Source organism: Chrysemys picta, chromosome 1 (assembly GCF_011386835.1).
Source record: "Chrysemys picta bellii isolate R12L10 chromosome 1, ASM1138683v2, whole genome shotgun sequence".
NCBI lineage: Eukaryota > Metazoa > Chordata > Testudines > Emydidae > Chrysemys > Chrysemys picta.
Window position 1 is genome coordinate 128,611,711 of NC_088791.1, and position 104,601 is coordinate 128,716,311.

Below are 104,601 nucleotides of genomic sequence, written 5' to 3' on the forward strand. Positions count from 1 at the left end.
TTTGTCCGTTTTCAGTTGAGCCTACGGTTTTGATCAGAGCTGACATCAGCATCACAGAGGGAACTTAGAATCATAGAATATCAGGGTTGGAAGGGACCTCAGGAGGTCATCTAGTCCAACCCCCTGCTCAAAGCAGGACCAATCCCCAACTAAATCATCCCAGCCAGGGCTTTGTCAAGCCTGACCTTAAAAACCTCTAAGGAAGGAGATTCCACCACCTCCCTAGGTAACCCATTCCAGTGCTTCAGCACCCTCCTAGTGAAAAAGTTTTTCCTAATAGCCAACCTAAACCTCCCCCACTGCAACTTGAGACCATTACTCCTTGTTCTGTCATCTGATACCACCGGGAACAGTCGAGCTCCATCCTCTTTGGAACCCCCTTTCAGGTAGTTGAAAGCAGCTATCAAATCCCCCCTCATTCTTCTCTTCTGCAGACTAAACAATCTCAGTTCCCTAAGCCTCTCCTCACAAGTCATGTGCTCCAGCCCCCTAATCATTTTTGTTGCCCTCTGCTGAACTCTTTCCAATTTTTCCACATTCTTCTTGTAGTGTAGGGCCCAAAACTGGACACAGTACTCCAGATGAGACCTCACCAATGTCAAATAGAGGGGAACGATCACGTCCCTCGATCTGCTGGCAATGCCCCTACTTATACAGCCCAAAATGCCGTTAGCCTTCTTGGCAACAAGGGCATACTGTTGACTCATATCCAGCTTCTCGTCCACTGTAACCCCTAGGTCCTTTTCTGCAGAACTGCTGCCTAGCCATTCGGTCCCTAGTCTGTAGCAGTGCATGGGATTCTTCCATCCTAAGTGCAGGACTCTGCACTTGTCCTTGTTGAACCTCATCAGATTTCTTTTGGCCCAATCCTCTAATTTGTCTACCTCTGTATCCTATCCCTACCCTCCAGCGTATCTACCACTCCTCCCAGTTTAGTGTCATCAGCAAACTTGGATGGTTGTCAGTCACTGGGTCCTAGGCTTGCGCCTGTCCAAGGACATAGGGCCAAACTCTACCCCCTTTTATAAAAAGTGTCAACTCTAATATCTGTGCAACGCAGACAGTGATGTGATCATTTTCTGACTGTTACCAAGGTTACATACATAGAGCAAACTGCATGGTACTACCTTTATCTGTCACAGAAGAATACAGAATTAAGGACTAGATGCACAAGGGAGATTTAGATGTTGCAACACTTAGGTGCTGCTGTCCAAATGAATTCACAGCTCCAAGTTAGTTCCCCATCCAGGGTGCCTCAAAAGAGGGATTCACAGAAACTAGCATGCTGAGCAGCATGGACTAAACCCTGCCCCACAAAAGGGATTAGTCTCAGTCAGAGGGAGGCAGCTTGCTCAGCTTGGTATTCACAGCTGTGAACCCCTTCCTGGCAGTAGGCACCTAAGCCAGGTCAGTCCTTCTTGCAAAATAAATAAATAACCAACAAAGAGGAGGGGGCAGTTCCCTTGAGCATTTGTACAGGCCATGGGAGACCCACGTTCTAATCCCCATTCTGCCTGATTTAGAGCAGGGACTTGAACCCAGGATTCCCAGCTTTGTGGAAAAGGCCTTAAGTGTTGGGTTACTGGATATTCTATTTAAAGTGTGTCTCAGTTGCTCCTTCTCAATCTGTGTGTATCTGGTTTCTGCCTCAATCAGTGGTTTGGATGGATATGCCACTGGTTGCCAACAATCCTCATGCTTCTGTAAAATCACTGCATCTAATCCAGACTGAAGTATCTGCTGAAATTTTAATAGGCCTTCCTGGTGCATAGAACTTCAACACTGGCTCTTGTATCAGTTGTTTTAAATTTTCCCATGATTCCTCCTGTTCGGCACCCCAATACCATTCATTTTTATTCTCTAGGAGTTTTCTCAAAGCTGCTGCTCTGGTTGCATCCAGGACTTCCTAAATCTACAATCATGCTCCTCTTTTGTTGAGCCACAGATGATGATGCCATCCATTGAAGTGTCAACACCATTAATATGGTGCTGAAGCTATGCTGAAGGGTAAGCATAAAAATCAGTATCTTCCAAATGGGTATTAAATTTGCATAGTTTGAGCTGTCTTCAGTTAATTTTAGTGGCCAAAACCCTGACGATGCATCAAATTTACAGAAATATTGAACATTTGCGAATTGAGCCATAATCTCTTGTCTGCTTGGTAGTTTAAAATGTTCTCTTTTTATAGCCTTGTTGAGATCTCTGGGATCTAAGCATATCTGTAGCTGGCCATTACTTTTCTTCATGATGATTAGGGAGCTCACTCATTCTGTTGGCCCCTCAATTTTTTGTATTACTTGCAGTGCCTCCATCCTTGCAAGCTCAGCCTTGAATTTATCATGGTGCAAATGGCACGTTTTTACATGGATGGATAACTGGAAAGACCTGCTTGTTTAGCTGGATTGTATGTTCACCCTGCAAGCAACCCAACCCTTGAAACCAGTCTTTTGATATTCCCAAAAGAGTGCCTCCTAGCCAGGTTCAATATGATCTTCTTGTGAGAGCACCCATGTTACCAGACTAAATTTTTCACACAAAGCCAGGCCTAAATTGGTGTCACCTCCTTTGACCCTACAATGAAAGGAAGCCTGCAAATGGTATTTTTCTGGTTGATGCTAGCAGTGCATCTCCCTTTCATTGGTATATTTATCCCACAATAACCAGTTACTTTTTTGTTTTTGTTGTTGGTCCCAGTGTTGGTCTTATTTTCAGTGTCTTATAATCTTGTTCTGACGGAATATTAACCTGAGCTTCTGTGTCCAGTTTCAGTAGAAGAATTGTTCCATTCAATGTCATAGGCAGTATCCAGTCCCTCTCATCAGGCTTGGTGGATCCCAGTACACTATGAAAAACTCCTCAAGCAGATTGTCTTTAACTGAATGTACTTGACTTTTCTACATTTGGGATCTGCAGCATTTTGAAAAATGATTATTTCCCCCACATTTATGACAGAGTTTCCCATAGGCAACACAGTTCAGGGCGATGTTGTGATCCACACCTTCCACATGGCCATCTGTACCCAGTCTTCCCCTTAGCAGTGGTTTTCATAGAGAGTGGTTCAATTCTTTGATTTGACCTATTCTGCTATATTCTTTTGTACTTAATACATGGATAACCCCTTCTAGTGAATTCAGCTCTTTGGCTTGTGCTTTCACAGTTTCTTCTGCCCTGCATATTTGGAGAGCTTTTTCTAAAGTTAAGTATCCTTCATGGAGCAGTCTGTCTCTTAACACATTTAATGCCACAAATGATTCTATCTCTGACCAGAGACTCTGTCAGCTCACCAAAATCACAGATTTTACTGAGTTTTCTTAATTCTGTGATTAATTATTGCTCTATGGTGTTTTCAGTTTTTTGCATGCATGTAAAAAAATTCTCTCTCTCAAAGGTTTCATTCCTTTTTCAGCATGCAATGTCCCTCAAATTTAGTCAGTATTTTACTTCATGCTTTCACCTTCAAACTTAAAAATTGTTATAAATATCCAATGCTTCCTCCCTAACAACATGCAAAAAGATTGATTTTACTATATCATTTTTCTTCTCTGCCCCTATGGCTACTAAATACAATTAAAATCTCTGAATTTTTTCCAGTTCTCTGCAACATTGCCTGACAATTGCAGACTGGATGGAGGTTGCAACCAGTGTTCCCTCTATTTTTTTACATCCATGTGAGGAATGAATTTTGTTATGTACACCAATATGGAGGTGATGTGTGGTGGGGGTGGGGCCAAGGAGTTCGGAGTGTGGGGGGGGGCTCAGGGCTGGGGCAGAGGATTGAGGTGCAGGGGGGTGCGGACCCTGGGATGAGGCGTTTGGGGTGCAGGCTGCCCTGGGGCTGCAAAGGGGAGAGAGGACTCCCCCCAGCCCTCTCTCACTGGAGCTCAGGGCCAGGTGAAAGGCACCTCACCGAAGCTGTGGCAGCTCCGGCATGGCTGGGGGAGAGGCACCTCTCCTGGGCCGCGGCATTTCCGGCAGGGCTGGGCTGGTGGAGGGGCTCCTCTCCCTGCCTGCGCAGCCCTTGATAGCCTGCTGTGCGGCCGCACAGCTTACAGGGAACTTACGTTGCAACATATCCATTTTTGGCTTTTTTCCCCTCTTAAATTAGTCAAGTTACTATTGTGCCTACCACATATATGCAAAAGCCTCTGTGCCTGATAGTCCATGTGTTTCTCTGGTGCCTCGCTTTGTCTTTGCTTTCAGTTGCAAACACAGGAGTTAACTTCAAAATGACTGCTGTTTCCTTCTCATTCAGCACTTCTAACACCATGTAACGATCTTGAAGTTCATTAAATAACAAACCAGTAAATGAGAAAGGAATAAAACTTTAATAAAACAAACTGAGGAGCGTCTCTGGTGAAATGCTGCACACAGCCATGTGGTGTTCCCAGCTCCTGCCTCCAAATTCTCATACTCACAACACAGTCCACGAGGAAGCGTCTCCAAATTACAATCTTTCATAAACATATCTCTACATGAGGGCTGCCTCTGAGCATGCCTACAGAAAGCAGAGAATGGGAGGAAGTGGGAATGAAGGTATGTGCAGAGCCACTGGCATGTGGGGACTGAGGTGTGGCAGGAGAGAGGCAGGGCCAGCTCCAGGCACCAGCCAACCAAGCACGTGCTTGGGGCGGCACCTGGTAAGGGGCGGCCAATCTTGGGGTTGCGGGGGGCAGCGCGGCGCAGCACTCGGCGGGGGGTATTCGGCGGCGCAGCGCTCCGTGGGGAAGGGTTCAGCAGCGCGGCGCTCGGCGGGGGGTGTTCGGCAGGGGTTTCGGCAGCGCGGCGCTCCGTAGGGGGTGGAAAGGTTCGGCAGTGCGGCGCTCCGCGGGGGTTTCGACAGCGCTTCGTGCGGGGGCAGGGGGGCTTCAGCAGTGCGGCGCTCCATGGGGGGCGGGGATGTTCGGCAGCGCTGCGGGGGGCGGGAGTGTTCGGCGGCGCAGAGCTTGGCGGGGGGTGTTCGGCAGTGCTCCGCGCAGGGGGGTTCGGCAGCTCGGTGGGGGGTGTTTGGCAGCGTGGCGCTCGGTGGGGGGGTTCAGCGGTGCGGCGCTCGGTGGGGGGGTGTTTCGGCAGGGTGGGGCGGCGCTGGGTGGGGGGAGTGTTACGGCGGGGCAGCGCTTTTTTTTGCTGCTTGGGGTGGCAAAAAAGTTAGAGCCGGCCCTGGAAAGAGGGGGGGACTTGGGTTGGAGGGAGTTGCAAAGAGCTCCTCAAATAGAGGGTAATGGGAGGGGGCACTCGGGGAGCTGCTGTGAAGAGAAGTCGGCATACAGGGGCCTCCTAATTTGTGGCATAAAGTCAGTTTGCAGAAGCTACAAAATGTTCGAGTCCCCCTCCCCCGCCCAGTAGCAATTCAAATTGCAGCCACCCTGTACTCCAATAGCCAGCATAAAACTCCTGTCCTTGGTGCACTTGAGCCACTGGTTCCAGCAAACGCAGGCCATTAAGGTGGTCGTCTACTCTGAGCTGGCCCTGCGCTGTTGCGTGCAAAGTTACATGGGAAAATATCCCCAAAGGAATAACAAGATGTGAGCACAGCTTGTCAAAGTACACTGCAGCAGTGGCTGCCAGCGTCGAGATCCCTGACCCAGACACAGCTGGGGCCTCCCAATTACTACAGCCAAGGAGTCCGGAAACACCCCGCCTCCCCCCACTGCAGGCCCCGGGGCAGCCCCAGCCAGCACCTGCAGCCCCCTGCGTGCATTTTACGTGGCGCCCAAATTCCTCCCTTCCCTGATCTGGGGCTAAAGGCCGGGGCCGGGCCGCCTGGTTGCTGACAGGGTCTCGTCTTGGCCCGGCTGGCGGGGCTCATCCCATCGGGCTCCCCGCAGGCGCTGTCCGGGCAGCAGGGGCAGGCGCAGGGATCGTTGCTAGGCCAGACCCCCGAGTGGGGTGCGGGGAACCCGGGGGCAGCCCCCAACCCCGCCCGGGCTCTCCCACAGCCGGCTGGGGGCGCGGCGCGGCGCTCTGACCCCCGGCGTCCCCAGGGCCGCTGCCCGCTCAGCGGAGCCGCCCGTGCCCGGCCCGGCCCCGCCCGGGGAGGCGTCTCCCTGCTGGGGGCGAGGAGACTGGCCCGACCCCGCAGCCCGAGGGGCAGAGAAAGGGCCGGGAACATGCTGCCGCTGAGAGACTGCAAGGTGAGGCGGAAGCGGTGCGATGGGCTGAGGGCTCTGCAGGGTGCGGCTATGTGGTTGTGGTTGTGGTTGTGGGTGGGGGGGGCGCTCTTTCTTCCAGTTGGCGAAGCATCGCTCAGCCCGGCTCCCTGCAGAGCTTCGCCCTCCCCAGCCCCCGTTAGAAGCCCTCCCGTGCTGGTGTGACAGCCCCCCCGCCCAGTACACACAGACTGTCACCACTGCCCCGCGCCCATGTTTGCCTGGTGCAAACCGGGGGTGGTGGTGACTCGGGGCTAAGGGTCAGGACTCCTGAGTCCCTTCCCCAGCTCTGTGTCATGCAAGCGCTTCCATGTGCTTCAAGCTCCCCGTCTGAAAGTGAGATCTGTCTCGCAGGGAGAGTGTAATTCTGACTTGTGTGTGTGAATGAAATGTTTTGAGATCTTGGGTGGGAAATGTGTGGAGCTGAACTTGTGGGGGAGAAATGTTGGTCATCGGGCACAACCTCGGGGGTTGGAGAGGAGAGTTCAACATGCAGCATACAGTGCAAAACTATTACTCTGATGTGATCTCAGAAAACATTATTGGCTGAAACTGCACTGCTCAGGGTTAACAAAGGAGTCCCTTGGTGCTGTTAGGCAAAGTGAACATGTCAGGGCACTCTTCTACATAAAGGAACAGAAACTCCCCATATTTCTCTCCTATGTTTCTATAAACACTTAATTGCACATGTCACATTCCTTCAGTACTAATCAGTCTCTGTTTCTTAAAAGCCAGTGGACATTTATTTCATTTTTAACCAGCTCTGATTCTGAAGGTTCAAAGGGCTAGGTGCAAATGCTAATTACCAATAGTGTTCACATTTTTGTTTATTTTGCTATTCTTTCATTGCATGTCTCAGATTTCACATTATTCTTCCAAATGCAAGTTTCACAAAGTTGTAGTTTGTTCAAGCAAGTATTTAACATTTATGAAAAGTATCCAGTTGTTCCATTAGAATCTGAGAGTCTGGCCTCTAGATAAAGCTGCCGCTTGTGTAATTCAAAGTAAACAGTAATCCTATAATCAGTTACGATAGGACAAATTAAACCTTTTTTGAAGCTTGAAAAAAATTCTGTTAGGGAGACCCCTTTCAGGAAATACAAAGGGGATCAGAAGCCTCCAGCATGATTTCCGCTGTCTCCACTACAGGCACAGCCTCATCAAGTTTTTCTCTATTATATTTGCTACCCTTGAATCGGGGCCTTGCTGAGTTTCTTTCGCATGCTTTGTCCCTCCAAATTCGTTACTTTCTGAGATGCTTGATTGTGGTGTAGGTCCCAATATCTTTATGCTGCTTTTAGGGCCCTGCAACTTTTATGCTGACTGAAAGAACAGGAGTACTTGTGGCACCTTAGAGACTAACAAATTTATTAGAGCATAAGCTTTCGTGGACTACAGCCCACTTCTTCGGATGCATATATGCGGATACAGACTAACACGGCTGCTACTCTGACACCTGTCTTTATGCTGACTCTGGCTTAAAGTATTGCTATATCCTCAGTCATGGCTTTGTTTAAAAAAAGTGAGCTTCAGAGTCAGTTATAGCCCCAAGTGGGCCAATATAAAGGGGAAGGGAAGAAAAAGGTGTCATGCTGCTGCTGTCATGTATTAATGAACCCTGGGAACCCTGGAGGCAGGGGCTTCTCTGTCATTTTGGAGGCCTTTTGAAGCACATAGGAAAGGGAGAGAAAGCAGAGGATTCATTTGCCCAGATCCTGCCTGCATTCCCCTCTCCCCCCCTTTCACTCCAGCTCCCAACAAAGTTTGTGGCTAGCAACACTTGGTACCCGGCTTCTCCCCATAGGTTCTGTCTAAACTAGCCTGCTCCCTGGAAAGTTTCCTGTCATTGCTAACACTGATGCAGGTCTCCCAGTGTTAGCAATGTTGGGAACACTAGGGCAGACACTATGTAACACTCAGTGGTTATAATGCTGGCTGCTGGGGGCACCTTTTCTAAACTAGCGTTCTCATGCTTGCTACCGCTAATGGAGGTGTATTAGCATTAGCAACAGTGGAATATTTTTCTGAAATGAAGCTAGTGCAGGGAAAGCCTAAGGGCTTGTCTATGTGAACCTTGATTTTTGTGACACGCTGAGGTGTCAATCTACCCTACCTGTTGTGTACTATGTCTGTCACTGCCGCGCAATACCATTTCCTTGGTGTGCTTTGATCTGCTCCCTTTTCAAAGTTGGGTTAGTGTCTGTATACTGTAATATACAGCCTAATTGCTTTCCTGCTCCTTTTTGCCATAGACATAATACAAACACTAAACTAAAAGATATACATTTACATTCCAATATAGCTTTTTTAGACTTGTAGTTTGAACACTCAAGTACTTAAGTACTTGCATGTGATCCTTTAATCCAGTCATGATGAGGAAATCCTGAGAATGCTAATAAAAATAGATGTTACTGCTACTTTGCTTCAGATTTTCACCCTTGAGTTTCACAGCTGAAATCAGAAAATAGTTTAAGCTGTAAAATGAAACTAGACAAACAATTGCAAAATATGGTTCATTCATAGAAAAATGGATTAAATGGCTCCAGGTCTTTCCATCTGTATTTTTTGTAAATTCTATGTCATGGAAGAAAAATTGGTTTTGACTCCTGTTATTTGTATAGCTCTTTAAGTTTGCCTAGCATTATACAGTGGATAAAATGTGTAAGACATGAATCTTTGCCCTGAGGAGCTTACAGTTTTAAAGGCATTAGTGAGATCATTCTAGAAACGGAGAGTGGGAAGTGGTCAGTGTATATAGATTACATACAAAAAACTAAGTTAGATGTTTAGGTTGCAAAATCAATCATTTGGCATATTTAAGGTTTCCTATGCAACCTTAATTCTACTCCCTTGCGCATGCATCCTGTGGAAAAGAAATAGTATGTGATGAAAGTATGCATATGAACAAGGAAGCAGAATTAAGGTTGCGCAGGTAGTCTGATGGCAGATGAGGGATTTTTGGAATGATCATTGGATTTTTCATCTGATTATTGGGATTCTTTTAGGAATATTCTTAAGGACAGTCAGGAAGCAGTTTGCACAGCCAAACACACCATTGTGTAAAGCATACATCACCTCATCCAGACAATAAGAGATGTTCTTTCAGTCTTCCTAGTAATAAATTGCCATGGTGGATCTAAAACTTCAGTTATCACAATGAGATGTTTACCATGCAGTTTATATAATGAGGCTGTTATATAATCTGTTTGCAAAACTGTGCACGGCCTAATTCTTTCTTCGTTTGTGTGTGGTATTTTAGCCTTATCAAATGTCCCTACTAGCTCTTATAAATTAATCCTTAGGTCAAATTCTCTGCTGGTGTAACTCAGTTGATATCAGTGGACTTAAACTAGCAAATAATTTGGCCCCAGATGTCATTGCGGTTGTTGATTTTGACAAGTAGCAAAGCAAGAATTTTGTTTTACCACATATCCGTTTTGAAAGGGGTATATCTGAAGTGATGGGACTAGCATACTACTGCGGTTTATAGAGAGAATGGTACTAAAATTAAAAGAACTATAGCATATCTGGGTCCTTGGCAAATACACAGTATTGTGCAATTTCCTTTGTCTTTTTTCCACCACTACCATTCCAGCCTCTCTATCCCCATTAAGAGGATTCCTCAAACATAATTTTAGTGGAGTAAAAGATTTACATGCGTCTCAAAATTTCCTGTAAATTTTTTAGGTAGATGAAACACTTGCCAGAAATCTACTGTTCTGGTTCTTAGAGCTCAGCTAACATGACAGCTGGAAAATCAGTGTATTTATAAACAATCTCACTTTTTGTTTTTTATGTAGGCCTGGCAGGATGCTGGACTTGCCCTATCCACCACTAGTAATGAGGCCTGCAAAATGTTTGACGCCACACTGACTCAGGTAGGGGCTGATTTTTTCTGGGGGCCCCCAGTTGGCCAGGGCCCTTGGACATGGGCCCCGTCGGCCCAGTGGCTAATCCGCCACTGGGTATGGCCGGGTTTTAACAAAATGTGATTTGAAGGGATTGTCAAGTATAAAAATAGTGTTTATTGCAGCTAATTTTTAATTTGCTTATCCTCTTTATGAATCAAAAGGAGAGTCTGGTTAAAAAAAAAATCCTATTTTAAAGAAACAGATTCTCTTATGTATTACTGATGACATCTTAGGCCCTGTCTACCCTACAAACTTGGTCGATGCAAGTTACGTTTCCAGAAAGCCACCATAGTTAGCATATTGCTCATGTGCATGCATATTTGGCTACTTGCGTTGGTACTGCGCATACTCACCTTGTATCGATGCACAGTGTGGTATGGTATCCCAATGTGCAACCAGCTACTGTCCAGCGCAGTGTCTTTTGGGAAATTTTCGCAATGCATGGTGGGGTAGAAACAAGTCATGCAGGGGTGACTGGGAACAAGGGGTCAAGTTCCCATCATGCAAATTTCTCCATCCCATAATGTTATCCATAGCCTATCATTTTCACACCATTTTTAAAATCTCAGAAACCCATGTGGCACTTTTTGGTATCTGCTGTCTCCGACAGAAGCATGGAGACCCCCAGAGCTCTGCACTATTGTTATGAACACTGCAGCCACAGGACAAACAATCCTCCAGTAATTGCAGAGCTGCAGGAAGAACCGTAACAGGAAGGGGTATGACAGTTTCTTTGAGGACAGACTGCTGAGATATATAGTGAAAAACAATTCAAGGTTGTTGGTGGCATTCATGGAGCATCTGCCTATTTTGGCACCAACCCACCTTGCCACAGACTACATCAATAGAAAGGGCTACTTTTCTATGGTTGTGCAATTGGTGGATCACTGGGGATGCTTTGCTGAGATCAATGTGGGCTGGTTCGGGAAGGTATGTGATGCTGGTATCTTTAAGAACATAGGACTGTTTAGAAAGGTGCAAGAAGGGACTTTCTTTCCCGATCAGCGGATTACGGTTGGCGATGTTGAAATCCCAGTAGTGATCTTGAGGGACCCAGCCCTAATCTTTGCTCCCCTGGCTCATGAAGCCACTCTCTCAACACCTTGATAGCACCAAGGAAAGATTCAGCTACCAGTTCAGCAAGTTCAGAATGACAGTTGAAGATGCTTCAGGTAGATATAAGGGACAATGGTGGGGTTATTCAGAAGATTAGATTTCAGTGAGAAAAATATCCCAAAGATTATAGCTGCCTATTGTGGCTACATAATATGTGCAAGGCAAAGGGGGAAATGTTGCAGCCAGGATGGAGGTGTAGTGGCTGTCTGCTCGTGTGAACAGCCAGAAACAAGGGCCATTAGAACAGCTCAGTTCAGAGCTATGCAGCTGAGGAAGGCCTTGAAAGAGCTCTTTAATGGTCAACCACAGTAATATGGTGTGGTGGACCGTGCTTTACCTGGCGTCTGACGAAGTGGGTATTCACCCACGAAAGCTTATGCTCCGATACTTCTGTCAGTCTATAAGGTGCCACAGGACTCTTTGTTGCGCTTGACTATGGTGGAGTCTCAAAAAGATCCTAGGTCATGGCATAATTGGACCCCCTTCTCCTCCTCCCCCTCCTTGCTGTTCATGGCAGGGGTCTGTGTCTCAGGGTTCTCAGAAGTATCCACAGTGGTCTACTGGGTGCTGGTAGGGTGGCCACCAAGTATGGCATGCAGCTTATTGAAAAAGTGCCAGGTCTGCGGCTCAGCACCAGATAGAATGTTGGCCTCCTGGGTCTTGTCAGACACCTGCCACAGTTCCTTCACTTTCACACAGCAGTGCTGCTGATCCTTGTCATACCTCTTCACTTTCCTCCCCTGTGCAATCTCTTCATAGATGTCCATGTTTCTACGATAGGTCCATAGTTGTGCCCGCACAGCCTGCTCTTCCCTCAGGCCCAAGAGATCCATGCATGCAACAAGGGAGATATGCTAGATGTACTCACCAGCTGGGCAATCAGGAAAAGGCATTTCAAGAATACATGGAGGTTTTAAAGGGGAAGTGGGTGGCTTCCAGTCTCTGTGACTCCTGATCAGTGGTGTTCACCATTGTGACCAGAGCTGTCATTGTCGGACATTATGGGACAGCTGCTGAGGATTGTTAAGGTTGATGTAAGTCACACAGTGTCCACATTTGCACTGCATCAGCCTCAGTAGGTTGATCATGGCACAATACTGTTCAGGAGGTGGTGTCACTGGGCCGCTGTAACAGGGATAAGCACCCTGCTTATGTTGGCTGGAGACAAATTTGAGTATAGACACATGCACAAATAGGTCAACACAAGATAGCTTACAACCTAACTTTGTAGTTTAGACCAGGCCAGAGATGATTACTTCTGAAAAAAATTAAAGTCTCACTTTTTACCATTGATCTTGTTTACTTTTGAATTTCACTCAGCTGGGACCATGGGGGGTGGGAGGGAAATTTCATTTGGTTGCAAGTCAGTTTCACACTCTATTTTACAGTATGCTACATGGACCAATGATAAGAGTCTAGGGGGCATTGAAGGATCTCTCTCCAAGTTACATGCAGCAGATCCAACTTTTAGTAAGTATAACTTTTTAATTGCTGGATATGCAGTACAGTAGTTGTATATGGTTAACTTATTTCATACACACAACTGAAGGACTGGGTTAATGAAAGGAAAATTAATGCCAGGGGAAAAGCATATGGAGAGGAAAGTGGTGAATCTCAGATTGAAGGCACTGATGAAGGGATATCTTCTGGTGCTCACTATCTTCTGATGCTGAAGATGAGGGTTGAGACTTGCAGGCATTCATTTTATTTTAGCTAATTAAACAGAATACATTCAGTATTACAGCACACTTCATTTAAAGCTATCATTGTTTATTTTACACCTTCCTGCACTGTATCGAGATTTTTTTGACATCTTTGTACATATACAAAACAAATATGGCTTCACTGTTGGGCAGTGTGTGTGAACATTACATCTGCGCAGAAATAACAAGGCAGGGAATGTACTAGAGGTAGAGTGCCTGCCAGTAGCAAAATAGCAACTTTAATTCTGCAGGTGTTTGCCTTTGCCAAATTTTAAAGACTTGTCCCCAGAAAGGAATGCTGAGGGGGAAAATTCCTGTATCGAGACAGCCCTACTCTGTGGAGAGATAGTTGGGCCTATGCAGCCCCAAAGGAATGTGCTTCTCTGTGGGCATGTGTATGCTGCAGTGGGGAGTATGCTTCCCAGTTTGAGTGGAGAGGCATGTACTACTAGCTCTGCTCAACTTACCATGCTAAAAATAGCAGTGTAGCTGGGTGTAGCACGAGTGGCGGCTCAGGCTAGCTGCCCAGGTATGTACCCACAGATAGGTTTGTATTCAGATGGCTAGCCCGAGCCACTGCCTGTGCTACCCCCAGCTACACTGCTATTTTTAGGGCACTAGCTCACACAGAACTAGTGTGTGTCTATCTACCTGAGCTGGGAAGCACTATTCCAGCTGTAATGTAAAGGCACCATGTGTGTTATACATCACAGCCAATGAAAGTAGCTTTATGGTCCACAAGTCCTGAGCCACCTTTTGCCCATCTTCTTACTCCACCTCTCTTAATCCTTTTGCACATCTGCTTTTCCTCTTTTCATTGTAAAGTAACTCTTAGAAGTGCCTTGCACTTAGGTAGGGTGTACTCCACCCCTGCTATTCTGGTGTTGGGCAGACTGTTAATTCTCCTCTGTTGTTGCCTCTGGCCTGTCCTAAAATAGTTTCTGTGATCTTTATTCCATCCTGTTGTACACGGGTCATTATAGAGTACAGTGAGAAATTAGGATCACAAGCTCTGCTTAAGGAGGGGACAGAGGCAGCATTGGTTAACTGCTCCTAATAACAAGGTGATTGTTTGTGGGGGGGTTAGGGGTGTTAAAGAAGAATTTGAAAGTAAAAGATTTGCTTAAAAGGAAAATTCTAGATTCCTGCTAGTAACTTAGACCTGGTCTGTGCTAGAAAATTAGATCAGTATAACTACATCACCCAGGGTTGTGAAAAATCCACACTGCCAGCAAACACAGTTAAATCTACCTAATCCTCGGTGTAGACGACTCTAGGTTGACGGGAGAATTCTCCCACCAACCTCGCTACCGCCTCTTGTGGAGGTGGATTACCAAAGCTGATGGGAAAACCCCTCCCATCGGCATAGGTAACGTCTTCATTGAAGTGCTACAAGCCCTTAATGTATGATTGTTCCTTAGCTGCCTGGGCCTTCTGTGGGATCCTAACCAGTCTCTAGCACTACTGCCATCTACTACCTGTGGCTCTCATTTAAACTTATCTCAATAGTTTAGCCTAGAGCTTCTGCACCTGCTAAATTACCTATAGTGTCTAAGTTTTTCCATGCTGCTTTCTTCAGCAATGGGACACGTGATTGCCAATGGCTTGGTTCTGATTGGCACTGGGAGTTCAGTGAGGTTAGACAAAGAGCTGGACGGTGCGATGAAAAAGATGATGGCACTCTCAGAATCGCAACCACTGACTGAGAGGGAGAAGCTACATGTGTCTGCACTAGACATGTTTGCCAGTGGGTAAGTGGATGGTTTTTAGGGGAGGGCTGGAGAGGGCTTGGTTTTATCATTCAGACGATGTACAGCATGGTTGCATGTTGCCCTTTCTGTTCACAGTTTTACTGTTATGTTGGCATCTTTCATTCCACTTAAATGATTGATTAAATGCTTAATCTAGAATAGAAAGCAGTGCCACTCAGTAGTACAGCTGGCAAGAGATATTGCCTCCCTTTATCTTGGAGATTCACCACAGGTTACTGTCACAGTGACACATAGAAACTGGTTCCTAAGTTTAGCTCTCCCAAACTATCTGCATCTAATTAGCCAACAATACCACAATGAAAAATATTTCTATCATGCCAGTATATTACATGTAATTAGTTTAAAGTCTTCTGTATTTTAAAACCTACCAATAATTCGACTATTGGAATAATGACTTAAAACTAAAACCACTCAAGAGGCTAAATCTTTGGCCATTCTAAACGTTGAGCCTAACTTTCCATAGACTTGGACTATAGAAGCAAAAATTCAACAGTCTTGTCTTATTATTCTATTTATAGACTCTGTTTCCTCTAAAAAGGTGAGACGACATACAAGGTGTTGGAAGCCCTCCACAAAAGTGAGGACTTTGGGGAATTGAATGTTTACAGGAATATATTGAGCTTGTGTATTCTCTAGACAATATCAAACACTATTAACTTTTGTTATTTGTTTATTATCCACATGGGAGATATTAGCAGTAAAAATATTTGATAACAAAGGTAAGAAATGAGATCATTAAAGTTCTGACTCATGGTGTTTGGTTTGCATGGCTGGACCCCAATACCTGTGTGGAGCCACATTGACTTTAGTGAGGCTCTCTGCAGAGGTAATGGTCTTTCCACATGGATCAACATGCAGGATCAGGGCCTAAAAGGAACTCCCTCCCCTCCCCCTGTTGCAGTGCATTACTAGTAACAAACAAAGAATACCATATACAGGTTGTCTAGAAAGTGTTCAACTGTCTTCATGGTGCAATCATGTATACTAAGAATTCAGAAGTATTCTTGCAAGCTAGGGAATTGTCAGTAGATTTCCCACTTGCCACAGTAGTATAAATTTAGAAATAATATTAGATTCAGGCAGTTTGGTCATGCTGGCCTTGTCAATGATTAATATGTGTTTTTCTCTCTAGCCGTCTTCCTAAAGCTTGTGACATATGGGATAAGATTCTGCTGGACCATCCAACTGACATGCTAGCTCTAAAATTTGCCCATGACACTTATTTTTATCTGGGATATCAAACACAGATGCGAGACTCTGTTGCCCGTGTATATCCCCACTGGACACCTAATATTCCACTTAGTAGGTATGCAAGAGTTGATCTTTGGATGATGTCTGTGGATCTCTACTTCTGGTGTGCATGTGCTTTGTATGCATAAATTCAGATGTCTCTGGCCAGCAGTGTCTGTAGGGGCAGCACACAAACCCTGATTGTTCCTGTAATCTCTTATCTGAGGACAGATAAGGGAGTTGTAAATAACCAACCTGGCTTTAAAAATATGCACATAAGAATTAACATCTCTTCTTGCTTTCCTACTGACCTACTGTTCAATTGTTTTTAACTGAGCTGTTTCTTTGAATGTCCTCAATGTTTTTCCACTCATGGAATGTGCCAGCGGTACAGCCTAGATGGTGAAACTTCTCATAGCATTTCCAGATAGAACCACTCATGTGCCCTTCCTCTCCTTCCCCTCAGTGTTCCAGAACATTCTGAGGGGGAGGATATAAAAAGATGCATGGTGCTTTGTGCTGCCTCAGTTCCTTCCAACCGTAGCAACAGAAGGACATGAACCTCTTCAGATTCCTTGTATCCACAGCTCGCTAACTAGTTTCCTAGCTTAATTTAGTTACTGTTTTTTAGGGAGTTAGTCTTAAATTAGGTTAGTTAGAGTAAATTTATACGTTTTCTGTAAATTGTTAGTATAATCCTAGATATGTCTTTGGTGCCATCTACTAGTTCTGTAGCAGGTCAGAAGCTAAAGAGGCTTCCATTGACTTCACTGGGGTCAGGTAAATTGCAGGACTTCAGAAGAGAGAAGCAGAGCTGAGAGGGAAATGCAGTCCTGGGATACAGTTGTAATTGTTATCCAATAGAAAATCAATAGTACTCTATATCTTACAAAGGTCTGTGATTTTATAGTTGGCACAACACATGAATACGTGTCTTCTCAGTGTTTGCTGGGAAAGAGAAAGTTGGTCATTTCCTGCATATGCTAATTTTTGTAGGAGAAAACAATTAGATTCTGCGCTCTTTTTCCTTCTTCCACTATTTGGTATTACACTGTTAGTAGTAAGTGTTATTTTGTATTAAATTATTTTAATGTGTTTTGCAATATTAGCTTCATCTGCTTACTGCTAAATGGGTTTTTCTTGTTGTTTAGCTATGTGAAAGGCATTTTCTCTTTTGGACTGATGGAAACTAACCTTTTTGATCATGCTGAAAAGCTAGCCAGTGAGGTAAGCTGGACATCATTGGTACTAAAAGGTTTTAAATTATTATTCTTATTTAGTATGCAAATGTTTGTTTGCGAGAGATGGTTTCTGACCATTTAAAATTAACTAAACAAAAGTAAGCAACTGTACTGAAATTCATAACTATTCTTGTGCTACATCTTCATAATAATGACTTTGCTATTATAGGTGTTAGCTTTTAAAAACTCAGAAAAGGAGATTTCTCCTTTTTCTTCAGTTTTTGCTGGCTTTTTTAATTCAAGATTGGTGGGGGAGAGGAAGAATGAGAGTGGAGATCAGAAAGAATCTTGCTGCGCAAGCTGGAGAGACTAAAATGGAAACTTGTCATTGAGAAATACAGCATATATGAGACCTGTGTCCACTTGCCATCAAATCTTGGTGAAGGTCACAGAATATCAGCAGTACAGTAGGTTAACCTGATGAGCAACTTGTATAATGCCTTGGTAAATTGGATATATCTCATTCACGCTTTATAAAGATGATCTCATTATTTGCAGTGGGACTGAAAAGCTGGCAACATATCCATATGACAAAGGGTCCCTGTAATTTGAGAAACCTATGTAAAGTATAGCACAAATAGACTCAGTTGACACCTTGGTGTATTTTCAAAGGTTCATTTTTTGCAAAACTGCTTTTACATGTCAGATTGCTGAAAGTAATAAAAAAAATTAAATCTTTTATTTTATATTAAATTGTCAATAATTGAAATTGGGGAAAATTTTTACAGATGAGTGGGAATTGTTGGAATGGTAAAGATACATGTATCTGATATTCAGAAGCTAGCGGAGCCTTTGTTCTTGTTATAGGAAAAGTGGTTAACTGCAAGGAATTGTATTATTATTTTCTTTTAAAGCAAGTGATCAGCTCATATGCTCCCCATATGGATGGCGTGGGGATGGCTTTGTGCTGGCCACGTGACTCTTCTGAGGCTGAAGTGTAAGGAGAGTTTGTAGGATGAAGTGTAATTTGGTGGTCTTGATTAAGGCCTTCATTCTCTAAAACTACTGTGTAATTCTTAATCATTGTTAAGCAGATGCCAACAAGTGAACTCCAGTAAACATTTTTCCCGTTTCTGCTGAAACCAGTCTCCCAGGATATGATTGAAGTTATAAGCAGAGATATACTTAATACCCATCATGTATGAGAAACATTCTTCAGTTTCTATACTCGCAATAGTATGTACAGTTATTTGTAATCTACCCAGTATGCATCATGCTATTTTCTCTTTTCCCACTACCAGGCCTTAGCTATAAACCAGTCAGATGCATGGTCTGTCCATACCATAGCACACATAAATGAAATGAAAGCAGACCTGAAGAATGGGTTGACATTTATGCAGCAAACTGAAAACAACTGGAAGGTAAATTTCCTTAACAGTTCCTCTGATGTGGCTGATTGTGGGTTTTTTCCTCCTTCCACTAAATACTAGTGATTCCTCTTTATGTGCTTTTCATCAGATCTAGTACAAAATGCACAGGAATACTTTCACAAAGAAGAGGAAGCTGCTGCTTCAGTGTGGAACATTTTTTCGTGGCACTTGGGAAACAGGCAGAAAATACAACCACAGTTCCATGTTTCAGAAATTCACTCTTGGTATTAATCATGAAAAAATTAGCCTCAGTACTTATGGCTGAGATTGGTAATGCACAATTAAAAAAAAATTAGCTACCCCTCCTCCCTCGATATTTCTATTTTCTTGGCCCGGATAAAGACACTTAAAGGAAATAGATGAATTCCTGGCCTCATTGAAGTCAATACAAGTTTTGCCATTGACATCTATGGAAGTCAAGATTTCCAGCACGCCTAAGAGAATGGAAAATTATTTACCTGTAATTCTACTTCCCTGAAGGCACCATTCACAAAGGATTCTCACTTCTGATTTAGCCCTAACAGAAAACCAGGAGTAAGAATCCTGTGTAAGATGTTGCCAGAAAACAAAAACTGAGAACTGCTTTTTCATTATAAAGACTTGATGTAGAATTCTAAGATTTCTAATTCAGCCATTCAGAATTTGTCCTGAGATGAAACATTGCAGACAAGGGGACAAATTCTCATCTTTCACACCAATGTAAATCTGAGAGTTTGTCTGCATGGAGATCTCAGAAAAATTAATCTGCATTAACTAAAGGTGTGAATTTAAAATGGATTAGTTAAACTGCATTAAATGCCTGTATGGACACTCTCAAAGTGGTCTTAATTTGGTTCAGTTTAATTTACTTTTGAAGAGAATTAAAATAAACTGAATTTCTTTTGCCATTGACTTCAGTGGGTTCAGCATTTCTATCCTCTCCTCAATTCATCTTATTTTACCTAGAAATATTGTGGTAAATCCTGGTCTTCAACCAGTGTCTGATCTTACATATAAAATGTTTTACAATTCATAAGCACAAGAAGATTAGACATTTTAAGTCTTAAAGAGACATGGCCAATGTTGGTAGGTCAAACATTTTACATCCCACTTGTGATTTGGATCTTGAGCAACGACCGCCCTGCAGCTTTAAGCAGGGGGATGTTTGGCTGGCAGGCCGAGTGAGAGTGAAGGGAATAGTGCTTTATGACTGGGGGTGGGGGAGGGGATAGATGAAAACTGCTGCAAAAGGGGCAGAGTGGTCACTGACCCATCCCCTGGGAATGCAGGGTTTGAAAAGGGGCAGCACGGTGCCGCGAGCCTTTTACACAGACCAAGGCTGAAGCAGGACCCACCCTCCCTCCCTTTTAGGTGAAAAATACCAGGTTTGGTCAGTGCCTGCTGTGGGCATTACGCTAACTGCCCCATTTTTAGAGGGGCTGAGAAGGAATTTTTCCCTTACCACCATATTGGCTTGGGTGCAGTTGGGGTTTTTTTTTGCCTTCCCCGCAGTGGGTTCAGGAAGGGCTCTGTTCATGCATGACATGACAGGCGGTAGGCCATATGTCGCAACTCATTATTTAAATGTAGGGCAGATGTCCAGTGCAGGTACTCCGTAGGGAAGGTATACACTGACCAGATAAATGGCTTGGAAAAGGACTTAAAAAGAGGTGTTCAGTAAAGAAATGAACAGGGGGCGGTTGGGGACTCCTACGATTGGCATGGCAGGGCCTTGTACCTTTTACTGTTATTTGATTCTTATACAGTATTCATCTGGCACAGGTCTAGTCCAGTGCGCCTTTTGGACACTCAACAGATTGCTGTGGGAGAGGTCCAGACATTGAATTCCCCCTCTTTGTTTAGCTTCCCTTGGTCTCAATAGGCTGCAGCAGTGTTTCCCCTCTTTGGACACATTTCCTGAGCACCAACTCTCAGTTCGTTACCTCTTTGTGGAAACGAAGCCCCAGAGGCCACTTGACTTATGCCCCCAAGACCACCACTGACCTCCAGGTATCCCCCTAGCTTAAGCACACCCTTTCCCAGAACTCCTTCCGAAAGTGGGAACCTTCAGGCCCCTCTTCAAGGGGCTATGTGGTAGGTGTAATCGCTTAACACACAAACAGGCAGACACTTTGCATACTGTCCCTCCAAGCACTAGAGAGTTCCACTATACACAAGGAGCAGAATTGTACAAAAACGGTCTAAAATGTTTTTGGGTTGTTTTTTGAAGTTAGAAATATTAGGAATATCACGATTGGAACTATAAACAGAAATCTTTCTGAGTGCTCATTCAAAGTTCAGGGATGTCATTTTAGAAAGAGCTTTTTAAATTCCCCCTTGCAGAACGACTTTAACAGAACAACAACAAAAAACCCCAAACAAACAAGAACACCCTAAAAATGTAACAATAGACAATTTGAGGAACATTTTCAGAAGCACCTAAGTGACTTAGGGGCCTAAGTGCTAGTTCACTTTTGGAAATAGGACTTAGGTGCCTACATCACTTAGGTGCTTTTGAAAATTTACCTTCTATCCTCCCCAGAAAGAGAGGTGTAGATTTTGCATGGACTTTCTTGCTGGTTAGTTTTATTTTGACCAATACATTCAGGAGCTGCGTGGCTCTGTATTTTATTGTTTTATTCTCTTCACCCAAACTGATCCACTAATGAAATAAAGCAGTTTGCCCTTTTTTTCCTTCCTCTGAATTAGAGCAGCCCACAGGACTGCACTGCCTTGGGCAATTACAGTTTAATTGTGTATGACACTCATAATTGGCAGCACTAAGCAGCTATGTTTTATTCATGGAGGGGGACCCAATAATCTTACCTGCATGACATTTGAGACAGATTATTGTATAGGCCGAATTTAGTAATGTCATTTTTATGTCAGACGCTTAACCACCTGACTCAGTAGTCCTTTTGCAGCTTAATATTAAACAAAAAGAACAGGAGTACTTGTGGCACCTTAGAGACTAACAAATTTATTAGAGCATAAGCTTTCGTGGACTACAGCCCAAATTTATTAGAGCCCACTTGGGCTGTAGTCCACGAAAGCTTATGCTCTAATAAATTTGTTAGTCTCTAAGGTGCCACAAGTACTCCTGTTCTTTTTGCGGATACAGACTAACACGGCTGCTACTCTGAAACCTAATATTAAACAAGTGATGATAAACTACTGGCTTATGTAAATATCATAAAATGCTGACATCCTGAGAACATGGGTGCTTCTCAGAGGTTTATATTGCAGTGGTCACCTCTTAAATGAGCACATTGTCCTCCTTGTGATAAGATGAATTTTAACCACCCTGCTGTGCAGGAATAGGGGGGTTTAGAGTCTTTGTGATTTTTGTGCTTATTTGAGTTGTCATAGATGTATTGTTGACGCAGATTCTTGGCTGTTACACTGGTGGAAGCCTGCTGTTTCCAATGGGTTTGTGCCAGTGTGATGGAGAGGATTATTTGACCTTATGCTGTCAGCTTGTGGCTGGACAGAAAGGTGTGAAATTAGTCCTGTCAGTTTGGAGGTTTTCCAATAAAGATGTTGCAGAATGAGGTAGAGTCTGAGTCAAAATGTAGTTCTGCTCTGAAAAATGGCTCTGTAGAACTTGTATTGTGAGATTCCATATTTGTGTGTCTCTACCCACAAGGAGCAAGTGTATTGAATAAGAGGGTTCCATAGTTAGTTTTCAGAATGGAACAATCGTGTATGCTCCTTGGTTCCAATATCCACTGATCTATTATGCCCTCTGATTTATTGCAGGAGAAGAGTGCCATATAAATCAGTTGGAATATGAGTTTATATTGGAAGTAAAATATTTTCTCTCTTTTCTCAGGACTGTGACATGCTTGCTTGCCATAATTACTGGCACTGGGCTTTGTATTTCATTGAAAAGGTAGGAGCACACTTCGACATCTATATGCTGTATGCTCCAGGTGGATGAATAGTCTCATATTAGCAGGCAGTCCTGAGCAAAAGGGTATGGACTGCTTTATTCCCTTCTTAATATTTGGATGTATTTATGAATATACTGCAGTATAATTTGTGGTGTTTGGTGCTTTACTAAAGTGTTTTCAAAAGTGATATTTTAGAAGGAAAAAATCTAAAATAATCTGTACGGGAAATGTAGAGAAATTACTGAGCTGAGACAATTAAATATTACATTAAAAGCAAATTCAGTAATTTTGTGATAGAAAGATGAACCCAGTTCTGTAGTCTTTGCATATGCAAAATTCCCATTGAATTCAATACAAAGTTTGCCAGCAAAAGGAACGTAAGGGGCTGGAGTTTGCAAAAATTACCTGAGACTGACCAATAGGGCCATTATGTTAAAGAATCAGAGATTTTATGTTGTTAAATTCTCCCTATTAAAAGTATTTCAGATGTATTGAAACCCTTTACAAATATATTTCTATCGAGCGTATTGGATTGCAATACGTACTATGTTTTTATGCAGGATGATTTCGGGAGCTCTTTTTTCAGATACTGAGATTAGATATTGGGAAGAAGAAGAAATAAGCCAGTCACTTATGGACACTGTATCCTAAAGGTCACCACACAATCCTCCTTTGCTTTTACAGGGTGATTATGAAGCGGCTTTGACAATTTATGACAATCATGTGAGTATAAATCAATTTTGTTTTAATGAAAAGACGTTCCAATGAGAGAGGGTGCACCTGCCTCATTCTTCATATGACACAAAATATATAAAAGTGTGATACCATTTTCTGGTTTTATTTTTAAGTGTTTAATTGGCATTTTAGAGAAATTATTCAACTCAACTGGGAAAATTACATACGAGTTATACAGGTCATCCTAAACCAGTGCTAAAAAAACCCTTTATATCACACCATCATATTTTTATTTTGTTCAGACCACATTTTAGAAGCTACTAATTTTTTTAGTGTTTTCCAATTATTTTTATTGGTACCACTTTCATACCCTGTTATCTTTAATCATGTTGTCTTAGTTGCTATGAAGAGGCCTTAAGGGCACCAGAAGAAAATATAGATAATTTTTTAAAGTTTAACACTTTGTAAAATAGTTTTTGTATAGGTCTAAAGTATCATGACTAAGACTGGATCTCACAGATTAACTACCAAGCCAGTTACTAGTTTGGCTCCAACTTCCTTTGTCAGGTCTTTTCCTTTTTGGGTGACTTGTTAAAGTTCTCTCCTGCTTGAACTTTAGAGGAATTTCTCTAAAATAATTCACAGTAAATTAACTAGGAGTCAGCATAACAAGTCTGTTTTGGTGTTAAACTTTACAAAAATATCTTGTCCTACCTAGTAACTGTTGCAAAGTATAGTAGAACTTATGGCTCCATTTTGGGAAAGCAGAGCTCATAGGAAAAAGCAGTTTTCACACTCACTGTATTTTATTTTATAAATGGGAAAACAACAGAGAGAAAATAATATGAATATTATGTGTGGATTGTTATATTTCTGAAAGATGTGATTAGGTTTGTTACAGAATAGCTCTATCTGGAAGAGTAAAGAGACAGAATTAATTTTGAACTGTCATAGTAAGTTTGACTCTCAAATTAACTTCCCACCTAAATATATGTAATGCAGTTTAAGAATGCTTTTTGATTGTAGATTGCTCCCAGATGCATGTCCAGTGGAAGTATGCTAGATGTAGTAGATAACTGCTCCATGCTGTACCGGCTTCAGTTGGAAGGTAAAGAACTGTTAGTTTTTACTTCAGTTGTACTTGTGCTTCTTAAAATAGTAAGATAAAACTCCTCCTTGTGCTCCAACATGCAGAAGAAGATTTACAAAAATATATAGAGCAACTCTGAGCAGTGGGTTATTTTAGAGAATAAATACTTGAAAGAGCTGCTGTTCTTGGGAGCTGAGTTTTAAGTTTCTATTAACATGCATTACCATTATTTCTCCCTAGAGTTTATTACTTTCCTGTGAGTACAGAGTTCCATTCAACTAAGTTAACATAGATCACGTTTTTCTTTTTTGGCAAATTTCACTTTCTCTGTCCCCAGAGATCTGTTTTTCAGCCTCAGTTTAAAAGGTCATACATATAAACTGTTAAACGGCTATTGGCTGCTCTTATAGTCAATATCAAGCCAACACTAATATTTAGTTCTTAATTTTGATATTTGAAATAAGTAGTCCACTGTAGGTATTGCATTATTCGAACAGTTCCATGAGACTAAATATACAGCCAGCAGAGTTTTTACTTTCTAAAGTGAAGATGAAGTTAGAGTTCCAGAAAAAAATACTAGTTCCTAAATTGTAAATAATAATTTTCACAGAATTCTGCTACAGCCAGTCATGCTGCACATATTTATATATGCAGTCCAGTATTAGTAATCAAATGGCACAGACAGATCCAGAATGACAACTGTGGGCATTATCCTCCTTCATCTGTGTTCGGGGGAAGTCATCTATCCCATGAACCTTATCTAAAGGGGTCCAGGACATCAGTGACCGAAGGTGGTTTTGGAGATAAGCAATAAAGTACTTGCTCAAAAGTGGGAGATACGACACTGAGTGCTAGTTATAAAGTCTGCTGCGTTGAGAGGTGCTTTTTAAAGCTTACAAGGCTGAATGAAACTGGAAATATATGCTAAAGAAATTGCTTTGCAGTGGAGTCTTATTTTAAATCATGTATTTTACTCCTAGGTGTAAAGGTAGGAGACAGGTGGAATGAAGTTATCCAACTCACAAAGAAACACTCCAAAGATCATGTTCTGTTTTTCAATGATGTCCACATTCTCATGTCTTCGCTAGGAGCCAAAGACCACAAAACCACCAATGAGCTCTTAACAACTCTTCAGGAACTTGCCAAGTAAGCAAGTGAATTAAAATGTTGTTCTGAATAAATATTTTCCCATTACAAGGTTTATTAGTATTAGAATTAATTGCTTCCAGTTTGCTAGGTACCATAATATTTTTTTTTGGTTTAGGCTGTTATAACTTGAACTCTGGTTTCAGCAGGGTGTTGTCTCTGAAGTTATACAATAAGGATTTCCTAATGGTTACTTTTTACTGTGAGTGTGTGTAATTGTCTAGAGTGTGTATTTAATCTTGTCAGAGAACAGCATCCTCATCCCAGCACTGTAGGTTTTTTGCTTTGAGTGGTTGTGGCATCTTAACCTGTAAACAGGGTTGTTTTCCTTACAATGGTATATACTAAGGATGTAAGTGTTCATTGCTGAACACAGGCATTTCTCTTGTAAAGTAGTGAACAAACTTTACAAAATAAGCCAACTACCTATAAGGGCCCTTTTTGCTCTGCTGCATCAATTTAAAACATTGTTCTGTATTCATTACCAGATATCTATAAAGTGTCCATATTGATAATCCTATATTTGCTATAGGTATATAACAAAGTATCATTTTTACATGAAATGGAGTTTAAACTGCTGCCAAAATAATTTTGCTAAGATTTGGCAGTTTGATTCTTCAATACTAATTTTAATATTTTTGTATTTCATCAAAATAGAAAAATATTTATCACGTCCTTGTTTATGTATGGAAAAAAAAATATTTCTTGCTCTTATTTTGCTATTGATCACCATCACAGGCAGTATGAGAATGACAATCCACTCTTACATTTTTCCCGATTTTGTTTTATGTACACAAATTTTCGATGGGTGAAACTGATTTCCCTTCATTCTTCAGTGTACAATCTGAGCCAATTGGTGCTTTTTACTTCTTACCTTTTGGGGCCAGATGCAAGACATTTGTGACATAAAGGTACCTCAGAACACTTTGAAATGGACAGGGCTAGCAAATAGGTAGCCACCTACAATGGCAGCTGTTTTCACTTACAAAAAAAAGGGAGAGCATGTGATTTGTCTTTCAGTTTGCAGAAGAGTAGAGTATTCTGGAGGGAGAAAAACAACAACCCTCCCCCACCCTACACACAGCTTACTAAAAATAGAGATGGTTTATACATAGCATTAGAAAAATGATAGGGCCTTTATATTATGGTTCCATTTATAAATGGTCTATAAAAGGTTACTATGTGATTAAATGATGTTAAAAGCATGTTAGAGTTGTGTTAAAGATGATTATAAGCATAGTAGAAAGTGTTTTAGATAAGTCATGGTTATAAGCAACTTATTGAACTCTTGAAATCACTAACAATCTTCCAAAAAAAGAGTAATGCCTGCTACCCTTTTTAGAACTGGAACCTTAATATCAAGTGTGACGGATTTTTGTTTTGGACATAAAGTTGCAGAACAACTCTGATTCACATTCTGTGAATATGATCCACTGAGACTTTAAGAGATCAAGAAGAAAATGTGAAAAATGTAGAGTTGAAAAACCGTGTAATCTGGTTTGCCTACTACTAGCAGATCATGATGGACTTTTTTTTCTTTTCTATAGCTACTGTCTGAGCTGTAGAACTTAAACTTTAGTGGATGGCTATTTTGTAGAACATTTAATGAGTTTACACTTAGTACTGCTAACCCTTCACCCAGTGCTACAGTACTTTGCTCTGCTTGTCTGCCTCTCTTTACATCTTTTATTATAACATTGTCATTGTTGTAATTGCTGTGCATTGCAATAGTTTGAACCATTATAAAACTTATTTTTACTTTATTTACATTATAAAGCATATCTTGATATGAATAGGCATATTTGAAAAACTAAATATCCAGTTAAACTTGATGTTTACTAAGCCAAGATGTATTAAACTGGACTAGTTACTCATGTCAAGAATATAAGTTACATTACCTATTTTAGAAACTATTTGTATTTGTTTATTTTATCTAAACATAAAATTCTAAGCAACCAACAGCCTGCTCTATATTTTCAAGACTTTCTATTATAGACATGGGATGAATTTGAAGATTTTAAAGATATATTTGTATATTCTCTTTGCTTGCAGCTGTACATTGCATATACATTTTTACCTTGTGAGTTTTCATAAACTTAGTGTGCCTCTTTATCATTATTCATTTGTATTATAGTGCCTAGAATCCCTAGTCATGAAACAGGACCCTGCTGTACAAAAACAAAACAAAAAGATAGTCCTGGGCCAACTAGCTGACATTCCAAGTAGTTTAGGAGTACTGTCTCTCAGCTATTTGTGGTTAGCTCCTTCATCAAATTCAGTAGCATAAATTTAGCACTCCATTTCCACAGGGTTAAGCTGTTTTATGTTGTTATAAAGATTTCTAATGGTCATATACTAACAAATCTATGGCTAAGAAAATGCTTCAACTGACAACAGATAACTATACAAATTACATTTTAAACAGAAACCTATATTCCATAAGACAGACAGGCACAGCTTAATTTCGTTTCCCTTTGTTTTATACTGGGAATTGGTAATAAACTGGATTAATGAATAATCTGTTCTACTGGGTCATTAACCTGTTGACTCTTTCCCCTCTCTTGGGTGGATCAGTGTGCAAACAAAATTCTCCATTGTGTTGTGCTGGGGTGGAGTGAAATCTGTTGAAGTTGCTGGGTGTAAAACCTGCCTTTTATTTAGGATAATGTAAGAATCAGTTAGGCTCCTTTTGGAATAAGATAACTGAAACAAGAGGAGCTATTGCCCAAATCACAGGCCATAAGCAAAGCTGGTCAGAAACTGAGCTTTGTGGATGCAAAGGTTTGCTGGATATTGGTGGGTGGGTGGGTGTGAGTGGCACTCTGACAGAGAAGGCAATCAAAAAGCCAAGGACATCCAGAAAAGCACTTGTAGCATGACTCTGAGAAAAATCTGAGAGCGCTTTCTGGGTAGAGTGCTGGGTTGGCTGGAAAAAGAGGTTGGGAATATGGAGCAAAAAAACTGGCTTCTGTTGTATGTTCGTTTCCTATTGTGTTGAGGGAAACAGGACTCTGTGTACGTTCTTGTTAATAAACAGGTTTGCATCAGGAAATATCTGACTTTATCATTAAGTCTGCAAGTCTGTCCTGCAGGTCACGGAAGTCACAGATTCCGTGACTTTCCAGGATCTCCATGACTTCTGCAGCTGCAGTGGCCAGCGTGGTTGACCCCTGCAGGGGTGGCCCCGGGCCCAGCTGCTGAGGCACCCCCTGGGGCCAGCAACACTGGCTGCTGCTCAGGCGGTCCCGGGCAGCTGACTCCGGAGCAGGAGCGGTCCCTGGAGGCAGTGAGCCACCGTAGCAGGGGCCAGCCACCGGCCCCCCTGGAGCCACAGAGCAGCAGTGCCTGGGGGCCCCAGAGCAGCTAAGATTCAGTCAGGGGTATTTATAGTAAAAGTCAGGGACAGGTAACGGGCCATGCTTTTTGTTTATTGCCTGTGCCCTGTCCATGACTTTTACTAAAAATACCCCTGACTAAATCTTAGACTTATTTATCATCAATATCTCCTCTGAGTGGAAACAACCTGCAAGGCCCCTGATGATTGGCTAACTACTCAGGTCAAAAGAGGTTATAGAAAGGATGTTTTCACTTGTCCAATTAAAATACTTAAGATTTCAGAATTTTTAAAGTTACAGCGAATAAGGTTCTTCTTTGAGTATATGTCCCCATGGATTTTCAGTAAAGGATATGTGCGCTCCCCGGCACTCTTGATCAGAGACTGCAAAGTAGCGTCTATGGGCCAGTGCGTGCACAGTGCAACGTCTTGTGCTTTGAATGAGGGCAAATAAGGAGAGGTGAGGCCACTGCCACTTAGTTCCTTCTCAACCACCTGCAGCTCAAGATGGAGCATTCTGCTGTCCGCAGCATTCAGCTTCCTGCCTTTCACCTTGGGAATCCTTAATTTCTTATTTACTTCATTATTTTATAGTTTCTCTATTTAGTTTCATTTGGTTACTCTTTATTTTATTTAGCACTATTGTGCTTGCAGAGGCAAGGAGGGCTTCCTGACTTCTCCTCTCTTCATGGACCTTTCTTTTGTGCCAGAGCACAACTTGTTACGCCCAAACCCCCAGGTTTTAAGCCCTGTCAGACTGCCATCAGTCCTTTCCCCATAGTGACAGACACTCAAGTTGCCTGTGGTGTTTGGGGGACTCCCAGGATCCTTCTAAATGAAAGGTTTGTCTGGGTTTAAAGGGTAGAGTAAAAAAAGACAGGGAAATTAGATGTAAGCTCCTGTTAATAGAACATGATCTAACTCTGGAGAGGTCTGCTCCCCCCCACTCGTGCATTGATCTCTGTCACAGGTCGCCTTGGTCTCCATTGTAGTCTTGGTTATGGCCCCAGAGAATAAAACTCGAAAGAAGAAACATACTCCTTTTCCCTGCCTGGAGAGGTATAAACCATTAAACCCGCTCTCGGGAGACCTCTTGTCTCTGTAAGGGTACAGTAGAGGCACCGACTGAGTCCGGAACGGAGGGATTGGTACTGTGGAAGAAGCCCCACTTGGACAACATATCTACCACCAGAGTAACCACCACGGTTGCACCACTGACAGCCCTGTGTGTATAGCAGCACTGCAAGGGATCATCTATGCCCCAGCACCGGCAGCTCAGTGTACATCTGAGGTGGGAGATGATTGTACAACCACCTCCGTACTGCAACAGCCTCCGTCTCACCAGTCAGCATTTCCACTTCCAGTACCGACACACACTTTGTCTGAAGGCTATCAGAGACCTCCATCTCCTTCCAGGTTCCTTTCTTCAGAGGATTTCATAATCTCTGATGAGCCTGAGTCTCCAATACTGAGTTGATTTATTAGAGCCACCTCTCCAGTACCACCCTGACAGCTGCAAGTTGAGACTTGCTTAAGTCGCCAGCCTGGTTAGGACAATAGAGAGCCATCCCCCCTTTAGCTCAGAGGAAGATTCGTGGGACTCTGAGATCTCAGTTCAGGATGTTATCCTGGTACCGTACTATCCTACTCACGTGAGTCCCTTTCATGAAGAGGATTCTAGGGTACTACCAAATACCATAGGCTCAGTGACTATGGTTTTCATTGGAGTCCCTTCCCTTATCCCCCTCCCCAGTGGGGTTGCTGTGACTCAGGGGATCCCTACAGTGACCAGGACTATTGGATACCTGAGAAAAAGTCATTGGTATTGTATCTGCAGACTGTCCTCTGGTACTGTACATCACGGTACTGCGCACTTCTCAGGTACCAGATGATATACAGGAAGAGAAGAGTTTCAGGTCAAGTACATCTCACCTCCCTCTGTAAGGTCATCTCTGGATGAGGCAATAATGCCATCACTGCAGTCCTACACTGGTGATTTCAAAGCCTTTCAGGACTTCATGAAGAGGCTAGTGGATTCTCTTCAAATCCCATTTGAGGAAATCCAGGAGTTGAAACGTTCCTTGGTGGACATCCTGAATATTAACCCATCAATGAGGCATTGTTATCGCCCGCATACGCTCTATGGCAAACACCTGCCATAATGCTATTAACGTGTAAGTGGGCAGATAAGAAATGTTATTAAAGCTAATGCTAAAATTATATAATACATAGGTTAAGAAAAGAGTGTCTGTACAGCTGGGTATAGTGCTTAAATTATCCAAAAGTACAAAGGTTGGTTTAAAAGTAATACTATACATATAGTACATAATCAGCAATAACCCAAATAAGATTAATAAATTTAATGATACAATTTAGATATTAGCATCCAAATATTCGGGCACATCACTCATAAAAAGTTATACAGAGAGTTGGTTGTGGAAAGCAAATATAGCAATAAGTGACGATTATCCCTCAATAATTGAGAATTTAGGATAGGTTGTCCGTTAGAAGATGCAATCCATCAGGGAAATATTTCAGTTACTTTCCCGACTGCGCTTCTCATCGGCACTCCAGCTCATCTCTCCTGGTATTGCCGATGTCCAGTGATGTGTTCTAGATAGATGTCCCTTGACCATCTGATAGCATCCGACACCATGAGTTGCCACATCAGCTGAGCGTAGCGTTGACCGATTCCGTATTCTCTGAACACTCGCGAGTTGCTGGGGTCCCTTGCGCGCAGGACTCTGACAATCAGCGCGTGAGTTTGAACCTTGTAGCCCCTAGCTCTCAAGGCACATCACCTCAAACTACATCCCACCGAAAGGAATGGAGTACTACTCCCACCCCAGCCCCAATTCTCTTGTAGTCAGCACAGCCAACGAGAGAAGCAGTCAATCTTTCTCTAGGCCTTTTCCATATAACAAGAAATCCAAGCGGCTGGATTTGCTGGGAGGAAAGAGCTACTCAGCAGCTGCTCTCCAATTTTGTATTGCCAACTACCAAGCCTGAATGGCAAAACACAACTTTAACACATACTCCAAGTTTACACACTTTGTTGAGCACTTGTGACAAGACCAGAAAGATTCAGTTTATCCCCTGGTTGCAAAAGACTTCCTGCCAGCTGGTCTTCTGCGGCTGAGACAGCCTCCAGGGCTATGGTGGTGATCATAAGAAGAGCATCCTGTCTCCAGTCCTTGGGTCTTCCGAGAGAAGTACAGAATAACATGGAAGACCTGTTGTTTAAAGGGCCTAAGTGCTTCAGTGAACACACAGACTCCTCCCTCCATACACACACAGATTCCAGAGCAATGTTGCGGTCACTAGGGATTTATGTGCCTGTGATTAAAAGGCACTTTAGTAGATCCCAAACTGCTCAAAGATCAAGATCATTCCAGTACCATCAGCACACTTTCCCTAAGTTTCAGGAGCGCTTCTGGAGACTGCTGAAACCACAAAAACGGGGGCCACTCAACCAGACGCTCCCTATAAAAGGCATTTTTGACACCTCAGTTGAAGGCATCAAGCAGTCCACTCCATCGGATCAATTCTTGTATGACTACCCTGCCTTTTGGAGACCGACTTTCCCACTACTTACCAGCCTGGGAATCGCTCACCTCAGACAAGTGAATATTGGAGGTTGTCAAAGTGGGTTACTCTATTCACTTCCATTCCACTCCTCCCTCCCCATCCCCTTTAGGGATGCTTCTCATGAGGAAGTCCTAAGATAAGAGGTTCATTCTCTTCTCCTCCTGGGAGCATTAGATCCAGGTTCACTAGAGTTCATTGGAAGAAGGTTCTATTCCTGTTACTTCCTTGTTCCCAAGAAAGATGTAGTGTGGAGACCAATTCTTGACCTCAGGACCTTGAATAACTGTGTCCTAGCACAACACTTCAGAACGGTGATACTAGTTACCATAATCCCATCCTTAGATCCAGGAGACTGGTTCATTGCCCTCAACCTACCAGACACCTATTTTCATGTAGCCACCCACCCCTCACACAAGCACTTTCTGTGTTTTGTAATAGGGGCAGATCACTGTCAATATTGAGTTCTCTCTTTTGGACTGTCCACAGCCCTGAGGGCGTTCACAAGGATTCTTTCAGTGGCAGCCACTTGCCTCTGCCACTGGGGACTATGGGTATTCCCATACTTGGACAACTGGCTTCTCAGAGGCCGGTTGCCCAAGAGGTCCACTTGGCAATGTCCAGGGCATTAACACTATTCTGATCTCTGCGCCTTGTATAACTCTGTCCTTATAAAAGGTGGTGTATGGTAGGTCAGCCATCTGCGCTCTCAGCTCTCCCATTCATCTTGCTGAGGTGATGGCAATTAGGAATGAAGTTTTGAGGGAGAGGTGGGGAAGGGAGCAGACAGCCGTTGGTTCAAAGAGAGCTCTACTTAGGGCATTTAGAACCAGGCTGAGGTTCCACTGTAGAACTGGGTGTCAAATCGAAGCAAACATGTTGTGTAGACCCTTCAGGAATCTGGCTGCGATAGGGTGGGCAAAGACTGAGACGCCCTGGATGGATGTGGGCCAGATGTACCCTGACAGAGGCTCATACGATGCCCCCCCTTACTTTCTCCCAAGGGTGTCCTTTGAATATAATGTTAACCAGGAGCTTCCCCTGTCAGTGTTCTGCCCAAAACCGTATGCCTCCATTCCTTGGACATCAAAAGAGCCCTTGCCTTATATCTAGACAGGACTAAAACCTTTGGGCCTCTCCAGGGTTATTTGTGTCATTCATAGAAATGAAGAAAGGTCAAACCAATTTCCACCTGAAAGCTGTCTAAGTGGGTTTTCAGTTGCATCTTGACCTGCTGGTGTGCAGCCTCCTTCCTGAGTAACAGCGCATTCCACTGGCACTCAGTCCACTTCTGGAGCTCTACTGAAGGATGTTCCCATAGCAGAAATCTGCAGGACTGCTATTTGGTCTTCTGTCCATACTTTTGCCAAGCATTATGCCATCTTACCTCTGCCAAAGATGACACCTCCTTTGGTGATGCAGTCCTACAAACTGTACTGGACTTCAGTCACTGGTTGGGAGTTTTCAACCATGGAGCACCCACAGAGACATGTACTCGAAGAAGGAGCGGTTACTTACCTTACAGTAACTTGAGTTCTTAGAGAGGTTTTGTCCTGATGAGTGCTCCACCCTCCTTCCACGCTGCTGTGGATCTTCTGGCTTCATGGTCAAGAAGGAACTGAGTGGCAGCCGGCTTGCACCTCCTTATATACCCTCATTCAAAACACAAGGCACTGCTCTGTGCAGGCCTGCAAACTACTTTGCAGTCTCTGATTGAGCGTGCACAAGCGCATGTACATCCTGCAGAACAGCATCCTTAGGGATAAAACATCTCTAAGAACACAGTTACTGTAATGTAAGTAACCTCCACATTTATTTAGCAAAATGTACAGAGTGTGTGTTTGATTTGGTTCTGTGTAGCACTGTTCCTTAAACTCAGTGAAACTAACTTGCACCACAGTATCATGCTGCAGGAGATGACAGAGCAGCACTAAAGAATACAAGTGCTGCAGTCTGACCTTCTGCTTAGTTGGCAGTTAACTCCTTTCCTGTTCTGCAGAGCACCTGGTGAAGACCATGAGCTGGATCTGGCTCTGAAGTTGGGGTTGCCACTTTGCCAGGCTTTGGTAGAGTTTGACAATGGAAATTATGACAAGACAGTAGAATTACTTTATCCAATTCGCTACCAGCTCTTACAGATCGGAGGCAGCAATGCTCAGGTAAAGGGGTTGAAGGGTTTTTTTAATTGCATTTGGGTAAGGCTTGTTTGTCTTTCAATAGCATGTGTTACACTTCCCTTTTAGTTTTCCTTTTCTACATCTGTGATAATTGAGACAAATTTACAAATAATAAATACTGTGTCTCAGCTGCTTAATGTTGTTGGGAGAAGTAGATCCCTCCTGGATGGGTTTACCCAGCCCCTAGAAACCAAGCAATTGTTACTTGCAGCATTTATTACTAAATATTAACTTATGTTCATTTTTGTGACTTCTCTTGTCAGAGGGATGTTTTCAACCAGCTATTGATCCATGCTGCTTTAAATTGCAAATCAAAAGCCCATCAGAACCTGGCCAGGTGAGTACCACTTGCTAAAATACGGACTCCTGGACTCCATGATATATATCAATAGAAATAGTATTTATGAAAGCAGAAATTGTCAATATTTTTAAACATTGTAAATTGTAAGTAAAATTATATGCTAGCAAAACTAAAGCTATATAGTATTACATTTAATCTTTTAGGGCACAATCTGCAGCAATTGTCAAATATTAACTTTGTTCAGCTGCTACAAACTGGGCTGGTCAATGTTGTCAGTTCATTGGCAGTCGATAGTTCAGCTACAAGAGACTGTGGTGAAGGCTGGGATCCTGGCAGGCCACAGTAGAGACCCCCAGCTCAGGCTGCGAGGAGGAGGATGCATCCCCGGCCACGGAGGAGGCTGCTCTGCTGCTGAATGGCTCCTACCTGGATATGGAGCTATTCAGCAACAGGGTGGTCTCCTCCTCCTCAGAGTGCTGACTGGAGGGTCTCTGCTCCACTAGGCCAGGACAGCAGCCTTTCCCGCACTTTGTGCCTGTGGGGATCAGGTGTCACTGCCCCATTCACACACCAGTCAGGAGTCTGGGAGCTGTCCCTGGGCAGGAGCTGCTCAGCAGTGGGGTAACCTCCCCTCCCACTGGGCCAACACGACCACAGCCTCCCCACCACCTTCTGTCTGTGGAGATTAGACTGAGTGTGTCACTGGCCCCACATAAATGCAGGGAGCCTTCTGCTACTCCACTCTCACAGCCCCACTCTCTCATACCCGTGACAGTGGAGCTGCAGAGGGCTACCTGCATGGCCACAGGACCAGTGACACCTGATCCCTGCCGGCTCAAGGTGTGGGCAAGGCTGCTGTCCTGGTAGGGCAGAGCGGACGTGACAGTGGGGCCGCAAAAGACTTCCTGCATTTTAGCAGGAGCTATTCAGCTGTGGAGTGGCCTCCCCCATGGCCAGGGGCTCCTAGTCCTCCTCCTCGCAGTCCTGGCTGGGGGTCTCTGTTGGCCCCGCCAGGATAGCTGCCTCCCTCCACACTTTGTGCCTGCAGGGATTGGGTTTCACTGGCCCTGAGGCAGCCCTATACAGCCGCGCTGTTCTGGACCTGCTCCCTCACTCCCATGACAGCAGAGCTACAGAGGCCTCCCTGCGTTGCCACTGGGCCAGTGGCACCCGATCCCTGCAGGCACCGACTGATACCAATTGATTCTTCCTCCCCCACGGCCCCGATTTCAGTGTGTCAGCTGAAATCGATGTTTGCCAACAGTTATCAGTTAAAGTGGGATGCTGCCAAGCCTAGTTATTGTCGAGCCATATTTCAGCTCTCCGTTGTGCAGTCTGACACAAATCACAAGAGCTGCTCACGTGAGCAGAGTAGCAGATGCGTTTCCCCATATTGAGGCCTATTGAAGGAGGCTACCTGTGCTGACCAGCAGAAAGAATTGCAGCCTTAAGACCAGATTCTCTTACTCTAGTCTGACACCAGAGTAGCTCCACTGACTTCACTGGAGTTAGTCCTGATTAACACAAGTGTAAATGAGTGGAGAATCAGACTCCTAGCTTCTAAGTAATGAAAATCATTCCAGCCTCCCAGATATGACGAGATCCTTGCTCATTTTATTCTTCTATCTCCCTGTCAGAAAGCCCTTATGATCAAAACTAGACAACATGCAGACATTAGTTGGGGATGGACCATTAAAAATACAGTAACTCCTCACTTAACGTTGTAGTTATGTTCCTGAAAAATGCAACTTTAAGTGAAACGATGCTAAACGAATCCAATTTTCCCATAAGTTTTAATGTAAATGTGGGGGGTTAGGTTCCAAGGAAATTTTTTTGGGGTAGACAAAAGGCATTATATTCTGTACAGTACTGTACTGTGGTGGGGAGGTGCCCCTGGCTTACCCCTGGGGCTCAAGGCTGGGGGTGCAGGGTCCGGGAGGGAGTTAGGGTGCGGGAGGGCACTCAGGGGTGGGGCAGGCAGGAGATGCAGAGCACTTACCTGGGGCAGCTCCTGTTTGGTGCAGGGGGTGTGCAGGTGGTGCTGTGCCGCACCGCCCCCATGGCCATGATTCTGGGAGCTGTCCCGTCCCGTCCCCCGGCAGGCAGGGCCACCCGGAATGCAGGGGCTTTAAGGGCTGCAGGGCCCTGGGCTAAGGGGGCCCTGGCCTGCAGCTCTAAAGCCCCTTTTGGAATGCGGCCCTGTGAGCATGGGCCAGAAGACACAGGAGGAGCAGGGGCAGCCGCGCAGCCAGCAGCTGGAGAGAAGCAGCGCTTCCCCCTTCAAAGCCGGCCGGAGAGAAGCGGTGCTTTGAAGGGGAAAGTGCCGCTTCTCTCCAGCCGCTGGTTGCGCGGCTGCCCCTGCTCCTCCTGTGTCCTCCGGCCCATGCTTGCAGGGCTGCATTCCAAAAGGGGCTTTAGAGCTGCAGGCCAGGGCCCCGGGCCCCCCTTAGCCCAGGGCCCTGCAGCCCTTAAAGCCCCTGCGTTCTGGGTGGGGGGGGGCACCTTCCTCCCTCCCAAAAAGTCCTAAGCGCCACCAAACAGCTGTTTGGTGGCGGGGGAAGCGCTGGGAGGCAGGAAGGGAGGGGGAGGAGGTGGAGAAGAGGAACTTGTGCAATGCTCCCTTGTAAAGTCAGCCAAACAACGTTATAAGGGATCATTGCACAACTTTAAACGAGTATGTTCCCTAATGGAGCAGCGATGTAACTTCGAAACAACATTAAATGGGAGGACGGTAAGTGAGGAGTTACTGTAATATGAGCGGGTAGTCTATGTATGAGACCCCTTATTTCAAATGTTTGTTATGGTTAAGGATTATGAGGTATCAGAGCAGGAGTGGATGGTTAGTGGCAGAAGGTGAGCTGGAACAAGGGAGCTTTTAGGATCTTGATGGGAAGAGAGCAAGATTATTTAGCACAACCTCACAGAGTTCTTGTGCTTTGCCACGTGGCTGTGAAAACAGGGAACATGTGAAACAGGGTTAGAAATGGGAAAGGGAAGGTCACTGTCTTAGTAGATGTCCTGCATTGTGGTGTTTGTGGTCAAAGCATAAATATGGGCATTTAAAAACATAGCTGTTCTGTTTTCTACACTGATTTTCCTTGAATAACTCCATTAAAGTGCCAGCGACTAAAATGTTGACCAGCCTTTTGCTGCAGCTAGTTCCTTATTTTCAGATGACACATGACTACTAAACCAGGAAACAAAAACCTGCTGTTATGATTTTGAGCACTGTATTTAAGGTCTCTTTCCCCCCCCCCCCCTTACCTCCTTCAGATGCCTCCTGACAGAACGTGATGGGTTGAGACCAAATTCACCATTGACTGAGCGACTTATTCGGAAGGCATCAGCTGTTCATGCGATGGGATAAATCTTAAATCTGTTATTCCCGTGGAAATAATAATCAGCACAATAATCAGTCGCTTTCTATGACTTTAACAGAATCAAAATAGGGAAAATATTGCATCAGCAGCCATATCCGATCTTCTAAATATCTGAGCTTTGGGAAGCTAGTTGTGGTGATTCAGCATCGTTGCTTGAACTTCTGGACACCTCTGATTCTAGCAAGATTCTGACCTAGCTGTGTTTTGCAGGGCAACAGTAGCAAATGAAGTAGATATCAATCATTAGTTTAAAGCATGCTGAGCCATTGCTTTTCAGGAGAGCGTATCAGTCTTATGCTTATCATGTTGCGGGATAACACTGCTATTATAAAGTTGTGCACTGCCAAAGTAGGCAGTGGTGTTGCTATTCTAGAACATGAGGGGATGGGTTGAGCTGTCACATGAAGAGCCTTTGAAAAAAGATGACATGTGGGATGTACTAGGGAGGAATAAATGGTGCCAAAATGTGTAGAAAGTGAACTAATATGTGGTGGCTCAAAGTGACTTTTGGGCTTCTTCCCCCATGACCATAGAAGGCCCTAGCTCCACAGAACCACTGCTGCAAATAAGGGCAGTATTTGGGAACCCTTTGCTTCCATGCAGTTCTGCTCCATTGGGCTCCTAATGCATGTAGAGGTGGGGGAGGAGAGCAGGAATTTGAACCAAGGAATCCACTGACAGTCTTCTCCTATAGACCAGCAGTAGCCGCAGGGGGTGCTTCAGCCATGGAGTTGCAGTAAAGGTCTGGGGGAAGGTGAATGAGGGCTTCTACCACACACATAACACAGCCATGCCAGAGTGACACTACCCGGCATGCAGCTAGGTCCTTTTGGCCTTCCTGCAGGTTCCAGGATTTGGCTTCAAGTTCCTCAAAGGCATAATTTTGTATCATTTGCTATTAAAGTCATACAGATATCAACTGATCTTGCAAGTCAACCGTTTCACAGTTGTTAATCAAAACTTCTTACTGCTTGATGTTCTTATTGCATTTTTAATGGAAGTTATATCCTAATAATGCGTCACATTTTTATAACGAGTGGATAGTGTTAGAAAAATCTTTGGGCAATCTATTAAGAATTGTATAGATCATGGGTCGGCAACCTTTCAGAAGTGGTGTGCGAAGTCTTCATTTATTCACTCTAATTTAAGGTTTCACATGGCAGTAATACATTTTACTGTTTTTAGAAGGTCTCTTTCTACAAGTCTATAATATATAACTAAACGATTGTTGTATGTAAAGTAAATAAGGTTTTTAAAATGTTTAAGAAGCTTCATTTAAAATTAAATTAAAATGCAGAGCCCCCCAGACCAGTGGCCAGGACCCGGGCAGTGTGAGTGCCACTGAAAATCAGGTCGCGTGCCGCCTTCGGTACGCGTGCCATAGATTGTCTACCCATAGTATAGATCTTTTTTCGTATGTAACTGTGTTCCTTTGATTAGCATTGAACTGATACCTTACTCCTACATTGCCATAAATTTTGCTCTTACATTTGTAATGTGATTTATGGCATTCCTAATAGTATCCTAAAGAACTTCATTAAATTCAAGGAGATGGTGATTGATTTTTTTTTTCTGAACTTAGGCATTACCAAAGTGACTAATATATGAAACTGTGCAGTTTTTGAATATTTTCCATACTGGGTTTTATTTAGTGTACATCTTTCTTTAGCAGAACTGAAGTCAAGCTGTTCTATATGCGCCACCTGTACAAGGAAACTTAAGGATTTAAGGCATCAAGTGGAGCAACATTATTCTCCGTTCCTCAAACAAATCCCATTTTGGGACTCATTTTCAGAAGGAGAATTGGCACCTGAACCGTCTTCCTTAAACAGGTGTTAGGCATTTTTGTTGCCAGATAGAGAAGATTATAATTTACATTTATCTTTCTCTGCCATCACTCCACTCCTTTATTCCTAGAATGAATCTGCAGTGATTTCTTTTAAGTGTTCTAGATCCATAGTTACTCTTTGCATAGTTAATCTTTGCCAAATTGGAGTGAACTGTAACCACATTAATACTTATGAGGTTTTTATGCTGAACAATCCCAAAGTGCTCTTTGAACTGCAGCCCCAGCACCAATAAAATGCAGCCATAGCTGAGGTGGAGAGAAGCAACTACCACATACACAGCAGGGGAGTGAAAACTTGTCCAAGGACACTGGCCTCAGCTGTGCCTCCTTCTGCATGGATATTAATGTTGACGCTTTTTGTAGAACAAACAGAACCTCTCCTTAAGGTCCCATACAGATGAAACTGCGTGGTACTACCTTTATCTGCCTCGGAGGGAAGTTGACCCTACACTGAACTTGTACAGTTTGACTATAGCTGATGTAAGCACTTCTCCAGCTGCTGCTTACATTTTATGTTGTAACTAAGCATCATTCCTCCTACCACCACAGCCCACAATTGTTGCAGAAGGCTACAGTTCTGAACTTGTACTCTCTCTCCACAAAATACCAATAGTGTTCATCTAACAGGCAGACTTCTATCACAAACAAGGACATTCGTTCATTAGAGAGATGGTTAGTTCAGGGAACAGGTGTGCTAACAGTACTGTGGTCACACCCAAAAGCACTAGGTTGATAACAGTCCTGCCTTTTCTGTGCTTAGTGATGGCTACCACATTCTGACAGTAGATTTGAGACTGAAACCTATTTAACAAGGAATATCAGGCAAGGAGGGTGGTCTCTTCCTTCTGTAAATTACCCTGGCAACGGTCAGAAGATGTAAAAAAAGAGGGGGGAGGGGAAAGACACAAGTGGTCCCAACTTTAAACTATCAAACAGCTGTTCAAAGAATTGTCTATAAACCCTAAACACAGTGAGCTGTTTCAGGTTTGTTTTGCCTGTCAGGCCTTGATCCTGATACCACCTTAGCCTTGTTTGTGCTTTCAGAGCATTTTAGTTGCATGTTGTTTCTTTTAAATTAAGCTATGTTGCTAAACTTGCCATTTGAAAATACAACCCTAAAGAACAAAGGCTCAGATCCTCTAAGCTAGTTTGGTGTTGAAGTCCACCATTTAAACCCCACTGAAATTTCCCAAATGCTGTAGGCATCTAACTTTGTACCAACTGGCATTTTCAAAGCCACCTAAGCCCTGACATCATCCCACAGCTAATGTGCAGCTCAGGCCTGAAGCAGGATTCTCAAAACTAGGCAGGGGAATGCCTGTTCTGCCAGCATGGCCTTATCCTGTAGGCATAGTATGACCACACTTAAGACCTATCAGTCCCTGCAGAAGGGCTGGATGCAGGCCATAGATTTGGTGGGAGGGACACAGCACCTGCACAAATAGAGCCTGGGGTGCACAGGGAAAGGGGGCAAGCTTGAGAGAGGTATCTAGCATGAGCAGGAGACAGAAAGAGATTGTTTTGGCTATTAATGTAATGGCTGCCTTGCTGGCTGACGACTCTTCGGTGCCTAACTGCAGGAGATGGCTTGCGGCTGAGGATCCCAAGCATAGCGAGCTGCCTGTCTCTGGCCCATAAGCCAAGTACATTGTCAGCCATTCAGGTGCCTGCACCCCTCTCCCTGGCATTTCACTCCTGGCTCTGCACTCGGCGTTCTGTCTTCCAAGGATCTGTTTTCTAGGTTTCAAACTCTCCCCCAAAACAACAAGGAGTCTGGTGGCACCTTAAAGACTAACAGATTTATTTGGGCATAAGCTTTCGTGAGGTTTTTACTCACGAAAGCTTATGCCCAAATAAATCTGTTAGTCTTTAAGGTGCCACCAGACTCCTTGTTGTTTTTGTAGATACAGACTAACACGGCTACCCCCTGATACTAAACTCTCCCCATGCACATATTGTGTGGGGAGCCTAGGTGCATAGCTCAGAGCTGAGGATTCCACTAGACAGCAAGCCAGACGGGGTGTAGGCATTGCAACACTGAGCAGTGCAATGCCTCAGTACCTTTGAAGCCTGGTCTACACTACAAAGTTAGGTTGATGTAAGGCAGCTTACAGTGACCTAACTCTGTAAGTGTCTACTCTACAGCGTATCTCCCACCAATGCAAGTCGCCCACTACACCCACCTCATAACTCCACCTCCACAAGAAGCGTAGGGCTTAGGTGGAGATAATTAGGGCAGTGCAGTAGTCCTGTAGACACTGCATTACTTACCTTGCTTGTTGACTATCAGCCCCCCCCCCCTGCTCACAGGTGGACCCCCTGCTGCCCGGGGTTGTGAGCGGGAAGCGACTTAGGGGCACAAGTCCCAATGAAACAATCATTTAGGAGCTTTTGAAAATCCCACTCTTAATGTAGTTGATTTTCTTCTTAGGTGAATATTTTGAGGCACTGCAGCCTAGGGTAGGAGGCATTCCTGAAAGCCATGATTATGCCAAGTCTTAATAAAAAAAATCTATAGCAGCATCGCCCCAGGCAGATCTCTTGAAGCGTAAGTGAAGAGGGGGAGGAGCTGACTGTGGAGACCACAGGTGGAACACTGTGTTCCCTTCTGAGCACCTCATCAGTTGGATATAAATTGGAGAGTTCAGAGAAAAATCATATGAAGTGATTTAAGGGGCTAGCAGGATGAAAGACACACATTCAGTTATCCCAATAACTTGCTTGACTGTGGTTACTTGTGTAATGTCTAATAAAAGATTTAGAAATGTCTCTTCACGCTGAAAAAAAACCCCCATGATTTATTCCCAAACAATTTTCTGTTTAGCTTTCTAGAAACATATTGCGTAATTGTTCCCTTAGTTTGTCCAAGGGAAATTCCAAGCAGAAACATGTGGGACCATGTTGTCACAGAAGCATTTAATACATGGAAGGGAAATGCATGCACAGTTCTTATTTACTCCAGCAAGGAATCACAGAGGATGGACTTGAACTCTATGCTACGCAGCAATAACTCACCACTGAGAAATAGGTTACTATAAACTCCAACGCCTTTGTTCTTTACAGAAGGTATTCCTTTACAGATAGATACTGTGCCTATAAAATAGTTTGCTATGGTGTTCTAGGAAATATTTCATGTGATCTTAGAGTATTTGCACAAAGTGACTATTACTCTCACTTTAAAGCTGGGAAAACTGAAAAAGAGAGAAGATAAAGTGACTTGCCAAACATCAGAGTGCATCAATGTCAGAGACAATGACAGAAGCCATTCATGCACCTGCAGGCAGAATCTCACCCAGATATCCTCCAAAAAAAAAAAATTATGACAATTTCCTGTATTTATTTACTTTAGCTTTCAGTGAATAAATTCTTACCCTTCTCTGAGCAGGTAAAACAAACGGTATTAAGAAGCTTGCTCTTCTAGTCACCATACCCATGACTGAAAGATTCCAGTAAGTTTTAATCTTTCTTCTGTAAGATCTACAGCTGTAAAAATAGAGGTGCCACTGGATCCTACATGTTATTGCTAAGCATGAAGTTAGTATTGAAGAGGGCAAGTGACACCTAGTGACCAATTGAGGTAATCACTCATTACTTTGTGAGCTAGCTCAGCCTAAAAGATAAAGGCCAACACGTAGATATCTAAAATGAGGCACCTAAATAAAAGTGGCTGAAATTTCAGGGGTACTGCGGAGCTGTAGTTCCCACTGAAGTATGCCATAGAAACTGGCACTTACAGTACCTTACAGTTTTGAATCCTTGTTTGTTCCAGTGAGAGTTGATGTCTTAGTTCTATGCTGGCAAGGCAGTGTCTGCTGTGTGGGAGCTCCCATAGGTCACATTCACAGACAGTCTCTTTTGGCCAACATGGAATGAAGCTAACCGCATTATCCTTAATATGACTACCACTCAGCTTTACTGTAGAGATTCTGCTTTGACCCTTTTCCAGCATTCCCTTCCGCCTTGTTTCCTGCTTAAGTTTTAACAAAACATTATACCTAGCCGGCTAGCCTCAGTGTTTGGCAGGTGTTGGCTGTCAAGTGCTAGGGAACAAGGGTGGGGGCCGTGAAGGGCGTTAGGATGCTAAGCATCATGGTGCCTAGAAAATCACAGGTACAACCCTGGGATCCACAGCCTGCGTTAGGTGCCTAGATTCCCTGTACACAGAAGGGGGAGAAGAGTGAGGTGCCTGAGAATGTGACCCACAAAGCCAGCATGATAGGTGGCACCTTGCTTAAGTGAACCAGTGGGAAATGATGATGATAGGGTTGTGTCCTATGCCCTGGCTCTCTTGCAGACCTAGGTGACTAGGACTACATCTACCCTGCAAAAGGAAAAAAAGACTGGGTCAACTGACTTGGGATCGCGGGACTCGGACTACGAGGCTAACATATAGCAGCCCCCCTGGGTCTCAGAGCCCAGGCTGCAGCCCGAGCAGGAACCACTACCCTACCAGTTTTAGCCCCCGCAGCACGCACCTTGCAAGCCCAAGTCACTTGACCCAGGTTCTGAAACTTGCTTCTGTAGGCTTTTGGTTTTTTTGCATTGTAGAGGTCTCCTTAGTCTGGGCTGCTGTGAGGCACTTAGTGCTGCTAGCAAGCCCTGATCTGGGAGACATTAGGTGCTCCTCCACCTAAGTCGTGTGCAGGGCCTGAAATAAAACGGTTGCGTGGAGCGGGACCGCTTATAACCTTACCGGAGTAGTGGAGAGGGTATGTACCCAAGCTGCGGGTGACCCTGTCCCAGTTCAAGCTGCCTCGCCCCCACTTCGTCCTGAGCATGCCTAAGGGATCCGCTCCTCCACCTCCCTGACTTAGGTGGAAGCACTATCTTCCCCAGTTTGTGAATTGCTCTGGAGTGCTAGGTGTCTAGATGCCTAGTGTGAGGCAACAGCATGCACACCCAGAGGCAGAAACATTGGTGCTCAAGCAATTTAATTGCAAAAACTTAAACTCACCTTGTGCCTAGGCACCTATGGGGTAAGGTGGCAGCCAAGCAGCAGTTTTATAGCTTGCAGTGGCACCTAAAAAATGGGACTTAGTGCCGAAGGACTTTAGTGGGTGGCACCCTAACTATATAATTAGCTATTAATTTACCACTTTAAAAAAAAATCTTTTTAGGGAGTACAGTTTTCTGTTACTGCATGTTTCCTTTAACGGGGGTGGGGGAGAGGAGCTGTATTTTCAGCTAATGTTGCAAGATTGAGCAACAGGGAATAGTTGGACCAAAAGGCTATATTCAGTTAAATGAAGAAATTTAATTCCAGATTCCTTGACCCAAGCTATATGTTCTACAGCCCAGCCTCTGAAAGCAAGCCAGTTAGCCTGAGAACCAATCCAGCTGTGTTTCATAGCATGCCATTAGCCAAATTGAATTACTGAGATGTAATGACCCCTTTTCTCTCTTTTTTTTAATGTTCTGGCTTAGCTACGGTCACTCATTTTGGAAGCAAAAGTCTGAGTAGTAGCCCGAACAAGCATCTGCTTGGTTGTATGTTGCCTGCAGAAGCGATTCTGGGGTTTCTCCTTGTGCCTAATGCATGCTAGGTGGCAGTAGAATTCCATAGTAGGGGAATGCAGGGCTCTGTTCATGCTGCCTATGAATTCTGTTCACTACTCTTCTTTGCCAGTGGCTGGAGTGCTGTGAGAACACTCCCAAGACTCCAGCTGATGGATGTTATCCCCATTTAAGCTGATGTCACAATCAGCTAGTGAGTGGCTAGATAAACCCTACAAGAATTTGTCCTTGTCAGCCTTCCCACTTGCTATTTATTATAAACTTTCAAGGGGGAATGGGATAGTGTGAGCCTGTTACTCATGATATTCCTTTCTTGTAAAGAAGCCCACTTACCTTAGCTTTTTGGTTACACATGGCCAGTAGATGGGAGGTCAGACTTTTCTTCCTAATTCTTTGTAAGACCAAGGCCCCATGCAGCAAGATACTGGTTTGTGGTTGATGTGTTCAGGTTATCCAGAGGTACCAAGAGGTTGATGTGACTTCTTCCCTCTTCCTCACACCAGTTGCCTATGGAGGATTTTTTGGTTTTGTGTTTTTAATTCCCCAGGATGATTTCTCTAGATTTTGAAATCCCCTGCAGATCTATAGTCAATACTATGTGAACTTAGTAGCAGAAAGCACCCAAAATACATGGCAAACCCCTCCTTAAGTTATGCATAAATGTTATTCTTGGATGCCTGCTTTTTTACCCTCCTAGCATCCTACGTTGGCCTTTGTTTACAGTCTTAACCTGATTCCAGCCCACAGCCAAGCCCATTTGAATAGAATTTTATTTGAATTTCTAAGGGAGCAGGGGGAAGAGAGAGGAAGACCGTACTCAACTCTTAGCCTAGCTAGTGGTTAGACTACTACCTGGGATGTGGGAGAGCCCTGGTTCAATTCCACTCCCCCCCCCCACACACACACACACACACCTCTCTTCCCAAGGGGTAGAAAGGCTTTGAAGAGGGGTCTCAGGCAAGTGCCCTAGCTGCTGCGCTATAGGATATTTCTGATGTGACGTTCCCTAAATCTCTCTTGTTGAAGTTATTCCACAAGTATGGCTAAATAATTAAGTCACTGGAGTAGGGATCCTGGTTCTCCTACCTCTCAAGTAATTGCGCTAACCCCCAGGCTACCGTCTCATTCTCATATGTGCTGTCTTTCTCCCTCTGGCCCAATGATTCTTGCAGCTATTCCCCTGTGACTAAATGATGAAACAAGAGAGACTGAAGGGGGTCCCCCCTCCCCACAGAAGAATATCCCGTTGTTCATTGGTTAGAACACTCCCCGGGGGAGGGGGGGGGGGAAGGGTGTCAGAGATCCCTATTCAAATCCCTTTTCCCCCTCAGGTGAGATTTGAACAGGTCTCCCGCAATCCAGGTGAGTCTCTGCCCAGTGGTTAGAGAAGTTATGGTCTCCCCTCCCCAACCCTGCTTTCTTGCTAAAACAGAATAGGGGCCTAACACCAAAAAGGGATTCTCAGCTGCAAATCCTAAGCAGAGGGAGGCATCTCCCTCCAGCTCAGACTGAGGTCTAGTCTACACTACAGACTGATATCGGTAGAACATCATCACCCAGGCATATAAAATCCACGTCCCCAGTGAGGTCATTGTACTGACACCCCCCTGCGTAGACAGCGCTATGTCAGCAGGAGAGCTTCTCCCATTGACATGGCTACCACCTCTCAGGGAGGTGGATTAAGTATGTCGATGGGAGAGCTCCCTCCCATCAGTTTACAGCATCTTCATTGAAGTGCTACAGTGGTGCAGCTGTGCCAATGCAATATTTTAAGTTTTGGCCTGTCTTTCAGCCCCAAACTCGGAGGGGGTGGGGCTTAGAACAAATCCATCGCTTTGACATCTCCCACTAGCTAACTTAGGCAGGGAACTGCCTGGTGTGCTAGCTTTTGCGAATCCCATTCGGAGGCACCTATCTCCCTCCATTCATCTTGCAGGGAGCTGAAGCACCAGACTCAGGCTTTGTGAATCCCAGTGATTTTTCAAGATGCCTTAAAATGAGGCACAGTGACACTCACCATCACCACACCCAAGTTCCTTTGTGAATCCAGCCCTTCTGCACCTAAAACTCATTGACAGTCAATGAGACTTAGGTGCCTAAATCAAATCACTTAGGCACTTTTGCATCTTACAAAATGAATCTACACTGCACTGTATTGATAACAATAAAAAATAAATCAGCAATGTAGCTTGTGTGTGTGTGTGTGTGTGTGTGTGTGTATATATGTGTAAAATCTATAGCAAAAGAGTTACTTATTGACCAGCCCTTGCCAGAACATTTTCCCCCTTCTGAACAGTGGTTGCTTCCTCTCAATCTTTTGCTTCTTCCAGGACTGTCTAAAGCAATTGCTCATAGAAGATAGTGTCCCCAATGCCACATAATTAAACATAAAAGATATCTGACAATCCTAATTTGATATTCAATTTATTAAAAGACATTTTGTGATTACAAAGCTCAGTTACACACAACTTCTGTACACAAACTGTTCTGTTTGATGCAGCTGTGTATGTAGAATTATCTGAAGTCTCACTACAGTTGCCCAGATCAAATCAAAGTCCAGAAACACAAAAGTAAAAGCCTGGAATAGCAGTATTAACTGGCTATATTGCCCAATCTGTTTGATTGTGGCATAAGCTTACATTACAACATATTACATTTAGGGTGACCAGACGCCCAATAAAATTGGGACTGTCCCGATATTTAGGTGTTTGTCCCGCGTCTTGACCAATGTTTGGTCGGGACACAATTTGTCCTGATATTTCGCCCTCCTGTTTTGTTTTGTTTTTGTTCCACTGGCGGGACTCCGCCTTTTTTTTTTTTCTTTCCCCTCTGCCAGCGGGACTCCGCTTCCCTCCCTCCCCCCCGCCTCTTGCCAGCAGGACCGCCCCCCCCAAAATGTGCCCCGATATTTTCTTCATCCCATCTGGTCACCTTAATTACAATACACATTTAACAAAAGACAAATAGAAATATACACTATGTGAAATGTGGCAGAGTTAACATTTCTTTTGGAACTTTAATGATGAGCAACACAGGAGAAAATGTAAATTTGTCTCTCCCCACCCCACCTTTCTGATGTGTAAAGAGGGCCTGAAAGGTATGTCAAATGTTTCTCCAGCTTTGTTTTTTGCATTATAAATGAAGGTCTTGTGCACTGTGGCTGACTCTGTGGCAATTAAAGTCTAGTGACATTAATTAATTACAAGAGACAAAAGCTGAGTAATAGAACTGATTTTTATACTCGATCAAATAAGTATCTAAAAATACTAAACTCCACAGCCTAGTGAACATTTGGGAGAAATTAGTGTTTCAGAATCAACCTCCACCTCTTCACCCTTCAGCTGAGGTGTCAAAGCGCTCAATACACATCTTGGAATGCCTCCAACAAGTCCTCCACCACCAGGGATAACTAGATTCTGTATTTCTGATTTTTTTTTTTTTTTAAAAAGGTTGAAAACAAACAAACATTCTTTGATTGTATAAAGGCTTGAGACATTTACTGCATTTTCATTTCCTAGTCTTACATCCTTCTCCCTCAGTGGAAGCTTGTCAATTCCCAGCAGCTCACATAAGCATCTCCAGCCTGGAATTTGTTTAACTCCCATGCCCAGGATGTGGTTACAACTGGACTAAATTCAAAACCAGTTCCCGCCCGCCAAGCCTAGCAAAATGCAATAGTCTTCAAACATGCCACATTATAAACTTCAGTAGTTCTTGCTGTAGCGGTGTTCCCCTCCCACCAGCCAAGGGAGTTTGCTCACTCTTGCCAAAATGATTCACCTTTGAGCAGAGGCATTTCAGCCCAAAAGGTGAGCTCTTAGAAAGTTAGTAGGGGATGATGGAAATGTGATCTTCATTATCAAAAAACCCCTTGAATGAGAGCTCAACAGACTGCAGATCTGTTATTAAAACATGCTTGGTCACTATTAGGAAAGTTACCCATTGCTGACACGGGGTAATGCTAAACATGGTTTATAAGAAAACGTAGACCAGAAAAATCTGGTAAGACCCAAACCACTTCAGAAGCAATAGTTACAACACTGTTATGACTATGCTTGGCTCATCATTGTCAGCAGTGGGTAATTTTCCTAGCGTACAACTGGCCATAGAAAATGAAGATGACATAGTTAATTAGGAACTAACGAGTTCTTGTCGAGTGAGCACGTTCTACTGCACCAGAGTGATGCAGAACATCTTTAAAGACGTTCACTCTACACAAGTCATGTGATGTCCCTGGCACAACGAAAATTACTGTCCATCCTGCATGACAGAAAAACATCAAAGCACCCCAAGACATTACTTCTGTCCTACAGCATTTGCTGGACAAATATCCACATGTGGAAAACGTAATACACTAAAGGCAAGGGTTTCAAGTGAATCTCAACCAAGCCTTTAAATTTATGCATGTAATCATTAGCAACTGAAACAACAAATTCTGGGACATGCCTTTTCCCAGACGGTCCATTGGTATGGTCTACCTCCAGCTTTCCTACCTACAGATCAAGTTGCACAGCAAATCTGCTATAGAGTTGGAAACAGAACCATGGCTGACAGTATTCTGCTCTAACCACTAGGTTGACATTGCTTGTGCAGCAGGAGGAACTCCTCCTTTTGAGACCTTATTCATTACACCAATTTAAAAGAACAGACTTCTTATTTGTCTAGTTACTGATTTTAATCTAAAATATTGACATCGACATACAGTACTCCAAGAACACCACCCTGTCAAATCCACAGTAAACTCATTCACAGGTCTCTTGGAAATGATAGCGTAGGTAAGGGAAAGAGCCACCTCAGTAAAGTCATCAGAGTTGAATGACTCATCATTCGGAGCGCTACAAAATTGAAAAGCCGTAAGCCTACAATCAAGTTGTCAACTATATTAAACTAGAGTTGACAATTTTTCTCTCAGTTGAACGTATTTCTCAAGAGAAATCCTTTCTAGTCAGTATTTCCAAAGCTGATTGTTGCTGCACAAAGAAGAATCACACTATTCCACTCCCACATCCCCAATTCTGACCCCTCCTATGTGGGGCTACCCTAAGGTTTACATAGTATGAACAAGTGAAAGTCAACAGTTGGATGAAAAAGAGTAATCGCCTAGTGTGCAGGACGTTCCTCCTGCCAACCTCCTTCAAGGAGCAAATTCTTTGGATGTAGCAGTTGGAAAGGTGCTCTATTAAAAATGAGAGATGACTATTAGACAATCTAATCCAGGATAGGAAACCCTTAAAAACATGTAAAATTAGGTCTGAATGCTGCAGTGAGCGATACAAACGGCTCTCTCCCTTATTTACGATACAAAACATTTTTTTTCTTCTTCACTATAGTCTATTATATACTCTGGATAAATCTGATGCTTCTCAAAGATGACAAAAATGGAGGGAACCAGCACATTGTCCACACAGCAGTCGTAAAAGGTGAGCATATCAGCAGCTTTTTGTGGGGGACGAACGTAGGTTGGGTTTCCTCTAACAAAGTCTCCAACTAGAACTCGAGCCACAAACATGGTGTTCCTTTTTGCAGGAGATTGACTATAACAGTGCGCATACTTAGCATCTCTGGCGAAGTAACTTCCTAGGAATGACAAAAAAGGGCACTGTAAGGATACTGGATGTGTATGGTGTACTTTATACATCAGGCACAAAAGAGTTAGCACACCACAATAATTAGGATGTATTTGACTCAAGTTTCAATAAGTGAACTTTCTGTTTAGTGGAGATTTCACACTAGACAGCTAAAGGATTTTGCCATACAACTCCCATTAATTTCAAGAGGAAGTAAAGAGCAGGCTAGATTAGGAAGGAGTGAGATAGAAAGGGAGAGTAAAGAAAAATAGCCTAGGAAGAGTAGTAAGACATTAGATCAACAGGTATAGCACAAGGGGAAAAAATTAATGTTAAGAGTTGAAGAAAAGCCAGCATCATGGAGGGATAAGGAGGAGAGACCTCTTGTCTCCATCTGACAGAGAATTACCATCTTCTTCAATTCCCCCCCCCCCCCCCCCCCCCCGCTGAGGTGAAGGAGGTAATGGACTGGCAAGTTTCCCTACACTTCCTAGGAATCAAAACATGCCCCTCTCCCCACCCCCCAAATATAACAATTCTTTTTCAGCCCCCAAATTAATTCTCTCAACCCCATATCAAATTCTCCACCCACGCAAACCAATTCCTTTCCAGCCTGAAAGAACACTGGAGCTTCCCTCCCATTGCTTCCCCCATGCACGAAAAAACAAATCACTGAAGCTTATAAAGACCAATTACCACTGTAACATCATCACTGGGTACTTTAAAGAAAGTCTGTGATCTCACATACGCAGTCACTTCCTCCTCACCTTTTCCATAGTTTGTTCCATGGACCCCACAGATTCTCCAGTCAAAATTGTGATTGCAGATGGCTTCCAAATGGGAACTGTTGGTTCCATGGAACAGAAGCTTCTCATCTACATCTTTCCCTCCATTTTTCTTCTTCATCTGCTCTTTTTGCCTGATGTGAAAAATATATTTAAAGACACACTATAACATGGATGAGATTTCCAGCCACCTTCTGTATTCCACTGGCAGTCAAATTAGAGTTGCTAGTCTGGGAACGGCAGTGAAAATTACTTGGAAGATGGAAAAAAAGAGACAGTAATTTTAAAAGTGTGAACATTTATGTTGTCAAAGCCTCATCTGGATTTTCAGAAATCATTTTACAGTGCAAGTCAGCAACATTGTATCCTGCAGAAAGGGCTCAAAGTTAAGGGGAACAGAGAGACTGGGTTCTTGCCTCCCTACATTTGATAAAAATCTAAAGGGAACGTGGAAAAGGCTACAAGGCAAATGGATTAAGATTAGTTTTGAGGTTGTGTTAAATGCTGTCAGTTATTTTCAAGGTCTGTTCTGTTAAAACAAACCATTTCTAGCAAACTCTTTTTTGCTGCTTAGCAATTGTTGTTATTGCTTGGTTAGACTATTAGCTCCATCATTGCCAAACCCAAACTGTTTTTGAGGGGGAAATGTTCTCTGTCTATCTAGGTAAGGTCTTATATGCTCTCCCCACCCCCTAATTGCCACTGCATCAAAGCACTCTTATTAAACGTTTCTGCTGCTGTTCTTAATTGGCCAACTATGCTGTAGATATTTAAAATCCAAAAGGAACTAGAGCACATCAGTAACAAATAACCCAAGCCTCGAGGACTGTAGTTCAATGTAGTTTGGCTGTTTTACACCAGAAGCCTCTAATATGCCTTCAGGAACCTCGCCCCGAGAGGAGTGTGACACATTTGTAAAATACCCATTAAAAGAGACACTCTAGATCCACTGCAGCAGACTTATTAAGGGATACAGTCTCCTTTTGAACCTGTGCAAACAGTAAAGACTCCGCTATCGGGGCAATTCAATATTCAGTAAACACAGATGTACTTGCATCCCAATTGTGCGTGCCAGTCCCAGCTGTTAATTTTCACGGAGTAGCTACTCCATGCAGAGTCGGCAGCTTTGCCTAGAGCCTCCTCTTCCAGGAGGGGACGCTAAAGCTCGGCAGCAATAGCACCTCAACAATGAATAGCTAATTAGCCCCAGAAAGGACTGAGGGATATTTCTGAGAGTTCCTTTAAGGAACAGAGCTAAAGTAAGCTTCAGCACCACACTGGGTAACCTCCAGAGTTAATGTTAGTCACCAGCTTGTATGTCCAGGAGACAGCCTGGGAAGTTATGAGACTCACTCTCCTTGTTATTGCCGCAACTAATGTAATGTAATAAAATAGATACAAACCACTGAAAGACTTGCCAAAGGGAGGGGTTCTGAATCCTCCTGATTCTCTGGATAACATAATTGTTCATTGTCCTTTTAAATAGGGTCTCGATTTCAGTGTATTCAGAGGATGGATTAGTGATCGCCACTGCCTACAAAATACCAAACCACAGCCAAAGGTTACAGAAAGTTTCAACTGGGTGTAAGGGGTGACCACGCTTTCCTAGGCAGAGCCAGGGAGACCAAAGGTAGATCTTTTGAGCCTATGTAGTGCTTGAAATCCTATCCACTCACAGAAGAGGAACAGCCCAGATAGTTGCTATGTGAGCTCCCCCATTCTGTGCTGTGCAGCGTACCTCTCTCTTTGGGAAGGAACCTCTCAGACGGAGGAGAGATGAATTCAAGTGTTTGTATATGTTCCATACTTCATCTGTTGAGATGGTGACCTGTCAACTATAAACTAGGCTGAGACTACCGACTCCTGTAACACAGGGCTACCACACAGACATGAGTTGGTAACAATTTTTCAGTCACTGCTGCCTAGGGCAAATATGAAAACAAAACTTGAAGTGAAAGACCCCAGTTCCAACGTGTCAACGGTGCATCTTAAAAACGGAGCAGTGGCTGCTCTGGGAGGCATGGTGAAAGCAGCAGCTTTGTCAGCTCTATCATAATCAGAAATGAAAATTCAAGCAAGTCAGTGATTTTGTAAGTTAAATCTGATTGTGCTACATCTAAATCCTATCTGTATACAGTTTACTTTTGTTTACTAGATATTTATATATTGGACAACCTCTGAATGGACAAATCTTTTAAATCAGTTAATGGGATTTTAGAATGATCCAAGCTGCAGTGGCTAGAATTATTTTTTAGATTAAAAAGCCTACCAGTGTGAAAATTGCAACTCAATTTTCTTTTATGCAAAAAACACTTTACAAAGCCATATATAACTTCACAATATAACTCATCAAGATCACGCAAAACACACTTAACGAATTAGAACTTCCCCTAGGCTGAGCCCGGCATATTTCACAACGCAGTAGATCCATATTTTGTGACAAGAGAACTGCTGGACAGTGCAGCAATGTGAATCATGTCACTGTATTCTGGCACCATGCAACCACAATTATTCATTTTGTGCATGTATGAGAATAAAAGCATTTTTGTGGTCATCCAGACTAACAGCATCTTCCATACTGCTTATTCCATGAAGGAATTCACACCCCTTCCTTAGCCTCAGTATTACCCAGAAAGCCTCTTTCGCCCTCCATCATGCTACCATCCCAGGCTTTCCTGGCAGCTCCCCTATCCATGCACCACTTGCTGCTTTGGGTGGTTCACTTGCCCAGTGCTCTCTGCCTTAGAAGTAAGAGAATGGAACTCTCAGTTGCGTCTGGACAACAGAGACCAGAGATACCTGGGAGAAAAACAGCTAAAGCACCTGGAGTGGGGTTTGCACAGCCTCGACCTGAGCAACTGAGCTGCTACAAGTTCCCCGTTTCCTGGGCACACATGGCTGGAGGTGGGGAGGGGTGGCCTGAGCCAAACTGGCCCTGAATAATACTGGTACAACTGGGCCAAGGAGCTCCTGGCACTGCCTACAAGCTCTCTCCCCTCCCCCGCCTCCTTCCCTCTCTCACCCAAACACGTGCCACTTGCCAGGAAGCAGTGTGAGTGCTGTCAGGAAAGTGTTATGATCTTGCAGAACATATCGGAGTGGCAAATCCTAACTTGCCCATATCCAGCAAAAACAAATCCATTGATTGCCAAGCAGCAGAGACACTGGTTCTCCTTTGTCTGGATTTTATAGAATCATTCCCATTTCACTGGAGTGGTTCAAGCAAAAATAAAACTAAATTTCAGGCCATCAGAATGCCACCACATCTAAAATTATAGGCTGGCATGTTCTGTGGTATCACAACAGCTTTGCACTTATAAGTATTACTATCCCCATATTAGAGATGGGAGTAACTGAGGCAGAGAGGTTAAGCAACTTGTCCAAAGTCACAATATCAGTGGCAGAACTAGATCTTCTGACTCCCAGCAGCCCTTTCATCTCGTAGCACAGCGACTTCTCTCTGGCATGACAAGAATCCACAGACCTAACAGACACAAAATGGAGACTGGCCTCTGACATGGAGAAGAGAGAGACCAAAGACCTCTTGATGCCAACTGGCAGAGGACACAGGAGTAGATAAGCTTACAGGGATCCCCTAGGTTCACCAAAAGGTATCATGTTATGTTATATTCTTCATGCTTTGCAGTTAAAGGCCAAGGTAACCTGCATTGGAGACAGATTTCTCCAGACAGGCGGTGGGAGACATCTCTCTCCCTGGTTGACCACTGTGTATTGTGCATCTTACAGTGGAAGTCTATTTGCATACAGAGCCAAATGCTAAGGAACAGACTACAAATGCTGCAGGAAAAAAAGCAAAGACAGCAGGGATTATCCAGTTTATAAGTAAAGACAATGAACTTTTGGGAATATAACTGAGGGCACGGATGTATACCTGGAATCCTTCAATCTGGAAAGACAAGCTGCCAGTGGGCTTGATCTTATAAAATGAAGATCTGAACCGTCCTGGTTGAAAATACTATGAAAAGGATTTGGGCTAAGCTATGCTGTAGGAGACAGGGAGTTAAGTTTAGGCTTTAGTGAGCATGTTATGATTTTGTTTTATATGTAATCATTTCCATTATTCTTTCTTATTATCATTTGAATTTCTGTTATTTGATCATAAACTTATTCTTGTTTCCACTATAAATATCTCTGCTCATCACACAGCAGTCAGAGTGATGATCCTGAGTTAAAACTTGTCAGATGTCTGTCCTGTTCCTTTAAAATCGGAGAGTTCTGTGAGTGTTCAGTGGGTCAGGGCCTGGGCACTCAGGAGAGGGGTGCTTGGAAGACTCAAGAGGTTGGTGTGTGCTTATCACTAACCTGTACAGAGAGGCTTGGAAGGCCTCATGTTGCCAGAGGCCGGTGGATTCAAGGAGCTGATCCACAGCAGGCATAGACAAGGCTGCCTCATGCTAAGGGCAGGTGGTATTAAGGTGCCTCGCAACCCTGGGAAGCGCCACAAAGCGCTCGGACCCTAACATACATTTCCAGATTTACCATTTCTATGTTAAAAGTATAGCGTGCTAGAATATAGACTACAAATTGTTGGGATATGTAAGGGTTAAGTAGTGACCTGGGAAACCGCTGGTGTGCAGACATGGAATTAGGGAGTAGAGGCCCGAGCAGACACCGCTTCTGTGCTTGATAGATCCCCTCTCCCTTTGCCTTGTTATGGATTGATAAGCGTTGCAGCTGCAGAAGGAATGTGGGGATCTAAAGGATAATCTTTGTGTAAAGCAGTGTTCTCTCCCCTCCTCCCTTTCTTTCCCAGCTAGAGCTCGGGGTTATGGCCCCTTCCTCCCTTCCATGAAAACTGCTAATCAAGGGAATTTGTGGCTGCAATTACTGCAAAGAAATGTATCTTCAAGGTAAAATTATTTGTAAAACATGCTAATGCTGTAAACAGTAATCAGGAGCAGGATAATTATATTCAGTATATAGCTATTAATATTCATTGTATGGGCGTTTATATTACTCAATAAGGGTTTTGGGGGTATTGTAGTAAATGTAAATATTTACATACTAACAAATAAAAAAAGTGTGCTGTAACTAATTCAGGGCTTACTTGACAATTGGGTCGAAGGGAACAAGTACCGCAATAAAGAAGCCCGTCTACTCAATCCGCCTCCGGGTCAGCCTGCTTATTCTCCAACACAATTATATTATATTCATACATTTTAAGACAACATCACAATTCATTTTTTGCCATTTATCTCTCTTCAGCTACCAATTCCATTTTTCTGCCATTACACAAAGTAAAAAAAAAAAATAAAAAAAAAAATGGAGGGGGATTCACAAAATCTGATTTACTAATCCTAAAAAGCTATCAATATCTAACAATATAGATCAAGGGTGGGCAAACTATGGCCTGAGGGCTGGATCTGGCCTGTCAGGGCTTTGGATCTGGCCCGTGGGATTGCCACCCCCATGGCGCCGCAGGCCCCGCGCTGATCCCGGAAGTGGCCGGCACCACGTCCCTGTGGTGCAGGGTCAGAGGGCTCTGTGCACTGCCTTCACCTGCAGGGACCGCCCCCCACAGCTCCCATTGGCTGGGAACGGGGAATTGCGGCCAATGGGAGCTTCAGGGGAGGTACCCGCAGGCGAGAACAGTGCACAGAGCCCTCTGCCCCCCTCCCCCAGGGGCCGCAGGGACGTGGTGCTGCCCGCTTCCAGGAGCGGTGCGGGGCCAGGGCAGGCTGGGAGCCCATCTTGGCCCCACTGCGCGTCGCTGCCACCCTGGAGCCGCACAAGGTAAGCAGCGCCGGGCCAGAGCCCGCACCCCAACCCCCTGCCCTGAGCCCCCTGCCACACCCCTCCTGCACCTCAATTCCCTGCCCTCAGCCCCCCTGCCACACTCCATACCCCTTTGTGCCCCCCCAGCCCCTGCCCTTAGCCCCCTTGTACACCTCGCACACCTCCTGCACCCCAACCCCTTGCCCTGACCCTTCTTGCACACCGCACCCCCTCCCATACCCTGCACTCTCTCCCCAAACCCTACATTCATGGCCCTGCATGCAGTTTCCCCACCCAGATGTAGCCCTCGGGCCAAAAAGTTTGCCCACCCCGATATAGATTATAGACATATAAACTTTTACTTTGCATAGGATTTTTCATGTCTCAAAATGCTTTACAGAATAAATACTGCAATCTCCAATATTATGTGTGAAGGAGGAAGAAAATAGAAGACCTTATACTAAACAGGGAAGACTTTAAAAAAAAATAATAATAATAATTTAAAAAAAAGCATCCTTTCCAGTGTAGCAAGATTTTCCACAATAGTTTGCAAAGCCAATGTCTGAAGTGTAGGAAATTCATCAAGGCTGAGGTGTCAGATGTTGTGAAGGCCACCACAGAGGCATGCAGAATCCCAGCCAATCATGAAACAGTGAAAGCAGAGGATTGCTACTGTGAAAGAAAAGCCTTATGGTCAGAGAGGTAATCTCAGATCAATTATGCTTCTACCTGGCCTGCACTTTAAGATGGAAGATGTTAAATAACTGCAAAGTATTATCAATTCTTAAAGTGTCAACTGAGACAAGGTACTTGACTGAAACGCAAGCTGGATTCTTTTAATCTCTCACATCACTAACCACCAGTAATAACATGTTTCTGCCAGTCAAATTCTGAGTGCCTGTGCAACCCCATTGTCTCCAGTGAGCTTAGCACAGATGTACCTGATTGGACTTTAGGCTGGGATTTGAAAGGGAAAAGTAATTAGGCTCCCAAACCCCATTGGAGTTTAAAGGGAATTTGGCACTTAACTATCGTAGGCTGCTTTGAAAATCCCAGCCTTTGTTAACAATTCCGTTGATAACACACAAGGAGGAATTTCCTAATTCCCCCTCAGCTGCAGTGGCAGGGGTAACAGGAGCAAAGACTTATTTTTTTGTCACTGATGTCAACTTTACTGCAGGCCCAGATTCTGATTCCCTTACTTGTGTAGAGTAGCACATTACTCCACAAGTTATTCATGGTAAACGAAACCATCCAACATGAATAAGAGGATCCGAATCTGGTCCATACAGCCTAAGGGACAGTTGGCATAGAACTGGCATAGTCTGCTCTTAAGTCACTCCCCACTACAGCCTGGGAATATGGGGTGAAGAACTGCAAAGAGTGTGAACATCTGGAAAGCTCTGCTCTCTGGCTATCACCAGCTGGCAGAGTGCCCCAAAACTGCTTTTAGCGCCATGGAGCTCGGGCTACAATAAAAACAGTCTGAGAATCAGGAATCCATAACCAGGTCCTGGATGCCTCCCACTTATTCTGTGCCCAAGTGACTTGGCCAATTTCACATAGGACATCTGTGGCAGAGCTGGTAGCGGAGCCTGCACTTAAACCTCCTCTAAAGGAGGAACTACAAAACCACGGTGTATCCAAGTGCTTGACTCTCGGTCTGTTCCTTAGCCACATAACTATTAGCTAGATGATTCCAGTATTTCTTTTGATCCATCTGTTGAAGCAACATGCAAATACCATCAAAACTGTTAGTAAAAACTCCTAGATGTCCAACAGCTCTGCTCTTACTTGTTAGCTTCATTTCTGTGTGTATATATTATATGTTTAATACTGTATTTGTTTGAATAGATATGAAAACAGGGGCAAATTGACCTAGTAATGACCATATCGTCATCATATGATGGTTCTTTGGTGGCCTATGTGGCAAGAGTTGGTAATCTCAGTCCAGTTCCTATTGAATAGATGTGAACTTCAGGGTACATCTACACTACAATTAAAAACCCATGTTTAACTGCAGTGCAGATGTTCAGGCTCTGGGACCCTCCCACCTCACAGGGTCCTAGATCCCAGGCTCCAGCCCAAGCCCAAACCTCTACACTGCAATTAAACAGTCACTTAGCCTGAGCCCCGTGAGCCCAAGTCAGATGGCACGAGCCAGCCATAGGTGTCTACCTGCCATGTAAACATACTGTTTGAAAACCCACCAACTCAACTAGCACCCATATTGGCAGTCTCAGGACACTTTAATACCTTTTTAAAAATCTGGCCCAGTCACCTAGAGCAGTGGTCTCCAAACTTTTTTGATCGTGCACCCCTATCAGTAAAAAAATTTTGAGCACGTACCCCCTGCTGTGCCGGCTCTACCATTTTTGCCAAAGCAAAAAAAAAAAAAATAAAATAAAAAAAGCGCTCCTCCTGCCGTGCACCCCCAAGGATCCTCTTGCGCACCCCACTTTGGAGACCACTGACCTAGAGATGCAGATGAAATCAATGAGAGTACAGTGTCTAGTGGAGTTTTCAGAGGTGCCTAGACACCAACCTGCAACCTAAGTATCTTTTAAAATCTGGCCCTTTGTAACTATATTCCCAAATGGCAAATGTTTCACTAGACATGGACATTTTATCATGTTCCTTTGGGCTCAGTGCCTTTCCATCAAAAGAACCTGTATAGGAACAACCCAATCTCACTGGAGCAAAAAGGAGAAAACACAAGTACCTTGTACCCCACGTCAGGCAGTGCTGATTTGTCCCAGTTTCTAGGATAGTTTTGATCTGGAGGATCAGTCACTCTTTGGCTGTTTGCAAACAAAAAGAAAATCAGGAATGAGTCTATGGTACTTCCACTCCTGTCATGAACCTTCTCCCAGACTGACAGGAGAAGTCTATTTTGGTCACTTCCCCTGTAATAATTTGACAACACAGATTTAATCTTGCTACTTACTGCAGATTGCCAATTAAATATCATCATGTAACTAGGTTCCCAATAGGAATTAGTCCCCTGTTTCTGGTGGGCAGCATTTCTTAGGCCTGATCTATACTAGTGATGAAAGTCGATCTAAGTTACGCTACTTAAGCTATGCAAGTATTATAGCTTACATCGACTTAAAGCGGTGTCTACACCATGCTATGTAGACGGGAGCTTCCGCCTCTCATTGAGGTGGATTAATTAAGTCGATAGGAGAGCGCTCTCCCGTTGACGTATCGTGTCTTCACCAGACCCGCTAAATTGACGTCACTGCATCAACTGCAGTGACACCGACTTAGCGTGTAGTGTAGACGAGGCCTTGGTCTCTTACTATGCTTTTGTAAAAGACAAGTTCCACCTCATCAATACTCCCATCTCCTCTTACACCAGATGCCACAGGAACAGACAGATTCTTGCTCATGCAGCAGAGAACTGCAGTGTTGCACACGGATTGTGGTACTGCTGCAACTATCTGTAAACCAGCAGCGTGTTATATGATTCCACCACAGCATGCAGTATATTGAGGTGAACAAGAACAGTTGCATTGCAGTACATCCAACCGTTATGGCAATCAGCCAACCAGAATTATCTAGGAGAATCAAGAAACTTCCCCATATGCAGCCACCATTCCATACGGAATGTGTCAGTATATAATGCCTGCATCTGTAACTTTCACTCTATGCATCCGAAGATGTGAGGTTTTTACTCACGAAAGCTTATGCCCAAATAAATCTGTTAGTCTTTAAGGTGCCACCAGACTCCTTGTTGTTTTTGTAGATACAGACTAACACAGCTACCCCCTGATACTTCATTCCATACGGGGCATTTCGTTTTACAGTGAAAAAAACAAACAAAAATGAATGCATCGTTGAGTACCCTTTCCTCATTTTTTTCACATCTTCCGAGGACACGAACTTTGGTCGCCTGCGGACTTCTCTTTGAGTTTGATAGCGGACATTTTTCTGGACCATTTCTTAAAAGAAAAAAAAATTTATTTTATGTATTTTTCACACACACACACACACACACACACACACACACACACACCCCACCCACCCAGAGGAAAAACAATCATTTGTTGATGGAATGTGGCAGTTGAACTTTTTGTCTGTTTAGCAACCACTATCTCTGCAGCCCTACTACTTTGTTTCAATCTTCTCTGTCCCTTCCCTATGACTCTTACTTGAGCTTACCTATCTTTCCAGAAATCACTTGCTCCTTCCATCTCACTTACGCTCTTTCTTCATAGCATGGAAAATGTTCAAATCTACCAGACAATTCGTGGCTTTACTATGTATTTAAATAAGGGCTCACTCCCTCATCTCCTGTCTTCTGCTCCCATTTAAGGCTGCAGTGAAGTCAACAACTCTGTAGTGGAGCGCTGAAAGAGGTGGACAGACTTTCTGTGCACCCTCTGTAATCCTTCTGCAAAATGGGCATTATAATAATAAGCCACAGGAATGTTGTGAGAATTCAGAAATAACTGTAAACCATGGAAATCCCCAGACAGAACTACAGATGTGTGATGGGTTACAAGTATTCCCATCGTAGACTTGTCAGAAGCTCAGAATTAAGGCTGCAGGATCTGGCAGAAGCAAAAGCTGCACGTGATGCTCTCAGGCAAACAGAGCCATCTTAAACAAAATCATAAGTAATAATCATAGCAAAAAAAACCAACCACCGGCTGGTCAAGTATCATTTCTTTTTTGGTTAGATGAGGCCTTCCACATGTTTACTCTAAAGGGAAAAGCTGTCTTTAAAATCTCTTCCCCCCCGCCCCGCCGCCTCATGCACCTAACCCTGCCCTCTTTGTCTAATTTGTTCCTTGTTCTGTCATTAATTTGCCCACATACTTATTTACACCTTCTCCCCTTACAATATTTCACCCGGCATATGTGGACTATTTTCCCTTCGCCGTAAAACTATCCAGCTAGCCCTATTTGCAGCAGTCTCTCTCTGTACACTTCTCCCAGAAAAGTACTGCAACGTAGCATATCAAAGCCACCAGACTAACTATAAACTATAATGCATTGTGTTCAATTTTAATGAAAGGGGAAAAGTACCTTTAAAATTGATCTCATATTGTTGGGCACCAGCCTGAAATTGTAGGAGGTCATTTGGATTCGCCAGAAATAAATTCTCCAAATCATCAGAAGCTAGTGCAGAAGCTCCCTGTAGTCCATCCTATAGAATGGAAATGTGGGGAAAAAATAATGGTTAAACCCATCTGGAAGGACAAAAGATTGCACAATTGCCTTTTTTCATTCATTGATAAACATGAGCCATGATTCTGACCTCTGCTAGTAAAAAAAACTGTATTGCTTATATGTCATTAGTGGGCCTGGGCCTACACAGGTAAATAAAGTGACAGCTCCCTGGCCACATCTATATCAGGTATAACACAGGATTGAGAGTGGGAAAATATAGTGGGAGGAGTGGAGGTCAACTTAGGAAAACTAACTGAGGAAGCGACTTTGAAGGAAGCACACGGTCAGGAAGTTTGCTCCGGGCATAGAGGAAATTACAGAGTTGATTGTGGGAGAATGAAACTGAGGAAAAATAAATAACCGGATAGTAATACTTAGCACTTACAGTGCTTACCGTTCATAGATCTCAAAAGTGCTGCATAAGAAAGGATGTCATCACCCTACCGCACCCCTCCAAAAAATCTATACAACGAAGAAACCCACCTGGAATAGTTCTGGACATGAGAAATGCCACATTCATCTCCATGGGGCATTATCTTTGAAATGTAATGATGCCACGTCCGATGTTAAACTGAACCATTTCACCATTGATCACTAGCATCCCACAGACCCCAATTGTTTTCCGTGCCATCCGAAGTTCCAAAAGCCCCACCTGTCCTCTAACCTGCAGCTCCCATTGACTTCAAATGGGAAATGTGCTCTGGAAGTGATACTGGGCCCCTACAAGCTACCTGGTGGAGTTCAAGCTGCTACTGGCTGGGAACAAACTATGAGAACATTTCTATTCCTGTGCCAGGCTATAGCTGCTTGTGCAGAGATCTCTTTATGATAGATGGAGCTGGCTGGGACACCATAGTTTAGGTTGCTTGAACACTCCATTATAGACCTTTTTTTCCAGTTGCTTATAACTTTAACTGTTCGGGCTGAACTTTCCCATGCTAGCAGTCTAACGGAGGCTGAACTATTCAAGGTTTAACAAAAACAGCTCAGCCATTCTGGAAAATTAATTAGGATGGGGGAAAAAACACATTTTGCCATTATTAATAAACTCTTAAAATCATTTTGTTGAGATGCACTACAGCCCTCATTCTTTGGGAGCAGAGACTTGAAATTTGGCAGGGTGGGGGACTGCCCTGGATCAGAGAGGTTGTCCTTGTGACAATCCACCTGAATTTGGCCAAGTTTATAAGCTTCTGAATACTGCCATTTTTACAAGCTCACATGCGCCGTAGAAGTTTGTAACGAGTTTGGCATCTAAATTTCTTCAAACATTCTGTCTGAACAGAGCATGCTCCAACTGAGGACGACAGGGGCTCAAAGGGTTTTCCTGCAAACCTTCCTCCCAGATGTCAGGGTCAACTTTGGTGTCAGGCATTTGAATGAGAGCAACTTTCTCCTGCACTCTGAATGCTCCACTGCTGGTGCCCAGGTAGGATGGAGGAAGAGGAAGCAGCCTGAATCACATGCAAAAGGGAAGCAGGAACAGGCTGTGAAGAGCAGAGGGGGTGGGGACAGGTGTGGGAAATATACTAGGGGATGGGCTGAGGGTGACAAGGCAAGAGAGTCTAAAATCACTAGGATACACTCCTTTCCACAATCTGGAACAGAACTCAGGACTCCCAAATCCCAATGTTCCTCTGCTGTCTAGAAAATGCACGTGTAATCTGTTGGCAAAGAAGATCTTTCATCACTTTCTATAGGGTGGTCCATTTATAAGGCTAACAGCCTACTACTGCTGCCAATTGCTTCATTAGCTCAAGTGGTAGATGTCTGTGCTGGTCCAACCCTGTTGTAGTCTGTAATATGGGGGTGTGTCGGCATCCCCTTGTGGCAGGGGGAACTACACCCACTTGGCTCCCTCCCCCTTATGCTGCCAAACCCAACTCTGCATTTGTCAAGTCCTTATTAAGACCCAATCCCTCCTGGCCACGTCCTCAATAGTCTTTTCCCCCATTAGGATAATGGGACAGCAGAAGTTCCATGGCTCCAGTAGGGGCTAATCAGCCCTAGGTCTCCTGGGTTGGGGAATTTCTTCTCTAAAAATCCCTGGCCGAGGTAGGTAGCGGAACCTAAACCAGCTCACTCCACTGGGTTCCAGCTCAGGGACCTGGTTTGGAACAGCGAGAACCAATCCTTCTCAGTCCCATGCTGTTCTCTCAGCCACTTCCTACCTTTGTAATCTTGCCAGCCTCCTGCCCTGTTTATCGCTCTTTGGAGCATTGGTTTGTCTGGCAGCTTCTCACCAGTCTGCTGGAGGGATCATCTCTCTTGCAGCTGCCCCACCCACTTCCCCTGCAGCCCTTTTATCTAGCTGCTTTGGGGCTGCCAATCATCTCTGGCTAAGCAGGCAGTTGCTTTGTTAATCCTTTGGCTGATGAACCAGCATGAGGTGTAGAGACCCTATGACAGGCTCAATATGGTTTCATATGAGAAATTTTTCTTTTGTCAATTTGCCTTTTTTTTTTAAAAATAGGAAATTACATACAGAGAACGTTAAGGTTACAAAGCCATATATTAAAATAAATTAGGAAATGCCAATATAAAGATCAGTGGACACTTGACAATTTTAGTTTTAAGCTCTCTGTCCCTCAGCTCCCCATCTGTAAAATGGGGATAATATCCCTTCATCTCACAGGGGTCTTGTGAAGATTAATTCATTAATGTTATGAAGCATTCACATACTATAGTCATGAGAGCCACAGAAAATCCACAGAGAAAATTTAGAATTCTTTATTAAGTGCCAGGTTTGGACAGTGTACAGTAAATAAAACCTCACCCCACAGATTGAATAAAAATAATATAAATAAATATTGAATAACTACCCCTTCATTGACCACCATCCATCCTGAGCGCTCTCCGAGGCTGAAGTCCTATGGGAAAAATAGTATGTGGTCATGTTGTTAAAGACTGTATCAGTTCATACGTACAAGAGGGCCAAATTACGATTGTACATGCAACTTTCATTCTGGCCTCTTTTAATTTTGGAGTGCTTGACTTTGCAACCTTAACAATGTTCTCTTTACATAGTTTTCTTCTGTATAATACATAAAAAAGGGAAAAAGCATGCTACTGGAAGGGCATTCTTCATGAATGCCGCATAAATCTTGTATATGATTCCCCATCACTAAGTCTGCTAACGCTTAGATCTCTTAGCCTCTTGGATATGATGCAAGTCTCAGCTTTTCTCATGTTATTTTGGGAAAGGGTAGAGAAATTGGTACAAGATTTTATCAGATGCCTTTTTGAGGGAACATCTATAAAAGCTTATAGTGCTTGCTTTGCCAGAAATAAATACCCACCCACAGTCAATCTGGCTTTATCAATTACTAACTAAGCCATGGGACGGGACCCATTGTTTTATAAATCAAAAGCAAATAAACAATATCTACAGGTTACTATATAGCAGAGGAGACTGTATTTGTGACATCCCTCCAGAAGTGGCTAAGAGGGGATGGATGTTACAAGGTGCTCACCTGTTTCCCATATTCAATCCACTGGCCTAGATCATTTTTCCAATACCAAATCCATTTTGTTGTCATTATGAATTTGGAGGGTTTTGTAACCGATGATGGTGTGGAGAGGCGTCGAAGCAAAGCAGAAGAGGAGGTAATTGACCTGAAATTGATGTTCTGATCTGCTACGCTAGAGAGAGAAATTCAGAGAGTTACACCAGTGCTAACTGTGCATACTTATCCTCTTTGATCACCAGTTGAAAGGGCTTCCAAATTTCTACATTATAGGTGGAACTAGTAGCACTGCCTCTAGTTAAGGTTGCTTAAGAAAGGCAGGCAGAAAATTGCCCCATGCAGGCATGCTCTGATTCAGGAGCTTCAGATCCTTGTGACTAGACTCCCCGCAAAAAGAGCTAACACTGTCTATATCTCTAACACAGAGCATGCAAACTACGTGATGCTAGGGGCATCACTGCTGACTTTCTAGAAAGTCTGGGGCTACACCTAATTTATTGATACATGTTTTTTGTAATGAACCACAAATGCACATGATGCTAGTATTTGCTTGTGTCTGTATCCTCCTTGCCAGAAGAGTATAAATTGTGTAGCATTGGAGTTCACCAGCAATAAAAACCTGCAGTTGATCAGCAGCAGTTGATCAGCATTCTTCTCATGCTGCAGTTATGGAGGGAATGGCCACATTTGAGGACTCTGTAGGCTGCATCTATCCCTCAAGCTGCACTTGGACATGTCGGATTTTAATCCTTGAGACGCTTTGGAATTTGACTTAAAATAAGCCTGGGCTGGCTCAGGCAAAGTGCCTCGAAGTGAGCTTTGCCTGACAAAGATGGATAAAAGCCTCCTGTTCCGGGCTGCCTGAGAACAGGCATTATAAAAACAGAACAGAAATCCTTTGTTCCTGGATAGGCTATGGCCAGAACTCTCAAGCAATCACATCTGGCCACTCCTGAGCTTCAGAGAGCACCAGTGCTCCATAATCAGAGTGATGTGTCAGTCGAAAGTGGAGCTTGCAGAGAAGGAATGAATAGGATAATGGGTGAATCTAGAGAACACTCCTATTGCGTCCTATATCTATGACTATCTTATCTATGAATAAGATCTACCATCCTTCACAATGGAGAACTTCATAAAAGATTCCTCCAGGCAAGTTCCAAATAATGGCTGTATAGAGGACTGACAGCCATAAAAACAGTCTAGGACAGGGGTTCCCAAACTTGGTTCGCGGCTTGTTCAGGGTAAGCCCCTGGTGGGCCGCAAGATGCTTTCTTTACCTGAGTAGGCCACCACTTCCCACAGCTTCCATTGGCCGGGAACAGCAAACCACGGCCATTGGGACCTGCGAGTGGCCATACCTGCGGACGCTCAGGTAAACAAAGCATCTCGTGGCCCGCCAGGGGCTTACCCGGAACAAGCTGCAAACCAAGTTTGGGAACCCCTGGTCCAGGAGAAGCTTGGTAATAACTTCAATATGAACTCTATGTTATTAGACACCCAGTCTGTGCACCAAATGCTACATGTTTCATTAGCCTATATAATCTCAATAGCAAGGCAGAACTCCTCTACGGGTTATTCCACTTACCACAAGAGCAGGTAAACATTTTCATGAAGCTATCTACTGTCTACCTTCTCTCTCTTTTCCTATGCACACTCAGACAGTCTCTCTGTATATTCTCAGAGATCCTGTTCAGCAACCATTTATGTTACTGAGAAGTCTCTAGCAAAAGCTTAAGAGGTCAACACACAGCTTTCAGGAGAAAAGTCTTATCTATGGGCATCAAGCATTCATGCCCTAAATTCTCTTGAGGAAAAGAGTTAACCAGAAACTGAGAGATGGACTATCCTTGTGCTACCCCAAAGCTATGTAACTCCTCTACAGAGCTTAGCAAAGAGGTTTTAAGCATTATTATACCTGTCGTTTTTGGGGTCACAATAGGCCTTTTCGACTACCTCCATTCTGGGAATATCAAGCCAATTGACTCCATCAAACCTCTGCCATCGATAAGGCAGATGATAATGAATCATCCTGCAGTCATCTGCAAAGAGAGCAAACATGCTAAGGAGCTCACATAACCTTAGAGCAGACTGATAGCAGGACACTGAAATTAACCAAGAGAGGAGCAGGAATAAGCAGCAAACCCTGCAATGCATTTTTATTATGATCTCTTTGGCCTTCTCCCCTTCCATTTGATTCTGCTTTCCCTATACACTGGGGTAAATCAAAAGTTAGTCCACTGAACTCTGAGCTAGATTAGAGTAAAACTGAAGGAAGAGTTGAAACATGCCCTTTCTAACTAGCAAAGCAGCGTAAGCTCTTTGCACTATTGATTTTAAGTCTGAGTCCACACACCTTTCTTTGCTTAGATATTGCCCTGACAACTGACACTGGCATGTGTGACAGCAGTGTTGTTTATCACTGTGTCACGTAGGTATGACTCCACATTTATCAGCTCAGCCCCAAACACGCAAGGGGAGTAACCACAGTTTCTCTCACAAGGTTAAGCACGCAGGTTACAGCAGGGAAACCCTGGTGCTATTTTTGGTTTTGTTTCTCCCTCAGTTTCTTAAAAAGAGTTTCAGGACCAGAAAAGTGAACACACTGAAGGCTTGACTGTGCCTTTTAGGCATAGCCCAAAGCACAGGGCAGTATGAACTGCAACACCCAAGGGAAAGCACCAGCAAGAGCGCAGAGTACTAATTCATAGGCAGTCCGCTTGCTCGGCAGGCAAAAGTGTTGGGGCTGGATGGAGCCATAGGCCTTGCCTCTTCCCTGCTCTCTTTGGGCCACCATGTGCCCTCAGTGGAGTAAGGAAAGAGAAGTCCATATGCGTCCCTGAGTGCAGGACGGGCAATACTGCCACGTCCATTATGCAGCCAGAGCAGGAGTGGGGAAAAGGTTTATTATTTGTATCACTGTAGTCCCTAGGAGTCCCAGTCATGGACTAGGCCCCTTCTGTGGTAGGCGCTGTACAAACACAGAAGAAAAAGATGTTCCCTGCCCCCAAGAGCCATTATGCCCATCTCTTTATGCCCAGAATCTGAGCCCGAGCAAGGAGAACTCCCCATTCAGCTCTGTCTCCTCTGCATTTACATCAAACCACTAAATTCAATCTCACTCCTCAATCTCACAGAGGCAGCGTGAAAGTCAAGTTCCTTCCTGTAGACAGCGTTTGCATTGGCCTTGAGACACTCCAGAGGGAGTCATGGCTAGTCGTTCTTGGACGGAGCTCATTTCTAGGACACGATGCTGTATGTTGGAAAGCTAAGAAGGGGTCAATCCTTTAAAGGCATAATATTTTAAAAACAAATGCTGGAATCCTATTACCAAGACATGGAGAGGGCTGTCTGACTAACTCTGCATACTAGACAAAGAGCCTTAGTAGAACCATCTTTCACATCTTTCCTGGAGTACGAGTCTGGCACAAACAAAAACATAGTTCCCAGGCAACTTACTTCAGTATTATACAACTTTAATCAGCAACATCAGTAACAGAAGCAGCTTGACATAACTCAGCTGGTTCATATAAAAGGAACTAGGTGTTGTGCTACTTCAGGCCATATGGTAAAGGGCTTAATGGGAAATGAACATGGCTGTAATCAGACCCTGGTACTGATCTGCAAGGACTTATGCTTCAAGTCTGACAACAGCATCTTTCTCCGATTTTTATCTTTTAAAAAAATTAACTCACCAAAAGTATTAGGTTTAGCAGCCCTGGAGACTGACTTACTCTAGCCACAGAAACATGCAAGCAATGACAGTGCAAGCTTCCCCCACCTAGGCCCACCAGCATGACTCACCCCTGATTGGGAGAGCCCACCTCTAAGACAGAGGGCGCATCAGCGTTTGTCTATTCAGCCTTTGGCTTTTCCTCTGAATCTCTTCACAATTGCGACAGCTTTTAGTCCATGTTTTAGACCAACTCACCTTGAAGGCGTTAGATATGGGATGGAGAATCATTACCACCAACATTAAGCCAGTGATCCAGATATGAAAGTTTCCATATCCCGTTACTAGTAGAGATATGAAGTCTGCACAGGGCAGTTCCTGTTGACATTCAATGGATAACACCATTAGTCAGACTTACCTTTATGTTTGCAGTACCTCCAGATATAGTACAGGCATATCTCATCACATTTTTTAATTTCATTGGTCCCAGAAGCATTAATAGAAGGAACAGCTTTGACACCTGTGGGAAAGAACAGTCTAGATCACATCAAACGTATCTCCTCATGCCAAACAACAAAACACCCTGCAACAGAAAAAAATAGACGGTCTTGATTCTCGGTTCTGTCGGAGAGGCAGCAAGGAGCTGGTTGCAGCTTCCTGATTCAGAGCCTGGGCCTGGTGCAAGTAAGGGCTGCCCCACCCAGCACTAACTGACACCACTGGCATTAACTTCAGGAACCTGGAAGGGAGGCTTCGTAGTAGTAGTTACTATTTGTAGGAGAGAGAGAGAGCGCGCATGCGTGCACCTGGAACACGGGGCCTGGTGTAAGACCTGAGGCCTGAACCATAGTCAGCAAAGTCAGGTCATATATCAAAGCAGATGTTTACGAGTTCACTGTCCATTACATGAACTTTACAATAGTATGGCTAGTGTTGCTAAACCACAGGCACTCCTAAGTAGTACTAGACACTGGGTATTCATGCAAACACATTCCAGAAGATTAACACAGGCCTACCTCAACACAGAGTTACGGCATAAACACACTCCTTGAAGATGGTAGAGGGACTCATCGGACCCTCCTAAAATAAGGATGATGGGATAATGGATGGAGATGTTTTGTTCAAACCAACAGGTACGAGGTGCAAGCTGATAACAAATCACGTCAGAAGTCTACTACGTAACTTGTTTGTATCGGGGTGCCACGTTTATTGTCCATGAATGACAGTCCTAGTTCTCTATAGGAGTTACAGGTACCTGAACACACGTATGCCCATGACAATGGTACCAGGTCAGTCAGCAGCAAGAGTCTCTGCTGTCCCCTAGGTTGGGCAAAAGTGCCCCTCCTATGATTTCTCTTTTATACATTGACACAAACAAGTTACTTATGAATACCCAATGTCTAGTACTTCTTAGGAGTGCCGGTGCTTTAGCAACGCTAGCCATACCATTGCCAAGTACTGGACAGTGAACTCGTAAGCATCTGCTTTGATACATGGCCTGACTTTGCTGCCTGTTCAGGCTGCACGTCTTGCACCAGGTCCCGTGCTCCAGGCTCTCTCTCTCTCTCTCTCTCTCTCTCACTACATTATTCATATCCCAGAGTGGGCTTCAAGACAACCTCTCAGCTAACAAAGATGTATAACTATATTTTATACTCTACTTGTTGGGGACAAGAGATGGGGGGGAAGAGAGAACCACAACAGTAAACCACAATGTGGGATGATTTAACTGACATACTAACAAGCTGCCAAACCACCAACAGATGGGCTATAATGAAAATTAAAAACAAAGAAGTCTTCAGCCTCAAGGGTGAGGAAAAAAGGTGGGAAAGGAGAGCAGGACTCTGCAATAGCCTCTACTAGCTCCGCGTAGTTAACAGACCAAAAAGATAAAAAGTAGTTATCTTCGCTCCAATCACTTCTCAGCTCCAGGTGTCGCTCTAGCACTCCACCACCCCACCGTGACCCGCATCATAACACAATGTAAAGCAGCCACTAGACTGGATCCTCCCTGGTTGACTTCAATGGAATCATACTGGTTTACATGAACTCATGACTTGGCCTTAATGTTCAATGCAAATAAACTGTATTTTTCCCCACCACCATCCTACTACTTATATAATCTATTATTAGTAATGTTTACAAATGAACACGCTCATTCCAGCTAGTGAACTGGAAATTCTATTACTAGCTCTCAGTAGAAGCTTCCTGTACAACAATCACTGGCCAGGGATCTATTATGTGTATAAAAAGATACTGATGCATATTGCCTAGAAGTGCTCTCCGATGCATGGTCTGTGATAGGGTCTAGCCACTGTCTGATCCATTCTTGTGAGCAGAACTATTGAATGCAGAGGAGGGAGTGAATGTCAATACCCAGCCTACGCTCAAGAACTAAGGAAATGGAAATTCAGAAAAGATGGTTCAACATACAAACTAAGTGGCACGTATATAGTTTTACCTGGTGGGGTAGGCTCATGTGATGTAGAGGCTGGTGTAATGGAAGTAGGCTTAGGTTCAATTTCTTCTGGATTCCCAGCATTTGCGCTCTTTTTATCTCCACCTGGTGTAGGTCTAACGTGTAGGGGAGGCACTGAAAGCAGAAAAGAATGGTGAAATCCCACAGAGATGTAGGTCAAGAATAGCCTCCAACACATCCAAGGGAGGAGGAGGAGGAAGCATCATTCATGCTACAATTTACACTTGTTTGTTAACACTTACTTCTCCTCCGGCCCACATCCTCGCTGAACTTGATATGCTTGTGATCACAGATAACCTGGATGTTCTTTGCGACACAAATATTTAATCCTTCTGCTAGCAGCAACTTCAGCACATTGTTGTCCATAATCCTGTGGGATCTGTTGCACTTGGAAAACCTACACTCTCCTCGGAGGAAATGTCGGCAAACATGAAGTTTGTTGCAATTGTCTTGCTGGCTGCAAGTCCCATGCGGTCCTCTACCTTTGTTATAGAATTGGCATACCTGGGGAGGGAGGAAGGAGAAATGTCTGAGAGACTTTTTTTCCCCCCTTCCAGTCATTAGGCTTTTCTTAACCCAACCTGCATATGGATTCTGTAATGGAAAAGTTGGGAATAAAACAAAACCCATAATCAATTTGATTTTGTAACTTAGGCATATTTCTGGAGTCGAAGGTCACCGAGAACAGACATTTTAAAGAATTTTCATGGATTTCAAAGTCATGTGAGGTTTCCAGAGGGCATGTCAACCTTTCTAACAATGGCACTTTTGGCCACACCAAATTGTTTTTTATATGTTGTTTATTATTTGTGTTGCAGTAGGGCCTAGAAGCCCCAGTCACGGACCAGGCCCCCGTTGTGTTAGATGCTGTGCAAACACAGAACAGAAGATGGCCTCTACCTCACTTAGCTTACAATATGTTGCATAAGAGTATCATTTCCTGAGGCAGGGTCTGTCTTTTTTTCTGTTTGTGCAGCGCCTAGCAGAATGGAGTCCTGTGATCCATGATTAAGGCTCCTCAATGTTACGCTAATTAAAAATATGAAATTCTAATCTGCAAAGGCCAAGTGTCCTTTTTGCTCAGATGACTGTATTTTTAACAGGCTTGTTCTACGCTTTTTCTAGGTCTTTCTTACGTTGGACTGAGAAGTAAATGAGCCACACCTTACAAGTCATACACATATGATGTTGTCTCCCTACTTAACACAGAACGCTATTCGGTCTCTTACCAACATCTAGTATCAAGATCATTGGATGGGAAAAGTGCTAGAAAATGCCAAGTATGACTAGAGTATGTTCCTGTAAAGCAGCATTTCCCAAACTTGGGACGCTGCTTGTGTAGGGAAAGCCCCTGGCAGGCCGGGCCGGTTTGTTTACCTGCCGCGTCCGCAGGTCTGGCCGATCGCAGCTCCCACTGGACGCAGTTCGCTGCTCCAGGCCAATGGGAGCTGCTGGAAGCGGTGCGAACCGAAGGACATACTGGCTGCCGCTTCCAGCGGCTCCCATTGGCCTGGAGCAGCAAACCGTGTCCAGTGGGAGCTGCGATCGGCCGGACCTGCGGACACGGCAGGTAAACAAACCGGCCCGGCCTGCCAGGGGCTTTCCCTACACAAGCGGCGTCCCAAGTTTGGGAAACACTGCTGTAAAGAGTTAAATAGTACATCAAATAATTAGAGAGAAAACTAACATTGCCAAAATAAACTAAGAGTACATTTTGAGATGCATTATCCTTGTTTTCTGTCTGCTCACTGAACAGAGGGGGCACTCAATGACTTGGGGCCAGGATACCCACGGCCACGGCTGAAAGCTCTGCTCCTCTGGCAGAATGGAAATTTCCACTCTAAAGGTGAAGCTAGCAGTGGGATCACTTGATAATTACTTGTTCTGTTCATTCTCTCTGAAGCACCTGGCACCGGCCACTATCAGAAGACAGGATTCTGGGCTAGATGGACCATTGGTTTGACCCACTATGGCCATCCTTATGTTCTAGCCTGTGCAGGAGACAAAGTTTTCTTGGAGACCACTCCAAGGCTAAACAATAAAATCCCACGGGATTTTGGAACCATCTTCTGCTCCAACAACAAGACATTTCTACAACACTGCCTCTGTGTACAGAGATTGCAGAAAAAAATCCCCACACAATTTATCCTGAAAGAGGAAGAGGGGAAAAAAAACCAAAACAAAACAAAAACAAAAAAACAGAAAACATGCGACAGATGCCATTCTTTTTGCTTAACGGCAGAGTGGCCTAATGCAGTGGTGTGCAAACTTTTCCAGGCACCCTCCCCCCTTTACCATTCATGGAATTTGGAGATATCCCATCTCCTAGAACTGGAAAGGAACCTAGAAAGGTCATCGAGTCCAGCCCCCTGCCTTCACTAGCAGGACCAAGTACTGATTTTGCCCCAGATCCCCAAGTGGCCCCCTCAAAGATTGAACTCACAACCCTGGGTTTAGCAGGCCAATGCTCAAACCACTGTTGCACCCCCCTCCATTTCTTGTAATCTGAAGTATCTTCAGAGCTGGCAGGACGAAGAGCAGCGGCTGCTGGCCAGGGAATACGTGCTGTTTGCGGCGCAGGAGGACTATTTTTTTAATCCCGCTCCCATCCCACCCGCAATACCCACTCTATTTGTATCCCGCTCCTGCTATTACAGCAGTGGGTCCTGTGGGATCCCAGTTTCTTCACTCTCCCCAGAGAACCTCTTGTGGCCCCCCAAGGGGCGTCAGACCCTCTAATTTGCACAACACTGGCCTGATGGATAGAGCACTGGATTGGGACCCAAGAGACATTCCAGCACTGCCACTGGCCTGCTGGGTGACATTGGGCAAGTCACTTCCCCTCTCGGTGCCCCAGTTTCTCCATCTGTAAAGTGTGGGTAATGATACTTGTACTCCTTTGTAAAGCGCTCCGAGATCTACAGATGAAGAGCACTATAATAAATTATCTAACTCTTATAATTATTAATACACTTTCAGAAGATGTTCAGTGATGTGGGCTATATACAAACCAGAAAAGCTGGAATGATTCACGGATTATTTTTGGAAGCCTGACCAAGACCTGCTCGGTATAGAGAAAGCTGTTAGGCTTGGAGTGATACATGTCTGATCTGACTGCCTAAGTACAAAGCTAGAAGACCCTCAGTATTTTCTGTATAGAACGCTCACTGCTACTGGTTTTTCCTCTCCTGATAGGAGGATCTCTCTTCCCCACCTTCCGCTGCTAGGGGCAACATATTTTTGTGTTTCTGTCACTTTCCCATCTCAGATTCACTTTTGCCCTCTTTAGCAGTTCAACCATCTCACTCCATCCCCTTATTTACTCACAAAACTGCCTCTCTTACATGTCAACCAACCTTTCACAGTACTTTAAAATGACTCCAGCACCAGGCTAACAGACATTCATGCTTCGACCGACATTTATTGAAGCCTCCCATTTTGAAAGAAGTATCCTTAGAAGTTTCAGGGAAAAAATCCTGCTAACTGGTTTCAGCTGACAACTAGATTTTAGAATGGATCAACCAGTCTATCACAGCATAGGGATTCTGGGGGCTAGTGTCCTCCAGCAGAAATTGACAGACCAGTAAGAAAAGTCTAATGAACTCCAGTGCCAACTAGGGATGTCCTTACACAAGGTTGGATTAGATTTTTGTTTTGGCAGATGTGTGTATTGCTCTATAGAACAGGACTGGAATTGTTGAAGAGACTGCAAGTCATGACTATATACGGAAGAAGCTGTGGCTGTATGCAGAGGGGAAACCAGACATCATGCTGGCCTACAGTCTATCCTTCACATGTTGCGATTACACAAAATTTGTACAAAGTAAATTCATGGCACCAGTTACCACAAGAGAAAAATTGAGGGCAAATCATCTGACTTAGTCTCCACAGCAAATGCAAACATAGCATCAAGGAGATAAAGTAACCAGGAAATACAACGGCACATCTCTCACAAAGATGACAAAGCACACATAACAAGTCTCTGGGGACAAATTAAGGTAAAAAAGGATAAAGAACATTAAATCCATGAGACTCACAATCATTCTAGGATTTCAAGCTCATTAATAGTAAATAGACCAGGTGCTGGTATCTTAACTCATTCATAAACGGGTTTGTTGAAAGGTGGGAGTGCGGTTTCTCTTCATGTTTCTGTCCTGGTTGCTGCTTGTTTAATAGATTCCAAGGCCAGAAGGAACCATTAGATCATCTAGTCTGATCTGCTGCATAGCACACACAACATATACATTTTGGCTCAGAAAGCCCAATGACTTTAATTAGACCAAAACATTTCAGTCCTCAGGAAACTGACTCCTGTGGGCCCTATGCCCAAGGCCTTGGCAATGGCAGGGAATTGATTGAAGACACTGAATCAGGCTGGGTCCAGCCTTTGTGGTGGGGAGGATACGTAAAAGCAGATATTACTCCTGGGGGCATTCTGCAACAAAACATTAACAATTCTGCACACAGATATTTTAAAATTCTGCAAATTTTATTTGTGAAAATAACACTATATAATCATGCCAGTTTCAATTATTTTGGTAATTTACTTCAAAATACCTATCAGCAAGTATGTCTGTAACAATACGGACACACAAAAATTCCCCCAGAAGTAGAGAATTAAAGGAACTACTATAACAACCCAGTTCCTGTTTCTCTGTCTCCTCCCCCCTGCCCAGAGCCAGCCAGGGGGCCAGATACCCACAACCCCTCATCCCCAGAGCCCAACCATAGGCCTTCCCCCTAGAGTCCAGCCGTGGCTCCTCCAGCCCAGACACCCACCCCCTCCTTTGAATCCCTGGGCTCTGGGGGAGCGAGAAACAGCCTGATGCTCGGTCCCAGGCTTGCACGGAGTTTCCTGCGTGCCACCCTCTGCTTCCCTCAGGGCATGCTGGGAACCCTCTAACTCCCTTTCCCTCCCCCTGGCAGCGTCTTCTACGTGCAAGCTGGGCTCTGCCAAGTCCAGTGGTCCCTTGTGGCAGCTAGCAGCACTACAGCCCATTTCTGTAGGGGAAAGGAAATTCTGCGCGCACAACATTAACTTCTGCAAAATTCTGCATTGCACAAGTGGCGCAGAATTCCCCCAAGAGTAAGAGATTTGTATGCAAATATTGATATTCTTTCCAAGGAGCTAAAAGTATTCAAATATATTTCTAACTCAAGTGAGTGCATATTCACTGTCCATTGCATCTTCAGCACAACCCCTTTTTGTTTTTCAAGATGGCTGAATTTATGGAGATGGCTACACAGAAAAAGTGTCCATGATCTGATTTGTATGGGTTGAATGCTAACTGTAAAATTTGAACTAAAGAGGTGGAAGTGTTTCGGATTTTGTTGTTGTTGTCAGGGTGTTGGACAGCCCTAAAACGGACCCTTTCTATTCTAGGAGGGACACAATTTTAAAAATAGAAACTTTTCTGTCATCATTTCCTTGCATAACTTCAATGCTGAATAAGATGTAAGCAAACTCCCCCCGCCACCACCTTTCCTTGCTCATCTAAACCTACTGTAAGCTTTCAGAAAGCAATAATATTTTTACAGAACCATCTTTGGATTTCAAAGTACTGTTGGCCTTTTTGGCCCAAACAGTTAGCTGATATTTGGGGCTTGCAGATTGTTTCCGTTAGGAGGATAAATTGATGATGAGCGTCAGATGTGTCTTATAGGGTGCAACCCTGTTTATTTACAAAGAATGTACCCAAAGTCCTGGTTCTCTGAACATAGCAGGACCAACCAACCAACAGGCAGTTTCCTTACTCACAATTCCAAGCCTCTTTCTAGCCAGCATGCTGCCCATAAGACGCTTCCTTCCAGGGCCACCTACCAGGGCTTCCCTGGCTGTCTCCTAGCTTTTTCTTGTCTTGTCTGCTTCGAACGTATAGCCCCTGTGTTTGCAACCAGCTCCCAAGGGAAACCCTGCCATCCACATAGCTCAGCTTCTAATCAGACTTGCATGTCCCTTGAATGGTGGCATCCACTGTCCCCAGCTCTCTTACTCCATAAAAGGAGTTTAATTGTTTTTGCTATTTATCTTGAACGAAGGGAAGCTAACATGCCCATGAGCCTCAATGCTCACCTATAGTTCAAAGACATGCCTGCTTGTAGCCACCAAGCACCCTCCAGCAAAACTGTATTTTACAAAACATCACTAAGCCTGGGTCTACACTACAAAGTTTCGTTGGCACAGCTGTGTCAGCCGTGGGTGTGAAAAAACACCCCCCTCCAGCCAACGTAACTATGCTGCCAAACCCCCTCCATAGACACAGCTATGCCAACAGAGGAGGGCTTCTATCAGCATAGTTAAGATCATTCAGAGAAGATGTGTTACTATGCTGACAAACAAAAACAAACTGCTGTTGGCATACGGCCCGTCTACACTAGAGTATACTGGCAATGCACTAGTAATGTAGACAAGGCTTCCCAACAGCCCTTCATGGTAGGTATTCTTATCTCCAATTTATATAGGCGTGGAAACTAAGTCAGAGAGTAGATGATTTAGCCAAGGTCATACAGTGAATCAGTTGCAAAGGGGAAAAAAAAAATAAGTTCCCTGACATCCAATTCCATGCTTTAGTTTAGCATCATCTCTCACCTCTTCCATCCCTATTTAGCAAACAGCCTTTCCTTAAGAAATCAGTATGACTCACATCAGGCAGGAGGAAAGGGTCATTCTGGAGGAGCAGGACCCGCAGCTCATTTTCGTTTAGGCCACTGACTTCATGGGTCTTCAGCACTTTTCGGTTCCCATCCGTGAAGATATCATGGGAGTATTTACATGCCCTGGAAAGGAATAAACAAAATTCAGATCAAATACACTGATCTTTAACCTGGGTGGCTTACAAGAGCAACCACACCTAAGGGACAGCAAGGAAGGTGAGAGTGGAAGAAGGAAACAGACATGAGACTAGAAAGGAAGCTTGGCAGAAGCATAGGGAACAAGGGAAGCCTAGCAAGAAATCTATCTTAGTTATATATAATGGCCTCCATTACCATAGACTGTGAAGTGCTCAGGTTCTTAACACCCCTGTGTGCTAGGGAAATGCTATTATCCCTGTTTTGTTTTTAAAACAGATGGGGAATTGAGGCACAGAGAGGCTAAGTGACTTGCCCGAGGTCACACAGGAAGTCTGTGGCAGAATCAGGTTCCCCAAGTCCTAGGCTAATGCCCTAAACAGGGTGGATAAAAAACAAACAATGAATTTTTTAAAATTGTTTTATTTAAATCTGATTTAAATTAAATTTTAGTTTTATTTTTAAAAATAAACCTATTTAAAATTGTACAGTAAATTTAGGCCTTAACATAGATTGTCATTATTTTAAATTATCTGTTAAAATCATTTAAATTAAAAAATTAAGTAATAAGTTTCCTATCAAATCACTGAGCTGATTAAAGTCACTGGCTAAGCACCTGCAACCAGCATTTGTTGAAGTGCTAAACCAGCTTTTGACACCAGTAGCCTCTTGTAGGTGCAGAGAGAATTCTTTCTTTCTTTCTTTCTTTCTTTCAGTTTATTCAGCTAGTTCATTCAAAGTTAAGAAACCAATCTGGAGTTGAAAATGCAGGGATGCTTGTTTTCTTCTTACAATCTATGCATAAAAACGAGGCGTGAAAGGATAAAATCTACTAAAAGCTTGAAGGGTGTGATGACCACAGAAACAATCAGTTCAATTCACTAACAGCAGATACTACTGCTTTTCTTTAAGAAATCAGTTTTAAAAGCAAAACTTGTTTTAATAAGAAAAAAAAATTATGTACCCAGCACACTGAAAGTAGTTTGTTGGGTGCCTCCGTCTGGCTGTGTCACATGTGCCAGCTGGGCACATCTTGGGAGAAAACTCTGCCCCTCCAGTTTTTTAATCCATTCTCATTTTTCCGCCTTGCACCCGTAGGGTTACCATATAGAGATTCCCAAATAGAGGACACTCCCAGGGGAGGTGAGAGGAGGGAACTGGGGAGGTACAGTTGGGGGGGGGCACTGGAGGGGTCCGTTGTACTGGGAGGGAGTATTTGAGGAGTTCAGGTTAGCTTCTCTGGCCCTGGTGGCTGACCCAGCCCCCATATGTGCTGTCGCACCCCCTGGCTTGAAATGGTTTCCATCATACACAGGGTTTACAGTTTGGTTCTATGGCTCTCAGCACCCCCATTATAAACATTGTTCCAGCACCCCTGCAAGCTCCTGCTCCAGTCCTGGCCACTGCTTCTGCCCCAGTCCAGCCCCAGCCATTGCTCCAGTCCTAGGGGCTGACTGCTGGCCAGTGACCCAACCCTGGTTGCTGCTCCTCCGGCAGGGACAGACAGCTGCTCCAGCCCTGCCATTGCAGCAGGTCTGAAGCTCAAGAAGTCACGGAGTCCATTAAAGTCATGGAATCCCATGACCTCTATGACAAAATTGTATCCTTACTAATAAGAAACAAAATGAACTTGTGCAGAGCTTAGTCAAGGACAAGGTGCTTGAAAATGACATGGATGGTGAGAGAAAGCTTGTGAAGTGAGTCAGAGTGACATGGTCAGAACAGCAGATGGGGAAGATTATTTTAGGGAAAAAAAAGTGGCTAGAGAAGGTGGTGGTTACAGAGTACAGAGAAGGACATTGCAAAAGCAAGGTTGCAGTGGTATGGAATGATTGCACAGAAAGAAGCAACAGTTTGTCAAGAGCTCAAACGTGAATTCAGAATAGAGAAAGGAATTGAATAGGACAAGGACGTGGTGCACCTCGCTGACAAGGAAGGTAGAGGAAAGATTTAGAAAATGTTTAAAGAAATATAGAACCCAATCTTATGGGTTGTGTACAAAGAAAGGAGGGGAGAAATGGTGGAAGACAAAGTATTAAAAGGGATCTGTTTAGCTCAGAGCAACAATAGGCCATTTGCAGTGAGAATGAATGACAACGAAAGATAATCAGGAATGCTGAGGGAACTAAGATAGATCCAGAAACAATGCTAACTGTTAGTCTGAAATGTGACTCAGTAAAGCCCTTAACTATGAGTACCTCAGTAATAAAATATATAAAATAAAACTTCTCCTGTCACTGCTCAATTTAACTACTCTTCAGTGCTTACCCTCTGACGGTCTCATTGACTTTTGAACCATCGGTTCACACGCTGCTATCGATCCGCCCCTTCTCCTGTACAAGACTTCTTTCCTGCAGTTTTTTCCCCTCCAAGTATCAACATTATAACACGCTACAGGTTTGCCTGGTGTTCTATTAACAAATTGACTTTATTTTCTGTCTTAAGGAGTTTATGATCTAAGACCCTAATTCCGCATTAGGGCCTGTGAGTATGGGCTCCTGGGCCAGCATGGAATCCTACTTGCACTGAATAAACTGAAAACAGTAAAGTCAACAGAGCAACAGGAGTGTGTGTAATCAAGAGCAGGATAGGTTCAAAGGGTGATACTCATGCAAATTTAAGTGTAGATTTTACCCTTAGAGTAGGGTGACCAGACGTCCTGATTTTATCGTGACTGTCCAGATATTTGCTTGTTTGTCCCGCATCCCGACCAATGTTAGGTTGGGACACTGGACAAACAAGCAAATGCTCCGGAGCCGGGAAATGCTGGCACACCCCCCCCCCCCCCCCGACTCCGTCCCCTCCTCCCCCCATTGGCTCCCTCCCCGAATCCCCGCCTCTTCCCCAGGCTCGCCATTCCTCCTCCCTCCACAAGCGCTGGAGGGAGGCCCTGGAGACACAGGGGGAAGCGCGGGGCCAGGGTGAGTGAGAGTCCGGCCTGGCCCCAAGCACAGGCAGGACTCAGTCGAGCGGTACTGGAGGGAGATGACCCGCGGGTCCAGGTGGCGGCTGTTCTCCCCCCCGGCCAGCGGGACTCGGGAGCAGCCGCTGCTGCAGCTCCCACTGCCGCGGGGGGAGGAAGCGGCCATGGCGCTCGGCGGCTGCGGCTCTGGCGCCCGAACCCCCCGAGCCCCGGCCTGTTGCGGGGACCCAGCAGCGCACACGCTGCGCCCAGCCCCTGGCCAGTTGCGTCTGGGCTGGCTGCCCAGCTGGTGCAATCCCGCAGCGGAGGCATTGGCAGCCCAGCCCTGTTCGCTCCCCTGTGGAACCCGAGCGGGATGGGGGAGGGGGGGGGGCCTGCTGCCCCCACTCCAGGGCTGCCACGGGATTGCACCAGCTGGGCAGCAGCCCAGATGTGACTGGCCAGGGGCTGGGCACAGCATGCACGCTGCTGGGTCACCGCAGCAGGCCCGGGCTCAGGGGGTTCAGGCCCAGGCGCCAGAGCCGCAGCCGTCGAGCTTGGCCATCGGCTGCTCCCTCCCCCCTGCGGCAGTGGGAGCTGCAGCAGCGGCTGCTCCCAAGTCCCGCTGCCCGGGGGGGAGAACAGCCGCTGCCTGGCCCCGCGGGCCGCCCCCCTCCTCTCCCTCCAGTACCGCCCGACTGAGTCCTGCCTGCTCGGGGCCAGGCCCGACTCTCACTCACGGCACTGCACTCCCCCTGCGTCTCCGGGGCCTCCCTCCAGCGCTTGTGGAGGAAGGGGGGGGGGGGAGGGGTTTCCCTCTGCCACTTTTTTTTTTTTGCCCCGCCCCCCGATATTTGACCTGGGTGATCTGGTCACCCTACCTTAGAGTCAAATTCTCTTCTGGGTTATTCCAACACAAACCCAAAGTAACCTACCTTTCCAACAGAATTTGGATAATTTATTGTAGAATAAATCCCTGTTAAAAATTCCTATGTTAAGAAAAAGTTTGCATTGCCTAAGAAAAGAGGAACTATTTACCCAGGAACAGTTTTTATCCACATTTTATCAAAATGTTGTCTACTTCTTTATGAACCGAAAGGAAATGAATAGATTTGAATATCACCCTATATATGTAAAACAACAACAATGTTATAAGATGCAGATTGTGGGACTTCTGGGAATGTGCAGTGCCACTGCCAGGACAGGCAGCCAGTCTGCTTTAGCCCCACTGCGCCGCGGACCGGGAGCCGCCTGAGGTAAGCCCATGCCCCAACCACAAGCTCCAATCCCCTGCCCCAGCCCTGACCCCCCCCCCCCCCCGGCCAAACCCGGAGCATCCTCCTGCACCCCAAACCTCTCAACCCCAGCGTCTGCCCAGAGCCTGCACTCCCAGCCCGGAACCCTCCCCCCGTGCACTCCAACCCCCTGCCCCACCCCAGAGCCACCTCCCACACCCTGAACCCCTCACCCCTGGCCCCACCCCACAGCCAGCACCCCCACCCCCTCCCACATCCCAACCCCCTGCCTCAACCCGCAGCCCCCTCCTGCACTCTGAACCCCTCATTTCTGGCCCCATGCCAGAGCCCGCACCCCCAGTTAGAGCTCTCACCCCCCTCCTGCACCCCAACCCCCTGCCCCAGCCCAGTGAAAGTGAGTGAGGGTGAGGGAGAGAGAGCCACTGAGGGAGGGGGAAATGTAGTGAGCAGGGGGCAAGGCCTCAGGGAAGGGGCGGGGCTAGAGGTTCAGTTTTGTTTGACTAGAAAGTTGGCAACCCTAAAGCAGAGTCATATCAGGGACACAGCGAGCATACAGCAGGAGCCCGTTCCTTATGCACCTGTGCCTGAGGCAGGAAAACCACAGCAGAGTGGAGCTGTGGTGGGCCCCCTGGAGCAAGGAGGCTTCCCTGAGGTGAATGTTGTCCCAGAGAGGAGGCAGAGCTGGTCAGAAGAGGGAATCTGCCTGAGTGGGATGAAACGTCAAAGTGAGGATGGAGTTGAAAGATTGTTTCTGTTTACTTGTTTTTATTAAGAAAATAAACGTCCTTGAAAGACACTGCCTGAGGCAGTGTGTACTTTGGAACTGGGGAGAAGCTGTGCCGTGACATACACCCTCATCTAGAGTGATGTGTGCAGTAGAGGTCACCACATAGGGAGGGTTCAGAGCTGATCAGTGAGAATAACTAGGGAGCACAGAAAAACTCTCATGAAGAAGGATTGAAAGGAATGCGTTTATTTACATTAGAAAGGAGACATGATAAAAGTATATCACATAATGAATGATCTGAATACGTGGGTCAGGAAAGTCTGTTGGCCCTGTCTTATAACACCAGCACAAGGGACATTCAATTAAATTGAAAGGTGGTGCTAAGCTAGCCTTATGGGCTACAGTGGCAAATTCGACACTAATAAAAGAAAAACTTTTTCACACAATGTGTGATTCATGTCCACAGGATGTGATTTAGGCCAAGAATTTAGCAAGATTCAAGGTGGGATTGGATATTTATATGCATGGCCCCTTTAAATCTTTTTCCTAAGGGGGAGAGGGAGAGTAAGAAAAAAGGAGGGAAACTTCAGGGGGAAGTGCTGGAGCTCCAAGGAGAGGGAGAAGCAGCCTGCAGGACCTGAAAAAGTGAAGGAGAGAGAACCTGCCTGAAGCCTGAGAAGGACAGGGCTGATCACAGCCCAGGACAGGAGCCAGGAGGAGCACTGTGCCAGGGAAGAATCGCCCAAGGACAAGCTAGAACTGGACCCAGTATCACGGCTGCCCAGAGCTGCAAGTACTGGGGCTTGGGACTCTGCATTGGGATCAAGGAGGGAGGCTGAGGCTAGTTAAGTGGGGAGGTGGTCGCTCTGTGTGGCTTTGCAGAGAGCTGCAAAAGAGGGCACTGGAGGGGTTTGTTGGGGGAAAGTTCACTGGCGCCGAAGACAACCAGGAGCACCCAAGACTCACCACTGGACTGGAACTTTGCTCAGGATTCCTGAACTCTGTGTGCAGACACATTGCTCAGTGTCTGCCCTTCCAGACTGTGCTACCATTGGGCCTGTGGGGCCTTGGCTTGGATGCAGCCCTGTCTTACTGCTCCCCCTATATTTCCCCTTGTTGTTTTTCTCCTCTCATCCCTCTGTAAATAATTATTTCCCTTGTTATATCCATGGTACTTTTCCTGTGGGTGTGTGTGTTCAGTCTGGGGAGGCGAGGGAGGTTGGAACAGGTGCCCCTGGGGTGGAAGGGATTTCTCCTGCTGCATTCCTGCATGCGCCATCTCTTGGCCAGAGCTGCCTGCAGAGCTGACTCCATCGTGGCCACGAGGGCACTAAAGTTACATATATGAACAACAAGAATATCCAGAGTTGTTATATCTAATGCTAAAAACAGTATGGGAAAAGAGAGAGGTTCATGCAGCAATGATGCAACCAAATTTAACTATGAGAGATTAGAGTAAGACCTAATGTGGGGCAGATTGTACCATCTCTGCCTACTGCAGGCTTCTCTCTCTTCTCAAACATCTGGTTCTGGCCACTGTCAGAGACAGGATACTGGACTAGATGGGTCTGCTCTATGGCAATTCCTGACTCTACATAAAGCAACCTTTCCATCCTCTAAATTTTGGGCCCTCCGTGTCTTATTTTAGAACAGGGTGGATTGATTTAAATCATCCATTTTAAATCTTGTTTTGCTTTTTTTTTTTTTTTAAAGTCCCCCCCCCGAAGATAAAGTTGATTCTCATTAGTTGGTGTAATCTGGTATTTCTTTTTTGAAAAGAAGGAGGGTACACTACATCTATACACATTTAAGACATTATATAGCTTAACATACTTTTTTCAAATCCATAACATACATTTTATTGATATAAAATGGTAAATAACAGTTCATATTTACTAGACTGTAATTGTTACTTATGATTTGTATCAAGTTGCAGTTAGATGAAAATTGGAATTCAATACATCTACCTAAAATATGCTGGATTTCATGTATATGAAAAATAAGTTTATCAAAACAGGTTTTGTGTTTAAGACTAACTGATTTATTAAACAAAGGAAGTTAGTGAATCCTCAGTCAGTTAAATGAATTGTTTCTGGTCACGGTGACCTTAAAGATTTTAGAACTGGTAGATCTTGTGCTCTTACAACCTGGATTTTATTCAGATTGAAAGAGAACAAGCTTTCCTGCTTTTTCAACTCTCAATATGTTTCTCAACTTTGAATTAACTAGCTGGATAAACTGAAATGAAGAAAATACTCTCTCTGCACCTGCAGATGAGGCTCCAACTATCAGCAGGTCATTAACAAACACTGGCTCCAGTTTAGCTAGTGACTCCCACCCATTCAATGGCAAGGGCGCCAAGTAGGGAGTTTCATACAGGACAAGAGGTGGGCTCCCAGGCAGAATGCTTAACTGTACAGCATTAGTGTGGAATGTGAGCTCTGCAGAGAGGTGCTTCTCCCAGCTGGGGCAGAGAATCAGTTTTTTGTTTACAAACAGAGGCAGGGTGATTAAGCTAATGTAATTACCAGCCCTTTCTTAAGGGTCTTTTTTAAGGGTCTGGAAGTCCTTAGATGAACCTGTAAAACAGGAATCCCTGGGGGAGGAGGGAGGTGTTGAAGAGAATGCAGGGGACTCCGAAGAAATACAGCTAAGCCTTCTGAGCCAAGTTTACATTCAGAAAAGAGGGAGATGGGGGAGTGAAAAGAAGGGGCCAAAGCCCAGGGGAGGGATAGCAATAGTATAGAGAAGTTCCCACTCTACCTGTGGTACCCCATCACCGTAGTATCTGAGTGACTCACATCATAGCCCCACAGTGAGGCAGATCAGTGCTGTTATCCCCATTGTATAGATGGGGCACTGAGAGGAACACAGACTAAAGGACAGATTTTCAACGTTTTTTAGGCACCTACTGGGATTTTCAAAAATGCCTAGAAGGTTAGGTGCTTGTAAACCCCACTAGATGCCTAACTGCATCTTTGGGTGCCTAAAAAACTTTGAAACTCTGTCCCTAAGGCCTTGAACTGAGGTCATACAGGAAGTCCAGGGGGAGAGGAGTAGAACCCATGTCTCTCAGGGCTATCTCCCTGTCTACTGGGCCACCCTTTCTCTCTGCTGCATGTTGCAAAAAAGAGGACTCAGATAGGAGCAAAACCAAGGAGGCCAGTTCTCTGAGACCCCAGCAATTGATTCCAGGTGATTGAGAAGGATGTCGTGGTTCAAGCAGCACAGAGACAGACAGAAAGGAGAAACTTAAATGCCAATGGATGGCAGGTTCTGCCCCAGGCTGGGTTGTACAGCAATGCCTGCTGTGCAATTTTAGATTTTAACCGAAAACCATTTTGTTTTGTCATTTTTTGTTCTGAGTTTGAGAAAAGGAAGGAATGAGAATGTGTCGTCCGAGTATCAGATGTGATTATACCTCAACTTCTGAGTGTTTCAGCTGTATTCAGGCCAATTTCAGAAGAACAGAAATTGCATCCACCGAGTCCAGAAAGTCAACAATTATTGTCATGATTTGTATTATTCACTGGGCACTATCTATGTGCTCAGCACTGTTCAGGATATGCCAGAAAATGTAGTCCCTGAGCCAATGCATACAAGATATGTAACTCTGGATAAAATGGCTCAGATATATAAATATAGTGTATAGTTACTGATCACACATTAACATCACAGTGAACATGTGATAACATATCTATAAGCGGAGGCGCTGATGGTGATAGAAGTTTTACTTGATTAAGGACTAGAAGATTGGACCCTCCAACTTTCTTTCAAGAGGAAGAGCTGCCCAGAGCTCCTGTGCCTGTTTATTTTCCTTTCCTGCCTTCAGTGGCCCTGATTTACTTCAGAGCTCTCAATTTTTTTCCTCAATTTTAAAACATGAAATTTTGTTGGTGTTTGGTTTAAAATATTCTCCTGTGAAAACTGCAACTCAATCACTGTAGTGTTGTGTTTAAGACCCTTCTGGAAAGTAACTAGCCTTTAAACAGAAGTGAAAACAGTGTTACCAATGCTCGTGATTTTGTCATGAGTCTCATAATTATTGTTTTCCTTAAATCCTCAACTCCTGGAGTCAAGTAGCTATGTGATGATTTCAGCCGTCATTCTTAAAGAAAAATGAAGTTTCTAACCCTTGTGGCTGTGGAGGAAGCTTCAAAATGTGACCCCAGCGCACCGTAAAGGCTCAAAAAGCAGAATGTAAATAAAAAGATCAAATCTATCATTTTTACATAATCTCATTATTTTAAAGCCAATCTCACGATTTTTGGTGAGCCTGATTCATGATTTTTGAATATTTGGGGTTGACAATACTATGAAAGAGACTATGAGTCAATTTCACTCCTATTTAAAGTCAGTTTCTAGTCTATTTATAGTGAGGTAACACACCAACCGTCCCAGGCAGGTGCAGTATAAACTCATGGGGACATGCCCTAGAGGAAGATGTTTCCAAAAGTTAAATGAGCTATTCCAAGCTTAATGAACTGCAAAAAAGTGATGGAAAGTAACCTAGATTTTTCTACAACCATTTCAATTGTTGTATGCAAGAGTTAGTAACAAAGTAAGAATATACATCACATTTGTAAACCTAACCAGTGTCTCTTAAGTGAATTGACACAAGATGTTAGAACATTCAGTATTAGAACTGAGTGGATCTAATATTATTTATTTGATTTTCTTTCTTGATATAGGAATTAGAAATTACCGGATAGGAATACCGTATCTAAGTTATCTGCAAAAAAACCAAGAGCTTTCAGGTGCCCAAGTAGCCTCTGGAATCACAGTTAAAGTTGCGCCCCTTTCCCCAACAAAATCTGAAATGGCGCCCCTGTTCAATGATTTCACCGAAACTCAGAAATGTAGGGCTGCAAGGGACCTCGTTAAGGCATCAGTCCAGTGTTTCTCAACCAGGGTCTCAGGCCCCCTGGGGAGCAGGTTTCAGGGGTACACCAAGCAGGACCAGTGTTAGACTCCCTGGAGTCCAGGGCAGAAAGCCTAAGCCCTGCCATGCAGGACTGAAATCTGGAGCCCTGCCACCCCCCGGGGCTGAAGCAGAAGCCTGAGCAACTTAGCTTTGTGGAGCACCCTGTGGGTTGGGACCCCAGGCAATTGCCCTGCTGACTACCCCTTAACACCAGCCCTGGCTTTTATATGCAGAAAACCCTTGTGGTCGCACAGATGGCCCTGGAGTTTTTGTAGTGGGAGCGGGGAGAGGGAGGGCTCAGAAAGAAAAAGGCTGAGAACCCCTGGTCTAGTTCATCTGACTTTCTTTAAAACTTCAGCTGCAAACATGCACGGCTTAATATTATTCGTCACTTTAAATTTAAATGAACAGATTATACTTGGGCCTTAATATAGGTCATCGTAATTTCAACTATTTCAATTTTAAAAAAGAAAACTATATTTAAATTAAAAAGCCTGATTTTTATGTATATAAATAATCGAGTTTTATCCACCCTTGTTCAGCACAACCACAGGGGTTCCCTTAGTTACATGCCTACCAGCCTAGAGTACAGTATCAGGAGTGCAAGGCACAACAACCATGCCCACTGCCTGTGTTGCCAGAGATCCCCTGCCCTCTCCCTCACTTTGCACCTTGGTGCCTAGCCAGGCGCCCCCCCCCCCCTACTACTGCTCCTGGAACAACCCCCTGCTCCGTTCCCCTCCCCCTCTTTGCACCCTAGTGCCTATCCCTCTACTCCCTCCCCCACTGTGGCCCCCGGTGCCAGCCTCCTCTCCTCCCCTCCCCGCTCTTCCTCCTCGTAGCTCCCGTCCCCTCCTTTACACTCACCGGACTCCAAAGTTGCACTTGCCCATGAGGTTGAGCTTGCAGAAGTGGAGGCGCTCGCAGCCCGCACACTCCTTGCGGACGCAGAGCCGCAGCGGGGACACAGCGATCACCCAGCGGCCGCCCAACTCCTGGTGCACCAGAAACCTCTCGTGCCCCACATCCTGCAGGATCTGCTCCAGCTGCTGCTCAGAGAGCCCCACGTGCTCGGGGATCTTGCTGTACTCCAGCCGCCCCCCGTTAGAGCACAAGACCTTGGTAATGAAGCTGCAGACCGCAGGGTCAGACATGCTTGCTCTCGAGTCCAGGAGATTACTGACTGCGCAGACCCTCCCTCCGTTCGCTCGGTTTCGTGGGCGGATCAGGCTCCTCCTCCCGTCCAGCTGAGGAAAAGAATCGAAACTGAAGGCAGAAAAGTATGCCTTTGGGGGATGGGCGGCAGGGCAGTGATTTAAGGCAGCAAATCAAAAAGTTATGGCATGCAACGTAGGAAGGGTGAAGGACATTTTATACCCAGTATTTCCTTTTTTAATATGGAGATATACCTATCTCATAGAACTGGAAGGGACCTTAAAAGGTCATTGTGTCCAGTCCCCTGCCTTCACAGTAGGACCAAGTACTGCCCCTGACAGATTCTTTGCCCCAGGTCCCTAAATGGCCCCCTTAAGGATTGAACTCACAACCCTTGATTTAGCAGGCCAATGCTCAAGGTCCTGTGTTCTCCCACCCCCACTTTTTGAAATACAGTTGCCTTTGCCCTTTTCTGAGACATGCATTTAATCATTCCCATTTGTAGAATTGAGGGTGGGGGAGACATTCTCCTCTCATTTACAGAATAAAGTTATCCTGGATCTAAAGCTAAGGGATACAAGTTGCAAACCAGAAAGATGTTGGTATCAGCTTGAACATACAGTGTAGGAAGCACAGCAGAAGGCTATTTAAACTGGGGGAAAGGAGGGTGTCAGAGTTTTGCCCCTTCTGCCTGACCCTCTTCCCCTCTCTGGCACTGACCACCCCCAGCAGCAGCCTGACCCTCCTGGCCCATGCGTCCTTACACCCATCCCGTCTGAATATTAATGAGTGGCATTGCAACCCCGGGGCATGGCCAAAAAGTAGTCAGCGCCAAGCCCTGGGTGGACCCTGGCCTCTGCAGTGAAGATTAGGATAAACATGTTTATATGCAGGTAATGGGTGTGGTAAGATGAGGCCCTGAAACATAAGCCCTTGTATCAGAGGCCTGGTATGAGGCCTAAGGCCTGAACTAAAGTAATGGTCAAGACTTTGCTATCATAAAGCAAAGTTAAGCTGTGAGCCAGAGGCTGGCCCTGCTCACAGAAGCTGGCAAGAAGAAGGCTGATGTTGTAATTATACACATACCTAAAAGGTACTAAGAACTAGTAATATAAACATGTTCCAAGAAAGGTACCAGAACATTCCAGTACAAGCACATTCCACATAGATAACAAGGAACAGCCTGACCCATCCTAAAGATAGGGGCAGGAGCGTAATATGATAGAGTTTTGTTCGAACATGTACAAAGTGAGAGGTGGCACCCTAACACGTAGAGGGGTTGCACCTCTATACGTCAGGAGAGATGTATAACTTGTTTGTACCTGTGAGTAAAAGTGTACCCCTGAAGAGTTGTCTTTGTCTGGCCTAGGGGACAGTGGTAAGTCCCGCCACTGACTGAGCCAGTCCATTGTCAGGGAGCGCATGTGAACTAGCAGAACTGTAGACATCTGATCCAGGGAGCTAGAGACTGTGTTTCATTTGGCAATAAACCTGGCCGGGTGCCTTCGTACCTTATCGGAGTCTGTGGTCACTGGGGGTTCTCTCGGGGTCTGCTGTGTCAGCTATCTGCACAGAGCCGGGGCAGCACACAGGGAACACACGCACGCAGCAGACTAATATCAACACTGAACAGAGCAAAACGCCACACCGGTGATGTCTGATGACAATGGGTGAAAGCCCAGAATAAATGTAAAAATCCTATTAGTCCCGAGATGGTTCTTTTGAGCCAGTATAATATAACCAACAAAAGCTATGGCACACGTGGCTTGTGGGTCGCATGTGTAAGAGTGTAACCAAAAAACCAAACAAACCCAAACCACACACTCTGGCTTCAAATGCACCACTGAAGTCAATGGTGTTATATTCATCTAATGTATCTCTTTCCATAGCCACTAGGGTTACCATATCTATTAAATAAAAAAAGAGGACCCTCCAGCCGCGGCGGCTCTGCTCCTCCCCTGACTCTTCGGCTCTGTTTAAGAGCCGAGCTGCCCCAGCGCTACCGGCTTCGGGCAGCCCCCGTGCCTCCGGACCCTGCGCCGCCGGAGCCCGGGAGGGGAAGTGCCCGGCCAGCGGCTGGGGTCTGGAGGCAAGGGGGCTGCCTGAAACCCATAGCGCTCGGGCAGCTCGGCTCTTAAACAGAGCCAAAGAGTCAGGGGAGGAGCAGAGCCGCCATTTTCCCGGACATGTTCGGCTTTTTGGCAATTCCCCCCAGACGGGGGTTTGAGTGCTGAAAAGCCGGACATGTCCGGGAAAAAGAGGACGTATGGTAACCCTAATAGCCACAATCCCCAACTAGACAAATTATTGTGATGGACTCCTTCAATGAACACTAATATAGTCAGAAATTTCCCCCAGGTTTTGTGTGTGCACATGCATGTGTGTGTGTGTGTGTTTCAAAGCTATAACTTAAATAAGAAGGAAGAAAAGAGTGCTACCATTCCGAAATAATATCATTGTTTATGTAGGACCTACACAACACTGTGTTCTTGCAATTCCTTCTGCTGGCCATGAAAGCAGCAGTTAATTAACATAAACTATGTGCAGAGCGGAGCTGATATAATAAATGATGATGCAGGACCAAGCAAGTAAATAAGTTTTGTTAATTTCCAATGGGGTTTGTTTGCGGGGGAAAGAGAGAGCAGTGAGAAGGTAAACACACATTGAGGAGAAAAGTCATTTGTGGTTAAACTGAAAATTTAGAGTAAATCCATAAAGGAAGAAATTTAAATGTTAAGAATTTAAACAATGCAGAGTTATAAGATTAAACTAATGAAGTTAACCAGTCATTTAGTATCAAGAAGTCACACACACACACACACACACACACACACACACACACACAAAATAATACTGAAGGCATGTCTTCACTGTGGCAGTGCTTTAACATGGCTGTGTAGTCGCAGCATGAGCTCTCTCCCAGCCAGGGCCAGCTCCAGGCACCAGCCGAGCAAGCTCGTGCTTGGGGTGGCAGATTCTAAGGGGCGGCATTCCGTCCAATCTTAGGGCAGCATGGCTGCCCAATTTTTTTTTAATTTTTTTTTTGCTTTGCCTCTGGGTCCAGCCACCCGGCACTCAGGGTTTTGGGGATTTTTTTGCTTTGCCTCTGGGTCCAGCACACCCAGGGTTTTTTGGGGGGGAGACTAGGCGCGGGGGACGCGCGCTGCATGTGCCTGGGGCGGCGGGAGGCGCGTCCCGCCCGGGAAGGAGCCGCAGCCGTGAGCGGGAGGGAGAGGCGCAGGGCTCCCCAGCAGCAGCGGGGATCGGCCCGTGCCGCCCACCCGGCCCCTTCCTGCTCCGCGCTGCCCCTGCCCAGACCCACCGCACGCCGCATGTGCCCGGGGCGGGCCTGGGAGTGGGAGGCTCCGTGGGGAGGGCAGAGCACATGGCCGGGGCCTGCTAATGCCCCCGGCCCCTTTGAAAACTTTTTTTTTTTTGCTCCGCCCCCCCCCCTTTTTTTTAGCTCGCCCCCGACCCCCCCAATCTCTCTGCATCCCGATATTTTATATCTCTGATCTGGTCACCCTATTTATAGTGCTGAAACTTGCAGCACTCAGGGGGGTGTTTTTTCACCCCCCTGAGTGAGAAAGTTGCCGCGCTATAAAGAGCCAGTGTAGACAAGGCCTAAGTCACTTGTACTATTTGATGCAAACCAATTAACCTATTTGGCATGTGAAACTGCTCTAATCTCTTTTTCTTTGAAAACCATTACAATGCAAATCACAGTAACTAAACAGGTGTTTGTTTTTTGTTTGTTCATGTTACAGCTGAAAGTTAAACAGGGACTTCAGCAGGAGGCTACATTGTTCAGGGTTGGGTTACATTCCAGAAATACATACATCTTCAGGGTGTCTATGTTGAGAAAATGTTGAGAAAATTCAGACCCGTAATTCACTGCTGCTGCAGTTTCAACAAACTCAATAGTCAAGTGATAATACTAGTATTTTGCTATGTCTTCACACTACTCCTCCTTTTACAAGCTTTTCACCATCATGTCTGTGGCTGTTTGAGCAACAACTGCCTGGAGCTCTGCCCATCACCACGCCACACAAAACTGAAGAAATTAAAGACTTCCTGATCACAGCCAGGAGGAAGGATGCAGAATCTGTTAATATCAAAAAAGAACAAAAACCATGAAATTCAAGATCTGCTGAAGCCAGTACCTATACACACTGCTCATCACAGACAAGGCACTTGGCTACACTGGTGAGTTAGAGCATATTAAAGCCGTCCTGGGTGCCCTAACTCATGATGCGTCCACACTGGCAAGGCACGTAGAGCACCCGGACTCTGCGGCTGGAGCACTCCTGGTAATCCACCTCGATGAGAAGCAAAACGCTTGATGCACCCCAGATGGAGCACTGCAGCGCCAGTGTGGACACCCTGGTCTATTAATGTGCTCTGATCAGCCTCTAGAAGTGTCCCACGATGCCTGGTCTAGACACTCTGGTCATTACTTTGAACTCTACTGCCCTGGCCTCAGGTGACCAACCATCAGACCCACCCTTTAAATTCTCTGGGAATTTTGAAAATCCCCTTCCTGTTTTGTCAGCAAGGCATGGAGTGCTCTCAGCGAATCTTTCCAGGTGACCACACCTCCACGTGCCAGGCGAGCCCCAGTATGGAGCAATGGCGAGGTGCTGAACCTCAGTGTTTGGGGGAGGAAGCTGTCCAGTCCCAGCTGCGCTCCAGCCATAGGAATTATGATACCATTGGGCAGATACAGGAGGTGCCCAGTAAGTGGCTTTTATTTTGGGAAGGAAGTTGTTCAGTGCAGGCTTTTAGGGCGAGGAGGGTTAGGGCTGCATGCATGCCTAGATGCGGAATAGGGCGTTGATGTGCTCTCTCACATCGCGGTAATCGGCCTCAGTGATCTCTTCAAAGGTCTCATGCAGAAACTGGGCAATCCGCTTGCGCAGGTTCCTTGGTAGAGCTACTGTGCTCCTTGTCCCAGTCAGGCTAACATGTACACGCCACTGTGCCATGAGGGGCGGGAGGACCATTGCTGCACATAGGCAAGCTGCATATGGGCCAGGGCAGAAGCCGCATTGTAGTAGAAGACCCTCCCTTGCTTCCCAGGTCACACTCAGCAGCGAGAGGTCTTCCAGGACGAACTCCTGTGGAAAATGTGGGGACAGTGTTTAGTATAGGGGCCCCCTGCAGCTATTGGCTCTCTCCAAGACACAGAACCCCAGAGGACAGTACGGCCGTGAAACTTGCCCCTGTGCTTACTCACCTTTTTGGGGGCTGCTGTGAGTTATTTGCACTCGCTTTGGGATGGGCAATTTCTGCTGTTGTGTAGACTGTGCTTGCCCTTAAGTATGGGGGAATCATTGCTCTGTCTGGTGTGAACAACGCTGCTTCTGTTAAGTGTTGCATTTTGGCTTTACAGATGCAACCTTGAGATCTCAGTTGTCCTTGTTATCAACAGCCGAAAGACTCCAAAGAATTAGGAAGTGGCCACATAGAAGCAAAGAAGACATGCTGCATGAAGTAACGCAGCAGTCCGGCACGAAAACACGGAGCGGCTGCTAAGCATTAGGGAGCACCAAGTGGACTAAATACAGGCGCTCGTAGCAATGCAGGCGGAGCACTTCCACGTCTGCACCCCCCTCCCCTGCAGCCTTATCCCCAAACTCTTTCCTTTGTGCCCCCATGTCACCGACAACCCACTTTCCTCAACATCCAGGTTCTTATCACCACCAGCTGCCTCCAACACCTGAAGCTTCACCACCCAGCCCTGCAAACTATGACCCCTACCCACTGCACTCAACCCCCATCACGATGCATTTTAGCCAGCCATAAGTGCAGCACTCATTGCACAGCACTCCAGACAGGAAGGCTGAGTATGATAACAGGACATATGCAAATCTGTGATTGTACCGTTCCCCACCCCACCCCCTTTCCCTTTCTGTTCCCCAAGCGGTTGTGTTTCTTTTCAATAAATGGATTTTTTGGCTTTGAAAACATTCTTTATTATTGCATTAAGTAAAAGATACTTTAGCCCAGGAAAACAATAGACACTGCAAGTCAGTGTAGAAAAAACAGATTCCTACTAACATTGGAACCACTGCACTTCACTCGGGTGCAGGGAACCAAACATTACTGGTGGCTTTCAGCCTCAAATTGCTCCCTCAAGGCATCCCTAATTCTTGCAGCCCCACACTGGGCCCCTCTAATCCCTGCTCTCTGGCTGTTCAAATTCAGCCTCCAGATGTTGAACCTCCGAGGTCCATGCCTGAGTGAAGCTTTCACTCTTCCCTTCACAAATGTTATGGAGGGTACAGCACACAGATATAACCGTGGGGATGTTGTCATTGGCCAGGTCCAGCTTCCCATACAGACAATGTCAGTGACCCTTTAAATGGCCAAAAGCACACACCACAGTCATTCTGCACTAACTCAGCCTGTTGTTGAACCACTCCTTGCTGCTGTCAAGGCTCTCTATGTAGGGTTTCATGAGCCATGGCATTAAAGGGTAAGCGGGGTCTCCAAGGATCACAATGGGCATTTCGACTTCCCCTACGGTGATCTTCTGGTCTGGCAAAAAAGTTCTGGCTTGCAGTTTCCTGAACAGGCCAGTGTTCCGAAAGATGCGTGCATCATGCACCTTTCTGGACCAGCCTGCGTTAATGTCAGTGAAATGCCCACGGTGATCCACAAGCACCTGGAGAACCACAGAGAAATACCCCTTTCGATTAACGTACTCAGAGGCTAGGTAGGCTGCTGCCAGAATTAGAATATTCTTCCCATCTATCGCCCCTCCGCAGTTAGGGAAACCCATTTGTGCAAAGCCAGCCACAATGTCAAGCATGTTGCCCAGAGTCACGGTTCTTCTGAGCAGGATGCGATTAATGGCCCTGCAAACTTTCATCAACATGATTCCAACGGTCGACTTTCCCACTCCAAACTGGTTAGCAACCGATTGGTAGCTGTCTGGAGTTGCCAGCTTCCAGATTGCAATAGCTACCTGCTTCTCCACCGTCAGGGCAGCTCTCAATCTCGTGTCCTTGTGCCACAGGGTGGGGGCGAGCTCCTCACACAGTCCCATGAAAGTGGCTTTTCTCTTCCAAAAGTTCTGCAGCCACTGCTCATCATCCCAGACTTGCATGACGATGTGATCCCACCACTCAGTGCTTGTTTCCCAAGCCCAAAAGCGGCGTTCCAGTGAGCATGTCCGTGAATGCCACAAGCAATCTTGTGTTGTATGCATTACTCGAATTGATATCATCGTCGGACTCCTCACTGTCAGTTTGTAGCTTAAGGAGTAACTCAACTGTCATTCGCGATGTGCTGGCGAAGCCCATCAGCATATTCCTCAGCACTTCGGGGTCCATTCCCGCAGACCAAAAGGGAAGACAGAGCGTGCAGTACAAAAAACATTGAAAGATGGCACCAAATGTGGATGGAAGCACAGGGATTGCTGGGATGCGAAGCGATTCATCACAGGGCATTGGGACAGGACCCAGAATGCCCCGCCCCCCTGTCCCCTTCCCACAAGCCTCAGCACCAGAATGGGAAGAGGTGCTCTGTGGGATAGCTGCCCATAATGCACAGCTTCCAATGCCGCTGCAAATGCCGTAAATGTGGCCACGCCAGTGCATTTGCAGCTGAGAGTGTGAACACATGGCAGCGCTTTCCCTACTGCGCTCTCCGAGGGCTGGTTTAACTCACAGCGCTCTACATCTGCAAGTGTAGCCATGCCCAAGGAGAAGACCGAGAAACTGAAGGAGTCCCAGCCACCTGGTTTGGCTGTGAAAGAACTGAAATGAACCAGTCATGCACAGAGCTTTTTTCATGTATTATAATAAAAGAGGGAAATGTTTAAAAAAAAGCAGAAGCTTCAATGTAGAGAGAGCACTGGAGATTGTACCAAAGCAATATTGCCCAGCCCAGAGATGACCTGTACCTGCCAATAGTGGAGGGGAGGAATGGGGGGAGGGGAAGGACACAGAGTGAGGGCAGCCAGCTTCAGGAGTGTTACTGAGCATACCGCTCCATGCGACACCTCTGGCCAAGCTGAAATGTTAAAAAAAAAAATAATGAGAGAGACAAGGTGAATGAGGTAATATCTGTTATGCCACAATGGCTAAAGAACAGAGTAAAAGAAGCAGCTAGAGGCAAAAATACGTTCTTTAAAAAGTGGAAGTTAAATCCTAGTGAGGAAAATAGAAAAGAGCATAGTGGCAAGTGAAGTGTAAAGGTATAATTAGGCAGGCCAAAAAAGAATTTGAAGAGCAACTAGCAAAAGTCTCTCAAACTAACAGAAAAAAAATTAAGTAGATCAGAAGGAAATCTGATAAACAATCAGTGGAGTCACTGGATGATCGAGGTGCTAAAGGAGCACTCAAGGAAGACAAGGCCATAGCAGAGAAGCTAAATTAATTCTTTGTATCAGTCTTCACTGCAGAGGGTGTGAGGGAGATTCCAACACCTGAATCATTCTTTTTAGGTGACAAATCTGAGGAACTGTGGATTGAGATTGAGGTCTCAATAGAGGAATTTTGGGAACAATCGATAAATTAAACAGTACTAAGTCACCAGGACCAGACGGTATTCACCCAAGAGTTCTGTCAGAACTCAAATATGAAATTGCAGAACTATTAATTGTGGTATGTAACCTATCACTTAAATAAGCTTCTGTACCAGATGACTGGAGGATAGCTACCGTAATTTAAAAAAAAAAAAAAAAGGCTCCAAAGAAGATCCTGGCAATTACAGGCCAGGAAGCCTAACTTCAGTAACAGGCAAATTGTAAAGAACAGAATTATCAGACACACAGATTAACATGATTTACTAGGGAAGAATCAACATGGCTGTGACATATCAGGTTACAATCCAGACTTATGAGCAGCTGTGTCACACTTGCCCTGTACCATTGGGTACCTTGCATTGCCTTGCTGAAGGAGTTCCCACCTGGGCTCCTCACAAATAGCCTTCCAGCCACACATGAGTGTTTGTGTGTAACTTCAGCCTGCCAGCCACACTTGGGTTACACTCAGGCTCTCACCAGTATTGGTTATACTCCAGGGTGACCCCAACATCCCCCAGTCTTAGATTTTCCCCCAGAAATGTATGTCCTGTACTGCCCAGCTTTCTTCTTGACAATGCAAATTATATAAAGTCCATTATTTCTTATAATAGAAATAATATGCACACAAATTGCCATCCCAAATAGTGTTTCCCAAACACTTCAGTTTAAACACACTGGATTAGATAAAACAATAAAGCAAGGTCACTAACTACAAAGAGATAGATTTTAAGTGAGTACAAGTAATGAGGCATAAAAGTCAGAAATGGTTACATGAAACACAACTAGTGCCTAACTCAAATTGTGTTAAATTCAAAGTAAAGTTTTCTCACCACATGCTTTCAGTGGTCTTACTGACCAAGCTCCTTAAGTCAGGACCCTCTCTCTCCCCATGCCCATCACATTGACGGCACCTAAAGCAACAAAGGAAATACTTGTTGGATACTGGGAGAAAGGGTCCTGAGCTAAGAAGCTTGGTTATAATTTTATCAAGACTACCCCTAACTGGAGCTGAATTATCTGTACTCTCCAAGGGACTGGTCTTCTGTACCACAACAGAACCTTATACGATACTAACACGTGGAGAACTGGAAAAATACTTCCACCAACTCTGCCAAGAATTCTTTCACAACAATGACGACGGCACCCACAATTACCATGTTCCCACCAACAGTCATAAGAAAAAAGAATCTGACTGGACATCCCACTGTGGACAAAGCCACACTTTTTGATCATAACACTGTTATGTTGATCATAACACTGATTGCTTCAGAAAAAAAATTGACTGTGAAATCCTTAACAAACGTCACATCTACCACAATCTCCACACTGCTGAGCGGACAGCTATACAGAAATTCAACCACGAGATGGTGATCAAACCAGCAGACAAAGGGGGGGAGCCATCATAGTCCCCAACTGTGATGACTACATTAGCTAGGCCAACCAACAACTCTCCAACACCACCGACTATAAAGAACTCAAAGAAGATCCCATACCACAATTTATCTAGGAGTTTAAGGATATCATCAAATCCTTCCCCAAACAACTCCAAGAGAAACTCTACAACCTCATCCCCCATGAACCTACCCCAGGGACCTTCTACATGCTTCCCAAAATACACAAACAAGGGAAACCCAGGCAGAGTCCTTATATCTGACCACAGCACTCTTATTGGAGGAATATCGGGACTCATAGAAACCATGCATAAGAGGTTGGGAAACCAGAACTGTCTGGGCCAGAAGGGGGAGATCAAGATGACCCTTACTCTGTCCTGGCAGATTCTATGTAGAACTCATGGCAGGAGCAGTAGTGAAGGGAAGGCATAGTTGAATTGGTCTGACCAAGTAAGAAGCAAAACCTCGCCCTGGCAGGAGCGAGGTGAGTTAGGGCTTTTCTGGAGCAATACATGATGCATTTCCTGTTTGCTTGAGAGGCAAACAGATCGCTGGTTGGGGTTCGCCATAGAGTACACACTACAGGGTCATGGAGCTCCCACTTGTGGTTGACTGAGAAATATCTTCTGAGAGAATCTGAGCACATTTTGCTTCCTCAGGAGATAGGTTGTGGATAGGGTGATTTGATTGCTGATACACCAGTTCCAGAGGCTGACGCTTCTGCACACACGGAGGCGGATCGTGCTCCCACTTGCTTGTTGGTGTCGAAGACAGATGTAACATTGTCTGACATTATAAGGACATGGTGAGTGCAGAAGAATGGAAGAAATGACTTGCATGGAAATGACTTCTGTACTTCTCACAGCTCCAGGATATTGATGTGCATTCTGGCCTCTTGAGATGTCCATGCATCTTGTGCCATGTGGCTGTTCATGTGCGCTCCACAACCTAATAGGGATGTGTCCATAATGATGGTCCTGTCAGGAGAGGAAGGGAGAAAGGGGATGCAAACGCATGCCTGTCACACATTTGTCCAGCACAGTAGGGAAGACAATGCCTTAGCCAGAACTGTCACCATGAGGTTCATGGAATGACAGCTTGGGGAATATACCCACTGCAGCTAAGCTTGAAAGCAATGAAGGTGGAGTCTTGCGAATAGAGTGACATAGTGCATGAGGCCATATGACCTCAGAGAGACAGACACATTTTGACCAGTACTCGAGGGTTGATTGTGACATGAGTTATGATATTGTTCATTGTCTGAAACCTGGCCATAGGCAGGTACACTCTTGAGGTGATAGAATTTAAGGTTGCCCTGATGAAATCCAGAGATTGTGTGGGGGTGAGAACAGATTTCTCGATATTTACGCTGACTCCCAGTGAAGAGAGGAGATGTAGCATCATGGAAGTTGATGCATAGTCTTCCTGGCGGAACGTGGCAACAAGGAGCCAGTCATCAAGACGGGGAAGACAATGAGACCACGATGTCTGACATGGGCCACTACAACTGAGAATATCTTGCTAAAGACTCTGGGGGGTGATTTCTATTCCGAAGGGGAGAACTCTATACTGATAATGGTTGGAGCCCACCATGAATCTGAGAAAGCATCTGTGAGAGGGATGAACGTCTACATGAAAGTAGGTGTCCATCATATTAAGAACTGTGCATCACATGCCCTTTGCTAAAAGATTGCTGCCAACGTGACGCTGTGAAATCTGAGTTTGTGAATGAAGCAGTTAAGATGGTGGAGGTCGAGGATTAGTCTCCAACCATTCTTCTTTTTGGGGATCAGGAAGTAGGTTGAGTAAAACCCTCTCCACCCTTGGCATTGCAGAGGGACATATCTATTGCTCCTCCCTCCAGTAAGGAATTCACCTCTTGTTTGAGAAAAGTGGTCACCATAGAGAGGTGGAGAGTAGGGGGTTGGTAGAGATGCAAATTATTGTATAGCCAGAGTGGCTGAGGTTCAGCTCCCACTTGTCCATTGTTATTGCACTCCAGTTATTGAAAGAGTGTGCTAGACGGTCCCCAAATGGTGTGGTGGGGGGAGAGTCTGGAGGGCTTAGTGTTCTGTGGCTGAGATTGAGATACCGAGCCTTGTTTCAGAGGGTGTAGGGAAACTCTCCCACCAACATAGTGCTGTCTACACTGGTGCTTAGGTCTGTGTAACTTACATGGCTCACGGGGGGTGACTTTTTCACACCCCTGAGTGACATAAATTATACTACAATAAGTACTAGTGTAGACATAGCCTTAGTAAAACCACCACCTTTTTCTTTTCAGTTATATTCTGTTCCAGTCTCTTGGTAGAGGTGGACCAGTCCTCTGAGCTATCAAGCCAGTCCATTTTCCCCAAAGAGCTAGACACTTTTAGCTTTCTTTTCCCCACAAATGGTTAGTTCACTCAGTCCCAGTGGCTGAAGGCTGCAGTGTCCTTTTAGCATCTCCTTCACTAGGCCTATACAGTCACTGCATTTCATTGTATTGCTGGATTAGGACCCCAAGTTCATCACTAGTTGGTAACTTTTGCTCTGTAAACAAAATTTGTAGAAACCTCACAAATGGCATTCTGACTATTAATTTTTACTAACCATACACAAATGTGCAAGGCCTGGCTACTTATATACTGTTGTTCTGGCTGGTTTCTAAAGAAGATCTAGGTATCCTGCTGTGATGTTGCACTCCATATGTTTTATGGAAATATGCTTATGAGTGTGAATATGATGTAACTGGAATATGCTTTATGCAAAAGGTCTTTTGTAAGGTATAATTACAAAGCTTATAATCTACTGAGTGTGTTCATCCTATTTGTATGCATGCATCATTCTTGTATCTGAAGCTAGAAATATGAAGTATAACTCTGAGGTCCTATTGTAATTATGCAAAGTGTGGGCCATTAATGGTGATTTAGAATCTTGATGGCTCCCATTGACTAGGACAATTGATTCTAATGGCTCTGTTTACTTACAAACGTTCCTGTGTACCTGTGGGCCAGCCCAGGAAGAATGGAGGCTGGGATCTCACAGGACATGTGATCATGTCACCTGATACTGGAATCCATCTTAAATCTGGTACTTTTCAATTTAGAAGGAGGGGTGGGGATCCAAAGAGACAAAAGATTCCCACCTTGTGCCAAAGCTATAAAAGGAACAGAACAAAGTAGGCTGCCAGTCATGAGAACACCCCTGCTTTCCACCTAAGATGTCTGCTGGAACTAACAAGGACTGTACCAGGGAAAGGATTGGGCCAGACTCGGAAGGAGTCTAGTCTTTGAAAGAAGCATATTGGACCATCTCTGAGGGTGAGATTTTACCTGTAAACAGTTTCTTAATGTATTGGGCTTAAACTTGTGTATTTTTGCTTTATTTTGCTTGGTGACTTACTTTGTTTTGTCTGTTATTCCATGAAACCACTGAAATCCTACTTTTTATACTAAATAAAATTACTTTTGTTTATTAATGAACTAGAGTAAGTGATTAATACCCGCGAGAGCAAACAGCTGTGCATATCTCTCTATCAGTGTTAGAGAGGGAGGACAATTTATGAGTCTACCCTCTATAAGCTTTATACAGAGTAAAACGGATTTATTTGGGGTTTGGATCCCATTGGGAACTCTGTGTCTGGGTGTTGGAGATAGGTGACCTAGGGTGACCAGATGTCCCGATTTTATAGGGACAGTCCTGATTTTTGGGTCATTTTCTTATATAGGCTCCTATTACCTCCCACCTCCATCCCGATTTTTAACATTTGCTGTGTGGTCACCCTAAGGTGACCTGCTGAGCCATTTTTGGTTAAAGTCTGCAACTGTGGGGGCGTGGACCAGACCTGAGTCTGTGCTGCAGCAAGCTAGTGTGTCTGACTCAACAAGGCAGGGTTCTGGAGTCCCAAGCTGGCAGGGAAAACAGGCTCAGAGGTAATTCCAGCACGTCAGGTGACAGTCCCAAGGGGGTCTCTGTGACCAAACCCGTCACACCTGCCTCTTAGTCTAGTACCCAAACCATTGGGCCACACTGCCTCTCCAGCTTATGAGAGCGACAATCCCCAAGTTCTGATAATCCTAACATATGACAATTATGTGAACAACACCAAAACAAAATGCAGTGGCTGATTTTCAATACATTGCAAGGGGAAAATAAGAGAGAAGAGATCAAAGCCTAGTAGTAAGCTAAAATATGAACAAACATTTTGGTGGTGGGTGGGTGGCCTTTGGGTACATCTGCACTGAACACTCCTTATGGTGGAGTGTAGAGTACATACACTGCACACACCCCTAGCAAGGGTACATATAGCAGTGTAGATGGTGAGGCACTGCTTAGGTGAGTAAACACATGCCAGAACCTTAGGGTATGTACCCTACACTGCTCTCCACATGCCCAAGCCCCTGTCTATACGGCTATTTTTAGCAATGTAGTGTGCCACTACTGGAGTCTTTCCCTGCTGCAGGGAAAGGCCCCAGCAGGGGAAAAGGCTCTGGCTGGGGGAGGCAAGAAGAAAAGGCTCTAGCAACTCCCCCTGCTGGAGCCTTTCCCCACTACCTCGTCCATGTCAGAGCCTGTCACTACTGCATGTAGCTACACACTGCAGCAGAGACACAGCCTGCTTTTAACTGCAGCCTGTACTTTCATATAT

At 44.8% G+C, this 104,601-nt stretch overlaps 3 protein-coding genes across 10 annotated transcripts; 2 read left to right on the forward strand and 1 right to left on the reverse strand.

Moving 5' to 3' along the window:
* Positions 1–4,476: 4,476 nt before the first annotated feature.
* LOC101937470 (tetratricopeptide repeat protein 38) lies at positions 4,477–39,607 on the forward strand. 4 transcript variants are annotated; one of them, XM_065583993.1, is made up of 14 exons: positions 4,477–4,533; positions 9,947–10,024; positions 12,562–12,643; positions 14,456–14,627; positions 15,781–15,954; positions 17,030–17,105; positions 18,361–18,480; positions 22,301–22,360; positions 23,046–23,084; positions 24,063–24,144; positions 25,107–25,272; positions 34,191–34,350; positions 34,632–34,705; positions 37,943–39,607. In XM_065583993.1, exons 1-14 carry the CDS (start codon positions 4,492–4,494, stop codon positions 38,034–38,036), a joined length of 1,419 nt encoding a protein of 472 aa, XP_065440065.1. In that variant the 5' UTR covers positions 4,477–4,491; the 3' UTR covers positions 38,037–39,607. The 4 variants fall into 4 exon arrangements, with proteins under 4 accessions (XP_065440065.1, XP_065440057.1, XP_065440071.1 ...); XM_065583985.1 differs by having other exon boundaries at positions 4,528–4,637; XM_065583999.1 differs by lacking the exon at positions 4,477–4,533 and adding an exon at positions 5,798–6,131.
* An 8,215-nt stretch (positions 39,608–47,822) lies between these two features.
* On the reverse strand, positions 47,823–90,155 carry LOC101937751 (protein mono-ADP-ribosyltransferase PARP12-like). Of its 5 annotated transcripts, none has more exons than XM_005299945.5 (14): positions 89,760–90,155; positions 78,939–79,071; positions 72,537–72,798; positions 72,277–72,408; positions 70,234–70,335; positions 68,061–68,184; positions 66,152–66,320; positions 65,501–65,548; positions 62,535–62,655; positions 61,348–61,444; positions 60,223–60,301; positions 53,168–53,298; positions 51,747–51,898; positions 47,823–50,989 (listed from the first exon to the last, which is right to left on the reverse strand). In XM_005299945.5, the coding sequence occupies exons 1-14, from the start codon at positions 90,044–90,046 to the stop codon at positions 50,706–50,708; spliced, it is 2,121 nt and encodes a 706-aa protein (XP_005300002.1). In that variant the 5' UTR covers positions 90,047–90,155; the 3' UTR covers positions 47,823–50,705. The 5 variants fall into 5 exon arrangements, 2 of the variants coding, with proteins under 2 accessions (XP_005300002.1, XP_065440039.1); XR_010598455.1 differs by having other exon boundaries at positions 49,649–50,989; positions 51,747–52,016; XM_065583967.1 differs by lacking the exon at positions 65,501–65,548 and having other exon boundaries at positions 89,760–90,133.
* Positions 90,156–91,286: 1,131 nt separating this feature from the next.
* Positions 91,287–97,819, forward strand: LOC112058812 (large ribosomal subunit protein eL38-like). The gene is given in 4 exon segments (XM_065599057.1): positions 91,287–91,295; positions 93,972–94,173; positions 94,176–94,237; positions 97,757–97,819. Coding segments are annotated over 4 exon segments (336 nt in total).
* Positions 97,820–104,601: the final 6,782 nt, after the last annotated feature.

Bases quoted from the DNA above. Each gene is read 5' to 3' on its own strand.
- LOC101937751 (XM_005299945.5), bottom strand. From the start codon at position 90,046: ATGTCTGACCCTGCGGTCTGCAGCTTCATTACCAAGGTCTTGTGCTCT. The intron at 72,409-72,536 runs GTAAGTGTTAAC...TTCTGCTTTCAG, and splicing joins GGATGTGGGCCGGAGGAGAA to TGCCTCCCCTACACGTTAGA. The intron at 62,656-65,500 runs GTAGTTATTCAA...TCCATTCTATAG, and splicing joins GGATGGTGGTCAATGAAGGG to GATGGACTACAGGGAGCTTC.
- LOC101937470 (XM_065583985.1), top strand. From the start codon at position 4,536: ATGTGCAGAGCCACTGGCATGTGGGGACTGAGGTGTGGCAGGAGAGAG. The intron at 10,025-12,561 runs GTAGGGGCTGAT...TCTATTTTACAG, and splicing joins TTGACGCCACACTGACTCAG to TATGCTACATGGACCAATGA. The intron at 23,085-24,062 runs GTGAGTATAAAT...TTTTGATTGTAG, and splicing joins TGACAATTTATGACAATCAT to ATTGCTCCCAGATGCATGTC.